This window comes from Anopheles stephensi, chromosome 3 (assembly GCF_013141755.1).
Source record: "Anopheles stephensi strain Indian chromosome 3, UCI_ANSTEP_V1.0, whole genome shotgun sequence".
Taxonomy (NCBI): domain Eukaryota; kingdom Metazoa; phylum Arthropoda; class Insecta; order Diptera; family Culicidae; genus Anopheles; species Anopheles stephensi.
Genome location: NC_050203.1, coordinates 19,299,475 through 19,439,686, shown reverse-complemented (window position 1 = coordinate 19,439,686; position 140,212 = coordinate 19,299,475). Strand labels below are relative to the sequence as shown.

At 45.6% G+C, this 140,212-nt stretch overlaps 13 protein-coding genes across 19 annotated transcripts; 6 read left to right on the top strand and 7 right to left on the bottom strand.

The window, feature by feature from the left end:
- Positions 1–35,370: 35,370 nt before the first annotated feature.
- On the bottom strand, positions 35,371–41,216 carry LOC118510552 (D-glucuronyl C5-epimerase B). Its single transcript, XM_036052526.1, has 4 exons — positions 40,335–41,216; positions 39,364–39,517; positions 37,877–39,301; positions 35,371–37,808 (listed from the first exon to the last, which is right to left on the bottom strand). The coding sequence occupies exons 1-4, from the start codon at positions 40,377–40,379 to the stop codon at positions 37,657–37,659; spliced, it is 1,776 nt and encodes a 591-aa protein (XP_035908419.1). The 5' UTR covers positions 40,380–41,216; the 3' UTR covers positions 35,371–37,656.
- Positions 41,217–41,575: 359 nt separating this feature from the next.
- Positions 41,576–47,554, top strand: LOC118510551 (mediator of RNA polymerase II transcription subunit 14). Of its 2 annotated transcripts, XM_036052525.1 has the most exons (7): positions 41,576–42,125; positions 42,203–43,637; positions 43,704–45,315; positions 45,616–45,855; positions 45,932–46,146; positions 46,213–46,944; positions 47,029–47,554. In XM_036052525.1, exons 1-7 carry the CDS (start codon positions 41,971–41,973, stop codon positions 47,290–47,292), a joined length of 4,653 nt encoding a protein of 1,550 aa, XP_035908418.1. In that variant the 5' UTR covers positions 41,576–41,970; the 3' UTR covers positions 47,293–47,554. The 2 variants fall into 2 exon arrangements, with proteins under 2 accessions (XP_035908418.1, XP_035908417.1); XM_036052524.1 differs by having other exon boundaries at positions 43,704–45,855.
- Positions 47,467–61,989, bottom strand: LOC118510553 (SEC14-like protein 2). Of its 3 annotated transcripts, none has more exons than XM_036052527.1 (6): positions 61,889–61,989; positions 60,667–60,821; positions 50,279–50,348; positions 48,824–49,628; positions 48,500–48,654; positions 47,467–48,417 (listed from the first exon to the last, which is right to left on the bottom strand). In XM_036052527.1, the coding sequence occupies exons 2-6, from the start codon at positions 60,721–60,723 to the stop codon at positions 48,242–48,244; spliced, it is 1,263 nt and encodes a 420-aa protein (XP_035908420.1). In that variant the 5' UTR covers positions 60,724–60,821; positions 61,889–61,989; the 3' UTR covers positions 47,467–48,241. The 3 variants fall into 3 exon arrangements, with proteins under 3 accessions (XP_035908420.1, XP_035908421.1, XP_035908422.1); XM_036052528.1 differs by having other exon boundaries at positions 61,893–61,967; XM_036052529.1 differs by having other exon boundaries at positions 61,943–61,967.
- A 1,896-nt stretch (positions 61,990–63,885) lies between these two features.
- Positions 63,886–73,116, bottom strand: LOC118508851 (cyclin-T). The gene is made up of 9 exons (XM_036048604.1): positions 71,506–73,116; positions 71,254–71,371; positions 70,972–71,182; positions 70,856–70,901; positions 70,697–70,787; positions 70,451–70,612; positions 70,230–70,383; positions 67,064–70,161; positions 63,886–66,995 (listed from the first exon to the last, which is right to left on the bottom strand). Exons 1-9 carry the CDS (start codon positions 71,688–71,690, stop codon positions 66,513–66,515), a joined length of 4,548 nt encoding a protein of 1,515 aa, XP_035904497.1. The 5' UTR covers positions 71,691–73,116; the 3' UTR covers positions 63,886–66,512.
- Positions 73,117–73,439: 323 nt separating this feature from the next.
- LOC118508852 lies at positions 73,440–77,407 on the top strand. The gene is made up of 3 exons (XM_036048605.1): positions 73,440–73,579; positions 73,643–74,191; positions 75,591–77,407. Exons 2-3 carry the CDS (start codon positions 73,645–73,647, stop codon positions 77,240–77,242), a joined length of 2,199 nt encoding a protein of 732 aa, XP_035904498.1. The 5' UTR covers positions 73,440–73,579; positions 73,643–73,644; the 3' UTR covers positions 77,243–77,407.
- Positions 77,408–78,530: 1,123 nt separating this feature from the next.
- LOC118508857 (DAZ-associated protein 2) lies at positions 78,531–81,784 on the bottom strand. Its single transcript, XM_036048610.1, has 4 exons — positions 81,389–81,784; positions 80,980–81,038; positions 80,584–80,895; positions 78,531–80,496 (listed from the first exon to the last, which is right to left on the bottom strand). The coding sequence occupies exons 1-4, from the start codon at positions 81,408–81,410 to the stop codon at positions 80,308–80,310; spliced, it is 582 nt and encodes a 193-aa protein (XP_035904503.1). The 5' UTR covers positions 81,411–81,784; the 3' UTR covers positions 78,531–80,307.
- Positions 81,785–82,465: 681 nt separating this feature from the next.
- On the bottom strand, positions 82,466–85,138 carry LOC118508853 (exocyst complex component 7). Its single transcript, XM_036048606.1, has 6 exons — positions 84,981–85,138; positions 84,750–84,915; positions 84,090–84,678; positions 83,250–84,016; positions 82,718–83,174; positions 82,466–82,647 (listed from the first exon to the last, which is right to left on the bottom strand). The coding sequence occupies exons 1-6, from the start codon at positions 85,026–85,028 to the stop codon at positions 82,545–82,547; spliced, it is 2,130 nt and encodes a 709-aa protein (XP_035904499.1). The 5' UTR covers positions 85,029–85,138; the 3' UTR covers positions 82,466–82,544.
- Position 85,139: 1 nt separating this feature from the next.
- On the top strand, positions 85,140–86,441 carry LOC118508858 (ragulator complex protein LAMTOR4 homolog). 4 transcript variants are annotated; one of them, XM_036048613.1, is made up of 4 exons: positions 85,166–85,279; positions 85,367–85,443; positions 85,537–86,128; positions 86,199–86,441. In XM_036048613.1, exons 3-4 carry the CDS (start codon positions 85,980–85,982, stop codon positions 86,374–86,376), a joined length of 327 nt encoding a protein of 108 aa, XP_035904506.1. In that variant the 5' UTR covers positions 85,166–85,279; positions 85,367–85,443; positions 85,537–85,979; the 3' UTR covers positions 86,377–86,441. The 4 variants fall into 4 exon arrangements, with proteins under 4 accessions (XP_035904505.1, XP_035904506.1, XP_035904507.1 ...); XM_036048614.1 differs by having other exon boundaries at positions 85,226–85,443; positions 85,537–85,662; positions 85,743–86,128; XM_036048615.1 differs by having other exon boundaries at positions 85,226–85,443; positions 85,506–85,662; positions 85,743–86,128.
- LOC118508856 (39S ribosomal protein L46, mitochondrial) lies at positions 86,418–87,463 on the bottom strand. Its single transcript, XM_036048609.1, has 2 exons — positions 87,183–87,463; positions 86,418–87,120 (listed from the first exon to the last, which is right to left on the bottom strand). The coding sequence occupies exons 1-2, from the start codon at positions 87,366–87,368 to the stop codon at positions 86,503–86,505; spliced, it is 804 nt and encodes a 267-aa protein (XP_035904502.1). The 5' UTR covers positions 87,369–87,463; the 3' UTR covers positions 86,418–86,502.
- Positions 87,464–87,737: 274 nt separating this feature from the next.
- Positions 87,738–106,379, top strand: LOC118508850 (spectrin alpha chain). The gene is given in 11 exon segments (XM_036048602.1): positions 87,738–87,868; positions 94,623–94,758; positions 94,833–98,747; positions 98,749–98,808; positions 98,810–98,905; positions 99,802–99,843; positions 101,194–103,117; positions 103,191–103,794; positions 104,102–104,131; positions 104,657–105,266; positions 105,346–106,379. Coding segments are annotated over 9 exon segments (7,326 nt in total). The 5' UTR covers positions 87,738–87,868; positions 94,623–94,758; positions 94,833–94,916; the 3' UTR covers positions 105,475–106,379.
- Positions 87,751–94,408, top strand: LOC118508855 (protein sarah). The gene is given in 3 exon segments (XM_036048608.1): positions 87,751–87,868; positions 90,707–91,363; positions 91,365–94,408. Coding segments are annotated over 2 exon segments (867 nt in total). The 5' UTR covers positions 87,751–87,868; positions 90,707–91,030; the 3' UTR covers positions 91,899–94,408.
- Positions 106,380–106,397: 18 nt separating the features above from the next.
- LOC118508854 (vacuolar fusion protein CCZ1 homolog) lies at positions 106,398–108,265 on the bottom strand. The gene is made up of 3 exons (XM_036048607.1): positions 108,019–108,265; positions 107,848–107,945; positions 106,398–107,769 (listed from the first exon to the last, which is right to left on the bottom strand). Exons 1-3 carry the CDS (start codon positions 108,100–108,102, stop codon positions 106,605–106,607), a joined length of 1,347 nt encoding a protein of 448 aa, XP_035904500.1. The 5' UTR covers positions 108,103–108,265; the 3' UTR covers positions 106,398–106,604.
- A 230-nt stretch (positions 108,266–108,495) lies between these two features.
- LOC118509204 (signal recognition particle receptor subunit beta) lies at positions 108,496–109,668 on the top strand. The gene is made up of 4 exons (XM_036049477.1): positions 108,496–108,698; positions 108,767–109,076; positions 109,145–109,270; positions 109,341–109,668. The coding sequence occupies exons 1-4, from the start codon at positions 108,593–108,595 to the stop codon at positions 109,531–109,533; spliced, it is 735 nt and encodes a 244-aa protein (XP_035905370.1). The 5' UTR covers positions 108,496–108,592; the 3' UTR covers positions 109,534–109,668.
- Positions 109,669–140,212: the final 30,544 nt, after the last annotated feature.

Genomic DNA, 140,212 nt, shown 5'->3' with positions numbered 1-140,212 from the left:
GGATCGTTTGGTGCACATTCCAGTGCAGGCCGGACCCCACACGGACACCGTTCGATTTAACAGTGGTCACGTTCTTTTGCCAGCAGCAGCCACTGAACGTTTCACCGCTGCTGATGAAACTCATTTTTCCCATGAATCTACTATTTCCTTTGATGCGTACCGCGATACACACCGCGCGTACCTTGGTGGCGAGTTTCATTCTTCTTCGGCGCATTCCTAATCCACGGACGGTGTGCGATAGGATAGGCTGTGGAAAATTTAAATCTATGCTGTATTGCTGGTTTCAGGTATGTCGAATGCGCTGTGACATATTTCACTGCACTTACGGATGCATTTGTTGTGGAATGGAAAACCCCTGATTACCGAACGAGGTTGAATTCATTAACGTATTTTTTATATATCAATTGTATGAATTTTTTTTATTACATTAGGCATAGTTTACTTAAGGATATTAAATTAATGTAATATAATATACATTATATAATAAGGGAGCGGTGGCCGAGGCAACCGCAGCGCCGATCTTCACACGGCAGGACCGTGGTTCAATTCCCATCCACACCGTTTCCCCATACGTAGGGCTGACTACCACACCTCCTCTGGGCCTACCACACCTCCTCTGTCCGTGTGGATGACCTAAATGGACTTTACGGGCTGGGTCGCCCGGTGTCATTCTCATGACGTGACCAGCCCACCAGGAACCTGGCGAGCCTAATGCGCTGCACGATGGTGAGATCATCGCAAAGCTCGTAGAGCTCGTCATTGTAGCGGCTCCTCCATTGTTCTTCCGCACATACGGGGCCAAAAGTCTTTCTAAGCAGCTTTCTCTCGATCGAACGTGGCTATAAGGGTTTCATCAGTTTTAAACAGAGTCCATGTCTCCTGACTGACTACTTTGCTATGGGTTAAAATCAAGTCACAGAAGCCAGAAATGGCAGGCCGTACCTCTCGAGGTTGTAAAACCAAGGAGAAATAAGAAGAAGAATATATTTAAAGTCTGTATAAATCTAAATTTATTAACAAGTACAAAAACTTGCTAAAAATTTTAAAAATTTAAAAATAAAATTTATGGAATAAATTAATGGAGTTTGAATTCCAAATTCCAAATTCTTGTATTCTTGAGCGACGACTTGGCCATATTGAAAGAATTTAAATAAATATTGAGTTTGCAAACACCATTTAGGTTAATATTTTTCTAATGTGGGTAGATCTCTCAAAAATGAAACCTCCCAATATTATTTCTTAGTTTTTTCAAGAACGACGTACTCCAACGAACCCAAGCGAACCTATAGCTCATTCCTCCAACTGTGGCTATGTATAGCGTACAATTGCCTTTGAACCTACGCACGAGCTTCCTAGACCCCTGCTTGCTAAAAAGGACCCGTGCCAAAACGCCCCGACTCACGACGTACATTTATTTTTATTTCTTCTGCCAATCGACCCTAGACGCGTTCCGGCAGCTGGCAGCCGGCGACCAAAAGTTATGGCTTCCGTTTACAATGGAGCCGTTCCCAATCTGTGCCCCACCGTCGGTCCCCCCTCCCTCTAAACGCATGACGAAACCCTCGGCGAACGCGCCTTTGGTCTGCCTACGTCCATTGCTGTTGGTGGGACACTCCAGGACCGGGGACCGCTAACTGCATCCAACGCGTGCACCCCATATTCGGCAGCGCAGCCGCAGAAAGCTATGACAAATGTAATTGTACAATAAATCCAAAACCCTTCGTGGCGCGGCCCCATGTGCACCGATATTGTACCGAACACCAAAAACGGGTGCCGCCGTGTCAAAAAGCCTGGCCCGTCGTAGAAAGAAACAGCATCGTATCTTGTCTACGCAAAACGTTTTAGATAGCCGCGGATGGTGCATCAATGGGATCGGCAATGGGGTAAAAAATGAGAAATGTTGCACCGATGCAATTGAGATCTGCACTTTCTTCCATCCCGGGCACCGAAAAAGGACAGTCAATTTTGCGATTTATTAGGAACGATTAAAGGCGAGATCGGTAGGTTTCCTTGTTTTCTCTGCCCGCCATCCACGGTTGCTGTTGGGCCGGGCGGCAACATAAATAAGTGACTTTACGAGGAAGACATTTATAGTAAAGCGTGATGTTTATGGTAAAAGGAATCGTAAAGTAGATCTCTAACGCGGCCTGTAGCGTGCGGAGTGGCTGCTCCGTGGACAGGACATAGGGAAGTCCATTGGTCAAACGGGTCAAATGAGGGTTGGTCAGAATTGCATGCTAGAGATTGTGGAGATGAAATATAGCTTGAATGGAAATAAATTGAATGACTTAACGTTAAAAGATCAAGAGTTTTGCAGGAGAGATACCCTTAAGCTCTTTTTTTACCTGAGCTTTCGCAATCTCATGGCAATATTGTCGGTGATTATATTTTTCCCTATAGATTACGAGGACTTGTACGCAGAAATATTCTACTATATTGTACTAATCTATGACCTTTACCAGTGTAAGGTTTTCCAAGCAGACATGTGTTATTCAAGTTTCCTTTTCTAAACGAAAGAAAGTTCAACTCTCACAACTAACAACTCCATATTAGTGGAGAGGGTATTAAAGCCAATCCACCTATAAGCCAAGAGGAATTCGTCCGAAAAATATAACTACTTGAGAGGATGTTCTCGCTGATAATGCCCCAAGAGCACCTAGTTTGTATTCAAACTCTCGCCAAGTATCCTTGAACACTTGGCGCATTCCAGCATTCCAGAAGACTGTTTGTTCTTTCAGTTATTTGCATTGGACGCTAATCATCAGCACATAGGAAAGGTATATTAAGATCATTTTCTATGATCTTTGGGACTTCGTTGCTGAACGTTGCTTGAAGCACGAGAAGTTTCTATGATATTCCGAAACTAATCAATGAAGGAGGTCCCCAACTCAAGCTCGTCTGAGAGTTCTGGTAGAGTCTGTGCGATTCGGATGAGCGCCTTCATTTGAATATACTTGTGTTGAAGTCATATGTGATGATCTTCGCTTGGATAGCACACTGTCTCTATAATCTAATAGAAAGAGGAAGTATCATTCCTTCAAGTAGAATGCAGGATTAATACCTGGAAACCTTTAACAGTATAATTTTTCTTTCTTTTAACAGTATTAACGTAGTACATCAAAAGGCTCCAATTTGCTGGAACGACACCCCTACGACAAACCATCATAAAATGGACGAATTTATTGCATCCCTACCGATCACGATTACAATGACAATCTCAACGACACTATCCTACTCCAACCTAACACCTGGCCTGGTCTGAAAGTCACCGTAGAACAAGGTCTCATGTTTTCCCTCTTATCGGACCCAATCGTTTGAACTCGCCTAGCTTCGCAGCATAAAAGAGATGCGAAATTCCATAAAATACAACCAACGCAAACGTACCACATAGCGACACAAAAGCAACACATTGTCCACATTGAGGTGTCTGGAATGTAGGGCTCCCTACGTATCACCACTACGCTGTACACACGAGTTTTCTACGGCAGCATAACAACGTCCACCTGGAGTGATAGGCTGGAAAAAAAACACGGGCCCCCTCCCCGTAGGCTAGCTTTTCTAACACACAGCCAGCGCGAAACAATATTTCGGCGAATAAATGGACCATTCGGTGCTAAACGTGCTAATAACTTATTCAGTCACCCTACAGCCGCTACGGGCTAGAATCAAACCGTCAAAATATTCCCCCGCTTATTCCAGCTCTAAGCTTTCATCAGCGTCCAGAGCCTTCGTTCCACAATTAGTCACCATTCAGCGCGGGACCCCTTAAAGCTTAACGCCGGTGGAAGCATAAAGCCGAAGACTTCGGGCCGGGCCAAAAAAAAAATTATGGACCGATTTTCACGCACCATGTCCGACGGAATGTTCTTGTATGTTTGGTTCATTTGAACCGGCTCGGTGGGTCAGCAATTTGGAGCCCGATTTATTGGCCGATTGTTCTACATTTTTGATTTCGTTAATTACAAACCCCACTGTTGCGGTGGTGGCAACGGTTACCCCTTGGCAAACCTATTGATTGAGGGCGCGCGGACACGTAAACGGTGCATAAACGGGTATGTCCGGCCGTACGCTACAATGTTGCGTTCGCTCGAAAGTCTCCGGCCAGTCTGAGGGTAGCGTTGGTAGCTACAAGTCAGCTCACCAGTCGTAACACATAAACCCTTCACCATTCAGTCACCTTTAACCGCTGGCCGCACGGTGCTCGACAAACCTAAAGCCGAAGCGGACCCCGAAAAGATAAACAGTAACGATTATGGCACGACAACTGATACGGGAGAGTGGAAAGCCCTTAGACAAGAGGGAAGACGCGAGGAACGAAAAGACGAATTTACGATTTCACCTGTGCCATAGATTCTGCGCCTCCATCACCACGTCCACCGCTGGGAAAGTCAACGAACCGACGAATTGCGTTCCTAACGCTCCAAACTCGATTGCTTCCTTCACCGGGTGAATCTCATAGCGAACAGCGAAACCTCACTGTGTGATGCGCGTGACGTGCTTGATTTAATGTTACGACCACCGTAAGAATATCTAGGCCCCAGAGTTCGGTGGGTCCCTCGAGGGGTCCCCAACCCCAGTTTCTAGCATATTCTAGCCAACAAATAATGTAAAGGTAAATTATTCGATCGTCAGCGCGCAGCCCGAGATAAAGAAGCAAATGGAGTTTCATCCCATTTTCTTAATTACTTTATTATAATTTTTTCGTGCGTGTGTGTGCGTGAATTATGGGTAAGGTACGGTCGTCTCCCCCGGTGCCACCGAAGCCATCGAAGAGGTGCGTTTGAAGGAGGCCCCTTTTCTTTAACGAGAAGGCTCTTCTACCTACCTACTAACTGTCAGATATGATGGGTTGTATGATCGCTTGTTTTCATACGATCGTTTGTCCGGAGCACATTTACCCAAGAGGAGTAAATGATGTTCTGGTGCGTTAGTTTACATAAAGTATGGTTAAAAATGATACATTTGAATGTGAAAAACAAGGTTTTAAGTCACCTTTTGGTCGATTATTGTACTCTGTTATTTGATTACCCATCTTCAAGAAATTATTATTTCAAATCTTAGGCATTTTAGGCAGGCGATAACGCCGTCGGTCTTCATACAGCAGGACCCGGGGTTCAAATCCCATCCGGACCATTTCCCCCGTAGTGAGGACTGACAAGCTAACTACGTGGTATCATTAAGTCTAGCAAGCCAGAAATGGCAGGTATAACCTAAGAGGTCGTCAGGCTAAAGAGAGAGAGAGAGAGAGAGAGAAGGAGGGATGTATTCGAACATGTGCATAAGACGTGTCAGATGATGCAAACGAGTTTGTTCAGGCTGACATCACTCTTTGACTCATAGAAATGGATATTTCAGTCGGTTTTTGCCAACTTTCGTGTCCTTGACGCACAGCTGTTCATCAGCCAAAATTATGGGATTGGTTTCTATCTACTCAGTGCGGCGCCATGTTCTCGGAGGCTCAAAGAGGATTGCTCCATGTTCCGATAAAACAAACTATATCTGTAGAGTCCTTGGCTACTTGCTGATCGTCAGCTATTGAAGGGAGCTTTAGACAAATGGAGTTAGGGTAAAAAAGTACCACGCTGTGGTGGAGATTTCCTGTTAGTCTCTTCAACTATGTTGATGATATCGATAGTCCACCTTTAAATTGGGCATCCTCAAAGAAAGTAAGGATAGGGCTTCGACTCCTATCTATGTGAGAATAAAATTCATTTAATCAGAATAATAAGGGTCGTCCATACACACAACGACCTGTAGTGTGTGAGATCGAACCCCAAGACGAGAAGCTATGCGATCTCATAATGACCAAGTTAATAACTCCATTTTAGGTCACTATTTAAGTCGATCCTTATTCTGAGGTACCAAAGATCTAGTATAGCCTCATTAATTTCCAGAATCTGCAACCAATAATGCTCAAGTACAGCCAGGATGTACACATAATGAAAACAGCGTTAATAGAATACATCTGTCTCGATTATACTAAACCTAATGCTCAATGACATTAATTCTTCCACGCGATAGCTCAGGCTTTAAATACCCTCAAATTAATCCAATAAAAATGAATAACAATCAGCATCGCTATCATCATCCTACCAAATTAACTCATCAGCAAGCAGAAGAATGAAATAAACAAAAAACCCCTTTAATACGCTTAAACAAACTACTCCAAGACAACAAGTTATAATCACACTCCGATTTGTTCGTACGACATCAATACGAGCCACACAAAAAAAAACTCCACACAAATCAATAAAAAAGGCACAAAAAGCGTCAAGTGAGTGATCGCTAGCAAGGGGGGTGATAGTTTTGTTTTTCTACTAAACGATCCTTCGCATCAACGATCCCCACGGAGGACTTGAAAGCTGCACACGAACTGGCTTCTCCGACTACCACAACATGCAATGGAGGGCAACATTGTCGCGCCCGGGATCGGCTGTCGCCAGTAGCACCATTAATCATAGCCCGATTATAATGCAGTCTCCTGCAAGTAAAAAAAACCGTTGACATTCAAAGCGTGGTTCAGTGAGTGGTGAGTGGCCGCCATTTCAACCCCTATCCAACCACGTTTAAGGTGTGCTCAAGGTGCGAAACGTACTGATAAGCGTACTGACGGGGGTTGAAGAAGACAAAAAGGACTTCTGAGCCCCGAACAAAACCAAACAGCGGGCATCAGCGTAAGACGGTTTAGACGGAAGACAAATTGCTCAGCGTGCAGCCGCGTGGAAGATGCGCATCGGTTAAACAAAGGTGCACCACCGTACACCGATTGACAATCGATTATTACTTCATTAAGCATACACCGTGCGAACCATGGGTGGGTTCGATTCTCCACGCCACGATGCACCGCCAGAATGCAGATGCAATTGCAATTGGGTTCACCTCTCTCTGTCTCTCTCGCTTATCCGTTCCGAGGTACGATTGTCGCATCACAAATTGCTCACACACGGTGCATCTAGCGCATCTAGCGAGCCCTTTTGAATGGTGGAAGGTGTGCCTCAAGGGGGTGTTTTTTTTTCCTTAGCCAACTGCAGCTGGTTGTAGTCCCCATCGTTCCATCACAATGATACTCGAGACATGCACAATGTCTCTGCAAACGTGCAGCGAAAACGTTGAGGAGATTGGAACAGAAATAGAAGTACAATTCTTATTTATGGCACGTAGATTAATCCTACCTTCGCGCGTCGTCATAGCCGACCAGTGACTATGGCCACGGTTAAAGGCTAGCCGAGCGATACCTGATTGAAATCCTACGGGTCTAGCAGAAGCGTGAGGTGCCCGGGAACCGGCCGAAGGAAATAAAAGAAAAGAAGCCAACAACAAACACCCGAACGGCTTAGAAATCAAATGCACACACACGCACACACGCTCGAATATTCAAACGGGCGCTGGCAGTAATTGACGTGGCCCCGTGTCCCATGCGTGACAGAGGAAGGAAACCGAGGAGGGCACGAAACGGTGAAACTGCATTCGCCCGTCCAAATGCATGTGCACTCCTTTCCCAGCTCCCAACAAGCTCCAACCCTGTGTTCCTACCCCGAAAGGAGAAAGGCGATTGTGGTGGGTCTAGGTTTGTGGCCGATACGAATTCGATTCCATTACGAATGAAATCGCCAAGACGGTTGGTTGCCCACGGGGCCCCGGGTTTTTTTTTTCTTCTTTTGGCTTTGAGACACTCACCGACACACGTGTCTCCGTACGCACCCGTACCGCCTCGAAGCAGCTGCCGGGAGTTTGCAAACACCACGCGAGATTGTCGACATTGTCATGACAGTGGCAAATTAATTTCCAATTCTACCGCTTCGACCGGGATCGGGTCGCGGGATTGTTTGTGGGCAACTGCTGCCCCGAGCGAAGCAGCACCCAAATCGTAGCCGTGCGGTCGGGTGCAGTGGTAAATTGAGTTAATTGTAGCTGCAACTCTTGGCTCGAAACTAGAATGTCGACGACTGGATGGTAAATGTTTATGGATTAGGAGGTTTCGAAGCGAAGTGAGCTTAGAAAGGTAGAACCTACATCTGGACACTGGATGTATGCGATGTGTCCGAATGCCGTTTCATATTGATTATGCTTATGAAATGATTTTATGATCGAAAGGGACGATAAGATACAAAGAAATCTTAATGTATACTGGCGGGCCGTACAATCTTGCGCATTTAATTTATTCCTGCATCATTTTTCATCATTTTTTTACCCGTCAGTTCTGACAGACTATGTATCCGATTAATAATTCCTAAGGTCTAATGTTTAACAGCTTACAATTTAATCTGAAAAGGAATTTACTTTTTAACATTACGGACAGTTAGCTATTCAGTTGAATTGAACAAGGAATTTAGCATTATAAATTAAAAATAGCAAGTTTCTCTATAGCTTTAGCATACATATGAAACTTCTTTTAGCACTAAGCCGTTGGTGTAAAGAACAGTCCAGCATATTTTTTATTCAGTAAGGACTGACAGCCCGAATCATTCGGCATAAATCATAATCAAAATAATTTTAAAATTTTCTGTTTGTCTTGTTCCATTTCTCAAAGTCTTTAAAATACTCTTATACTAGGAAAAAACGAAGCTATTTATTTATTGGCAAACAATTTACTGTTGATAAAGTAGTAAGGAAAACAATAATACGTTTTTTACACTGAAATGAAATCTATTTTAATATTATTTAGCTAAAAATCTCTATACACCTATGAAAATCACCAAAAAATAATTATAACAATAAATATTCCAGCGAGAACATTGCAAAACATGATTTAAAATTTAAAAAAAACTTCCTTGAAAAGTTTTCAGGAATAGTTGTAAGGGACTGATAAGCCGGTCTTCACACGGTAGGACCGGGGTTCAAATCCCATCCAGACCACCTCCCCGTACGCAGGGCTGACTACTTTGCTACGAGTAAAATTAAGTCACAGAAAGCCAGAAATGGCAGGCCGAGATCTCTCGAGGTTGTAGTGCCAAGGAAGAAGAATGATTCACTTTGACCCAAGTATGCAAACCAAGAAGACTGAGTTTTAAAATTGTTTACAAAATTTTTGATGTTTAATAAAAATGTAATCAAATTTTAGTCTTACTTTAAATGACATTTTTAACTGAGCCTGCATTTACAAAATGCAGTGAAGGAATAGTATGTACCATCATCGATACTAATAATACATCAACAACATTATTTTTAAGTCACTATTAAAATAAACTTGAAATAATAAGGAAATAGATGAAAAAGGCTAATTACCTTCTACAATTACTGTCTTCCAAATCAAATTGTCTACCAAATGCTAATCAAAGACTTCCTGCTTTCTAATAGTCGTCAATAATAGCGTAAATTACACAACGTTTGTCGGCGTGGAATGAATGATCATGTAACTTAAACTGACACAGTTTCGTCATTTAAAAATGCAGCAATGTTTGATCAAGGATTCATAAGAAATGAAATTCCCCAACCCTTCCTGCATTCATTAGACTTCAAGCTAAATTACCTAAGCTCCTATCCACTCGGTTCCTTTCTCTCATCATTAGTAAATTTAAGAACTTGCACTATTCGAAGTATTTCCAGCGCTATTAGGAGTTAGCTTTTTCTGCTATTTTCATACCTACCAACCACAACCATAGGTTCATAACAGCACCGCAGCTGTGATGCATCTCCGCGCACGTACCGTTCCGCCTGTCACGATGTGTCATTTTTTTGGGCTGAAAAAAGGCTCCCCAGAATCCAACCAACCTAACCGTAAGCCGTAAGTTGCACAACGTACGGCCACCAATAGACCACGGACCATCTCAAAACCGCACATGTGCACATTCCGGTGTTACGCTGTTACGCCAGCAACACGCGCTCGCGTCGAGTGCGCAAAAATGTGCACTTGCACGACGGTATGGTGTCTGCCTGCCAACCACCGGGCTTACCAAACGGCCATTCCTGATCAAAACCGGGGGTGCACTTGGTTGACGAATTATGTGAAAGTGCACCGAAACATTCGCAACGCATATCGCGGGGTTCGTGGAATTGTTTTGTGCTTTTTGTGCAATTTTTTTGCTGCTGCTGCTTCCTTCCTTTCGGTTTTTGTCTGGAAAAGGAATGTGGCCGTCGGTCGGGTGACCGCATGTGGAATAGAATGCCTAGATACGGTATGGTGGTGATCGGTAAATCCGTTACGGTAAGTTGATCGTCGCTATCGGCGACCGGGTTGCAGTGCAATGTTCATTCATACCGGGCATAGCGTACGATCGCGATCGCTTCCTTCACTTGCGATTGCAGCGAGTGCGTGTTTCGATTGCGCGTTTCGCAGTCACATCCACTTCACTTCGCAGTTGCCAACCGTGGTACGATCGGCAGATTTCACCGTATCCATATCCCCATGGGGCATGCAGTAGTGAATAGGCAAGTACAACCGTTTCATATGGATCGTGTGTATCAATGGCGAAAAAAAGTGGGGGCCCAACATCTTAAAAGAAACGTTAAAAAACTAGACTACTTTACGCCGTTCCACACCGGCACAGTTCGCATGCCTCTAATTCCCGAAGGGGGTTTTCGAACCGTGTGCCTGGAAAGGGGTCGGAAAACCTGCCATAACCGTCAACTGGTTTAACAATTCAAGAGCGAAAGCATGCTGCGATGTTAATGGCGGAAAGCGGTAAAAAAAACACAAAACTCGTCTGTACAATCTGTCAGAACATCCGATCAAACTATTGCATCAAGTGTCCTTTGCTAAAGCTAGAAGAAACCATCAAAGTAACCATAAAAACCAAATCAGCAAAAGCAGATTTGCCCCATGCCGAGCGGGTGAGAGAGAGAGAGAGAGGTTCCTCGCTTACGCCGTGATTGAAATCTCCATTCGCACCAAATCAATCAACCGTCGGCAGACGACGGCTCGGATGTTCCCCGTACAAATCGTTCCCGTGTACGCACGCACCCGAAAAAGCTTTTCTTCTTCCCTCTGTTTTCTTCTGCACCTTAATTTATTGCCTTTATATCTGCTTCTACGCTTCTTGTAGGGGTTTCTTCTCCAAAGTTCTATCTTCACCAGCTAAATGCTGGAAAACAGCAATGAGAAAAGCAAATCTGCACACCGGGTCGAATTTGAATGACTTCTAGCGACGATAAATCCTGTCTCTCTTTTCCTTTAACCGGTGTCGTCTGCTACGATCATCATTGATCGTGGCGACGCGCACGAGAACACTCATCACAGGACCTACTTGTCATTTATGACAGGTTCGTCCACTTTATCACTCACGGCTACGTCGCGATTGGCATCGATGCACCCGCTTACAGCAAATAGCCACTCGAACGCTTCGATCTGGTTGCAGCTTGACTTGTGTCACACAGAGATTAAACCACGATTTGCATTCGCGGAAACGATGGTAGCCAACCTAAAGTGACGGGCCGTTTCCGTTTCTGCGATAAAAAAAAACCCATTCTAAGCTGTCTCGAAGATGTGTGGCGCACGCGAAATCGTGTACCGGTTGCTCCTCGTTTGATCCTTCCGAGTTTTGTCTGCCCGTGTGTGTCCCTTTTCTTTTTTGTTGTTGTCTGATTTTTGTGAAGCATGCGCTCCCCGAGGGGCATGTCCTGCTGTTGTTCTTGTTGCGTTATTAACTGCTTCTAACGATTTTTCTGTCATTTCTACGGGGCTACCGGGCTGGTTTCCGTGTATCGTCACGATCCGTAAATATATCAAACTGTCAAAGCGAACCGAGTGAAGGGAAGCGCCAGACCGCCGAAAGGTACCGCCGTTTCGGAATGGGAATGGCAATTCGTCGGAATTGTTGTAGCTTTTCCGTTTTGTTTTTCCTCCTTTGCTGCCCCTTTTTTGTGCAGCACATCCGTTTGTCTGTTGCGTTCGTCCGGTTTTGGGGGGGAGTTGTCGGTCCAGTTCTGACAAGATTTAAAGAGAGGCACGAACGGCACGTTATTTGCAGACAATCAAATCGATAGGTTGGAAGCTTCTCATACGAGGGAGAAGGAATTACTCTAGCATGCAAAAACAAAACCTAAAAACAGCTCAAATAAACTTCAAATTAAAAACCATTCTGAAGATGGAGACACATTTCTCCTTCACTTTAACAGCAAATTCTTCGTACCCGAGCTCAATGTCTGGGCTCCTACCGTTTGTTTTTCCCCCTTGCCTTATTTCCGTTTTCCATGCGCACCAGTACATAGTTTGCATACTTTGCATAAATGAGTCCGAAGTCGGCATGCAAACAAGCCCGCCAGCCCAGCCACAAACCGCAGGTAACACCCGGCCCAATCCGGGTGGACCCTTGGGAAAGAAGAAACCCCCCATTGGTTGTCCCATTGGTTTGTGTACCGGGGCATGTAAACTGCCGTAAATGGAAGCCATTAGGTGATCGACGATTGGGTCCAATAGTCGGGCTGAAGTCGTTCACTCAACGATGTAGCCGAGCTGGAGAAGGATTGCTGCATGGCATGGGAAATAAATTTTTCACTTCCTTCGGCCATCGCGAAAAGGGTAAATCGATAGAGGGGTGTAGATGCCTGTGAGACAGTCGACTGTTAAGTTGGGGAGTGAAATGGTGATGAAACATCGGAACAGACATGCGCCAGTCCTATGTTTGCAAATGGTAACGAGGGGCTGCCAACTTATTCGTTTGTTGTTCTGTATTCATTTTTATGCCATTAGTAATTAAAATGCTTTGAGGGATAGCTATCCATATAATGGAGTTAATGGTTAAAACTGCATTGATATAACCCATTTTAAAATAAGTACACCTAAATTTGACTTATATACTCTTCTTGATATTGACCAAATATTAGACATGCTCGGGTAAGACTGTCAACAGTTGTAGCCGTCACTGAATCTTAATTATATTCTACTACGACCTGTCTGTCGAAGTGGATACCATAAAAGCCTGTATGAACTGGGTAGGTTATTATTATTCTATGGCAAACACTCAGATGCCTAGCGATTCTAAATCTAAGACCACTAATCTGATGATATGTTCCAGATACTCAAGAAACTCAAGAAGCGCACGGCTACTACCGGAGAGCTTCAAGGATCTTCAAGAAATCTTTACATCACAGGGCTGACTTTCCTTGACTGTTTATGTTCCATCAACTGAATAGTCAATGCTTCTTACTACCCTCCTCACAATTACGATTACAAATCTATAGCCTGCTTTAAAAAGAGTACATATCTCAAAGCGACCTCTTTGGTTCCGTTGACATATTGGTTGGAAGATCTCAACACGATCAATTGTTTGTACATCAAGAAAGAACTATCAAGCTTTTGCTCACGGAATAGTATTGCCTACTAGCAATCTATTTCCTCCAATTCCCAGGAGATTGAACGGCTTTTTGTCACAGGAAAGACGTTGCTCCACGTTTAGTCGCAGTTTGAATAAATAAAAAGATCACTTTCATCTCCGATTCGAGACCAATTCTGAAGCCAAACTCTTTTCCCGCTTCAACATCAAACGACCACACCACACGATCGAGCTGCACGCAATCAAATCATTGTAATAAAATGTAATGCTTCCCCGATCCGGCTGCACCTTATAATTTGTAACGTTATCAGTAAACGTGTCTCCAGCCCCTGGTCGGATTATTCTTCCTCTACCTCCAAAAGCTGGGCGACAAGATAAACATTTAGTCTTTTTTACAATCCCTCCCGGGCACGGAACGAGCTTGGTCTCGTCCTCACACAAAGTAAGTCCCGTTTCGTGACGAGATGCTCACCCCAGTGAAGGACGCTTCCGAAGGTGTCCTTGCATGCGTGCCTGGTAACTTGGTGGAGTGGAAGTTAATTTCTCTAATTATAATCATCTTACCGAACCTTGGGCTGTAGACAAGATTTTACAACTTACAGGCTCCATTCTCTTTCCGAATGTGGCTCGCGCTCCAAACATGAACCGATTAACGTCCATCTCTGGTATGTGTGTGTGCGCTTGTGATGAAGGATCGGTCGATGTAAATGGTGTACAAAAGGGCAACCAAGATGGGGGCTGCTACCCGTGGAACGCATCACCGACAGAATCACGCACTTCTGACATCAATCAAACAAAGACTCTCTGTCATGCCGTCGTTTTGTCCTTCTTTTTCAGAGTTTTCTTTCTTCCCTCCTTCTTCGTGCTCCTCCCAGCAAACCATGGGTGATCCTTCGTGTTAGTTTGCCCACGCTTTAAGCCCACCAAAGTCCGTCCCGATTTGCTCATTACGATTACTGGCGATTGCTTGCTGCAGCAGCCGCAACATTGTTGCACGAAATGAACGCAACACACGAAAAGGAAGCTTGCCTTGCGATGAGATTCCCTGCAAACCACCAGCTTAGCAAACTTTGCGGCCCACATCACCCGTACAGTAATTGCATGGTAATCAATCTTGATGCCGGTGTTGTTCGGACGCTCGTTCGGAAGCTACAGTGGTTGCCCTTTTTTTTTTCTTGGTGCAGTCGTATTTGCAAAAATCAAATCTAAATGCAACTACTTCTGAATCGCGTTGGCGCACGCGCTCCAAGTCCAAATAGAGACTAGAGTGCCGGTCGGATGCGACTGGCAACAAAGTTTGCTTATCGAAAAACTTTACGATCGCGTTCCATTAGGCTGCCCGGGCTGCCCGGGAGCAGTCCGGGTGGCTAATAAATGGCGAGGAGAAAAAGCCGTCAAAATGGTTAATTGAATACGTATCGGAGCTTTGAAAGCCAGCCTGGCCACTTGCCGAGATGCTGGTAACGATATCGTCCGTAACAGGTAACGTGACCAGGCACCTACCCGGCCGGGGTTGATGTTTGGAATAATCAAATTAAACCTGATACGGGTTTTCGGAGAGACGTGCTGGAGGTGGAGACGAACTCGAAGGGTAGCTGATGGAGGATTGACAGCTGCTAGAATAACGCCCGCCGGGATATCCCGATTGGGCACGAGTTGCAAGGTTGCTTGATGCACGCAACAGTCATGTAACGGGTCTCGATCTTCAAGGATTCTTGATCCTCCTTTATTTTATACGCTCAAAAAGTACTCAGCACTATTTTACAAGTACAATAAATTAGCCCTTATGGCCATATATTACAGATTAAGCATCGCTTTACGAATGTCGACCCGGACAAACATTCCAGCAAATCCCATCTCCCTGTGCCACGTGTTTGCCATTAACTTTTATGTGACTTCGATTTCGATCTCATTGCTCCAAAACACCCGAACCAACAAGCGACCTGTCTTTTGTGCCGTCATAAAACTCGGCAGGAGCAATCACCTTCCCGGATCGTTAATCGTCGCTAAAGAGGTTCATCATGCATTCTGCAAACCCCCAAAGATTTCACTTCCGGTCATCCTTCTCTTCCCGTTAATGAGTTCTGTCTCTCCTGTCTTGAAGAAACAAAAACAAAGCCCATTAAGGTGCCGTTTTTTGTTTGGGCGATCTTGCGATCGCTTATCCTTCAATCACACACCATTTGCACGAAGCTAGCTGAACCCGGTTTGCTTGACGTTACGTTGTTGTGTGGCTTTCCGAGATTGGTTGCCAAGATTTGTCCCTTCAAATAGTAAGTCCCATCAAAAATTGGCACACACACACACGCGAGGGTCGTAAATTATGCGCCCACAAGACCTCACACTGCAGCTAACAGTTTTATGGTGCTGAGCTTTTATCCTTCAAGACAGGTCATAAGTGCGGTACGAAATGCTGCAAAAAAACCCTTAAATCTTGTCCAAACGCAGCTTTTAAGTGCATGCATTCGTCATTAGTTTTATGGTGGTTTAATTTTCGGGCGTTATTTACGTTTTGTTTGTGGCGATGGCTATCGCAGTTGGTGGTACATTTCATGTTTTCGCTTTATTTCATTTAACGGCTTATCCTTAGTGTTGGGCAAAAAGTTTATGGTAAATGCTGACTGACTGACGGACTGATGATTTAAAGGAGATGCCATTTAGCAATGCAGTATGAGTGCGTCACCGTGGTGTGAGAACAGCATGTTTCAGCGGTCTGCAACGAGGTTTACGATCGCTTGCTTAATGGTTTGCAAACTTTGGCGCTTATCGGTGAATCTGTTGCCAAATAAAACACATCCGGTGATAATGGTAAACAGTAGAGTTGACCTTTAGCTGGGTAATTCGCAAGCTTGGTTCTGTAATTGGCAAATTATGTCTCGCCTGTAGTTTTAATATGTCAGATTTCAGGCAGAGTTCTGCTGTTTTCAAGATTTAATAGCTAGTTGCTTACTCTAGGACAGACTTTTTGGAAGGTTGCCCTTTACGACAGCAACACGCAAACCATGAAAACCAGACTGAAGCCGAAAAAACTCTGCCTTTATGTCTCAATTCTCTCTCATTTCTCTCTCATTTCTTTCTCATTTCTCTCTCATTTCTCTTTCGATTCTCTCACTTCTCTCTCGTTTCTCTCTCGTTTCTTTCTCATTTTTCTTTCACTTCTCTCTCATTTCTCTCTCAATTCTCTCATTTCTCTCATTCATTTCGCATTTCTCTCATCCATTTCTCATTTCTCTCTCATTTCTCTCCCCATTCTCTCTCACTTCTCTCTCATTTCTCTCTCATTTCTCTCTCATTTCTCTCTCATTTCTCTCTCGTTTCTCTCTCGTTTCTTACTCATTTCTCTCTCATTTCTCTCTCATTTCTCTCTCATTTCTCTCTCAATTCTCTCTCATTTCTCTCTCATTTCTCTCTCATTTCTCTCTCATTTCTCTCTCATTTCTCTCTCATTTCTCTCTCACTTCTCTCTCATTTCTCTCTTGATTCTCTCACATTTCTCTCTCATTTCTCTCTCATTTCTCTCTCATTTCTCTCTCATTTCTCTCACATTTCTCTCTCATTTCTCTCTCATTTCTCTCTCATTTCTCTCTCATTTCTCTCTCATTTCTCTCTCATTTCTCTCTCATTTCTCTCTCATTTCTCTCTCATTTCTCTCTCATTTCTCTCTCATTTCTCTCTCATTTCTCTCTCATTTCTCTCTCATTTCTCTCTCATTTCTCTCTCATTTCTCTCTCAGTTCTCTCTCATTTTTCTCTCACTACTCTCTCATTTCTCTCTCATTTCTCTCTCATTTCTCTTTTGATTCTCTCACTTCTCTCTCGTTTCTCTCTCGTTTCTTTCTCATTTTTCTTTCACTTCTCTCTCATTTCTCTCTCAATTCTCTCATTTCTCTCATTCATTTCACATTTCTCTCATCAATTTCTCATTTCTCTCTCATTTCTCTCTCACTTCTCTCTCACTTCTCTCTCATTTCTCTCTCATTTCTCTCTCATTTCTCAATCATTTCTCTCTCGTTTCTCTCTCGTTTCTTACTCATTTCTCTCTCATTTCTCTCTCATTTCTCTCACATTTCGGTTTCTCTCATCAATTTCTCATTTCTCTCTCATTTCTCTCTCACTTCTCTCTCACTTCTCTCTCATTTCTCTCTCATTTCTCTCTCATTTCTCTCTCATTTCTCTCTCATTTCTCTCTCATTTCTCTCTCATTTCTCTCTCATTTCTCTCTCATTTCTCTCACATTTCGGTCTCATTTCTCTCTCATTTCTCTCTCATTTCTCTCTCATTTCTCTCTCATTTCTCTCTCATTTCTCTCTCATTTCCCTCTCATTTCTCTCTCATTTCTCTCTCATTTCTCTCTCGTTTCTTACTCATTTCTCTCTCATTTCTCTCTCATTTCCCTCTCATTTCTCTCTCATTTCTCTCTCATTTCTCTCTCAATTTTCTCTCATTTCTCTCTCATTTCCCTCTCATTTCCCTCTCATTTCTCTCTCATTTCTCTCTCATTTCTCTCTTGATTTGCTCTGAATTTTCTCAAATTTCTCTCTCATTTCTCTCTCATTTCTCTCTCATTTCTCTCTCATTTCTCTCTCATTCCTCTCTCAATTCTCTCTCATTTCTCTCTCATTTCTCTCTCATTTCTCTCTCAATTCTCTCTCAATTCTCTCTCATTTCCCTCTCATTTCTCTCCCCATTCTCTCTCATTTCTCTATCAAATCTCTCTCAATTCTCTCTTATTTCTCTCTCATTTCTCTCTCATTTCTCTCTCGTTTCTCTCTCATTTCTCTCTCATTTCTCTCTCATTTCTCTCTCATTTCTCTCTCATTTCTCTCTCATTTCTCTCTCAATTCTCTCTCAAATCTCTCAATTATCTCTCGTTTCTTACTCATTTCTCTCTCATTTCTCTCTGATTTCTCTCTCATTTCTCTCTCATTTTTTTCTCAATTCTCTTTCAATTCTCTCTCATTTCTCTCTCGTTTCTCTCGCATTTCTCTCTCGTTTCTTACTCATTTCTCTCTCATTTCTCTCTCATTTCTCTCTCATTTCTCTCTCATTTCTCTCTCATTTCTCTCTCATTTCTCTCTCATTTCTCTCTCATTTCTCTCTCATTTCTCTCTCATTTTTCTCTCATTTCTCTCTCATTTCTCTCTCATTTCTCTCTCATTTCTCTCTCATTTCCCTCTCATTTCTATCCCCAGTCTCTCTCAAATCTCTCTCAAATCTCTCTCATTTCTCTTTCATTTCTCTTTCATTTCTCTCTCATTTCTCTCTCATTTCACTCTCATTTCTCTCTCATTTCTCTCGTGATTCTCTCTGAATTTTCTCTCATTTCTCTCTCATTTCTCTCTCGTTTCTCTCTCGTTTCTTACTCATTTCTCTCTCACTTCTCTCTCATTTCTCTTTCATTTCTCTCTCGTTTCTTTCTCATTATTCTTTCACTTCTCTCTCATTTCTCTCTCATTTCTCTCTCATTTCTCTCTCATTTCTCTCTCATTTCTCTCTCATTTCTCTCTCATTTCTCTCTCATTTCTCTCTTATTTCTCTCTTATTTCTCTCTCATTTCTCTCTCATTTCCCTCTCATTTCTCTCCCCATTCTCTCTCATTTCTTGCTCATTTCTCTCTTATTTCTCTCTCATTTCTCTATCATTTCTCTCTCATTTCTCTCTCATTTCTTCCTCAATTCTCTCTCATTTCTCTTTCATTTCTCTCTCATCTCTCTCATTTCTCTCTCATTTCTCTCTCATTTCTCTCTCATTTCTCTCTCAATTCTCTCTCATTTCTCTCACATTTCTCTCTCATTTCTCTATCATTTCTCTATCATTTCTTTCTCATTTATCACTCTCAAAATGAGAGAAAAATGAGAGACAAACGAGAGAGAAATGAGAGAGAAACGAGAGAGAATTGAGGGAGAAATGAGAGGGAAATGAGAGAGAAATGATAGGGTATTGAGAGAGAAACGAGAGAGAAATGAGAGAGAAATGAGAGAGAAATGAGAGAGAAATGAGAGAGAAATGAGAGAGAAATGAGAGAGAAATGAGAGAGAAATGAGAGAGAAATGAGAGAGAAATGAGAGAGAAATGAGAAAGAAATGAGAGCGAATGGGGAGAGAAATAAGAGAAATGAGAGAGAAATGAGTGATGAGAAACGAGAGAGAAATGAGAGAGAAATGAAAGAGAAATGAGAGAGAAATGAGAAAGAAATGAGAGCGAATTGGGAGAGAAACGAGAGAGAAATGAGAGAGAAATGAGTGAAAAATGAGAGAGAAATGAGAAATAAATGAGAGAAATGAGAGAGAAATGAGAGAGAAATGTGAGGAAATTGAGAGAGAATCAAGAGAGAAATGAGAGAGGAATGAGAGAGAATTGAGAGAGAATTGAGGCCAAAACAGAGATAAATGAGAGAGAATTGAGAGAAATTTGAGAGAGAATTGAGAAAGAATGGGGAGAGAAATGAGAGGGAACTGAGAGAGAAATGAGAGAGAAATGCAAGAGAAATGAGAGAGAAATGCGAAAGAAATGAGAGAGAATTGAGAGAGAAATGAGAGAGAAATGAGAGAGAAATGAGAGGGAAATGAGAGAGACATGAGATAGAAATGAGAGAGAAATGAGAGAGAAATGAGAAATAAATGAGAGAGAAATGAGAGAGAAATGAGAGAGAAATGAGAGAGAAATGAGAGAGAAATGAGAGAGAAATGAGAGAGAAATGAGAGAGAAATGAGAGAGAAATGAGAGAGAAATGCAAGAGAAATGAGAGAGAAATGCGAGAGAAATGAGAGATAATTGAGAGAGAAATGAGAGAGAATGGGGAGAGAATTGAGAGAGAAATGAGAGAGACATGAGATAGAAATGAGAGAGAAATGAGAGAGAAATGAGAAATAAATGAGAGAGAAATGAGAGAGAAATGAGAGAGAAATGAGAGAGAAATGAGAGAGAAATGAGAGAGACATGAGATAGAAATGAGAGAGAAATGAGAGAGAAATGAGAAATAAATGAGAGAGAAATGAGAAATAAATGAGAGAGAAATGAGAGAGAAATGAGAGAGAAATGAGAGAGAAATGACAGAAAAATGCGAGAGAAATGAGAGAAATGAGAGAGAAATGAGAGAGAAATGAGAGAGAAATGAGAGAGAAATGATAGAGAAATGAGAGAGAAATGAGAGAGAAATGAGAGAGAAACGAGAGAGAAATGAGAGAGAAATGAAAGAGAAATGAGAGAGAAATGAGAGCGAATGGGGAGAGAAATGAGAGCGAATGGGGAGAGAAATTAGAGAGAAATGAGAGAGAAATGAGTGAAAAATGAGAGAGAAATGAGAGAGAAATAAGAGAGAAATGAGAGAGAAATGTGAGAAAATTGAGAGAGAATCAAGAGAGAATTGAGAGAGAATTGAGGCCAAAACAGAGAAAAATGAGAGATAATTGAGAGAAATTTGAGAGAGAAATGAGAGAGAATGGGGAGAGAAATGAGAGGGAAATGAGAATTTAATGAGAGAAATGAGAGAGAAATGAGAGAGAAATGAGAGAGAAATGAGAGAGAAATGAGAGAGAAATGAGAGAGAAATGAGAGAGAAATGAGAGAGAAATGAGAGAGAAATGAGAGAAATGAGAGATCAATAAGAGAGAAATGAGAGAGAAATAAGAGATAAATGAGTAAGAAACGAGAGCGAAATGAGAGAGAAATGAAACAGAAATAATGGAGAAATGAGAGAGAAATGAGAGAGAAATGAGACAGAAATGAAAGAAAAATCAGAGAAGAATGAGAAAGAATTAAGAGAGAAATAAGATAGAAATGAGAGAGAAATGAGAGAGAATTGAGAGAGAAATGAGAGAGAAATGAGAGAGAATTGATAGAGAAATGAGAGAGAAATGAGAGAGAATCAAGAGAGAAATGAGAGCGAAACGAGAGAAAAATGCGAGAGAAATGAGAGAGAAATGAGAGAGAAATGAGAGAGAAAAGAGTAAGAAACGAGAGAGAAATGCGAGAGAAATGAGAGAGAAGTGAAAGAGAAATGAGAAAGAAATGAGAAAGAAATGAGAGAGAAATGAGAGAGAAATGAGAGAGAAATGAGTGAAAAATGAGAGCGAATCAAGAGAGAAATGAGAGAAAAATCAGAGAGAAATTAGAGAGAATTGAGAGAGAAATGAGAGAGAAATGAGAGAGAAATGAGAAAGAAATGAGAGAGAAATGAGAGAAATGAGAGAGAAATGAGAGAGAAATGAGAGAGAAATGAGAGAGAAATGAGAGAGAAATGAGAGAGAAATGAGAGAAAAATGAGAGAGAAACGAGAGAGAAATGAGAGAGAAATGAAAGAGAAATGAGAGAGAAATGAGAGCGAATGGGGAGAGAAATTAGAGAGAAATGAGAGAGAAATGAGTGAAAAATGAGAGAGAAATGAGAAATGAATGAGAGAAATGAGAGAGAAATGAGAGAGAAATGTGAGAAAATAAGAGAGAATTGAGGCCAAAACAGAGAGAAATGAGAGATAATTGAGAGAAATTTGAGAGAGAAATGAGAGAGAATGGGGAGAGAAATGAGAGGGAACTGAGAGAGAAATGAGAGAGAAATGAGAGAGAAATGAGAGAGAAATGAGAGAGAAATGAGAGAGAAATGAGAGAGAAATGAGAGAGAAATGAGAGAGAAATGAGAGAGAAATGAGAGAGAAATGAGAGAGAAATGAGAGAGAAATGAGAGAGAAATGAGAGAGAAATGAGAGAGAATTGATAGAGAAATGAGAGAGAAATGAGAGAGAAATGAGAGAGAAATGAGAGCGAAACGAGAGAAAAATGCGAGAGAAATGAGAGAGAAATGAGAGAGAAATGAGAGAGAAAAGAGTAAGAAACGAGAGAGAAATGCGAGAGAAATGAGAGAGAAATGAGAGAGAAATGAGAAAGAAATGAGAAAGAAATGAGAGAGAGATGAGAGAGAAATGAGAGAGAAATGAGTGAAAAATGAGAGCGAATCAAGAGAGAAATGAGAGAAAAATCAGAGAGAAATTAGAGAGAATTGAGAGAGAAATGAGAGAGAAATGAGAGAGAAATGAGAAAGAAATGAGGGTGAAATGAGAGAGAAATGAGAGAGAAATCAGAGAAAAATGAGAGCGAAATGAGAGCGAAATGAGAGAGAAATGAGAGAGAAATGAGAGAGAAATGAGAGAGAAATGAGAGAGAATTGGGAGAGGAATTAGAGAGAAATGAGAGAGAAATGAGAGAGAAATGAGAGAGAATGGGGAGAGAAATGAGAGGGAAATGAGAGATAAATGAGAGATAATTGAGAGAGAAATGAGAGAGAAATGAGAGAGAAATGAGTAAGAAACGAGAGAGAAATGCGAGAGAAATGAGAGAGAAATGAGAGAGAAATGAGAGAGAAATGAGAAAGAATTGAGAGAGGAATGAGAGAGAAATGAGAGAGAAATGAGAGAGAAATGAGAGAGAATTGAGAGAGAAATGAGAGAGAAATGAGAGAGAAATGAGAGAGAATTGAGAGAGAAATGAGAGAAAATGGGGAGAGAAATGAGAGGGAAATGAGAGAGAAATGAGATAGAAATGAGAGAGAAATGAGAGAGAAATGAGAAAGAAATGAGAGAGAAATGAGAGAGAAATGAGAGAGAAATGAGAGAGAAATGAGAGAGAAATGAGAGAGAAATGAGAGAGAAATGAGAGAGAAATGAGAGAGAAATAAGAGAGAAATGAGAGAGAAATGAGAGAAATTGGGGAGAGAAATGAGAGGGAAATGAGAGAGAAATGAGAGAGAAATGAGAGAGAAATGAGAAAGAAATGAGAGAGAAATGAGAGAGAAATGAGAGAGAATCAAAAGAGAAATGAGAGCTAATTGAGAGAGAAATGAGAGAGAAATGAGAGAGAAATGAGAGGGAAATGAGAATTTAATAAGAGAAATGAGAGAGAAATGAGAGAGAAATGAGAGAGAAATGAGAGAGAAATAAGAGAGAAATGAGAGAGAAATGAGAGAGAAATGAGAGAGAAATGAGAGAAATTGGGGAGAGAAATGAGAGGGAAATGAGAGAGAAATGAGAGAGAAGTGAGAGAGAAATGAGAAAGAAATGAGAGAGAAATGAGAGAGAAATGAGAGAGAATCAAAAGAGAAATGAGAGCTAATTGAGAGAGAAATGAGAGAGAAATGAGAGAGAAATGAGAGGGAAATGAGAATTTAATAAGAGAAATGAGAGAGAAATGAGAGAGAAATGAGAGAGAAATGAGAGAGAAATAAGAGAGAAATGAGAGAGAAATGAGAGAGAAATGAGAGAGAAATGAGAGAGAAATGAGAGAGAAATGAGAGAGAAATGAGAGAGAAATGAGAGAGAAATGAGAGAGAAATGAGAGAGAAATGAGAGAGAATGGGGAGAGAAATGAGAGGGAAATGAGAGAGAAATGAGAGATAATTGAGAGATAATTGAGAGAGAAATGAGAGAGAAATGAGAGAGAAACGAGAGAGAAATGAGAGAGAATTGGGAGAGGAATTAGAGAGAAATGAGAGAGAAATGAGAGAGAAATGAGAGAGAATTGGGAGAGAAATGAGAGGGAAATGAGAGAAAAATGAGAGATAATTGAGAGAGAAATGAGAGAGAAATGAGAGAGAAACGAGAGAGAAATGAGAGAGAAATGAGAGCGAAATGAGAGAGAAATGAGAGAGAAATGAGAGAGAAATGAAAGAGAAATGAGAGAGAAATGAGAGAGAAATGAGAGAGAATTGATAGAGAAATGAGAGAGAAATGAGAGAGAAATGAAAGAGAAATGAGAGAGAAATGAAAGGGAAATGAGAGAGAATGGGGAGAGAAATTAGAGAGAAATGAGAGAGAAATGAGAGGGAAATGAGAATTTAATGAGAGAAATGAGAGAGAAATGAGAGAGAAATGAGAGAGAAATGAGAGAGAATTGAGAGAGATTTGAGTGAGAAATGAGAGAGAATGGGGAGAGAAATGAGAGTGAAATGAGAGAGAAATGAGAGAGAAATGAGAGAGAATTGAGAGAGAAATGAGAGAGAGAAATGAGAGATAATTGAGAGATAATTGAGAGAGAAATGAGAGAGAAATGAGAGAGAAACGAGAGAGAAATGAGAGAGAATTGGGAGAGGAATTAGAGAGAAATGAGAGAGAAATGAGAGAGAAATGAGAGAGAATTGGGAGAGAAATGAGAGGGAAATGAGAGAAAAATGAGAGATAATTGAGAGAGAAATGAGAGAGAAATGAGAGAGAAACGAGAGAGAAATGAGAGAGAAATGAGAGCGAAATGAGAGAGAAATGAGAGAGAAATGAGAGAGAAATGAAAGAGAAATGAGAGAGAAATGAGAGAGAAATGAGAGATTTAATTGATAGAGAAATGAGAGAGAAATGAGAGAGAAATGAAAGAGAAATGAGAGAGAAATGAAAGGGAAATGAGAGAGAATGGGGAGAGAAATTAGAGAGAAATGAGAGAGAAATGAGAGGGAAATGAGAATTTAATGAGAGAAATGAGAGAGAAATGAGAGAGAAATGAGAGAGAAATGAGAGAGAATTGAGAGAGATTTGAGTGAGAAATGAGAGAGAATGGGGAGAGAAATGAGAGTGAAATGAGAGAGAAATGAGAGAGAAATGAGAGAGAATTGAGAGAGAAATGAGAGAGAAATGAGAGAGAAATGAGAGAGAAATGAGAAAGAAATGAGAGAGAAATGAGAGAGAAATGAGTGAGAATTGAGAGAGAATTGAGAGAGAAATGAGAGAGAATGTGAGAGAAATGAAGGAAGAAGAATAAATAATACCAAAAGATGCGGATCATTGCAAAGAGATCAAGCAAAAATAAGATAAATTGCCGTATAAAAATATTAAAAAGCAATTATTTGAGCGCATAATGCAAGAGCGAAACTTCGAAGATTCCCTGCAGAACTCAGCAAAACTCTGTAGACTATCCATGCTAAATGGGTTTAGTGTAAATCTTGTTTATGGCAAAACATTTGAAACATTCAAGAACCACTTAAACCCCAAGTAAAATTTACAAAACTCTTTTCTCCGATCTGATGATCGACGATCTAGACAACTTCCATCTAGATCATGCATTTGCAATCCCCGATAAAGACCCTCAACCGTCTGATTTGCTCCAGCTGATTCACCGTGAACCATTCCTACAGGAAGTGAGTCAATCTGTAACAAGTTATAAATTATCCACCCCCATGCAGACGTTTCCCCCCTTCCCTCAGTCCACCCGGGTCCCAAGCTGGAAGCTGCAATGCAATAATCGGTTGGCATCCCACCCACCCGATCGTCACCTTTGCTGCGCCATTCCCAGCTCGGCCGGCCGAACGTGACCGATGCGCGAATCCGGGAAGCTGGCTGTGATGTCAAGTTTCGCGCCATGGTACCGGCGACACTCGCACCATGATCCATCAAATCATGGTAAATGATTTTTTAATAAGAATGCAATAAATTACCGCCTCGCTGCCGGGTGCATCCACTCGACTCTCGGTCTCGATGGGTGCAGCTCGCACCGGTCCCGACTTTGGGTGCGAGATTTAATTTGATGGATATGAGCGCAAACCAAAATAATGAATAATAATGGCGCACGGCACAACATCCATAATCCCGCATCCGACGACCAACCCGATGATGATTTCAGCGATTTAAGGCTGATCGTCCCGTCGTTCCGGTGGAGCCATCCCGGTAATCGCGCATCTTCCCGGCACGCAGGCATGTAGGAAGCGGGCTCGATTATAAACCATTTTATTTTTGTGCGCTTAAACTGCGCACTGCTTTACAAATGGGGCTGACCGCGCGATGCTGATCACGCATTACATGGTTACGGTAGGGTATGAAAAATTACGCTGCAACATTGAATTGATTAACCCACGGTTTCGATTTGTATTAACGCACGACAAGGTACGGAGCTCGGTACATATGTTCCCAGTGACGGTGAGTTTAATCAAAAGTTGGTAAGGGCTTACACGAATAATAAGCTTTCGCGTAATCCATTCTTGTTTATCGATAGCGACAGGTTTGTTTGCTGCAAATGTGCCAAGCTTACTGTCGGGGGTTAAGGGGGTTTAAAATTGGTTTAAATAAATGATTCTCTTTACATGTCCTTGCCGCATGTTCACCGTAAATCCAGTTATAATGTAATGCGATAAACCACAAATTAATGCAACAAATACGTGAATTCATCCAATTGAAACGTTATTACTTAAAACCCTCCACCTTAAAAGCACTCCATCAACTATCAATCATTCGCCTGTTATAAACCGATTCTAATACACCGACATAATGTAATGTGCAACGGATTTTGAAATTCATCCACCAGAAAGACATCACCGCCGGCGTGATCCACCGTTGATGGCAAACCCATGACAACAGCGACCCGACGACTCGAAACCACCAGCGACGACGATCGATCAGCCGTCGATCGCTTATCAATAATTCATATTCAATAATTTACAGCCATTGACATCGGAATCGCTGATGAGTTTCTTCTACCTCCCTGGAGACGGGTCGAGAGAGTGCGCGCGAAACGTTTAGAAACCCCTCTTGCAGGAGTAGGAACCGGGCAAAGCTCATCACAATGGGAAGCGTGTTAAGGGATACCGTCATGTACATTACGACCGATACCACCCTACCCAATAAGCCATGCCAATGTAGCTTGCGTGAGGTGAAAGATGTTTTGTCGTTGAATAAAAGATCATAAAATCACCTAACCTATAGGCTGGGACCTACACCTAGCGACCAACCGACCATCAACCACCTGTCGCCAAATGGACGGTTCGTTTTTTTTGTTTGGTGGTTTTGTGTAGTTCTCCACATGTTTTCGACGCTGGTTTTGGTGACAGCAATCGGTATGGATTGTCGGCTGGTACCGCAAATTGGAATTTTATGATCCCCGGTATGGGATTTGTTCACCATAAAACATCGATGCTTAAACATTTCGAGACGATGATCGGTTGGGTATCGGTTTATAGAGAGAGGGTTTAGTATGATGAATATATCCATATACGTTAAGTGATAAATCATGTGATCGTTTTAAGCTGGGCAATGTGAGGTTGTCGGCTGTTTCTCAGTTATCAAACCTTTTAGTTGAATGTTCCTAAAAAGTTGTGCTGTGTTCTAGAGATGAGTATAGCTGGCAAAAAAATCGGAACTGGTTTTAAGTTTGAAAAGCTACATGAAAGTGAATCAATCGGAACCGTCGGAACGTTCGGAGGCGTCAGAACCGTTCAGAACCGTCGGGATCTTTCTGAATAGTCGGAATCGTCAGAAACCGTTAGAATCGTCCGGAACCGCTTGTAACCGTCCGGAAACGTCGGAGCCGTTCGGAACCGTCGGAATCGCTCGGAACCGTCGGAACCATTCGAAACTGTTGAAACCTTCCGGAACCGTTCGAAACCATCTTAATCTTCGAAGTCGTAAAGCTTGCTGACCTTTCAACACATTTTGGAAAATAATGTCTAATGAATATTGCTGGCGATGAGCTATCATTTGCGGGGAATTAAAATCGACATCCATTTGGATATTTAAGATGAAGAAGGAAGAAAGAAAACAACACTTTGCCAAACCTGCTCAATTAATCGTTTCCAATCAGTGTAAATTATAAGCGATAAATAAGCATCTTTCTCGCTTACGCCAGCAAAGAGGTTAAACAGACGATTGAGCGTGGATTGAGGCCACTAAACGGCTTTTCAACTAGCGTTTTAGTAATTTGTTTCAATTTTTAATAAAACCCCTATAAAGGATATATTCCTTTTACCGATCGCAACTATTCCTAAACAGCTTGGACTCCGGGGTAAAGTGAAGCGAGCGATAAGATAGCACAGATCGCTTCGTGTCTGATGGTTTAACGAGCCGATCGTACATTTACATGCATTTCCATGATGTAAGTTTTAAGCGTCCAGCTTCGTATGCAAAGCAGCCTGTCCGCCTAATCCACGAGCCCGTATCTGTGCACTAAATTTCCTTCCCACCAATCTAGGACAGCTTTCCGATAGGTCCCCCCCTGACATATCATCGCTCGCGCGTTTGTGCTTTCGAATCCCGCGATGCGAAAACCTGCCCGTTACCCATCAGACAGATTCTGTCCACCGAACGGTTGAGCTAATTGAGCTCCTTTTCTGGAGCAAAATCACCCCTTCCGATCGACTCAGCTCCCGTGTACAAGCACCACGTGCACTATGAATCACTGCACTAGCAGCAGCTCTGGAATGCATTGATCGATACGCGATATACGCGGGCAGTCGGAACTTTGGGAACCGCAGAAATGCAGAAATCGGCGGCCAGATCTAACCCGATCGCCTGCCCATCGCCCCCCCTCGTAAACCGATCGTACCAAACGACAAGACTTTCCAATCCGTTCGGTTGTATTGGGAAAATTTATGGTTTACCGATTTATAGATCTCATTCCGGAGCGCTCCCACGAGACCCCGTTCGCCTGTCAATTCTTGCGCTCCGGACGTAATGGCCGGTGTTCCATATGTGTTGTGCTTTTTTTTTTTGTTCTGTTTTAACCAGTCGTTTGCTGGGTTTGTTTCCCCCATTACACTATCGGAGTATCGGTTGGCCTTCAATCCTTTGGGAAACAGGGAGCAATAGGTTGCGGTTAGGTCTTGATTTCCAGTCCGATATCTAACATCGACTAGCTGTAAACAGAATTCGTTCCCAACAGTCGCTAGATGGAATCAATTTCGTTTCAACTCAAGCTGGAGTTTTTTTTGTGCATGTAATTATACTAAGCTGGTCAATAGCTACTTTACGGAAGAAAAATGCATTTAAGAGAAGGATTTTAATATAAATGAGTATGAGCTAACTTTTGTTAAATATTTGATTTCATCATCCTATCTGGGATTTACTTTTAAATCATAAGAAATAAATATTAATCGAACGAATATCAAATCTAACTTCTTTCTCTTCTGCTTTGGCACTACAACCTCGAAGCGTCTCGGCCCGCCGTTTCTGGTTTTGTGTGACAATCCTGCGTTAGTCTTGGATGGGATTTGAACCCCGGTCCCGGTCCGGATTGGATCGAATCCGACACCTAAAACATATGGTAATAAAAAACAATAAAGTGCCCAGTACAGTTATCACTCTCTCTACCTGGCCTAACGACCTCTTGAAGTCATGCCTGTCATTTCTCGCTTACTGCCCTCACTACGAGGGAACGGTCCAGATCGGATTTGAACCTTAGTTCTGTCCTGTGAAGAACTGCACCGTTGTCGTCTCTACCACCGTGTCACCGGGTACTGGTTATATTACACCGTCAAATTAATAAGGTTTTTTTTTATATCCCTTCATATATATAATAATTAGATTTTTCTACGAACTTAGGTCCTATTCTTCTTTAAAATTTAATTATGTTTTATGTAGGAATTGTTACTAAAAATGTCACAAAAAAACGTTCATACAGCTATTCCACACTCTGCAGAAGCCAAAGGTCCAGGAATGCCATTACCCTCTTGTGATTCCACACTCGTAATAACAATCACCTTTTGTCGTCATATAACGAACTGCCCATAAAATTATGAACATAAACATGCGTGCTTTAAATGCACTCGTGTTCACCGTTTCGGTCACCTTACATTATTTAAAATAAAGTGTCAAAATTAATTCGATTTCAACTCACAATAGCACATAAGAAAGCTACGAGCAAAATTTATACCACAAAAACCCATACCCGGACCGATCGCTGTAGTACCGGTGGCGCTGTCCAGTTCCAAGTCCGGTCACATTCTAAACGGCTTTTTTGTGCACTTCACCTGGCGTTCCCCCGCCAGAAAACCAAACGAGTCCCTTAATTAGGTGTGTATGTGTCCATAGGAATGTATGCAAAATAATAAACATCGCTACATAATGAGTATATTATTGCACATTTTATGGTGCTGCCTTCCAACGGTTCGCACCGCAAACGGGGAGCGCCATTTTTCAATCGGCCTCCGGAAAATTGGCCTCCCAGCGGGACACCACTCAGCTGCGAGGGTCTCCTAAAAGCGGCCGGTAACCAAGCTCGAGCGAAAACGAACACGATCCACTCAGCTCAACACCGGTACATCGGGTCCTATCGGGCCACAATCTACACTTGCGCACCTTGCACCTTGGTTGGTTCGGAGCTCGCTTCGATAATGTTGTATGATTTATGGGTACGTAAAATGTGGATTTTTCTATCCACACTTGGAGATGGTACGACAATTATCCATTCGCATCGGTTGGAAGCACTGCGAATGCAGGGCTCCTGGGGCGATCGCTACTGCAGGAAGACGCGCACGGATTGAATTACCGGGACGCCTGGCAGTGCTGCAATAAAATGCACCCGTCTCGAGTTGAACTCGCAAAGGCAAGCGGCACGCTGTTACACCTTAATTCTGTGTCTAATCGTACCGTTTTGTGAGGCGATCTTCGGTAGCGATCGCTAGGAGATACACACAAAATAAATACCCGAACCAGCTCGCGGTTGCTGGCGACTTGGAAACCGAAGCCGTTCATTACCTTACCGGTAGTAATCGGTATGGCGCGTGCTCTACCATCACGATCCTACGAACGATTAGCCGGAAGATCGACCGAAACGAATCCGAGCGACCGGCACAAACCCACTAGTTTACACACGGCAAAAAAAAGCTATTTCCACCTTCTGCCAATGATAAAACGGTAGCTAATTTATCGAGATTGATTTTACACGGTTCACGGATCGTATGCCCGTCATGGGGTTACGAATCTCCCCGTAGGAGAAAGATGTAGAGACGCGAAACGAAGCCCAACGGACCCCGGTTTCCTCTACAAGCGATTATTATGCTGTTCGCCACGATACACGCGGATTTGCTGCTGTAGGATATCGGGTTCGATCGGAACAGAAAGATTATTGTGATATTAGCTGGCATTAGTTCGCTCTCCCTCGCTCTCCCTGGAAGCTGCACTGTTTGCATAGAGCGTGCGTGAAGGAAATGATTACATTACAGCTGCAGGGCATCATCATAATAAACGCCACGCCAGGTAGGAGTTGCCAACGAACGCCACCCACTAGATCCACACACACACACACACAATCCGGAGCACGTTTTTGCCCTCCCGGAGCTGGCAGCAATTGGGCCAATTTTCAAGCTTAACGAACGATTAATTTAATTATGTTGTTTGGTGAATGGCGGCGGCGTGCAGGCGTGCAAAAAAACAAACCGAATCTCTCTCGGTGTCGAACAGTTTCGCATGCAATTATGTTTTATCAGTAATATTATTATTATTAAACATTTACCGCTTCGGCCGGTAGCAGGTATCGTGCAGTAACGGACGGATGGAGCGGATTTCTTATCCAGCCCACACCCACTCTGCCTGGCAGGTTGAAAGGTGTGTTGCTTTTGCAGGAAATTATTTAATTAGAGACTCTACGGCACATGTAGATACAGTGGGGAGCTAGCCTTCATTATACGAGTGAAAGATGGTGGCCATTCCATGCAGCTACTAACAAGAATCATTTAAAAATTTAATTAGAGCACAAGTCGTTTGTCTTAGCAGTGGTTTGCTTCCATCGTTTCCCAATAGATGTCTCTAGCGTTGATTATAAAAAGATTTTGGATATTGTTTCGTGTTCAAATAATTATTGCGGAGTTAAAAGGGTTTTGTAGAAAAACCTTCTATACATCCTTGCTTTAAGAGCACAACATTCAAGTAACAAGGAGCGAATGGTCTATGGTGGGACCAATTAGACGTTGTGTATTGTGAGCTGCTAATTTTCGCTCTCGCTCACTCTCTCTCTCTCTCTCTCTCTCTCTCTATCGCTTCTTGGCTTAACGACTTCTCAGGACATGCCTGCCACTGTTGACTTGCTAAACTTATTGATACCTTGTAATCTGTTAGTCAGTATTTACTACGGTCCGGGAGCGGTCCGGATGGGATTTGAATCCAAGTGCGCCATAGTAGCCTCTACCACTCTTTCAAAAACTCAGTCAATAGCACTAATAACTGAAGAGATTGAGCATAAAATTGAATAAAAATGGGTCTCAATGGTCCAGCATGATCAATCAAATACCTGGCACATAATTGGAGATCTTTGAAGTTCTTAAAAGTATTTAGTAAATTTGAGAGATAAAAAGGATTCATAATACTTAAAAAAGCATTGTTAAGCAATGAAAAGAAGCTAACCAAAAAAATCTTTCCCTTCTATTCAAACATCCAAAATATCTTATTTTTCTCTCTATTGCAAAACACGCTTCCTTATGCTTCCACACACACACGGTACACACACGATGTCAAATTGGCCAGCCCAACCAATCGAGCCGCAGTGATTGGGAATTTCGTAACACACGTGTTTGTGTGTGGAGCGTAGATTTGAAATTCAAAATTTGCTCCCACCTGATATAGCGACCTACGCAAACATTGACGACGGCGACGACGGCGACGACAACAACAGCATCTTGAGCAACTGATTGGTGACTTTGCTGGCAGCAAAGTCAAGTTAACTCGTTGGCACTCGTACATCCCACAGGCTACAAGTCATGCTCACGTTCCCTCAGCTCCCGCGACACTTTCACCCGAGCACGATGAGCCCTGCGGAGCTTTAACGTGTTTGTGCACCTACGGCAACAACCATTGAACCATCATCAATCGACAGTTGGCGTGCTTGAATGTGAAGAATAGTGTTTTAGATTTCCCTTTTACAGAGGATCCTCGTTACCTACCAGAAAAAGAGATATTGACAGGCTGATGGTTAGATGAGTTTGGGACAGTACCGTACCTTTGAAGGCTTCACCGAGGCATCAATTGCACATTGGGCCTTCAACCTTCGCACGTGCCTTCGATGCACACCCACCCAGCAACACCTTCGTAACGGAGCGAAAGGGTCTCCAAGGCATCATTAGTCCCGAACGATCGAGCCTACCTGCCGAACCTCGGCCAACGTTCGAGCTAGTGCGACAAGCTAATCAACAACTCCAGCGGCCTGATAGCCTGCCAATAGCCAATGTCAGGCCCCTCAAACACACACACACACCTCTAAGGGGGGAGAATGCAAATGTAAGAAGCCCACACTCTTCGCCACCGTACTAGCGTGATTCGCGTGAGCCGCCGTTGACTGCAAACGCGTAATCACCATTTCTATGCAAAACATGAGTGCAGTCGATTGCAGCAATCGTACCCACACACACACACAAACGGGCCGTTGGTCGATAATTTATTTCCCCACACTTGCCACTTGGGGGACCTGGCGGCACGGGTTTTTTTAATGCCACTATCTGCTGGCGCCACCGCTGTTGTGCCTGGTGTGCCTTTTCCCGCGAGAAAAGCGTCCAGATATTAGCCTGCCAGTTGAGAGTTGCAGAGAGAGAGAGAGAGAGAGCAGAAGAAACTACGGCAGATAAATGCAATGATTTAGCCAACGCTGTTTAAATCCGACCCGACCTACTCATCCTTACCTGTCAACACCAGCAACTCCACAGGTGTGATAATACCATACGATCATATCTGTATGCTACCCAGTCTGGTTTGGTTTGCACTCTGGTCCAAGCCCACGAATCTTCTGGCATAAAAATATTTTGAAGTCAATCGAAGGCAATTCACAACACACAGGGGAAATTACTATGGCGCGCGTCCTATTCGCGTCTTAAATCATCCCAAAGCCGCCCAGTCACTACTCAGCATAAAAGACGCATAAAAATTCAAATTCATCTGTAGTCCGTGAAACTGACGATCGTTCGTTCTGTGACACTGCCGCCGACCGGAGTACGATCAGGGTTTTGTGTGAGAGGCGAGTGCGTCAGTCTGGAGCAGTTGCGTAGCCGGGAAATTGTTGCATACGAGATGAAGATTTGCAGGGCACGGTTCCAGAGACTTCAAGCAGAAAAATGTTACTACAGGTAAAATATTTCTACTTCCAAACCATCAAATCATCTAGAAATCCTAAAAAATAAATTTAAAAAAGTCGTCCAAAAAATTAGTCTATTAATTGGAAATGGTCTTGAATGATCTCTTCTTCGAATGTCCGTAGTCAGCACAACGCACCACTGTTACAGTTTTTTTTTTCATTTATTATGTGTTTTGGTTTCCTTTTATTACGGATGCTGAGTGGCATCTGCTAGTCAGTGATTTTGCCGAGTGCAACATAACGTGAGGATCAATGTCAAAATGCTCGTGTACGTTTTGATGCTCTCCGATCGTACGTTATACTATATATGTATGTTGTGTATATATAGATGCATAACTGCAAAGATATATATTATACGCGTTACTGACTGTACGTTAAGTTGTGTACGTGGCTCTGCCCTGTGTCCCAACGCTATACGAACCATCGCGGACACATAACAGGCCAGCTATTAGGTTCACTGTTATTGCCGTCTATGATATGCTATTTTTTTATTGACATAAACTTCACCGCTTGGTTGGTTTGCTAAACAAGCACCATTTAGTCAAATGGAGTGGAGAGTGAAGTAAACAATTATTCTATTGGCAAGATTAACTGGGTAGCTTGTAGTGAATTGCAAACAAAACCAGATTCCATTTCAGTGTCTCACTGATTCGACAATAGGTATGGGATGTGGTTGCGCTGTTAAAGATTGCAAATAAAATATCTTCTCCCGATATGAAAGAATCCTACTTCAATTATTAAAATCCTTAATTATGATATCTGAAAAACTCAAGATTGCATCGCCAATACACAAGAGCCAATATATTACACTCTTTCTGCGCTATCCTGTAGGTTTGGTACTATTTTCAACGCTTTTGTTTCCCCCAATCTAATGGGGGTCTCTTCCTTTAAGGGACTTTTTTTTCTTTTAATTAGCTACAAATTTGTACAATGTTTTGTTTGTTTCACATATTGTTTCTGCTTCAGTTGCTTTTCAAGTTTAAACGTTCGACAGAGCGTCCGACGTGATGTGCTCGTGATTTATCCTGATCATGCGCGGCACCGTGGCCACGGTTGCTGATCGTGACAACTATGTGTAGTATAAAGTGTAACATTATTGAGTTCCGGGTTTTGGGTTTTCTTTCGGCTAACTAACTGTGGGGCACAGCCTTTACACTGGCTGGTGAAAGCTATCGCCACCCTAAGCAGATTTGCACGTGTGTGTGCGTGTGGTGTCGGAGCATTAAGGAGACTGTAAGAATCTACGAGGAGCGCAACAGTTGACTGGGAAAATTGGTCACTTTTCGTACTTTTGTAATCTAGGGACCGTAAAGAAATCCTGAACGTTGGATAAAGAAAAAAAACCCTCCGTGAAGTCTAATCGAATCCGGTTCAAAAACCCCAATATGTACTCGCACGTCCTTGTCTATCTTGTCGTTTCCTGCAAGCAGCTTCCCATCTATGCTTGTTATTGTCGAGAGTGTTTTTTGAATTCTTGCCACCCGGCCTTCCTGATCCATTATTACAAAAACGTTCCAAACAGCCAACGCGTCCAATCGGTCTCTCTACTCCAGGTTGTGGAGATATTATTGATTTACTAGCTTATCGACTACTTCCATTATTACAGCACGATGCGCCATGCAGGATTCCGAAGGGCTCAGAGTTTGTTTTTTTGCACACCACAATTTCCATACAGAGATATGATCACGATCTACGTGCCGATATTATACTAGCTATCTATGGTACACTAGATACTGTCTGCCGGTTTCGCAGTCAAACTGGAAGTTTTGTTTGTTTGTATTATAGCGGCGCATTACTAGGAATGGATCGTGTGTTGTCTTCATCTCCCCCTACCGTATCCTTTCGCTGCTAGTGCAGTTGAACTTAATGCACACCCCGTACTCGCATTTGGACGCAGTCTTATTGAAAAGGTTTCGATAAACGGTACAAAATAAGCCATTCGTAAGTAACACTGTTTGTAACAGGAATCTGAACCGCAACGCTAGCGAACCAAACGCCAGTAGGGTAGGGTTTACTAGTCTAGTCTTTTCTTGCCCTTATTTGTTAAGGGGATAAGGGAATCTCTACACGCTACAAATCGCTCTCACATTTGTTTTCAAATCATACACATACTCGAGCTATAATTCGATGATACTTGAGCCATCGTTACCTCCTCCACATTAAAGCATTAGTTTTTTAACAAATAAATAAACGTCTTAAAGCAACTAAACGTGTTTGAAGGTACAATTTTAAAGCAGATAGGGAAAAACTATACGCGCTACGCAAGGAGCTTTGCGGATAAACTCTAAACTCAACTCAAATCTAAACTATTAACATACAACTCGAACTTAAATTCTTCATTCATTCAGCTCAATTAGGCTCTCGTACAAAATCTGTGTGTGTTTTTTTGTGCATGGATTATACAAACTCTTCCTCTGGCACGTGGAAAGAACTACTTATTCAAATACTGTTTCCAGTGTAAGCTCTCTAAATATTGATTGGTATTTCTGTGACATAGTATATAGATACATATACTTGCTGCTGACTACCATATTGTTCTCTATAAATACTATAGACAGTAAATGCGTTTCATTGTGCACGCAGTGTCATGAAGTTTGTCTTGTCCAGAAAATCAGCCAGTCTACGCAGGACTTACACTATTTTTGTAATATTATTACAACCAAGCAGAAGTGTTTCATACTCTTTGCACGAAGCGCGGACTGTATTATTCTATTTTTAACTTAAAAATCCCTATCAAAGACGCAACGTCCCTGCAGTAGATCCGAAACGGGCAAGCAACAAAACAATGGCAAGGATTGTGTGTGTGAGTGTGTTTTTTTCGTTTACACAAATTGTCTCTTTCACAAATGATAGTTGTATTATCCTTACTCTACGATGATATTTTGGATTGAATTCCATTCATTTTACAACCTTCTTTACAGTTTAATTTTGCTTCCTCTCTCTCTCGCTCTCTCTCACCCGTTCCCTAATCCTACACATATCCCTGTAGGGGGTGTCTACTACTGATTACGCTTGACTACTCTGATTATTGTTGTATTGGTGAGCGCGTGAGCATATCTCTACAGATTGAGAGTGGTTCGATAGTACAAAAGGTCGTGAAAGCATCTAACAAATTTGTCGTGCAATGTACAAAACACGGATTCGCACCCGATTCCGTAACACGAGGATATGCGATCTCCTGCTGCGCTACGACAGACGCTACGCGTTCTAGCTGGGCGCTCTGGAAAAGGTCTCTACTCATATGTACAAAACGTTCGTTTACACGCTAAAGGTACCATTATCATATCACGAAAGCCTCGCTGCACGTTACCATCATCAAACGGTGGTGGCCCTATTCGGGAAGCGCTTGCTGCCTTATACGTTTGGCTTCACCAATTGCAGGTGAAGTGTGTGAACCCCTTGCTGATCGGTCCCTGTCCGGTTGTGTCTTTTACATTACGTTTCTCTGTACTCTGTGTGTGCTCGTTACAATGCACCGCTTGGCCAACCCTTCCCCTCCTTTCTTTTTGCTTTCCGGCGGCAAGCGCAACAGTTTAAGTAAGAGTAAAAGATGACGTGGAGATAATTTTCTTCTGGTGTGTGTGTGTAAGGCATTTAAAATGGAAGTGGAGAAGATTGCAGGTCTACAATGGTCGACCGTGTCGGTGCGGTCTAGTTGTGTGGTGCTCGTTTGCCTACCATGTAATTTTTCCATCGTTCCGCCGTTTGTGCGATGAGCGGGTCTGGATCGATCGTGGCCAACAGGAGCAGCTGATTGACGTGCGTTGCGTGGTAGTCCCAGCGCGCAAGATTCGGTGCAATTCCTTTCGTGTGGAAAATAAAACCATTAATGTAACATTTTAAATTCATACAGCAATCATTATGCTCTTACCGAGTGTAAAGTGGCGCAGATCGTAGCTCGTTCCCGAACCGGTGTCGTACAGCAGCAGCATCTTCTTCAGACTAGCCATTCCCTGTTCGAACAGAACCGCCGCCTCGTTCGATTGATTGGCCGGTGCGGTTGAGTTCAGATCGTACAGCCCGAGCAGCGAATAGATGAACCCGTTCAGCACAAACGAGTGTGGCGTCGTTGGATACTCTTCGTACCATGCGTACTTCCCAAGAAAGGTTGCCAGCACGCCCCCCTGATAGGACGGTATCCGGAACAGCTTCAGCCCGTCCAGTGCTGCCCTCAAGTATCGCTTATCGCCCTTCGAATGGTAGTACGCTCTGGCGAGCAGCGATATCGCGTGACCCTGCGCCATGGCCGAGTACCAACCGCGTGCCAGTTCGCCGAATCCCGAACCCAGCTTCCGTCGCACCGGTATCGGCCACCCGCCCGTACTCGGATCCTGATGCCTTATCAACCACTCGGCTGCATCATAAAAGTGACTTATATGTTCACTCGTCGAAAGCGTCAAATTATCGATACTCCCGTTCCCGAGCAGCGATATCTCGACCACCTTCAGCTCGGTCCGGCGCATCTTACGCCGCTTGTCTGTGCTCGCGTACTGTGGCAGTCCCTTCTGCAGATCGACGAACAGATCACGAGTCAAATGTTTCCACGCCCCGGTACTGTTCAGCCCGATACCGTAGTAAATGTTCTCATCCTGCACCCCGATCAACAGATCCGCCAGTATGTAGTAAACGTGATAAAGCTTCTGCGTTTCCCGGTTCTGCAGCGTCACGCAAATCGTTGAGTTTGGCTTCAGCAGCACATCGATACTGAGCACCAGGTCCAGCACGTGATCCATCGGCAGCACCACCGCCGTGTCGAATGACTTACCGGTCGAGAAGCTAAGCACCGCTCCACCAGCGACCGGTCGCATCCGATCGATCGTTCGATTCATTGAGCTACCTTTCGGCATGATCCACGTTGCCATCTCCCGTTCACCGTCCTCCACCGTCTTGCGGCGCGGTTCCGGTTCGGTTAGATTTTTACTGTAATGCGACAGGCCAAACTGTGCGATTTGGGTGGCGTAAAAGTAGCCCTGGCTTTCCCACTGTGTCGAAATCGGCACACCATCGATTGCGCTTATGCACTTGACGCGGTCGCGCATCTCTACGTTGTAGTTTTCGAAGTACATAAAAATACCGCGCGGATCGTACGCTCCCTTCGGGTAGTTTACCTTCCCGTAGCTGTGCGTCCAATCGAACCGCCGGCTACCGTCGACCACGTTTAGCGACCCGTACACATCGAAGTACTTCTGCAGGAAGGAAAACGGGAGGTACACCTCTTCGCCCTCCTTCCGGCAGCCGATCGCATACTCCTGGTTGATGATGCAGTCGATTTCCTCCGTCTGTTCGAATGAGTTGTCTGGTGAAAAGAAAATTTAATCTTTAATATAGGGATAAAATAGAAGCAAAAGTGCATCTTACCACCATCGCCATGATGCTGGGGCCACTTCGGCACAAGCCCATGCCCAACGCCACAGTTCGCCCAAAGTGCGAAAGTGATGAGTGCAACCATTAGGCAGAGGCTTATCAGCAAGAACTTTAAATTCAGCCGCATGATTACGAGGAAGAATCTTGCCTGGAAGCAGAACAAATCAAAAAAAGGGCTCAGGGAAAGTGAAACTACTGATAGCGATGATTTTGACGCTGTAATCATTCATCATTCTTTTCGGGTCTAGTTTTCTAAGTTAGAAAAAAAAAATATTCAGCCCAATCGCACGCATTAAAACGGCACGGGTCAAATTTGTCCCACAAACCCCTATCCTTCCTGGCGAAGATTGATTCGAAATCTATTCTAAGAAAGGTGAACGCAATGCGTCACAATCTCAGATTGGGTCTGTTTATCATATTTCTCACAATCTAAACCATCAATAACCGGACCGCCCTGCCGTTCGCTCCACGATTCCGCGTGCGATTTTCGCATGACACCGTCAATAATCATAAATCATAGACGACAAAACTGATCGATAACCGGCAGGTTTCTGGGGAGAGTGAAATTCCGTTCGACACACGGAACGAGAAAAAGGTTCGTCCTGCACGCGTTTCCATCGCACGCGTCTTCGAGGCGTTTTTTTTTTTTTTTTTTTTGGGGGGAGGCTAAACAAAATTCCAACGAATAAAGTAATGAGTCTTCGGTCTCGGGCGTGAAGCGTGAATTCCTTCCTTCACGGGGCCGGTTTCATTTTTCTGGGTTAATGAGATGATTTTCCGTCTCGTTTTCGTTGTTGTTGTGAGGTGCGAATACATAAAATCGTGCCTAGCGCTCCTGCACTTCCCCTTTCGTTTCATGCTAATAAAGCTAATAAATTATAAATTAATAACAAAAAAAGTCTCGCACCCTCACACACACACACACAACACACATGCCGTCATTTACTTCATCACCTGAACTTTACCTTTTGATCTGCGGATGCGCCAACACCGTTTTTTAACGCAGTCATCGATCTCGGATGGATGGTTCAGCTGGGGGTATGCTTCCGAATGCGTATGCGAAACGATTCCTCTATTCCTCAAGCGTGCCGAATGAAAACAAACCACGCTCCGGATATTCTCGGTGCTGATGTAAAACAGCGTATCTTCTGGCCCCGTTCTCTCGCGCCGCCCCACACTCAGCTGCTCATCGTGGGTGTGATTTTTCCGCTACGTGCCGTTTCACCGGGATGCACAGGCACGCTTCATCCATCACACACCCCGACACATTTGCTCGAGATGTTTTCCTTTTCAGCAACACTTTAACGAGCTCTGTTGTTTTTCTTCGTTCGTTCGCGTGGGTGGATGGTGCGGCCATATGATGCGGAATGTCGCAGCCAACATTCACGCAGGGATTTCACTTTGGCTCACCCCCAGTGCACGTCACACGACTCGATGGATTTGTGTGCATTCACAACACGGAGAGATTTTCCTTTCTACGAAATTGTAAACTTTTCAACCACAGCAAAATTTTAAAACACTTTCCCGGCCCTCCACTTAGCCACCGTCGCCACCAGGTGTCATGGTCGTTAGCAGGTGTGACCGCTTCCTACCAGGTAGCCTTTGCCTTCGTGATGGCGAGTTTCGGCTGCTGCTGCTGCTGCCTGCGGACCAACTCGAGCTTGGTGGTCCTTTTCCTGCTTTTACGCGTGACGTACGTGTGAACGGAGAGCTGCGTGTATGTGTGTTTGGTGTACGGTACGCAAAAATATACACGAAAAAGTCCTTCCGCCTGCGTCGTTTCGCGATTGCTTTCGGCGCTGGATGCGTGTCCGTGTGTGTATGTTTTTCTTTACCATTCTGACAGCTGCAAAATCAAAACAAACCGTACTGGCGTGTTTCACCGTCTGCCGTCCATTACTTTCGTACAGGGACGTGAAATACACGTGTTTCGTAGTGCGGCAAACGTAAACATTGGTCAAATGCATGAAAAAGCTACAAAAACTAGCTTTTTGAAAGTAAATTTTTATGTCATTGTCTTTGTGACGTTTTCTTTTCACTATCGTAAGTAATTTTAAGCAAAAACGTATTTTCCATACTCACACCGAAGCGTTTTGTGAACAAATTGCCCTGTTTTTCCTTGCAATGATCCGAAGCGTTTCAGCTGTCAGTTCGGGTTGTCAAAATGCTAACAAACGCTTCGATTCTCGGTGTGTGACCACCGCCTCCGAAGCTAAAAAAAGCCAACTCAAGAAAATATCAGCAGGAACGCGATTGTACGGCCAAAATTTTTGGAAAAATAGTGCTTTTCTCGTGTTTTCCTTTTCGGTTGTTGTTCGTATACACACTCTAGCACTATTGCCTGCGGTGTAATATGGAGAATATCATTTCCATCGAATAATAGTGGTGTTTGGGAAGAAAATCCCCTCCTGCTACGCTATGTGAAAGCGTGTGGAAGGAACTCGTTTGCTGTAGAGTGATTTTGCACGATTCATAGAAGAACCGGCCGTGCACAACATTCTAGCCATCGTGTAGATTGTTGCTATACAAGAGAGGAGTGCATTTTACGACGTACAGTCATTACATTTTACGACCGAACAGTCGTTAAAACAGCAGAGCACGATGGCACCACAACCACTGGAACAGGGAGGGGCGGTGACGAGCTTCATCCCGACAGGGCAGGAGATGGCTCAGCGGCAGAATCTGATCCCGTTAGGCCGCTTGATAGATTTCATCATCCAGCGAACGTACCATGAGCTGACGGTTCTTGCTGAATTGTAAGTTGCCTCTTCCGTCGATTTTTGCTGACCTTCAGCATTCCGATCCGCTTATTGTGCCTCTCCCCCATTTACAGGCTGCCCCGTAAAACCGATATGGACCGGAAGATTGAAATTTACAACTTTTCCGCCAGCACACGGCAACTATTCATCCGCCTGCTGGCTCTGGTCAAGTGGGCCAACTCAGCGTCCAAGGTGGACAAATCGGCCAAAATTATGGGCTTCCTGGATAAACAATCGATGCTGTTCATCGATACGGCCGATATGCTGTCGCGCGTGGCACGCGAAACGCTCGTCCATGCCAGGCTGCCCAATTTTCACATTCCCGCAGCGGTTGAAATCCTTACCACTGGCAGCTACTCCCGGCTACCATCCGTCATCCGCGATCGGATAGTACCGCCGGATCCGATAACACCGGCGGAAAAACGACAGACGCTGCAGCGCTTGAATCAGGTCATACAGCATCGCCTCGTGACGGGCAGTTTACTACCACAGTTGCGCAAATTCCGCATCGAAAATGGGCGCGTCACGTTCAAGGTGGACCACGAGTTTGAAGTGTCGTTGACGGTTATGGGTGATGCGCCGACCGTACCTTGGCGGCTGCTTGATATTGATTTCCTCGTGGAGGATAAAGAGACGGGCGACGGGAAGGCGCTCGTCCATCCGCTGCAGGTGAACTACATCCATCAGCTGATTCAGGGCCGCATTGTGGATTGTACCGATGCGTTGGCAGAAGTGTACACCTGTCTGCACTACTTCTGCCAATCGCTGCAGCTGGAAGTACTGTACACACAGACACTCCGTCTGATCCGCGATCGGCTGGATGATCACATTCATGTGGACGAGTATGTCGTCGGTTCGCGATTGACCGTTTCGTACTGGCGTGAGCTCACAAACAAGGATCCCAAATCAGAGCTAGGCTATCGGCTAACGATCCAAACCGACCCGAACGATGCGGCGAAACAGCTCGCTATCCTGCATGTTCCGTCAATCGGTAACAAGGAAGCAGACATTGCCGATCGTGCCGTCCGTTCGGACTTGCTGTCCATGGAACGGCTGCTCGTGCACACAGTGTACGTACGATCACTGGCACGGCTTAACGACGTTAAAACCGAACTGCAGCTTTTCCTCAAGGACGTGGAGTACCATATTCAAGGCACACCGGCCATGCTTACCGTGCCGGTGCTTAATCCTTGCCTGCGGGCAGAACACATCTACATTACGGTAGACACGCACACGGGAATGTTGCGGTGTCACGTGCCGAAACATCTCGATTGCCCCATTATGCCCGAAATGCAACATGCGCTCAACAACGATTGGTCCAAGCTGCAGCATCTCATCTCGGAACTGCGCTACTGGATCACACAACGGAGGTGTGAGAAAACGTTGCAACACTTGCCGGCAGCAACGCAGGATCGCTTGCCGTTAATCTACCCCCAAAACCATCCGATCGCACGAATGGGTCCGCATAAGGTGTTTATTCAGCTGTACCGGCATGCCAACGTTATATTGGTAAGTGTGCTTAGGAGTCTGGTAATGGTGACACTCTTCATAAACTATTTCCTTCTCCATTTCCAGATCGTTGAGCTGAAGGAAAAGAAATCATGCCCTAACGAAATGACCTACACCTTCTACCTGGTGCTGGTGAAACCCTCATCGGTTGAGGAGGGTCAGTCGCAGGATGCGGCTGCCGCAGCCGCCGGGCAAGCAAATCAAGCTGGAGGCAACGAAACGGCCACTGCTGCCATGCCCAAAATGTACCTTCGTGTGCTATCGATGATTGAGTTCGATACGTTCGTAGCCACGCACGGTCCCGGCACGTACATCGACGATCCAACCCCCACTAGCAGTGGCAGCACCAGTGTTAGCACTAAGCGAAAGCTCTCACCGCTGGAAAGTGCGATATCGAGCATGGGGCCACCGCTGAAGCAGCAGAAAACCATCTACCCGGCGTACTTCATCCCCGAACTGGCCCATGTCGTTGCGATGTGTGACGAGAAGCTACCGTTTGTTACGCTTGCGAAGGAATTCACCATGCGCAAGATTCCGCACGGTGGGCTGCAAGTGGAAGCGAATGCAACCTCACTGGTGCTGAAGCTTTTGACACTTCCACAACCAAAACCACCACAAGCGCCAACCACTGCTCAGCAGCAGCAACAGCAACAACAATCTGGTGCATCCGGGGCCGATGCTAAAGCGGCAGCTGCTGCTGCAGCATCTGCAAACGAACCGAAAACCGTACACGTGCCACCGATCGATAAGCAGGTGTGGAATGCACTGCTCAAACGGCTGCTTTCCGTCTCGGTACGGGCCCAGGTCAACAAGAGCAATCAAACCCGTCTGTGGACGATGGAACTCGTGTTTTACGGCTCCCCTTTACCCAGCCTGCACCACAAAGAGCAAGGCATGCGGCGGGCCGTTTATCTCCAGTACGAAATGCAACCGGTCGAATCGGTGTCCAAGGTGGTCGATCAGCTGCTGAGCGATTGGTCGAAGATCGTCTACCTGTACACGCTCGTGCACGAGTTCCGCGAGCAGTTTAACACCGAAAAGTACAACCTCCAGAGCATGGTGACGATTAAATCGTACAGCTACACCAATCTCCTGCTCGCGTACGGCCCCAACAAGGACGTGAGCGTGAACATCTGCTGGGACACGGAGGCGAAAGAGTTTCGGCTCGTGTTTACCGGTGGCAACAGCGCGATCAACGCACACTCGATGATGCGCGATCAGCTGCAGGCTCATCTGAACCATAACTACAGCCTGGCGCAGATCGTGCATATGCTGCACGAAACGTACCAACCGCTCAGCTCGATCGCCAAACTGCCGATCATACCGCATCTGGCCATTTTGCAGTCACCCAAGATACCGGTACTGTCCTTCTGCATCATCCCGCAGTCGCCGACGCTGCTGCGCATATCGTTCCAGGGCGTGTACTGTCTGGAGGTTCGCTTCCGTGGCGGTGGTCTGTGTACGATACGGGACGGCGCGTACAGTCGGTTCGATCGGAGCCACGTCGTGGAGGAGTTCACCCCAACGCAAGGATTGAAAGGCTTCCTCTCGAAGTACGTCGACGAGACGGCCGTTTTCCGGCGCCGCTCACAGTCGGAAGATGACAATCCACCGTCCCCGGTGACGCTGGAGGATCCGTCCGGCCATGGTGGAGGTGCGGGTGGTAGTTCCGGTGGAGGTAATAATGGTGGCGCTGGTGGTGGCGGTGGTACAGGGGGTGGTACAGGCACGTTCCTCAGCGGAGGAACCGGTATGAGAGGCCCGCAGAGTCCCCGCGACCCAGGTCTTCGGTTTGCGGCGCCTCTAACACCGCCCACCGGCTCGAACCCGCACACACCGGCCAGTCCCCATCCGATCGGTGGCGGTGGCGGTGGGGGCGGTGCTGGTGGCGCCGGTGGTGGGGGTACCGGTGGTGCGGGGGGTCAGGGTGGGCAGCAACAAGGTCATATGAATAATTTCAACATGACTTCACCGCCAGCGTCTCACATGCCGCATCCATCGCCGAGCGGAGGTCTCATGCCATCGTCCCCGCTGAACGCGCAGCCAAGCCCGATGGCGGCACACTCGCCCGGTCCCAGCAGTCTGCCGTACATGCAGAGCCACACGGAAGGCAGCCCATTCGCAGCCCTGTCGCCAGCCGCCTCGAACTGGCCCGGATCGCCCGGTATGCCGCGACCGTCGCCCCGTCCCGGTCAAAGTCCGGAACATAAAGTACAAAGTACGTATCGGTTGGGCACGGTTGGATTGTTCGTTGCTGTTATGGGTTGGTTTTTGTTTGTCCTGCTTTTTTTTAGCGTCCCACCATTACGCGTCCCGTGTGCTGCCAGCACGTTCCTGGGCTGGTGCGACACCAACCACACTAACTTACGAAGCGCTGGACACACTGTGCCGAGCAACGTCACATCCGCAAAAGGAGGTTCCTGGTCCGGAGTTGAGTCCGCTGGAGCGTTTCCTTGGTTCGGTGTTTATGCGCCGGCAGCTACAGCGCATCATTCATCAGGAGGAAAGCGTAAGTGAAGCTGGAATCGAAGCATGTGTTTTTTGCTAATTTTCCCCCCATCGTTCCCTCGCACAGCTGATGGCAATTACCTCGAACGAGCCGGGTGTGGTGGTCTTCAAAGCGGATTGCCTACAGTACCAAGTCTTCCTCAACCCGAACCACATGCAATCGCTCCACCTGAAGGTGGACCAGCTACCGATGGGCCCGATGATGGACGGCAAGCCCCCGTACCAGTGGGCCGCCCAAGATCTGCAAATCTTGGAACAGTTCTTCGATCAGCGCGTGGCAGCACCACCCTACCGGCCCGCCGTCATGACGAGCTTCACGCGCATGCTGAACCTACCTGCGAAGGTGCTGAAGGACTTCATCCAAATCATGCGGCTCGATCTGATGCCGGAGCTGGTGCAGGGCAACAAGTGGAACGTGCAGTTCGTACTGCGCGTACCACCGTCGGCCACCCCGATCGTGCCGGTCGGTACCACAACGATCCTGTCGCACCGGCAGAAGATTCTGTTCTTCATACAAATCACACGCGTCCCGTACATGCCCAACATGGAGTGGAAGGATGCGGTAACGATGCTTCTCCCGATGGTGTACGATATGAACATGAACCACACGACGCTGGCGGAAAGACGGGAACCGATGCCACCGCAGCTGAACAGTGCCGTCAGTGCACATTTGCGCCGTTTCTCCGAGTGCTCCGTGCTGCTGCCGGACGAGTGTTCCCTGTTTCCGGCCGTTCACGATTTGCTGCTGTCGCTAACGCTGCCCAACGAACCACCGGCACCGGGACAAATGCAGATGCAGGTAAGTGGTGGTTGCCGAGTGTTTGCTGGATAGCCCTTGATAGAATGACGTGATTATGTGATCGATTGTCCTTCCTGCCTGCAGATGGGTGGTGTAATGCAACCGGGCGGTGGACCAGGTGGTCCGGGAGGTCCCGGTGGACCGATGGGCGGGCAGATCGGTGGACCGTCGCCGCAAGTTGTACCGCAGGTGGGTTCTAGCCCAAGCCCAATGATGCATTCGCCGATGCAGCAGATGGGCGGTGGAGGAGTACAGCAACCGGGCGGATACGGAGGGATGGTAGGAGGTCCCGGCGGGGGTCCACAATCTGGCGGACCGGGTGGCGGTGGTCCCGGAGGACCAAACTAAACGGGAGCAGCATTCACAAAGTGCGCGTGTTGTGTGCGTGTGAGCAAATACGAATCAAATTGTAAACAAACACACTCTTATTTAAATACCGAAAACTTTAAAATATAACGAACATTTGCAGCCAACCAGACGGGGGTTGCTGAGTGGGTTGCGTGTAAATCAAATAGCATAAGATAGTGTTTCATGTAACCAATCCGTACGGTTTTTATTAAACATAAGTGTAGTTTATAACTTTACACAGCACAACACGTAATATGCCCGACACAGTTTTACGTCCTTTTTTACCACGAAGGTTACGCACGGTCCTTTGCCTATGGTTAGGACAGCTTCTCACTACAAAATCCACGATTTTCCCCCTTTACAACTAACCTATTACCCGCTGGTCCTGCTCACGCACACGACACTACTCTCCACGAGAGAATATCGCCCATTTTACCGACTTGTTGTCCCTTTGCGCCGTAGTGTTTAGTACCGGTATTAATATTTACAATGTCACCGATAAGGACGAAAGTCAACCGTGTAGGAATACGCAATTTTGCTTACTATCTAATCGTTTATCACCTGCAAATGAAAGAATTGGCCGCGTATCAGTGTTTTTTTTTTTGCCGCCCGTTTTCGGCATGACAAACTCATTCCTTTAACGGTGTGTCCATAATCGTTTGCGCGCTGATAAAGCCAAACAGAAGATAGAAGGCGTTAAACACGCGATAGCCATAAAGGTATGCGGTGTAACGCACGTGAAAAAGCTAAACTCGATCGCACGAAATGAATTTCAAGTCTTCGGAAAGGAATCTTTGGTTCGCAATAGCGCATGATGGGGTTCGTTTTTGTTTGCTAGATTTTGTTGTTGTTAATATCCTTTACGCCTGTCCCTGTAATACCTGCGTTATGTTTCCCCGGTACACATCGACCAACAACCAACCGTCCCCAGGGGGTAGCAGCTTGGTACCTAGAGTGCAGAATCTTGCGTCGAATCTTCGTTCTCCTCCTGCGGTGATGTTTCTTCCGTGATGGCAATCGGCGCCATCGTCTGTTCCACATCGCTGAGCGGTGCCGTCATCAGGACGGAGTAGCGAATCTTTTTCGTCTTGAAGTACGAGTACGAATTGTCAAACAGGACGTGATCTGAAAGTGGAAGGAAATGGGCATAAGATGATACTTTCGTTCGCCGCCTGCGTTGAATCGTAAATCACGCTGTGTAACGTACATGTACAACCCGGTTGGCAGGTGATAAAACCGGACTCGTCCACCTGATGGGAGGACACCCGCTTGAGCGGTACCTCAATAGCCGATTCTTCCGTCTTCTTGTTTACGCACTTGACGCCGAACTTGATGTCGTGATCGAACGTACGGAATTCCCATCTGGAAGCGGAGATGTGTTAATTGCCGCGATTAAACAACTCTCACAGCATGTGTGTCAGACAGCTAACAGACAAATGTTTGTGTCACAAAACTGTTGGGAGCGTTAGATTGAAACAATCAATATTGTTTCCATCAGCTGCTCCCATTCGGTGGACCACACCCTACTCACTTCAAGAAACAGCCAGCATCCTCACAATCGAACGTCAGCTTCAGCTTGCTACCCTTCCGGATCTCCGTCTCCGTAAAGCTTAGATTGTTGTTGAAGCTGTCCTCCTTCGAAGTGTACAGCTCCTTCGGCACCTTGCCGCCCCAGCAAATCTTTGTCTCACACTTCGGATTACCGTCCGGATCGGTTTGCGTACCGCCAAAGTATGCCGGGATTTGATCCGCATCGCACCGCTCCAGTATCGACGGCAACCACTTGCTCCGGTCCGGCTTGAAGATGCGAATCTTGTCGATCGTGTACTCGCCCAGGAACTTCTTCACCATGTTGTACGCGAACGCAAACACTTTCGGTGTGTTGATGATGTAGCAGCATTTCAGGATTTCCGGATAGTTCGCTTCGTACATCTTGATCAGCGAGATCACCACCTCGCTCGCCGGGCGCCAGATGTACTGCTTCAGGTTAAAGTTGTCCATATCGAACACCACCACAAACTGTCGGCTGCCGGGGTTGTTCGTCTTCTTGCTCTGCTCGTACGCTAGCTGCATGTAGCCTTCGAGGGACTGCATCGTCATGCGGATGATGTCGGCCCGGGACACACTGTGCAGCAGCCCCCAGATGTCGAACCCGGCAAACGGAATGATGATGATCGGGGATCCGTCCTTGTCGAACCCGGACACACCGTGGGGACTGTAGTCTTGCAGGATCTGGGGCGTCGGCCACTTGGCGATCTCATCTGTATTCCAGCGCTCACGGAACTTCATCGAGTCGCGCAGCATTTTCTCCGCTGCCTCAGGGTTCCAGTTGCGTGCTGGAGGTGGTGAACAGAGACAGAGGGACATATTAGAATTGGGCTCGTTAAGTTTCTACAAGAAATGTTTCAGCTGTTGATGTTGCAACTAAATCTACACGCAAAACAAACAAAAAAACCAACCCAATATCCGGTCTCTAATGACGCTTAATTTAGATCAGTGAAAAGAAACCCAACCACTAGCGAACTTTTCATTCTGGCCGCATTCCGTGGCCTTCCAAAAGGCGGCATCTAATATCAGCTTGCAAGACAATTTTCCTACGCAAAAAAAAGCCCACAGCGCCATGGTAGAAAATGGCGAGAAAAAAAAGAGAAGCCAATTATAGTTCTAAGGCCACTCGCACGCGCCGTTTCACTCCTTCCAGCCGACAATACAGCTTGACAGTAGTGGAACAATACTGCGGCATCCACCCTCACGGTGGCGTGGCGCCTGAATACTGCCGCTCGTGCCTGGGCCCACCGGTCCTCAACAGTCATTTCAAATATTTACTTCTTCACGCAAGCGACTAATTACTGCTACCAATCAACCGTAAAGCAACCCCGAACCGGTTAAGAGTTTGCGACCGAGTGCGAACTGTTGCCGGCACACCGAGAAGCACCGGATTTTGCCGGTAAAAAGCGCTGTGGACGGTGGTACCCTGTTCGCTTACCTCGCAGCCAGCGCAGCAGATAGTAATCATCGTGCTCCGGTTTCAGTACGTCAGCCACCTGCCGGCGAAACTGTAACGAGAAGAGAAGAGAACGCGTGAGTGCTCTGTGAGTTGGGCGATTCGTCGATCGAGCTGGATGATCGGTAATCACCGTACATGGATGCAGAATCAATCAACTTACACCATTAGTAACCGCTCTGAATCATAGGAAGAAAAAAACAGAAACAAATCTCGATAGGCCCAAAATAGGGCCAAACTGCATCAGGGTTGAGGACACACGCTACCTTTCACGTTTCACCCACATATCATGCCGGGGGTACAACCTTCAACTCACAATCATACCTTACCCATCGCTATTTAGTTCAATATCGTCAGAAAGATCACTAGGACGGGGAACTATTTGGACCTTGGTGACTTTTCGTGCGCTGGTTGGTGTGACCCTCGGTGGCGGTCATACACGTCAGTGACAGTGATCTTGTGCGTGTCTGTCTCATCTATTAAATCCAATCCTCCCCGCCGAAAGGTGGTTGACAATTAAAATTCGCCAACTGTCTCACAATGCGCCACAGGCTAGTGTGGATGTAATGAGACAGGCGCAAGCAATGTCCACTCACGCTGACCTCAACCATGGCCCCCTCCTGTACAGATGTCATATGATGACGCTTGAACTTAAGGTGGTGGGCATCTATCGTACAATCGTTAGTAGACGCCTCACGGTGTAATTAGCTTCTACCTCGATAGCCAACCTTTTCTCCACGATGTAAGGTTCTAAATCACGATGTAAGGCTAATGCATTTCGGCCCACTCGGACACACTGAAGGTGAGCTTTGAGTAATGGTTGGTAGCGTGATGGGAAGCGAAACAAAGCGTACGTACAATAGATTGATTGATAGGCCGAGCTGGGTGGGGTTGGATCAAGGTATGGATAATTGAAATGAAGCGGGCTTGCATGCTCGCACACTGCGGGATTCTACTATCGAGTTAATTCTATGCGCGAAAGGTATCGGTAGGATGCTACTATTTACATTCTTACTCTGTGATAAGCAAGACACTCGCGAAGTATTTGATTGATTAAAAGTACATTCAGCACTTAGCTTTTGAACCCTTTTGCTAGTAACCGCGCACCGGGACAAGGTGTGAAAAATTACATTTCCTTGCTAAACAAACATACTTCAAGTAGCGAACCGATTAATTGCCATCTTTTCCTATCATCCTTCGTCATACACGCTATGTAAGAGACTATATTTTAGCAATCATTACCTGGCCCACGGAACGTGTAAGACTGTTACAGCTAGTGAAACAACTTGCCAACCATTGGCACCTTACTATGAATTGTCAGTTTATGACTTTACTCGGGGGTTAACAAGCGTGCTGACCAGAGAGGGCCATCACAAACCAATCATCAACCCAGAATAACCTCCAACCAGAGGTCAAAAACATGACTTTTGCAATGACCTTTGCAGGCCTTTGCCGAGGAGCCTTTACAATTAGCACCGTAATTGATTTTGATTGAATGTTTGTAGCTACTCGGTTGTACAACTATTCTTTTTTTCTACCTTTGTTTTCCAATTTTATTGTTTTTTTTTTAGTATTTCGTTCTATAATGCTTGAATTAGCAGAACCAGAGAATACCTTAAAAAATTTGAATAAATTAGCCACTAGGGGCTTTGATTTGTTTGGGTGATTTTATTTTTAAATTAGATTTTTTAGAGGCTAGAAAACGAGTTTTGTTTTCTGCTTGACGTCTCATCTAACTCTTGTTGTTCTTACGATTGTAGAATTTCTGGAGCTTTGGGGGCTTTTCTGCTTCTTGTGTCTCATGTGGTTTCGCTTCTGCTTTTTTGGGTATTTCCAAGGTTGTGAAATCTAGATTTTGAATATTTATTCCATTTTTATTTGATTTTCTTGATTGGTTGTTAGGGGCGGTCCAGTCTTCATACTGGAGGTTCGAGGTGCAAATCCCATCCGGACCGTTCCTCCCTAGGGAGGACTGACTATCCAACTACGTGGTATCATTACAATCAAGAAAGCAAGAAATAGCAGGCATGGCCTAAGAGTTCGTTAGAAGAAGAACGAGAGAGAGAGAGATAGAGATTGCTGTTTTCTGATATTGACTTTGACTTTGATGTTGACATTTTGATAAATATATTCCAATTTATAATTGTTACACTTCAGAGCACCTTGAAATTAAAACCTCCCCTTTGCCTTGATTAGAGCTCATCACGTTAAGGTCAGCAGTTAACTTATGATCATTACCCGATTACGCAAATCCTACTCAACACCCAGTAATGGTGCCCAACCTAGTCGAACGGTCAACGAAAGCGTTTTGGACAAAAATTGATGATCCAACCTCGTCTCGCTCAAGGCAAAGGTCTAATACGCCTAGTACGGACAAAGGATGCACGATCGGTCATCAGCATGCCACGACCGCTCGAAGGAACTTCGGACTAACCGTGTGGCTTCAGTCCGGTCAGTGTCAACAGTGATGGTGCTACAGATTGAACCGGTCCGGCTCGGGCTGTATTGCTCCGGTGGCATTGGCCTACGCAAGAGTAAGCCTTTCGGGGAGGGTATTGGCGCCCGTGCCCGTCCATTACGGGGCGTCAAGTAACGCGAAAGAGCACGTGCGTTGCGTAATCACGCACCGAACTGGCTGCGCAAATGCATTGCGAGTGTTGGCCATCAAATATTTGTTTCACACGCATCTCGCGCACGATGAATCACTCGAACGCAAGAAGGAAAGGGAAAATACAATCGACGTCCAAAATTATGCTTCAATTTGGTTTCGAATGCCAGTTCTGTCGAGGTGAACTGCGTGCGTGGAAAGGAAATCAACCTTGGTGGACCTTGGAAGCGCCTTTGGTTGGGTTGAGTTAAATGAATGTCAATGAAGGGATTGCTCTTCAAGAACATCATCTAATGACGCTGATTCGCGTTTTAACCTTTTTTTTTGAGCTAAAAATATTAGATTTCAATTTGCTACGGGTTTTATGCCCCTTTTGCTTCAGCTTTTTTTTGTGCGCAATATTAGTAAACATTAGTTGCCATTTAATTCGGCATGTACGCCCTCAATGCACACCACTTTAGCAATTGCTCAACACTATTGAGCGCAAAAATTGCAAGCTCGCGCGTGCTTTTCCGTTGCACAAAAACAAAAAAAACAGCTGCACATCTTCTGACTCATCGTTTTTCTCGCCATTTTTCAACCACTTCTAATAGTGTTGCATGGTACGGGGTGGAGTGCAAATTACTCACCCCCAACGTGCGATCTTTCGCCCCTTGAATGCACATTTCGCACTTGGACGAGACTTTGGGGGGGGGACTACGAGCGTGAGGCATGATGGATGACCGACGTGGACGGTGGTTCGACGCAGTTTCTCCTACCAAACAGCAGATGAATGCAATTTCACACACAAAAAAAAGCTCATCGGCCTGATTTGAACGATTCGTCGAGCAAATTCAACGCAGGGCAACAAAACGCAGGAGGATTTTTCAATTTGCTAGCAGTTTTTCCAACAAAGCAGCGTACAAATCGTACCCCCGACTCTTAAATAACTCACAATCACCTTGCCGATCATCTTCTGTTCCTTTCGGAAGTCATCGGATGATTCGTTATAATCGCGGTGGGGTTTTGATTGAATGTTTCGCAAGTTGACGTCAAGCAAAGGGTCTTTCTTGGCAACAGTCACATCGATCTTAAGTGCACTATAATGCTTGCACACTGGTGCTGATGTTGCAAAGCGCCAAGATGCACCTGCAAACTCGGTGCCTTAAAGTGTGAAAAATCAATACTCTTTCGGCTTTAGTTTGCTTGAAGTCGAATTTGAATGCATAAGCTTTTATGTTGTACTTTTAAACGTTTTGAATGGCAAGAATAGATAAAGATCTTTTAATTTGATAAACATTTTTGAGTCTTATATATGTTTAAGCATTTTTTTAATTTCAAATGAGTTAATTTTATGGTTCCGAACATATTTAATATTTTAATATTTAATCATTCATTGTTCCATCTGATTTTTTAACCTTGTTCATCATTATTTATCATTTGAAGGGATTTCTATAGCATATGTATTTTTTCTTTATTTTATCTCCTCATTTTTTCCTTTTTTTTGTTATCTATACATTGCATGCTGATTATTTTGGTTACATTTATTTATGTTAATTTTATGTTTTTTTTATTAGTTTTATACATTTTTATCTGGTTTAACTGTTTGTCTATTAACTATTGTTATCTTAGCAATACGGCCAGGCCGTTCTTTATGAATAAAAAAAAAAAAAAACTATTTTTATCTTTTTGATTTAGAATTTACTCAATTTAGTTTTTAAATTCTATTTATCTTTTCATATGAGCTTGTTTGTATCTCTATTTTATACACTTATGCTCTTGTTTTTGATTAAATCCATCAATCATCATTTTTTAAATTAATTTACAGGGTTTAGGGAACATCCTTACAGCGCTCGAGAATATCAAAGGCTACTATGAGATGATATGGCTCATCTCACACAGGACATCACAATAAAAGGTATTTGATATCCCTGACATTTTAAGCCATTTCCATACTAACTAGCTTTGTTTGCCATTCCATCTAAGAAGACTGCCGCAAAAATGGATGCTATTGCCTTATCAACTGAACAACCCTGTATTAATCAGTAGTAGTCTTCATTATTTACATTTTATATCACACACACACATATCACATTTATTTCTTGTTGGGTTTTAACAACAGTTTTTAATAATAAATAAGGCCAAAAGCTTTTTTTTAATTTTTGTATTTTATGTTAATGTGTTTCTTAACTAATTTAATGGTTTTATCAATCAGCAATTTGATGAAAAGATTGAAAAGGTACTTTAATAAGAGATTTTTCATAATTTTACCTTTGCTTTAATTTTCAAATAATTTAATCAATACTTCTAACCAATTATTTGGCCATGAATGGTTTCCCTATTGCTAGCTGCAAAATTTCACGCAAATTTATTTCAATCACTCGCATCGCGCTATAAAAATGGTAATAAAATCATTCAACCATGGACAGAAATTTTAAACCATGGCAGACGGGTACCTATCAATGCTTTGCGCACTTTATTGGCACCCCCAATAAAGCACTAATAACGTTAGGTTTGCTATAAAACCCCCATCACCGTACATTAGGCTAACGATAATTTGAAACAGCTCTCCATTAGGCCAATGTACCGATGAATCGTTTGTACCTTAGGTAGTTGCCTCAGCGGGGATAGCAATGGACATGGAAAAAAATCAAATCTGCAAGCAAAATATTATACCCCGCGAAGCAAGCAGCTTTCGTGTTGCAGTGACAAATGATCACCTTTTCGCAGCGATAGCTTTGGTGGTATTGAAGTCTTTTTTCGCACCTTAAGATTGCACTACAATGATGCACAAACAAAAAACAATTGTGTATGCAGCACTCAAACACGCTCACGATGCAATCAGTTTAAACTGCACTCCGCCAGTCAGCATTGCCATCAATCATTCGAAGCCTGAGAGAAAGTGTTTTGTGTGATGGGAAATATTGAATAAACATCGCCATGTGCGCGCTTTATGTTTTTCTTCTGTTATGCATTGCATAATGTAAAAGCATCTGCAGAAAGCTGTAGAAAAAAAGACATCCATTTTTTTATTAAACGACATATCTTCGACAAGCTTATTATCCTGGCTTGCGACTTGGCTCTGGCTGATGTTAGCTGCTATGTGTATTCAAATTCAAAAACTGGAACTGGCCAACATTGACTCTTCGCCCTCTCGAAGGAACCTGTTTTTCGGGCGGCATTTAATCAACCGAAAACACACTCCGATCCACTAATTTCGCAATAGGTTCGCGACCGTGAACCAAACTCCAAGCGGTATTTGGTGGTGTTCCACCAGCTAAATGTGTATTAGGCGCCAGTTTATGCAGCCATGCTAAGCCCTGCAGTTGCACTGCTGCAACCCCTGAAGATAGTTCCCATCATTGCAACGGCCACATCCGGAGGGAATCGAACTGGCGGGTGGGTAGTAGCAGGGAAGCGGAAAACTGCATCGAAGGTGAGCAACTTTTTCTAAGTGCTCGCAGCAGCAGCAGCAGCAGCAGCACCATGGGCCTCATTTTCCTTCCCGCACCAGAGAAGCCGTTAGTGATCGCGCAACAGCATCCCCCCAACATGCCGTAAGCCCGTGCACCGTGACCGATTATTGACTGGCATAGCATAACACCTGGCTGCCATAAGGCGCCTCTTGGTTGGTGTGTGTGTGTGCGAGTGTCAGCCAAAGGGTCGATATGGTGAAAAAGTCAATCGTGCTTTACATATACCATCCCGGTTCGTTGTTTAGAAATTGTGGCTTGCATGGTGAGGAAGTTGAGGTTTGAAAATGAAAGTATATGGTGGCTTAAAGTGACCAAAATACTGTCGCATTTGACGCTTTTTTTTTTAAATTAAACCATAAGCCATACTTTGACCCACAATCTTCCACGGTAGACAGCAGACAATCCCGGCAATGTTGCCCCGAAGGCCTTGGCGCACCGGCCGAGTGGGTTCAACATTCCCATTAGCCGTTTGCATCGAATCTCCAAAAGCCACAATCTCTCCTTCCACATTTGTATTTGCATGTAGCTGCACCAAGTGGTCGTTCTTCCAAGGCCGGGTCGGGGTTCGCGAATAGGATCGCTCTCTGTCTAACCACACGCGCCACCGGTTACTAGTTAGTCGCGGATCGATCGTTTGAGCTTGCGTCTGGGCAATGCTGAGTTTCCCAAGCGACCCACCGACGATAAAGAGCGAGGCTAGGGCATTCACCGACACCTTTTGGTTCCGATTCGGTTGACCAGCTGGTACCGGTACTGGGTCATAAGATTGTAAGTGCATGATGATAATTACAGCCTGTTGATGATCTTTTTTTGTGCAGGCAGGGATCCGTTGCCGGTAGAAGGGTTATGGACACACGATCTTTTGGATCTTAATTGTTCCGCTACAGAATGGGGGTAAAAAGCGGTTATAAAATTAGGAGGAAACTTTGCTGAAATATACGCTCTGTGCAGGTCAGAAGCGGTTGAAGTCTTTTGTGCTTTTCTCAGCGACGAACCCTGCCGATTATCGGTAAAAAGTGAAAGCAATTGTACGATAGTTTTAAGATGGTTGAGAAATATTCCTTCAGGTATTTTTCTGTCCATTTGTAAGCTTATTTTTATAAAATTCTCATTGAACGCAACGTCAATTTGGTAAGCGGAATAAAATTACCAGAGTGAATATTTACCTCAAGTCTTACCGATCTTCACACAGATTTAAATAAAAATCCAAATCAATCATCAATATTTACTTAAAGCAATCGATAATCGTTAAAAGCGATTACTAATGTTGGAAGAATTTAGATAAATATTTTATGATAAGTTTTATTATTTTAAACAAATCAAGCTTCTTATTAAATATTTGTCAAGAGTTTCACAACTTATCATTATCAACAACATTTACTGTTCATATTTTAAAACAATAAAGAAAGAGTCTTTCCTTCCAATTATAGTAAATTTTTCTAGAATTGAACCCCCTATCACCAACACTGTTTGTGGTTTAGCATTTAACCCAAAATTAAGCCATAATTACACTGATGATCCACTTCCTGAATCAATACCTCTTACAACGCCACCCATCACCCACCTTCAGCGGTGGATTAATTAAACATTTAATGTCATAATAATTGCCAGTTTTATCCGACTAGCTTGCAATTTCAACGTTCATCGACGGAGAAACGGCACCACTTCTAGAACCGGCTGGACCGGGCGAGGGAAGCATCCGCTAATCTATAGTCTACCGATGACGTATAAACGAACAGATAGTCCCCCACCACCAGCATCGTGCTTCTAGCCGCCTTTTAATAATACTTCCCTCAATTGTCGTCATCGCGCTTATTTACACGCAGCCAAGCTTCCTTTCCCTTGCTCGATACAGTTCTGTCACGAACTGTTTTAATACATTCGCTGCTCAATTCAAAACAATGATTGTAAGTTCTGAAGCTTATCAAAATGATGGACCGTAACGATGCTTTGATCGTTGAAGGTTGTATCGCTGTGAGAATGTACAGCGGCAAATTACACCGAGAACTGTTTTCTCATCAAAAACAATTGGGTAGATTGCGCCGATGTGATTTTGTGTCCAGGGGTTCGTCGCTTGCCTACAGTAAGACGAAAGACTTCAACGGCAGTAGGAACTAGAATTACTTTCAATTTTACACTTGGTGATTTTTATACAACACAACACTTAATTTAAACCCATAAAATCGCTACCATTCTAATGGTGAACACAAATACTACATATGTTTCCTGTAGCGAGTGTGATCAGCGAAACCGATCTCTATCGCTCCACGTCTTCAAGGTTACGGAAACGAGCTTCAGAGCCAGTCCAAACCAAATGGACCGTACCGGCCAGACAGAAACCGTGCCAAAATATGAAACGAAAGAGCAATAAAGCGATGGCTGAAACGCACAAAAACAACCATATCCGAAAAGGTTAGTTCCTCGAAGGCACTAACTAAGCCACACACAAACCACGGTTCTCTGCCGCTGCACTTCCTCGTGTATGGTGCGTCGTAGTCAGGTGTTTTCGCCCGGCATATGAAGGTTTCGTTTCGAAGGCTTTAAGCAAGGCATGATTTTCGTAAAAACGCTTGCCATCCATCCATCCTTGACTTACCAAAAAGCACCAAACCAAAAACAACATTGGACGCCATTCGCCAAGGCAGATGTGACGGATGTGACCATCAAACAATCATAACAATAACTGCCTGACAAGAACACGATGGCCAGTCCAGTCGAAAAATGTAGCACACAGGAGAAGCTGGTGGTGGTAGAACATGAGGGCAACCTTGCAGGAACAAGGAAGGAAGGTGAGAACTTCCAATGTTCAATCGACCGAAGATGATTAATTACTGCTGTGCTGCTTGGTGGAACGCTTTGCAAAACGGTGCGAAACGGTTATAGAATATAGATTAGTTGGTATGATCCTCCTAGCAAGAAGTCTGATGTACTATTTCTGTAGCAAAGATTGTATTATCTTTACTGCTCGGTGAGCTTTAGCTGATCGCGGTAAACCTTAGCTGTAGTAAAAGAGCTGCATTTGAAGAATTGTGTCATAAAGTCTATCGATAAGAGAAATTTGAAAGTCAGCCTGATAACGCAAGAATGCACCGTGTCATTATATGACTAATTTTGTTATGATCAAATTTAAAAAAATGTTTTTAGTAAAGTTTCGTCTTTTGAAAATTCCTAATCACACACGCATCTCAAAATAAGCAATCTAACTCTTACAATCGCTATCCACAAAAGCTAGTCCTCGCAGGAAATTTTCTCATACAATCCAGTAATTGTACACCTGCACACGATTACGCACTGCCCATCACCGGTTCCCATGACAACCTACCAATCAGTACAGACCGAATCAAGGGTTGTTGTTTTCTTTCCCTCAATCGGCCAAATCATTCCACCGAATCTCTCTCGCTCATGATCGACAGATAAATTGTCAACCTCATCGTGCCTCATTGTCCCATCGATGGGGTTGGAGCACTATCGATGGAACTACCCTTTCTGGGGGGGGGGAAAAATTCCCTCCCGGATACCCCGGAATCGACGTTCGTGTGCTCGTATCATATGGGCGCTATTAATTTTACACGCTTCAGGGCAACATTTGGCTTAAAACAGTGGTGTAGGTTTTGAGGTGTCTAGATATGGCCGTGCAGCACGAAACAAACAGGGGAAGGTGAAAAGGGAAGGGGCGGCGAGGGACCTAGGGAGGACCTGGTGATGTCGTACTGTACCGGAAAACAGATTTTTAATTGTACGACATGATCGCGCACATACGCGTCCCCCCCCCCCCTCGATCGCCACCACCCGAATGTTCCCGCGTAACCGGAACAGTTGGGCACTCCTGTGCGAGTTTGGGGGGGTGGGGGGGTGTACGAATATTAACGCAACGTTGCATGAAATTGCACCGAAAAAAACCCTTGGGTGCGCCCCCCCACTCCCTCACTCCCCTTGTGATAAGCACTCCTCGAACGGCGAACTTTCTAACTCCTTCTCTACGCATACCATCGAAAACGATTGATCGAATCGAAAGGGAAGCACGAAAACGAAAAAAAAAAACACACACATAAATTCCTTATCTAAACCACTAATAGCGACCAAAACCCACCCAAAACAACAATTGGATTGGGACAAAGCGTTGTGCGCAAATGCTGGGGAGGGGAAGATTGGCAAAGAGAACAACGGGGGTCGGCCGATAAAATTCAAACCAAAAAAAATGGGGAAAAAACAAAAATCAAATCTTATCTTATCACAGCACAGAGAGAGGTTCGATAGAGGTTCCACCTTTTCACATAAACACGCCCCGCTCCCCCTGGATTACCTACCTTCATCAGCGCAAATCGCTGGTCATCCTCGAGGGAGGGCATTTTCATCGTCGACATGATGCGTTCGACAGCAGCAGCAACAGCAGCAGCAGCACCAAGGAAAACCTGATTCAAAAATGCACACTATTGATCTCTTCTGCAACTGTTTTGCACTGCTGTTTTGGAATGAAGAAGGAACTTGGTTTTTAAAAAATAGCCCACACACACACACACGCGAACACTCTTCTATGCAATCGCGAGTAGCGCGCGAGATAAACGCATCGATCAAACGAATCGATCATTCACCTGACGCGCGGCGTTACGGTTCAGATTACAGCTTTAACAGCCGCGTCTTATCGATTGTCACTGGGGCAGGAGACGGTCCCGATGACGGTTCATGTTTTGGAGTACGTACAGATAAGCAAGAAATCTCCCCCAGATTGATTGGTGGGAACATAGAGGGTGCGTGATCGACAGTTGTTTTATTTGTTCAATTTATTGTTGGATTATATTGTGCAATTCTTGTGTTTAAACTTTTATGAAGCAATAGCTTAACTTTCTTTAAGTCACTTTCAAATTTCTTTTCACTTTTTCACCTCTTAAGCACATATTTTTCTTGGCCAGCAATGATTAGCATAAATCAAACCCATATTTCATTTACACCCTACGAGTAATCCAGTAACGGTGAGTGCACTTTCCACACACACACGCCACAGTTCCAAACTCCGTGTATAAATTTCACTTAAAATTCCTTATGGATTCCCGGCTGCATCGTCATGCAAAGCAAACACGCACTTAATGTATGCAACGTTAAAAAAGCACTACCAGACGCGATCGAACGGCAACAGAAACAAACAAACGGACGAACGTGGCCAAAAAGGGAACAACGGAAGCTACCAGCGCTACGGGCAACACACCACACAAAACTCTGTATGAATAAACTAGAGCACCCTACGATACGGTGAGCCGAACGAATGCCGGGCACGATTCACCACGCTTCACAAAACCTTTTCCACACGGTGGTTCCAGTGGTACCGGCGCTAGCAGGGCTGGGAAAATGTGCACAAAAATATACTTTTTTCTCCCCTCCCCCTGCAAGTGCATTAAATCGTGAGCCACACTTTCCGTACACAAAACACACCCAAACAGTCGAATTGGTAGTGGACAGCAAATAGTGATTCACACGTACGATCGATCGACCAATTCACTAGAGGCGAAATGAAATGTTTGCCCAAACACTAACTTGCCAACAACACGATCGGTAAACTCGGCACCGCGTCACAGCGAACTTTCTTACGTTTGATGCCCCCGGTGGTTCGTTCGAGAATGTGACCGGGGATTGAGCGTTACGATGCGGTGGGCCTTCCCTGTTGATGTAGCGCCAGTGTGAAAACCCCTGCAAATGTCTAAGGTACAGTGGGGCGAGATTACATCGCTAGCATTGGTTTAGTGAATCTGTTAAAGAACTGTTGAAGGTAGTGATGTTAAGCTTAGTTTTATACATATTTTTTTGTTTTAATTATAAATAAAATGAATAAAAAAATTTAAAAAAGGCTCTGGATCGGAACATAGCATCAAAATTCCGAAGCGTGAGATTTGATGCATTTTAAATAAAATAATATGTAGCAGTTGGTAACATTTTAAGTATTCACCAATCAACTACTTTTTTAGTAGATCGTTGCGCAAACAAAGCTCATGCATGTTTAAAATTAGACACTTTGAATGTGGATTCCTTCGGTTCGGGTCCAGTCAATAAGCATTAGATTTTAATACATTTGACACATTTCTGTACAGTGTTCTACTATGCATCTCCAATATACAGACCAATATACGCTCTTTGCTGAATTGTGATGGAAAATAAAAGAAATTTGCTATTTTTATAGCAGAAATAAAACTCCTTGAAGACATTGCAAAAGTGGCCTTTTTCTAATTTTTTTTCACTTTACCCAGTTACCCAGTTTCGGGAACCAGTTTTTGGTTGTTTTTATAGTGAGGGTGTAACGATACGTTCATATGCAGTTTTCGATAATTAAATAAAAATAAACGAATTAAATAAGAAGAAAGTGTACAATGGACTTGAAGCCAATGAAATAAAAAGTCCTTTAAGTTACTAGTGTACTATTTTATACGACGGATTGTACATCAATTTCTTTGTTTAGGATGTGTTAGCTGGAACAAAATGAGGCCTTTTTATTTTTCAATTTTCCATTAGTTTTTATTTAAATTTTACTTTTGTGATATTTGTAAGCTTTTTTCTTACCTTTTCTAAAAATTAGATTAGTCAATTTTAAAAACCAGAGGAATGGTTTCCCAACTATCCCGTATTAAATCATCATTCCTTCACACACCCATTCATTTCTCACACAGTGATTGCTTGGATGCTGAACACATCTTGCATGCAAATCGCACCCGTAACGCATCGGGTAACGCGTTCCCAACATAACACAGATAACGTTTTGCGGCCACGGCGCAGAATTAGAAAATGAAACGAAAAAGAAACAATATATAGGTAGTAAACTACAGTTCCTTAATTTATTTATTTAAATTAACCAAAAAATAGGGATTGGGAAAACGCAAACACCGTTCGATAATTTGTTACTTAAAAAACGAACTAAAACCACTAACTCATGCTTAAAGCTACGAAATAAGCTTAATGAATAATATACACCTTTAAGTTCACCTTTCGTTCGATTTTAGCTTTTCTTTGCTGATTTTTTATTTTCACCTTTTTTAGTTCAAATCACGCCTGCCCCACGATTAGGCTGTGCTCGCTTCCGTTCTTCTCTTTGTTTAGTTGCGCTTGCGTTAAATAGTTTGTTAGTAGTTATATCCGGTTTTGTTGCTTATCCCATCAGAACGAACTATTGGTTTGCAAATGCATTCCTTCGCCTCTTTTTTCCCAACATTGCTCAGCACTCGTCTGGCTCTGTTAGTGCGATACTGGATGAAGGATAAATTCTCCTAATTTATCTTTAGTGTTACCAGAAACAACATACCATTTCAATTTGTCCCTTCCAATAACAACACAAAATGTGACGGAAGTAATGAATCCGGAATTGGGACTTCACCATTACCACGTGGGGGGGTTTGGTTTAAAGTCAATTCAGGACTCGAAGGACTTTGGACAAATTAGACGAGACCGTTCAAAGCTGTGGGGTCTACGCTTTTCTTTACCGAAAGTACGTTTTTTTGTTGTTGCTATTTTTACCAATTTATCGCTTGTGTATGTTTCATTTATTTTTTGTTAACAAATTGTTTTATATATTTCTTTGCATATTACCTTTCTTGTTTCCGTCACGACTTCTCTCTTTTGTTTTCGTTTTTTTGTTTGTTACAATTTAAACTCATTCTCATTCTCACTCTCAATGGACTAACTATCGCACACACGCACCCCCTGTTGCGAATTACACCTCCTCCTTACACTTCCCCTCTTCTCTTCCCTCGTCATCTACTAAAGTTTCCAGCTAATTATCAGACTTATCAGTTCGAGTGTTTTGTTGTGGTGTGTTGTGTGTATAGGTGTTCCGTGTTTTTTGTATTTCTCTGTGTGTTGGTAGTTAGCATAAATGGTATCCTTCCTGCTTTTGTATATATATGTTGTATCCTGTTGCTTCTTACGCTTCCGTTTCCACCCTTTCAATTATAGCAATGTTGTGTACGTGTGTTTGTTTGTATGCGTTTTTGCAATTTTCTCTAGTCAATATGTAGTAGCTTCAATAGTATTTACTTAGCTTGCTTTGAACGCAGCTTTGTTTCTATACCGTACTAAGTGCGTTTGTTTTTTGTTGACAAATTATGACTCGTTGGATACGTGTGTGTGTGTGTAAGTGTGTGTGTGTGTTTACTCAACTTCACCCGCCAAACACTTCACATCATTTAGGATTATTTCTATTGCTTTGCCTCCAGTCGGTAGCCTCGAAAGGGCTGTTACGTTTGTTTTGTAAGCATTCATGTAAATCGCTTCGCCGGCCGCTGTCTCCTCCACGTGATATTATTGGTAATGCGAGTAGATTGTACTTGGGTATTATTAGCCTGTATAGAGCGTAATGGTTCTGAACGAGAAGGTTAAGCATCCAAGAGGTTAATAATAAATGGTGTGTGTGTGTGTGTGTGTAATATGCACAAATTTCATCGTTTCGCTCAATCTCATTTTTTTTTTTTTATTAACCATCGACATTGTCTGCGGCCATGCATGCACAGCTGGATACGGATAGCAGCAAACATGAGCACTAGCAGCTCACCAACATTCATTTCAACACTTTCCCTACCTTGCGCATCATCATTGATATAATTGGTTGTCTCACTTTTCACCCCCCCCCATTTTATCAATTTTTGTATAACTTTTGAATAACTTTCGCCATGTGGGAACGGTTCCACGGTCTTCACTATAATAGGATTAAATTTTGGGTGTTTTTTTTGTGATTTTTTTTTGCCTTGAGTTTTACACAGTTTTTAAACTTTTTTTTTTGTTTCGTTTTGCTTTGTTTTTGAATTGATAATACCATTAACCCTTCGCACTTGCTACTTCTTCCACGAGTCTAACTCGTGACCGAACATTTTGAAGCCCAACCCGAACGGTGGCGGTTTACTGCTTTGCTTCGTCTTAGTAATTGTAAATCTTCCTGCCATTTTAGAACTGCCACACACACACAACCATGCAGTCAGTGTTTCAATAGTACGTTCAAATTTATGTTGTTCTCTTTTGTTTGTTTGTTTTTTACGGTTGAATGTTGAATTGTAGAAAAGTGCATATTTTTCGCCTTTCGCCAGAAGAAGAAGAAGCACAAAGAGTTAATGCAATCATTTAACAAGTAGAGAAGAAAAATTAAACGAAAATCCCCGAAATTACACTTCTAAGAAGCTTACCGAATGTGATTTAAAACACACCTCGTCGTTGTGACAATGATCATAAGAGATTTTGTTTTTTGTTGTTGTTTTTTTTTACAATTTGTTATTTTGTTTTTTACTAAATTAAATTAAATCGTCACATACGCTTCCACCGACGGCCGACATCAGTCTAACCACGTTCATCTAATAAACCTAAGGAGCAAATCAATTTCCTTTGCTTATGCAAGGTCCGGGTAAGGACAGGACTGGCTAACAACTTCCAACACGAGGGGCGTGGGGTTGGGGGGTGGCTCCAACACAACAGTTCACGATATCCTATCGAATACAGCGATAGCCATTCAAAATACACTATTACGGGCTAGAGTTTTTAGCTTAACTGTCAGCACAAAGTACGACTTTTGGTACACGTCTTAATCTCGCGGGTGCCGGGGGATAAAAACATTTTCCTTGCTCCCTCCTGTGCTTGAACGCCTCTTCTAATAGCATTTGCATGTATGCGCAAATAACATTAACTGATAGTTAAAAATATGTAAGAAAAATTAATTGAATAGCTGCAGCTGCTAATAACGACACTTGGTAAACATTTAACAGCACGTTTGTTTTTTCTTGTTTTGTTTTGTTATTGTTCTTCTACATCATGTCGAGATAGCGGCATTCGCTTAATGAATATTCATTATCAAATAAAGCTAAAAAAAAATAGGCATCTGTAATAGGGCAGAGGTTCGCACCTTCTGTACGCACTGTGTATAACACATGATGCGTCGCCTAGCTTAACAATATGTTGAAAGCAATCGAAATCGATTCAAAGTATGTACATAGGAAGTAAAGCAAAAAGCTCCCCCGCAAAGCTGGACCAAAAAACGTGCGCAACGAAAAGGTAAAAATCCAAAATAAGCATCCCGAACCGCTTCCATTAGAAGCGAGTGCATCGACGCGAGGCGGACAATCGACACACACGCAAGGACGCAATAATATGGTTCGACACGCACGCAGTTACTTAAAGTGACGTGAAAGGAGTCTTATTTTTTACCAGCACCCTGGTTGGTGGTCGTACCCGTGCCGGAACCACCGCCGTAATAGTACGGTGGCAGCGAGGACGGTTGTTGCATGCCCGCCGACGTCGCGCCCGGCTGTCCAGTAAGCTTACCCATCATCCCTGATCCAACGCCAGACCCGGATGCGTTCAGCAGCATCGAGCTGGCACCGGAGCCGGCCATTGGTTGCTGAAACTGTTGCTGCTGCTGCTGCTGCTGCCCGAACTGTCCATATTGGGAATAGAACTGTTGCTGCTGCTGCTGCTGCTGCTGGAGAGCGGCTACCGATTGTTGTTGCTGCTGCTGTAGGTAGTCAAACCCGGCCTGATGGTGGTAACCGTGCATGCCTGGCACCATTCCGGCCGCGGCCATAGGGGCGCTACCAGCCGTCATGGATTGATTTGCATTGTATATACCGTATTGCTGTTGGGCCTGTTGCTGTTGCTGCTGCGGTAAAGTGGAAAGATTCTGGAAAGTAAAAGGGGGAGACATTAAGCTTTTGGCCATACGGAAAACAGATAATCGATTACGCTTACCTTGCTAGATGATTTGCTACTACTGTTTCCGGGAGCCACCGATCCGCCACCGTTCTGACGATTTCCGTGCTCCGAGGATGAGCTAGATGATTTCGATTTGCTCTTCTCACGATCCTTATCACGATCCTTGTCCTTTTTTTTAGTGCTACTACTATTACTACCACCGATGGCATTGGTAATGTCACCCATGCCAATACCAGCTGCTGCTCCTAGTCCGGCACCAACTCCAGCAGGACCACCCGTGGCAGTAAGATGCTGCTGCTGCTGCTGCTGCTGCTGCTGCTGCTGGCCAATTGGATCGCTCGTAGCGCTAATATTGTAGTGTTCTATTTTATCCTTGGAAATTTTCAACTTCAAGGACGCCGATCCACTACCAACACCGGTGGAACCGTGTGACGTACCGCCATGCCCAGCAGCTGACGATGATGCACCCGCCGCTGGGCCACCGGGCAGCGACGACGAACCGGACAACCTATCCTTGGGAATTTTTATCTTCAGCCCATCGTTCGCCGAGCTGCCGGAGCTGCCCGCACCCGATCCATCCACCACCGGCGGAATGATCGCACGGTTAAGTTTAATCTTTATCGGACCGGGAGGTGGTTGTGGATCTTGGCCCGAGTGTGACCCACCGTGCGCATGACCAGCACCACCCACATCCGAACCGATGCTTCCGCCGCCCGCATGGTGTTCACCTTTCTCTCGATGTTCCCGATCCCGGTGCTTGTCTTTGTCTTTTTTGTGCTTTTTCTTTTCCTCCCGATCGCGATCCTTCGTTTTGTCCTTTTCCTTGTGCTTGTGCTTCTCCTTTTTCTTTTTCTTCTCCGACTTTGACCTATGCCCACCGGCACCCTGGTCCGTGTCGGGATCGGAAGCGGTCGAGGCGGTTGTGGTTGTGGCCGGCAGGGACGGTTGAGCTGAGGGATCGATCACCGCAGCAGCAGCAGCAGTCGTTGCAGCACTGGGCTGTTGTTGCTGGATGCTCGCTTGAGACGTCGCAACATTAGCGAGAGTATCACTCGGGAGGGTCGCAGCATTTGTCGTTGCCCACGGATAGGAAGGTGGAACTGAGGAATCACTCGCAGCCGGCAACTGTTGCTGCCCACCCGTGGACGACGGTGGCAGTCCGTGTAAGCTATCCATCGCCGTAATGGACGTTTTCGTGTCGATCGCCCCGACAGTCGTCGGATAGATGGGTGGCTTTGAATCCACCGCATCAGAGCGTGCCGAGGCGGCCGCAGATTCGTTCCCACCCGATCCAGCACCACCGTAAAGGGGGCCAAACTTTGGCGTCTCGTTGAACAGACTTTCCTTCAGCAAGCTACTCACCAGCGCCGCGTTCGTCTCGATACCGTTGATGGTGTTGCTAAAAATGCCACCACTTTTCGCCAGCGTGGACGGCTTCGAATCGCTCAGCAGCGGTTGCGAAAGCAGCGAGCCGGGATCGTTAAAGTTAAACAGCGACGAGGAATCGTCCATTTTGTCGAACGTGCTGGCCAGATCGAAGGAAGAGTTGAACAGCTGGTCCGAGGGTGAACCGGCCGACAGAAACGATGAGCTGGAGGATTGTTCCGTGCGGCGCATTTTCTGCTCTCGGAAATCGGTCCCGTCGTCCTGTCGAATCTGTTCGTTGCTCGGGTGCGGTCTTTTCGCTTGCGAAGACATACCGCTGTTGCTGCTGCTGCTGCTGCCGCTTCCACTGGAATGAGTATTGGCTGCCATCGAGCCGGGCGCACCGTTACCGGCGAGATTTCCTAGCGCTGAACCATCGCTGCCAGCTAGCGCAGTTGGAGGTAGAACCGTGCCGTCCAATGATCGTTTTAAATTGTGGCTAGTGTGACTATTGCTACCGTTATTGCTACCAGTGTTGCTACTAATGTTATTGCTTCCACCGACCATCGGAAGCGCGCCAGAGGAACTCGATGCCATTAGCGATTTTTTATCGTGCGCCATCAACGGATGCTTGCCGGGGATGGGCGCCTGCTGCCCGGCAGAGCTATCCAAACGCCGCTCCTTCTTTTGCGCGTCCGAGCGCGACGATCCCATCGCTGAACCGTGGTGCTGCTGTTGCTGCTGCTGCTGCTGCTGCTGCTGTTGTAGCTGTTGTTTCTTGCTGCTAGGACTTCCTTTCGGGGGTTTCAGCAGCCGATCGGATGATGGTGCTGCGCCCGGCACATTACCGTAGTGCGCACCGCTTCCCGATCGCGATTTGCTCGACGGCAGCGAGTTCGGCTGCAACGATTCGTTCTGCGAATCCTTCCAATCGGGGCTGAAGATTGACGACGGTTTGCTCTGCTTCGGAGGCGTACACATCTGCATCGGGTCCGTTAGACGGCCGATTGAATCGTCGAGCAATCGGAAGGAAGATGGCTCCGTTTTTGGCTGATTGCTGCTACTATTGCTACTCGACGACGATTGCTGTTCCGCAAGGGGAAGATTCGATGCACGGCCACTGATCGATTGGTTGTAGCTTGGCGGATGGGAAAAGAGAGACGAAGGTGGTTGCTGCTGGGGCGGTTGCTGTTGCTGATGCTTTGCATTGTAATTGGGAGCAGCGGCGGAACCGGACGACGAGGAAGGTGCCTTTGGCGGAAGCTTCTGTCCACTACTGCTGCTGCTGCTGCTGTGCCGATCCGCCTTCATCTGATTGTAACCGGAATGCATGGACGATGAAGAGCCGGAGGACGAGGTGCCACCAACGGCACCGGTTGGCGCACCGCCACCACCGCTTGCCTGCATCATACCAGCAACGGAGGACGGTTGTTGGCGGGATTTGCTCGATCCATCGTGGCCCTGCTGATAGCCTGCTGCTGAGCTCGACGACGATCGTTGCGACGACACCGTACCACCGGAAGGATTGATCGGCATGCTGCCACGGTGCGATGACGGTACGCCCTTACTGTTATTGCTACTATTGCTCCCGCTTCCATAATGCTGGGGCGGTGGTTGCTGTTGTTGTGGCTGCTGTCCCGCCAAGCTACCGGAGGATGCGCCGCTGGCAGGTGGTCGCTCGGAACGCGAACGCGAACCCGACGACGATGAGGAAGGAATCTTTTGATGGCTCCCGGAAGACGACATTCCGTGCGGTTTCATCATATCGGCTTAAATAAGGAGAAAAGAGGTAAGTAATCCGTATGATGGGGGAGATTGCATTTAAGCGCACACTTACAGCTGGAACCCTGCTTAGCACGATGATGACTAGAGGCGGACGATGTGGCGGAACTACCTTCATCCAGACCGCGCGGTACCGACGATGAGGAAGGTGCAGCCATGAGGCTACTGCTGCTACTACTGCTACCACCCGTTCTTCGTCCAGATTCCTCCTAAGGATAGGGGACAAGCTATAGTGGAAGAGCTTCGCTTCGCTTTTGCCACCAGCAGACAACTTACCGCTCCCGAGTCTCCCCGTATCGATTTCATTTTGCTTTTTAACCGTGTCGGACAACGATCGAAAATGTGCAGAAACTCGTCCGTCAGCTGCTTCAACAGGTCGAGCGTTACCGTCTTGTCCACATAGTGAAACCAGTGCCGGCCCTCGTTCGACTGCGGAATCTATTTTGTGTGTGCGAAAGGGGGTAATTTGAAGATCAGTGTAAGCTTGAACTAGACCTACAGAACGGACGAAACATTACGCACCTCCCATCGGGACCATTTGCAGGCGAGATGGATGCAAAAGCAGGCCACGACCGTCGGTTTGTACTGCAGGCACATGGTTGTAAGGTGCAAACTAAAACAAGCGAACACAGTAGCGTTAGGTTGAGCACTATTCCAGCAGTCAGAAAGCTAGACACATACCTATTGGATGCCATGAAGTAGGATGTCTGTGCCAAATCTTTGGAAGCTGTACAACGAAAATGAAAGTTCAGTTAGAAGAGGTGGAAAGGTACAGCGCGATTCCTAGCTATCGTTACCTTTCACCAGGTGGCAGGTTTTCACCACGTGCGTATGGGGATGATCGATGGCCACATCAAACCCGAGCGTTTGTAGCAGCACGTTCTCGTTGAACACCAGATCCTGCGCCTGCTCGGCATAGTTTTCGCGCATCGGATCCGGAGCGTCCATCCCGAGACAGATGTGTACCACCTTGATGATGTGCTCCAGTTTGCGTGGTTGTTCTTCGACCTGCGGGAGGATTAAATCATTCCGCACTCTTTTAATCGCAATCCAGTAGAATGATGGGTCCGTGATCTTACTTTTGCAGCTAGGAATAGTGCGGCAGCAGCTATGCTGTTGCGATGAAATTGTGTGAACGAGTGAAATGCATAAAACCGATGCATGTACACGATGGCTGTGTTGATGCATAGTTGAGATCTGCGGAATATAGAAAAGCACCGTGGTTACCAATGGTTCTTGCTCCGACGTTTCTCTGACAACCATTTCGTACGCTATTAAGTAGCCATTGGGAGGAAGCTAGTTCAATAGAAGAGCGTTGAAGAAATGCTTACACTTGCAACCGCTGACCCATATCCTGTATCAGGTTGGCAGCACGCTGTCTGTACATAAGCTCTTGGTCCGCGTCCATGCCACATTTCCGGCTCGGCGAGCTCGCCAGCTGCTCGGCCGTAAAGTACCATTTCGAGTCATCGTTCTTGCTCGTCGTTCCGCTCGTTCCGCTACCACCAGAAGCCATCGATGGTTGTCCCGGCGGGTTGGTGGTTTCGAGCTGATCGGACAGTGTGCGAGTTCGACTTGATATCTTGATACCACGCCGCGTACTGGAACGTCACCGCGAGTGTGTGTCCTCGAGCTCGGTGTGACACGTGTCTTACGTTCTGCTGCGTGTTCGGATACTGTCCAAGGCTTTTCGCATCCCGGACCCTTGCTAGGTTGATTGTACCCACCCAGTGTGCAAAGCGCGCGGTGTTCTCTTCCGGTTATTTCGTCAACCGACGGCACGGCACAATGGTGCTGAGATTGTTGTTTATAATTCTGAGTTTATCCATCAGCAGTGAGTTTGTGACGTTTAGAAATAAACATAGAAGCCGCCGACTAGTATCACCACCGCAACCGACCTTTCTTGTTTCACTCGTTTCACCAGATGATGCGTTGCGAACAAGCCGTTCGACACTGTGTGCGTGTTGGTTCGTAGTACTCACGCACACACACACACACACTCGCCCAGCGTACACAACACACACGCGCGCGCTCGCACCAACCCCTTGCTTACACCCGTGTTTATCGACCGTACTCACACCACATCGGACGTGTTACCGTTAAACACACGCTCGCCGTCTTCACGCACACACGCGCACGTACATGCCTTCTCAACAAGGGAAAATATGGCGATCAATCGTTGGCAGTGTGATTTTTGTTTTGCAACGTCACAGCTAACTTTTGCATGCTCTGTTCCCTGCGTGGCTCTGCTCGGCTTAGTGGGCGGAAAGGAATGCTCCGCCAAACGGTCCGTACAGTGGACATTCAGCTATTCCTGCCATCGGGCAAACAGACTGCCACCGTCGCCACTACCACCAGCGCCACTGCACACGCGGTCAATTCCTGCAAACCCGCGAAAAGCGCTCAAGCAGTACATTTAGTTTGTATGGGTTAGGACAATTATTTCATCATTTCATTGCAGACTCTGTCGTCACACGAATTCCCCAAGACGCCATTCGACCGCAAAGCAGGAAACTACGAAGCGCGTGAAAGGGGGGAAAACGGTACTGGCGGGACGGAGCGAGAGAGTGAGGGCCTTCTTACGTCGTGTCGTGCCGTTTTTTCTTGTCTTTATGTTCGGGGTGACTCGCTCTCCCTCTCGGCCTGGCTTTGGCTTCTGCTTTGGGCCCGGTTGTGAAAATCGTGTCGTGCACGAGCTGGGCCGCCGTTGCTTCGCTGATTAACTATCCGAAACGGTGGCTAGCACGTTCAGGAAGGCAAGGCAACCGAATCCAGCTGCTGGTATGTGAGTTAGATGGTATTATTTTGGTGTAGAAAAATGCACTCCACAAATATGTTTTTCACTCCGTAATGGCCGACCTCACAACCAAGGTCAGTATAGCCTGCGGGCTGCATCATGTGGTGCGGTTTGACAGTTCGGAGCGGGAAGCAAAGGTAAATAAAGAATGAAAGTTGCGAGCAAACTTTGCGTTTAATTTTGTAATCCGGGAAGTGTTTCATTATTCGATGAAGAAACGAATGGATTAATTAAATAGTCAATTTTCATAATTTACGAGCCATCAAATGTGGTGAAGAAGTTGCGAAAGAAAATAGTTGTTCCAATATGCTCATGACCACTATTTACAACTGTTAAAAAAGTTAAAAAAAATACAGCAACACGCAATATTTCGCCAAATATTGTTCAAAACAGTCTAAATAAATAACTTCTTGCTGAAATTAGTCCTGCAAACAAATGTTAAAATGGCGTCCTGTCCCCATCATGAACCAGCCTGGTATTTTCCACAGTTGTGAGAAATGTCATCTTTTTCGCAGCAGAGCGTCACTTTCGGCCGTATTGCGTGTTTTCCAATCTGCGTGCAGGAAAAAGATTGTTGTAAAAGTATTTTCCAGGCGGTTTGATCGAAGGTAAACGATTGCAAACTTGCTCTTATCGAGCGTCTTTTAACAGACCACTGATTTTCCTTCCAGCAATGGGGCCAACGCATCAGCAGGCGGGGCGTGCCGCTAGCCGCAGCGGACCAAGCTGTAGCTCCAGCCAAGGGCTCGATCAGGCACAGGCACTTCGCACCCAAATACAGCTAGAAATCGAGCAGAAAGCTAAAGTGTGTGCAAACACGCAGTACGAATGTACGCTACCGCGGGTTGACTCGTACGTGTACTGCTTCCGGCACATCCTGCAGGATCCGAACGCTCCGTACAAGCAGTGTGAATACGAGTTCCCGAACGGACGCCGCTGCCTGGAACCGTCCCCGAAGTATGACGTGAAGAAAGACTACGGTTCCAACTATTGCTTCGAGCACAGCCGACAGACACAGCTCAAGAAGACCAAATCCACCATCGGAAAGCTGGTGCCCGTGGAGACAACGGAAACATTACTGCACGGTTTGGCACACCATGTGAAGGTGGACAAAGCCAAGCAGCATTACATGGGCAGCAGCACCCCGCTCAAGATAACCGTACACGAAGATGACGATGACACGGACGTGGACGTCGTAACACCATCGGTGGATCCTTTCGGTAAGACTTGCTTGCTTTACTTTGCAGACAATGCTCCATGTATTTTAGATTTTGATTATGCGTCACACCAACGGGGAAGTGTTACCGTGCGTAAGCTTGTTAACCAAACACCGGTCGCTGGTAGGGGCTTTGAACGCCAAATCCGGCGCCCGCATTCAGGGAAGCAGAGCCACCGATGCGCGGTACCCCACCGAGAATAGAGCCCACGGCACTGCCCAAACCGGCTGCAGCATTTCCAATTAGGCTGCCAGCCGACTGAGCCATATAACCGCCAGCGGTACCACCGTTGTAGATCGTACGTCCTTCGAAGTTGGTCTTGGCCGACAGAACGTTACCGACCGTATTGATACCGGCGCTAAGCCCACGGCCTACCAGATTGATTGCTCCAGGGATGATTCCGCCCGTGGCAATGGGTGCACGTGTGGCGAGGTTGCCACCGGTTCCGATACTGCCCGTACCGATGGCCGGTCGTACTCCTCCAAACAGTCCCCCTCCGAGGCGGAATCCACCGATGCCAATGCCTGCTCCGATACCAAATCCTAAACCAGTCCTATAGCCACCTCCGCGCCCGCACGTACCAGTCACCGGTGCGGCCGTAGTCGTCGTCGTCGTCGTCGGTGCAGCAGTGGTTGAGACCGTGGTAGCAGCTGTGGTGGCAGTAGCGGCTGTAGTAGCTACCGTTGTGGCGGCCGTAGTCGCTACAGTTGTGGCAGCGGTAGCCGTCGCAGTTGCAGTAGTGGCAGGTGCCGCGGTAGTCGTCGTAGAGGCGTTAGCAATGATCGTGTTGATAAGGGCAGTCAGCTCCGTCAGCAGGTTCGGATTGTCGGCCGATACGGTGACGCTCTGCGAACCGTCCGATGTGGCGAGTGTGATGGTACCGTCGGCATTTCCCGTTATCACGACGTTGACGTTCTGTCCTTCGGCCAGTAGGGCCGTGCCTGCGACTAGCAGCGTTAGTAGTACAAGTCCTTTCATTTTCTTGCTGTGTTCTCCGAATGTGCCGGAAGTTGCCGGTCGCTTTTTATACTGCTTGCAAGGGACGGAATTGGGCGTGTGTTGCTCGAGAAGCTGTGCAACCGTTTGTATTTACGTGGAGTAAATACGGGCGTCCACGAGGCTGTACGTATGCATCGCATTAAATGTTCACGAGTCGAGTTCCGGGATGAATGTAGTCCCATTTTTAGCTACTTAGGCTCTATCAATCGTCTGCTCTATTCGTAACGGTCACAGTCTCTGCACTGTTTCGAACAATGTTTTGTACAATGATCCGATTGTTTGCTGTGTCTGGACGAAAGAAGTTTGCTCTACATGAAACAGAGACGTCAACGAAACTTTGTGCTATGCCTACTACGATGCTAGTAATGCTAATCGGAATTGTTTCCTTTGTTTTTTCTTCCAGTCGATGTCGATGTTACTGCGATTAACGATACCGGTCGCATCGTGCTGGATTATGCTTCCGATTCGAGCGACGACGATGAAGGCCTTCTCCATCCAACGTATGGTTCGTCCTGGAAGGCTCACGAGATGGACAATTCCGACAACGAGAGCGTCGATTCGCAGGGTGATGATCCACTAAAGCACGCCGGAATTTACACCGCCGAAGAGGTGATACGCATGACCAAGGAGAAACTGCACCGCCTGCAGACGCTGTACATCGAACAGGTTCACCGTCTGCAGCACGTGTTGCGCGAGCGGCGTCGCAACTATCTCAAAGATCAACGTGCCGAGCGTGACGTTCACTGTAGCATCTACGACCAGGTCAAGCAAACACCCCGCGAACGGTTGCTGTACGAGAAGCTGAAGGGATTGAATCGCTACCACCGCAAGCACGGTGTGGAGGCGATACTTCAGCGTAAATATTTGGAAAAGCGCGCCAAAGCAACGGAGGGCCTTCAGCAGAAACCTCCATCCCTGCCAAAGTGTTCGTACACGGAGGGTGGTGTGAAGTGTGGCGAGCGTACGCTACCGTGCTGCAAGCACTGCCGCAAACACATCCTGGAGGACAAGAAGCAGGTGCTGTTCCGGGCGTGTGGTATCGAGAAGAGTGGTGTCGTTTGCCAGGAACCGTTAGCGGGACTGTTCGAGAACGTGACCTGCCCGCTGCACATGGAGCTACCGGCACAGCGTTCCTTTAACAAGCGCAAGTACGAGTCCGAATCGGAGGGAGAGTGTGAATCCAGTGCGATGGAAGTTTCCAGTACGGTAGTGGTGGGTGGTGAAAGAGCTTCCACGAGCACTGCCGATGCGCCAGAGGACAAGAAAGCGGTAACTTTGCACGCCAACGCTTCCAGTTCCGAGCCGGACACAAAGACACCAGTTAAGAGCGAAAACAGGCGGAAAATGATCAAAACCGAATCGGCAACGCCGGCAGCGCGGGTCCGCAATACACGCTCTTCCCGTGCAGCGATGGCTAAGCAGGAAGACCAGCAAACGGTGAGCAAGACGGGCGAGCAGGAACTGAAGCAGGAACAAAACGCGTCACAGCTAGAACCTTCCGTCACGGTCATAGAACACGTCACCGCCTCACCCACGTTCACCGCGACCCAGCTGAACGATCCTGGCTTTGATTTGGAAGACAATGTCCTACCGGTTAGTGTTATCATTAAGAATAAGCCTGCTGAAGCGGCAACTTCAGAGGAACCGGCTCAACCCGACGTTAACGAGAAGGAGGATGATTTGGTGAAGGAGTTAGAGAAGCGGGTTGATAAAGAACCGGACGATGGGGTCGTGCTTCCGGCTGATGAGTTCGCTAAAGAGGACAGTAAGAAGGAGGAGACGCAAATCGATGGGGAAAAGGAGGAGGAGGAGGGGGAAGCAGCCAAGATTACCACAAGCGAACAAGCGCACCAAAGTGAGTCCGGTGACACGGTGAATCAGGAAGTGGTTGTAGAAACGGCTACATCTACCACCACGTCTGATGAGACTTCCGAGCCTGCTGAGTCACAGCAGGAGCAGGCCGGCGATCAGGGCGAGCCAACAAAGACATCGAAAGGCACACCGACAACGAGACAAAGGAAGGCGAAGGACGCAGCGGACAAGAAAGAAGCGTAGACCAAAAGCGGTGGTTGGTGAGATGCATTTTTGACCATAATCTCACAGTAACAACATAATTTACATGTTTATTTGTTAACGGAGAGCGGTTCGAAGATTAGTTTGTTTCATTACTGATGAATAAATACCAGTATAGTCTGTAAGGCCAATGGTATTAATGACTAATTCGCAGCACAATATTGAGATGTGTGTACAGCTTCAGAGCTGAGGGACAATGTTAGCTCTGGCCGTAAAAACTCTCGAGCGGGAAGGATTCTTTATTTCCTTGCCTTTTCCTTCATTTCCGTGCGTTTTAGGAGCTTTTCAAGCCGTCGGGCCCCAGATGACTAAAGAACTGTGACTGGAAGTCGCCATCAATGAGCGACTAAGGACAAGAACTATCAATGGACGGGGTGTGTAAGCCTAACGATGGCAATAGCTGGATTTGAGGCACCAGGCCACCTCATTGGCTTGATCCTGTGAACGACTAGACCAGGGGGAATGAATGTTCTAGTACTTCTTTAGGCCATCGAAGAGTACTCTCTTAGAAGAGATAAGTAACCAACAATCAACCCTTTATAATGGCTGCTTTAAGCTGACAAACACTCCACCAAAGCGTTGCAGCTCACAAATGCACCTTCTTTCACCGTAACCGCATAATAATGTTTCGGAAAAGGGGAGGGGTGGCCGGGTTGTGTTTTTCATTCGCTTTTCTTTATTCATTATCATTTTTGTTTGAAATACTTTCTGTTTGGTTGGTCGTGGCGTGCGGTAGCGAACTCAACGGAATCCATCCAACCCGCACACACGTACGCACGCAACCGTTGCGCTTCGTTCGATTGCGCTAAAAGGAACCAAAAGTGTGATTACAAAACTTACGCACATCATAAACTAAACAAAATGTAAATTATACATAAAAACACATGTCGGAAAAAAACCTTTCTGTCTCCTCCTTTTTAGGGCGCTTCGCTCGCTGGGTTCGACCTGCCATTTCTCTCCACTTCAATTGCCTAATACTCGTTCGCTTCGCTTTTGGCTAATTATTAAAGCATTCCTTTCCCCCCCGAGTTTCTCTTTCACGCCAAAACTTCCCGGATTCATTGCAATAAGCAATAGGGTCCGTCCGTCCTCCCGTCACTTGTTGCCGCCTTAACCTCTCTCTCTCTCTCTCTCTCCCACTGAATATGGATTCAACGTATATATTTATATAAGTATATATATATATATATATTGTTTTTTTTTTAATAAAGTTTTCTCAGCCAAACTAGATCACTTTTGAATTGTAATTTTCTAGAACCATTCCGTTTGCTTTTTTTTTTTGGTTTTCCATTCCTTTCCGCTTTAGTTGTCGGTTTGGTTTCCTACTCGTAACCTGTCGCTCGCTCTACTACAAATTGAATTGATATTTAATTGTGTTTTTGCTTTGCTTTGTATTGCTGCCTCACTACTTACTGCCAATAAGTTTGGTGGAGCCCGCCTATGTATATATGTGTGTGTGTGTGTTTTGCGTGTCCGTTTTCATGCTGGAAGAAGGAGGAGGAGCAGCAAAGTCTTTGTGTTTTAAATTTCACCCCGTTTTGCTTAGGACTTTCAAGGCGCGCTACAGTCAATGTATTGTACTACAACATGCTCCTTTAGCCGATAATTTAGAGCTGTTGCTTGTGTGTTGGAAGTCTTCTAATTTTGGTCGTTTCGCGTTCTCTCGCCCAACAGGGAACAAGTGTTAATGGGTTAAGTGAGATGGTGGGGTCAACCGGGTACAAATGGCTCCCGAAGCTCCCCCTCTCACACACACACCCCCCGTGCGGGCGGGCGGGGGCTCTTTTTTCCTTTATCACAAAGAAGTAAAGTTTTGTTTTCCACCCCCGGGTGGCTGCTGTGACCTGATTGCAGTAGTGGGGATACCCCCTTACAGCAATTGCAGGCAATTAACCCGCTCAAAATGGAGGCGTTATTGTTGTTGCTTTGTATGTATATTGTTTAATACCCTCCTTTGCTTTTGCTTTTCAACATTGCTTTTATTGTGGAACTTTGAGAGGAATTTGGTAAGGAAGTGTTCTCTCTCTCTCTCTCTCTCTCTCTTACAGTGTTATTATTGCTGCGCTAAGTAAACGGAGGGGGGGTTTTGTGTTTTTCTTTAGGGCACTAGAGAACCACTGCATTTACTTTTTGTATCTGCCCGCGTTTAATTGATGTTCGTATATAGTTTAGAACGTACCTGCGCGATTGTATCCTTGCGTAACTACTAGTTTGCGCGTTTGAACAAGGGTCATTTGATCACTCTAATTGTTATATGCCTGTAACTGCATTACTATTGCTCTACCTGCCCGAATAAAGTCTAGCACCCGCTTCTCGGTCTCGGTCACCACTGCTGCTTCTTCGCCTGGCAGCTGTGTAATTACTAGTCACATCCTTACTAATGTTGAGCAGTCTGGGTGTAAGGTGTGTCCTTCAGACGTTCAGTGTATAAGGGTGTTTAATGTTGTTTGCATTAAGTTTGAACACACAAGTTTTATTTTTGTCAATTTTAAGTTCTCCTGGATGAAGAATTGATTTTTTTATCTCCTCTAACAACTTTCTTCATAACTCCAACGAAACTGGGAGCTTTTCTCTATAGAGATGAGGTTGAGGATGTTTTAACCTTAAAACAGTATAAGTACTGTTCCGTTGTAAAAAAATGAAAGAAAAAATGTATTTTAATTCGGTAACCTGAATGTAACTTGAACCAAAAAAAAAATAGATTGAGGAATTCCATACGAAAAACAAACCTGCTCTAAATGTAGGAGTTTCAAGTTTCAGTTTTCTAGTCTTTTTTTATGTACGCCCTTTAACAAACGTACTTTTATGCGTTGTTTCACGATACGCTAAACCTTCCCTCCGCCACGTGCTGGTAACACAATCTTCCTATTGCTCTCTGTTCCATACTCACACAGACAATCGCACGATCCGATTGTTTGTCCCCATTTGTACCCCGCGTAATTCAATGTCCTTACCCACATGGCACCACCACCAAACACTGCCCCATCGCCGCGTCCTTCCTGTTATGGGCGCAGCAAACATAAAGAAGGCCGCCACTATCCCACACTTCACCAGAACGTGTATCCGCCACCGTTGCCACCGTGCAGAAAGTTGTTCTTCTTCTTGGCCACCACAACCTGCTGGCCCTGCATGGAGGCGAGCTGGGCCGCATTAGGAACGATGCCCGGTGGTGGCGGTGGAATCGTCGGCTGCCCACCGGTTTTGCCGAACCGTGCACCGGCATCGAACATGGCACCCTGTGGGAGGGTTTTGTGTTAAAAATAGTAAGAGGGAATTGTTTCGTGGAATGACGCAAGCAGCACCTAAAGGTAGTGCCATCTTACCTGTACTGGATAGATGGGGGTTTGGTAGACCTGGGGCGGTTGGCCCGTTTGGGGTGGCGGACCGGCCGCGATCTGGTACTGGTACATCTGCGGATGCATCGGCTGTGCCGGGATGGCCGCAACGGCGGCCGGTGTGGCCGCGTACGGTGGCGGTGGTGCCGGTGCGAACTGGGCCTGCGGGGACGGATTCACGCTCCAGCTATTACCGTAGAACGGCTGTGGCACGATTCCGGGAGGATATGGCGGATAGGTCGGCGTCATACTGGTGACCACCGAGTTGTACGAAGGCGGCAGTTGGGCATGTGCAGGAAGCTAAAATTGTGGATGAACAGCACCCATCGGTCGTTGATAAATGCTTGCTGGCTCAAGTGTTTGCGCGTGTTGTGCGTGACTCACCTGACTGTTCATGTATTGCTGATATGCGGCCTGCTGTGCAGCATCATACGTTGGATATCCTGCCGCGGAAGGAGAGAGCGAGATGGCTGGATCAAAACCTTGTTCTTGCTTACAATGCGCTGCTCCCGTGCAAAACCTCACCCACACAAACACAGATAAAAGAAACAACGGCCGCGGTGAATCATGCACGGAAAGGAAGCTGATTCGCAATAGTAAGCGAAAACGGAATCGCACGATACTTTATCGAAAAGATGTATCACTTCAATTCCGCGGACGGTGAAACTGCGAACTACAATTTCACCATCCGTGGTGCCCTCCCCAGCAAGCTACTTAGATCGATCCGCGAAGAATTATGCGCAAAACTTGGTCCACCCTCCCTACAGACGGATGTTGCTCCGGAAACACTTACCATTGGTTCCTTTGTTGTTCATGCTTGCAAATTGGGGCTTTTTGAAAGCTTGTTGTTTTGGTTGTACCGAGAGTTTTCTCAGGCGTTGTTTCGCTCGTTTTTTTTCTGTTTGCTTCCTTCCTTCTTTGCCACACCACGTTCGCTTTGCTTTGGATCGCTTCGAATCGAATTTCACTAGTACAGCTATGTATGTTAACTTGTAAATTTATAACTATAAATACGCGTGTAAAGTGTATCTATGTATGTTAAAAATAAATACAAAGTTTGGTTTCGTCGCGTACTGCTTCAAGTAATATGCCACAATATCGATCTAGTGTTTGTGTAAAACCTTGCAGTGACGGTAGATGTGCAGGCGCTCAGGTCCGTACATGCGAGTCTGGCCCGTAAAAGGCCTTTAGAAAAGGACAGCACACGTTGACATAAGCCTTTGCACGGTTGGTGTTTTGCTGCTCAGCACGAATTGGTGGTTATCGTTTTAGAAACTCCTTGTTGTCTGAAGGAAGTGAAATTTATTGGTGATTAAACGTGAAAGGATCACTTCATCTCCTCTAAAACATCAGCCGAATTGGCTTCAATGGGCCTTTTATACACATAGAAAGTAAAAGCACCGACGCAGAAAACATGCAGTGATGCATATTGGACTTTTTATCAGCAGCAGAAAGTAAAATAATTTTTTATGATAACATTTAAAACAATGTGCAATACGGTCGGATCTTCCTTAATGCATAATGGTTAAAAAAACATTCAAAGTGATGATTCTAGGATAAATTATAATCAAAACATCATTAGAATCCATGTCCATGCAATTCACTCTAGCGATAACAGCGCCCCATGCGGTCGGATATGCAAGCTTTTTAAGATACTCGAGCAAACAGTTTGATCGATTCAAAATGATCCTGATTATGGGAGCGCGAAGCACGTTGAAAGGAAGATAATTATGCACTTCTTCTACACCAAAGGAAATATTCCTGAATTTGTGTACGAGATTTAATAAACAAGTTGTATAATATATGATGGCCAACCGAATCGTTAGATCGAGCGACATTGCCTTCAGGAACACACAAGAAACACAAATCCTTTTTAAAGGTGGTTAAACAAGCTGGCTTTCGTTTTTCTATTCACTAGCTTACGTTTGGAATACATTGCAATTAATAACTTAAACCGTATCATCGAAGAAGCTATTCAGCATGGTCGCCACATCCGATGGACGATACTTAACGTACTTGTCGATGTTCTTGCTAAACTGCACATCAGAGTACCTGAAAATTGGCACACGCAAAGATAACCTTTACATCCGAATCATTCCCGATTAACAGTTATTATACTTACACCTCAAAGAACGTATTATACTTCGGAACGATGTGTTCGCTATTGTCCCGCTTGATTCCCTCTCGCAGCAGCACATCCGGCACCGAGATGGCACGCTGCGTTTTTACCGCATCATCCAGCTCCTTGTTGAAGTTCGAAAACCGGTCCTTAATGGTGGCCCGTTCCTTATCCTTCACTTTCCCATTGATCGGGCGTGGCATATCGTCCAGCGGGTGTATAAAGGACAGCAGCTTTGACCACGAACCGAGGTACGCTTTCTTAAGATCCTGGATCATTTTCTGATAGCGACGCTCGCAGTCGTGCTCGGTCAGGGCGACGATTTCCATCAGGCTGGATCGTTGCAGTGATTTTAAGATGTAGTGCGTGTTATTTAACTTGAACAGTTGCTTCGTTGCCGTATCGCTGTACTGTTCCGATTTGGTTGCGATGGTGTAGTTCAGTTCTGCCAATACTTTCCCTGTGCACGTGCAAGAAACGATTGGGGAAGTCAGAATTGGATCCGCGATTAAGGCAAGGGTCGGGCATTACTTACGGACATAAATTCCCAACAGAGCCTTGTTTTTCTGTTCAATTGAGAGTGCCTTCTGTGAAGAAATACGATCGAGATCGTTTGTATAGATTGCCTCCGTTTGCAGCAGCCCTCCGATGGTGTCACAATGCTCCTGCAGCTGCTCCAAGAACCAGATCGTGTTCGAGGTCAGCTCGTACACCGTGGCGTCGCGTGGAACGTTCGAACCACCACCGTAGCTTATCGTGCTGGACGTCATGCTCACCATACCGCCACCACCGGAATCATTTCGTACGGATTCGATAAACTGTTCCAATCCCTTCGAAGCCGTTTGCTGTAGACGGTTCAACACACCCGACAGCTGCTGCTTCTGCGTAGCGTCGCAGATACGGTCGATGTCCGGTTGCAAAATTTGGACATGCTTAAGGGCGGAAAATATTCCAAGTGCGGCGGACCATTCCTTGCGTCCGATACTACGCATCACTTTGGACGTTATTTGTTCCGCATCTTTCACCACCATCTCGATCGATGGTTGGGAAAGCCGGGAGAAGACCTCATTGTGCCGGGAAGGTGGCACAATATCGTTCAAAAGCTGTCGTTCCCATACGAGCAGCTTCTGCAGGCCCAACAGCAGCACTAGGTACTTCTCCAGCTCCTGATCGTTATCGTTGCCGTACTCTTCCGCAGCCAGGATGTCCCCGAAAGAGGAATTCTTTCGCATCGCCAAGCCGGCCGACTGGCCGAGCGTTTGGGAAGCTTTCATGAACATTTTGTTGGCTTTCCGTTCGAAACTGAAAAAAACCCATTGAAAAGTATTTTATAAATGCAATAAACCCTCATTTCTCTCTCTCTCTCCCTGCTTACATTTGCTGCAAACGGGCAGACGTTGTTTTCTTCGCGCCAGTTTCCGCGCGGCCATAGCCATGCCTCGTGCGCAGCGGCTCATTGCCCCAGCTACCACTTTTTTGATGGTCTTTTAAGTTTTGCAACGATCTCATGATCACTTCCGATCGCTCATCGCCAAATATTTGCACATACTCGCGTCGCAAATTATTGTCCAACCATTGGGCAATCACGTTCAGCTCTTCCCGTGCACTCGGTGGCAACTGTTTGATCGAAGGGCAGTCTTCGTTCGACGAATCTTCCTCGATGTAGATCATATCCAACAGGTCAACAGGTTTGAGTGGAGAGTTGTGCTTTTTAAGCAACGATTTGAAATGGTTGTTGAGCGTTTCGCACCCATTGTTGAACAGGCTTGTAACGTTCTCCAGCTCGACGCTTTGCGGATTGTTGTTGAGGAAGTAATCCTTTGCCTTTTTCAGCTTGTTCAATCCATCCAGGAACGACCCGATGTTACCCTCGGACGGTCCTTGGTGGATTAGGTTGCACACGTCCTGCGAAGCGTCGTAGTGGGATAGCACTTGTTCCATGTACTGCAGCGTACTATCAAGATCTAAAATTTCGGATCAATGGTGCTTGAGTGAGGCCAGCCATTATCAAGCTTTAGCGTGTGGGATTACTTACTCTGTTGCTGCTTTTGTAGGTTCTTGGTAATGTTGTACACGGGCAGTATAGTGTGCTCCAGCTTCCCTAACCGTTGCTCGAACGAGTTCAGAATCTTGGACATGGACTGGGTAAGCTCGGAATACTTCTCGACATGGTCCTTCAGCAGTGCTTGATTTGTTTTCTCCTGCAACAGCACAGTGTGCCATCAATCTGGTGGATGTTTTATGTTCCGCCGGTTCGGGACCTTACCTTTTCCAGCTTTATCTCAATCTGGAGCGTATTTTCGAGGGCACTCATGGTGAATCAATACTTTATTATGGTCTATTGAATGAAAAATATACTCCCACCAGCAAGTGATGACGAAAACAAACCCAAACTCGTCGATGAAGCTCGATGATTGACAACGAAATGACGGCGAGACTATAAACAATCGACGAAACACAGCCTTCATTTCGTCGATTTTGCTCCTGCAGTGATTGTTTTATTGTGTGGATTGAAAATGAGGTGAAAATAGGGTTTTATCAGCTCGTTCGTGACCCAAAGGAACTGTGTGAGATAGTTCTACAAAGTGTTAAGCAATAAAAAAACATTAGATTAGTGTTTTTCTTGATACTATTGTCTGATTTCCCATGCAGTTCCGTTTGTTTACCTATTTGTCGTCACAATAGTAGATGATTGTCTCGAAGAAGACTGCAACGCAGCAAAACAGAAGGTCAGTAAGAAGACATTAGACGAAATCGATAATGATCAGACGACATAGTTTGGTTGAAAAAGTTGTACCGATTCCCTTTCCATCCTTCCTCAGTACGTAAACGTGAAGCTACTAGTCTCAGATTTGCGGCATTACCACTTCCAGCACGGTACTCGCTCCGCAGACAGGAACAAAACAAAACGGCCCACAATTCGCTGGGTGCTGCGGCGTAGTTGATGAGTACTATCAAATACTGGCTTCTGGTAGCGTTCCGGCTGTTTACGCATTTTTTCATTTGACAATTTAACCGCATCGGGCAGCTAACGTTAGCTAGTGCTTCGGCCGCAACCAGCGGCACTGCTAGTAGCTTCTCGCGGTCAGCATCGCCCATCGGCCACTATTCTCCTGCTTCGAATCTCACCGAGGTGGTTGTATGCGAGTCGCATCACCAACCATCACAGCAGGCGCATCATCATCATCAACACCAAAGTAACACCAGCAAGCATAACTGCAGTGTCGTTGTGTGCGATAGAAGCAGCATCTTGAACGGTACCACGATGTTGGATCTTGATCGTAATCCACTACCGGACCAGCTTGGCTATCTGGTGCTGTCCGAGGACGGATCGGTTCATGCTTCCGGAGGCGAGCTTGAAAACGATGAGCGAAGTGCAAACATAATCAGCAATCTGCTTACGCTTACAGAAAGGTAGGCACCGTACTTAAGCGTTATTGTGTTAAGAGTTTGAAATAAAATAAGCTTGCTTTATCTTCCTCAGCATCGATCCAGCCATATTCACTGCACGCTCCTGCAGGAAAGTGTCTATCGTTTTCGCGGACCATAGTTACACCATATGCCTTTCGAACAAACGCATTTACGTGGTGAAGAAACGGAATCGGCCCGAAACATCCGCCAACAGCGGCATCGAATCGGATAATCATTCAATACTAGCATGATTTTACGCGCGTCTTTCGGAGTAAAATAAATATTCGATCGCTTTTGAGGAAGGCTTTACTTTCTATCCACTCGGGTTGCCGTTTAATATTGCGCTAGAGTCAAAAAGGGTTCGTTGGATCGATGCCTTACAGCAGAAATTGGGAAACGCTTTGGTAGTACGATTGCTGCAATTGCTTTTTCAACTCCTCCTGGCTGAGCCATTGATATTTCACCTTACTACTGCCAATGTTTGCACTAGAGTCCTTCAGAACACTGCGGAAGAAAAATACTTTCGCACCAGTCGCTTCGCTGCGCGCATTGGCAGGGTATTTGTACTTGTAAAACCCGACCGGTGCATTCCCGTAGAAGGTGACTTGCAAACTATCACCGCAATACTCCTTCAGCGTGCGTTCGGCCGTTTGCCGCATAGACTCTCCCTTCTTGTGAAGACCTTGAGGCAATAGGTAATGGCTTTTCGAGCCCAGCTTTTGTTCAACTAAAAGAACAAGCGTTTCCTCTAGCTTGCGGTCCAACGATCGAATGTCGTTCTTTTCATCAGCCTCCGTCACACGTGGAGCCGGTTTGAACCGGGCAAACTCTTCGTTGTACGCGTCCTCCAGATCCTGAGCCGTTTGTTTCAGTGCTTCTGAATCCAAATCGATCTTGCCGGCCTTCAGAAGCTCGAGCTGTTGCTTTTCGGTTTCCTTCCGAAGTTCGTGATTGGACTTTAGGCTCTTTTCCAGCTCGATTTGATCCAACATTTGCTGCAAAAAAGAAGGATCGTTATCAATTTATTGTAAATTTATTGTCACTATAAATAGTTTACCTTAAATTTTGCCTCGATGGGTTCGAGTGTTTTCGTAACGATGGGTAATCGCTCGACCAGCACACCGGCGTACAGGTCCCATTTTTGTTCGGATTGTGTGGCAGCCGGAGAGGCTTGTGTTGTTGCGGTCCTGGCGGATAGCAGCCGAGTCACGTTCAGGAGAGAACGAGTCGCGAGAAGACGCATTTTTGTAGCTTAAATTAAATTTTACCGGGTTGCAGAGGAGCGAGTCGCGAGTTTACGCAAAGCAATGTTGTTGTTATCAAACTTGACAGCAGGTTAATGACAGCTTGTTGGAGGAATACAGTAGAAGCTGCCGCTTGCAAACATTTACGATGTCGGAAAATGAGTTCGCTAGGAAAATATACTGCTTTACCTGTCTTAAATAAGTATTTTCAGTCTTTATACTGTTCTCCACACGGTATAAGTTAAGGTGTGTTAGAAGAGATAATTTAAATTATTCAACGATTCCGAACGAAATATTTCGTCCTACCCTAATCTATCTACCTTGACTGTGGCAATGCGACAGCTCGACTGTAGCAATCTTTGGGCAGCAGAAAACTCATCGCCGCCATTACGGTACAACGAGTCGCTCGCAAAGGTTGGGATTGCGTGAAAAGTGAAACAAACTAAAGTAAAACGGCATTAAAATCGGATAAAACGCACGGCAAAAGCTTGCCAACGCTGTAAGTAGTGCAATGGGCGGTGATTTATGCTAGCATATCGTTTTCTTTTCACCGAAAAAGCCATCCTAAAGTCCGTCCGTCCGCAAATCGATCCGTACGCCATGTAGTGTTGTGCACGCGTGTGTGTTTCGCTAAGCAAATGGGGCCACGGGAACGGGAAAAGCGCGAGAAGAGCGAAGAAAAAGAAAAGCTTACGTTCGCAAGCTAAGCTGATGGACTGACACCACACCCAGTCGAAAAATGTATTCGGTGCTGGACCTGTGATATCGGTTGCATCGGAAGCAGTTAATTGGAATGTTAAACGAATGGAGTAGATAGTGGCAGCCTGTGCCTCCAGGGTCTGTGCGTATGCTCCTCGACTGTCGTGTGTCTCCCTGCACCCCGCCCTGGTGGTGGTGCTGGTGTGAAAAATCGATATTTTCATCGACCTATGGAACAAGGGGGTACACATTCCGTACACACTGCGGCATTTTGATTGCGTATCGAGTAGAAAAAAGGTCCTATGGGGTAAAGTCCACTTAATTGTCAATCATTGTCAATTAAAAGACATCTATTTTTTGGAATATTTTGTTTAAAACATCATTGCATGTTGAAGGCTTCCCTGTCGGCGTAGCGTAAACAGTCTTTTCACGCATTCCAATCGCAGCTACCAAGTTGCTAGCTCAAGCTTTTGATTGGGGTTGCTACCATAAAAAAACATTCATATTTGCAGAAGAAAATTTGGACAAGCGAATGTCAATTGAATGAATGGACCAGGACTGGGCCACCACCCCATCGAGTGTCAGCCCCATTTGCCTCCCCTTTACCCGGTACGCTGATTGGATGATTCTGTATACGATGCGGCAGTATACAGTAAACCAAACACAGCTTCATGCGCCAGATTACGTCATCGCCTTTCGGTTGGGTTATTTTTAAATATTACCAGCTCCGGCGGCTGCAGCACTACTGATCGTCGTGATTCGGGATAGTGATGCGCGCGATCCAAGTGTGCATGTGTGTGGAATTCATTTCCGTTAATCATGAAACGATGCTGTTTCTGTTGTTGGTGCTGGAGATGTTCCAGAAATGATTTCATGTTGCGCTGGGAGCTACTTGAATGTTTATTGAACGGGAAAAACAAAAAAAAATTACCAATTACCAGAATTACAAGCGATTCTATTCTTTGTATGATGTTTTTCCACATCACTCGCGGATTGGGTGTGGAATTCGATGGCGTCATGCATCTGTGGTGTTTAGTTTGTTGTAGCAGCAGGGTATATCTTCCACCGCTGCTAGTGTGCGATAAGATAAGAAGCATGCATGTCTTCACGTAGCCTTCGAGCTTTCAGGTGTGTAGTCAATCAGCTATGACAAATCACCATCGTAGTGTTAAAAAAAAAAATGCCGTTTTAGTGAAATCAACGTTCAAGTGTTAAAACATAAAATTATGATGAAGAAACCTCATCTATGCTACGCGTATGCTGCTGCTGAACCACTTGGGCCACAATCTAGCAGCCAAGAAAAAGGAAAACAATGCTGGAAAGAGAAAAACATTGAGAGAACAATAATAGAGAGAACGGGACAGAGAAAGAGAGAAAACAAAAAACAGAAAAGAGAAAGAGTGAAGAGAGGGTATGTAAATCGAGAGAAACGATTGCCAACATGCCCCAAAAGAAAACAAAAACCGCACGATACGTTCGTGCGTGCGTGCCTGCCTGCCGGGTGTTTGATGTGTATGTACAGATGTTGTTGGTTGAGTGGAAAGGAAGCCACTCACAACAAGGAAGCTATGTACCATGCCATGGAAAGGGCGGTAACACACAGTTACCGAAACCAAAATCTACGGATGATTAGATTACGCTTGCTGAGTCAATGACGTACATAATATGAAGTGTTTCTGTCGCATTAGTTTTCACAGCATCGGAACATTATGTTGTTGTTTTGGCCCTGCAATAGTTGCTCACCTCTTAGTTTTTCTATTATGTTTAGCGTCACATTTCTTTTCGATTTTCGATAGAAAGAGAATTCATTTGGTCACAAAATATTGCTCAACCGCTAGACGTATTTTTTTGCGGTACGATGAATCGGCAAAGATCACTTTGTTGTCTTTAGTTCATGCCACCAACTGTTTTTTTTTAGATCACCTTGCGTTGTTTGCTCATGTACTGTTCACATTGTAGTATTATGGCAATTGGAGAACAAATGGTAGTCACCAAGCTAATTGTTTTTTTGCAGCCAAACTAAGCACGATTTACGGTTGTTGCCGATGGTTTTTTGCATAACTCTCTCTATGTACTCACATGTACACCTACCATATTCATCTGTGTGTAGCTTGTAAGGACGATGAGTTGTAATTGATTGCCAAGATTGAAAGAGTTAACGAAATTTTCCCGTACAAGAAGAAGAAATATGGAGAAAACGGCCTTCGATCGATCAATCGATTTTTCCCTTTTTTGTGTTAACTATATATAATGAAAAAACGACGAAATTTAGCTTATGTTGTGTTGATCTTTAAAATCTGACGTTGCTCCTTTCTCTCTTTCTCTTTCTCTATGTTTCTCTCTATTTTCTCTCTCTCTATTTCTCTCTTCTCTTTCTCTACCGCTGTCGCTCCCTCTGTCACTCTTTCTCTCTCTCTCTCTCTCTCTGTCTGCCACTTCCTGGTTGGTAAAAATTGTACAAAAATGGGACCAACTTTTATGTTCTTCTTTCGTACGCGTACACGCGATCCCGACGGATCGTCGTAACGGTAACATCAACCACCGCTAAATGTGTGTCAAATCGAAAAAATATCATTCGAATTGTTACTTCCTTTCATGACTGGTGCAAATGAATTGCCATGCGAATGCTACTGCACAGACAATAGTGCTGTCGATTTTGCTTGGAACCGGTGACACGAAAGAAGAACAGAAGTGAAGCGGGGCGAGCGGGGGGCGAAGAGTGAACGACACGTTCCAAATTCTCCGCACACAATCTCACACACACACACATACACCTCCTGGCTATCTAAGTACACACCCAACCCAGACCGGGGGAAGTGTACGCTCATTAGGTAGGTTTGACAACCCGGCCCTTTGACATCGGCAGCCAGGCCCGGCCAGGAAACTAGCTGCTGCTGCGACACCGAAGAAAGCACTAGTCGACAGGGCCGTGCAGGCAGCAGGAAAGGTGCGACTGGAAGAGATGGCACAGGCAACGGCCACAACTACCGGCTCCCGGCAGCAGTCGGATGGGACGGGTGACGAGCTGGTGCCAACAACGCCCACCGACGATGAGAATCTATTCATCAACCCGTCCGATGGTCTGCCGAACGAGCATCCGGCCCTACCGAGCGCGTACGATTCCGACAGTGAATCGAACCCAGTGGCAGACGACGATCTGCTGGACGATCTGCCAACGTCGATCATCGTCACCAACATCCACTCGGAGGTGTTTGCGGACGAAGCGTTGAAGGCCAGCCTGGAGGATCTGTTTCGCACGTTTTCCGAAAACACTACCTTCCAGTGGTTGAAAAGTTTTCCGCCGGTTGCGCGTCAACTACGACAGTGCGCTGGCGGCGGCAAATGCACGCATCCGATTGCACCAGTATCCCTTCGGCAAGTCGATCATAAACTGCTACCTGGCCCAGCCGGTAACGCCGGTTTCCAACACGAACCTGAAGCCCCCGGCACCGGTGAAGCAGTTTCTCATATCGCCACCTGCCTCACCACCGGCCGGCTGGGAACCGGCCGAGGAGGGCGAACCGCTCGTTAATCACGATCTGCTGGCAGCGTTGGCTAGCCTAACGCCGGGCGAAAGTCACGAAATACACGCCCAATCTGAGCACCATCCGGGAATCATCTTGCACACGGCTGCGGAACAGCTGGAAGCGGCGGCAGCGGCTGCAGCAGCGGGCGCGGATGAGGATGAAACGGGCGCCAAATCGTCGAGCATGGGCAGCAGTTTCGAGGACGACGATCCGGACAAGGAGAATTCGCCCGTTGGTGGGTCGAACGTGCGCAAACCACGCATCATGCAAACGCGCTGTCCAGAACGCAAAAGTTCCACCTAGATTGGTTGTTGATTGGCAGGGAAACAAGAGCGGAATTGGGCGGTCATATGTAAAAAAAGGAATATCCCACACAGTTCGAGTAGTTGTTCATTCGGGAGCGCTAGTGTTCCCTGTTTTAAAGCATACTCGCATACGTGCGTCTGATTTGGTCGCGAGTTAGGAGCACTATCGAGTGTACGGGCAAGCAAGCCAGCCAGCGAGCAACGTAAAAGCAACAGGCAAGATAAATTTAACTATTTTGTAATTATACTCAACACTGCTGTTGTGGCTGGCATCGTACGGTACGGCGGCAGCACCTTTCCGTTGTCTAATTATCGACGATAGGTTATCGGTTTCGTTTATCGTTTATGTTGATAAGGTTGCGTGTTAGATATACACCAGTCGGGAGTAGGGCGTAAAGAAAAAGGTAAATTGTTGTAGGTGACAGCGTCCGTACCAATCAGAATTTAGTTCCCTTAATGATAAATTTTCCTTTACCATTTCCGGGGAAAACCGACAACGTTACAGTACGATACTCAAAACACTAGCTAAATCTCAAATTGTGTATGATTTTTTCTACTCTATTGCTCTCCATTGTCGAGATTGGTTGTCTTGCAAATAAATCTTTTTTTTTTTCTAATGTTTGTAAATTTTGAATAACTTCTCCATTTTAAGCTTAAGCTTATGTTTTATTACCCAAAAACTATGTTGTCAATCGCTTTCACCATGTTCACCTAAGGCGCACTTTATTTTTTCGATCGACCATAGGCGCATAACTCTTTGTAAAATTATTTAGGAGCATGAACTTTCTCGTTCAGACCACAAAATCAAAACTATGAAGCATATCGGAGAAGCGTTTTTTTGGGGCGTAGCACACGGCGCAAAAATTGGTGGAAAGGTTGGAACTCTGCTGCGTGCAATGACCAAAATCTCACACCGTTTCATTTGCATGTGAAAAGGACAGAACAATGCTAATTGAGCGCGAGAACCATGTTTCCATGCACCATTGATGTTACACAACAAGTCCATAAGCTCGTTCCATTAATATCTCAACCCCCAGGAATCAATTCCCAATTCCGAGAAGCGCAAGATAGCATAAACCTTACGTCGTTCCTTGCGCCGAAAACACGTCACTCACCAAACTCGGTCCATCTACTAACGCACGCTAAATCGACTAACTGTTGACGAGAAGGTCAACATATATCGTACGCGACACAGGTCGGTTGGGTATATGTGTGCTTACGTGTAAAATGTAACGACATGTTGCTATCGTGGATGTGATTCCCTACTGCTCGTTTCCTATCAGTGTAGAAAAGAAGACAAAACAACCAAACAAAGCGTTACATGCATATTTATGCGCTCTCGCGCCTCGACATCATTCAGTGTTTGTTGTGTCGTTTGCCGGAACGTTTTATAACTGTTGTATCTCATCTTTACTCGATGATGGCCGAACCGGCCATTCGTTGATTGTTGTGTGCTGCTCATATCTGTATAATGTATCCGCCCCAATGTGTAATGGTGGTCGTTCGGTTTTGGAGCATTTTTCTATCTATTTTTCTATGCTATTAGTACTTACACGACGACCGTATGATGTCGCCGCCGATGTTCACGTAGCACACACGCTCTCACAAATCGTTTTACCGATCCCTACAGTGTGTGCGCATATATGTTTCTGTGTGTGTATGAGTGTACGCAATAGAACAATACCAATCGGATCCCATGCGGTAGCGACAGGGGGCACCACCTATATATTGTCACAGTACTTCCAATAGAACGTTTATTGTAATGAGATTAAGGGTTGAACTGACCAGCAGACGGATAATACTGGTAAATGGCGGACGAACCAAACGATGCAAAAAAGCAAACAACAATTTTAGTTAGTGCTACTTACAAAGCGTGTGGAATGCCGAATAATGGACAAAATGGACACAGGATATCTGATTCAAAATTTCATTTTATCAAACAAACAACAAAATTACTATTAAAATGCATTCAAAAAGAAGCTTGGAATTGATTGAAAATGGCGTCAATATCGCCCCGAACATTGTATCCCCCAAGAATTGATGAAACATTAGTGGCATTATTTGTTGATTAGCAAACAAAAAAAAAAACTCCTGTTGTTAATCATAATAATGCGTGTGTGTGTGATGGATTACTGGAGCAAAATTTGCTGCCGCTTGCAGTGGGCAGGATCTCGTTAATTTTATCGTCAAGGTAAACACCGGTAGCATTAAACATAGTATAAATGTAGCCGAGTGGACCGAAAGGAGTGAGAGACCGTGAAAACGTGTGTTGTTTGCAGATACTGACTAGTAGTGTAGAGGAAAAGATTTAGCAAAAGAAACCAAAACAAACAGAGAGAGAGAGAGAGAGAGAGAGAGAGAGAGAGAGAGAGAGAGAGAGAGAAATAAAAAAGCTATCAAATGAGTTGGTAAGTGATGGATCAATTATTATTATTGACGAAGATTGCAGGTAGTTTGAGGAAGATATTATATACATAACTGTCAAATAAAGTTTGATATAGATTTAAAGGTGTTTGAACGGTTGTTTTTCATCTCGGTTCTCGGTATTGTTGTACATCTGGAAATGTAATTGGGGATATCGGGGTTTTTTTGGGTACTGCACGACACTACATGGTGGATGGCGATTAAAGGGATGGACATTGCTTATTGTCGTTATGTTGATTGTTCGATTGTTCTAAGTTATTTTATGTTTTTTTATCCCCTGGTGCATACATGCATTTAGGTATATTTACAGATTTATATAAAAAGAAAAGCATCCAACCGAAATAAATACAAAAAACAAATTACCGTAGCGAGCCTGAAAAAAATCTACAGCCAACTCGACTGTCTTCATCTATCAACAACTAACTGAGAAAGAGGTACGTTGAAATAAATGAAAAGTTGCGCACGATCGCGTGGAAAAAATCTTAATTTTCTTTTTTTCTTTTTCAAGGTTTTTGAAGACGAAACTATATAACACCATAAGAAGGATTAGCCAGTACACATAAGGAAACGTAAAGAAGGGAAAAAAGTGACTATGGAGCAATTTACCCCGAAGGAAGTGCGCATTCTGGAGAGCGCCGAAGATATCCAGGAGCGGCGCGATCAGGTGCTGAACCGTTACAGCGAGTTCAAGCTCGAGACACGCCAGAAGCGCGAAAAGCTGGAAGACTCGCGCCGCTTCCAGTACTTTAAGCGCGACTCGGACGAGCTGGAAAGCTGGATCAACGAGAAGCTGCAGGCGGCTAGCGAGGAAAGCTACCGCGATCCGACCAACCTGCAGGCGAAAATCCAAAAGCATCAAGCGTTCGAAGCCGAAGTGTCAGCGCACAGCAATGCGATCGTGGTGCTGGACAACACGGGCCAGGAAATGATCAACCAGGGCCATTTCGCGTCCGAAACCATCCAGCGCCGGCTGGAGGAGTTGCAACGGTTGTGGGAGCTGCTGCTGTCCCGGTTGGCCGAAAAGGGCATGAAGCTGCAGCAGGCGCTGGTGTTGGTACAGTTCCTGCGCCACTGCGAGGAAGTAATGTTCTGGATCAAGGACAAGGAAGCGTTCGTAACGGCGGACGAGTTCGGGCACGATCTGGAGCATGTCGAGGTGTTGCAGCGGAAGTTCGACGAGTTCCAGAAGGATATGGCGTCGCAGGAGTATCGCGTGACGGAGGTGAACGAGCTGGCGGACAAGCTGCTGTTCGGTGGCCATCCGGAGCGGGAAACGATAACGCGCAAGAAGGAGGAGCTGAACGAGGCGTGGCAGCGCTTGAAGCAGCTGGCCATATTGCGCCAGGAGAAGCTGTTCGGGGCGCACGAAATCCAGCGTTTCAACCGCGATGCGGATGAGACGGTTGCGTGGATCGCTGAGAAGGATGTCGTGCTGTCGTCCGACGATTACGGGCGCGATCTGGCCAGCGTGCAAGCGCTGCAGCGCAAGCACGAAGGTGTGGAGCGTGATCTGGCGGCGCTCGAGGACAAGGTGGCCGCACTCGGTACCGAGGCCGGGCGCCTGTGCAGCATACACGCCGATCACAGCGAACAGATTCGTGACAAGCAGGCAGAGATTGCTGCGTACTGGCAGTCGCTAACGGCGAAGGCTAAGGAGCGCAAGCAGAAGCTCGACGAGTCCTACTTCTTGCACCGTTTCCTGGCCGACTTCCGCGATCTGGTATCGTGGATCAATGGCATGAAGGCGATCATATCCGCGGACGAGCTGGCGAAGGATGTGGCCGGTGCGGAGGCGCTGCTTGAACGCCACCAGGAGCACAAGGGTGAGATTGATGCGCGTGTGGACAGCTTCAAGCTCACCACGGAGGCTGGCCAGCAGCTGCTGGACCGCGAGCATTACGCTGCAGCGGAGGTGCAGGAGAAGCTGGCCGCGCTGGACAACGACAAGGGCTCGCTGCTGGTGTTGTGGGAGGACCGCCGCATCCTGTATGAGCAGTGCATGGATCTGCAGCTGTTCTACCGCGATACCGAGCAGGCTGACACGTGGATGGCCAAGCAGGAAGCGTTCCTGGCGAACGAGGATCTGGGCGATACGCTTGATTCCGTGGAGGCGCTCATCAAGAAGCATGAGGATTTCGAGAAGAGTTTGGCAGCGCAGGAGGAAAAGATCAAGGCGCTGGACGTGTTTGCGACGAAGCTGATCGATGGTCAGCACTATGCGGCGGATGATGTCGCGCAGCGTCGTGCAATGCTGTTGGCGCGCCGGTCCGCACTGCAGGAGAAATCCTCCGTGCGACAGCACCTGCTGGAGGACTCGAACGCTTTGCAGCAGTTTGAGCGCGACTGTGACGAAACGAAGGGCTGGATTAGTGAGAAGCTAAAGTTCGCCACGGACGATAGCTATCTGGATCCGACCAATCTGAACGGTAAGGTGCAGAAGCACACGAACTTCGAGCATGAGCTGACGGTGAACAAGAGCCGCATCGAGGATATCACGGCAACGGGCCAGAAGCTGTCCGAGAGCGAGCACTACGCGGCCGACAAGGTGAACGCTCGCATGCAGGAAATCGTAACGCTGTGGGAATCGCTCGTACGCGCTTCGGACAAGAAGGGTTGCAAGCTGCAGGAAGCTTCGCAGCAGCAGCAGTTTAACCGCACGGTTGAGGACATAGAGCTGTGGCTGAGCGAGGTCGAGGGTCAGCTGCTGTCGGAGGACTACGGCAAGGATCTGACCAGTGTGCAAAACTTGCAGAAGAAGCAAGCGCTGCTGGAAGCGGACGTTATGGCGCACCAGGATCGTATCGAGGGTATCAAGGTGGCTGCGAACAAGTTCGTCGAGAGCGGCCACTTCGATGCGGATAACATTCGCGCCAAGGAAGCGGCCCTGTCGAAGCGTTACGCTGCGCTTGCTGAACCGATGGCGATTCGTAAGCAGCGTCTGCTGGATTCCCTGCAGGTGCAGCAACTGTTCCGCGATTTGGAAGACGAGGCGGCGTGGATCCGTGAGAAGGAACCGGTAGCTGCATCGACCAATCGTGGCCGCGACTTGATCGGTGTGCAGAACCTGATCAAGAAGCATCAGGCCGTGCTGGCGGAAATCAACAACCACGAGAGCCGCTGCGCCGGAGTCATTTCCAACGGTGAGCAGATGCTGACCGAGCAGCCGACGGCGAGCGAAGAAATCAAGCTGCGGCTGGACGCGCTGAAGGACCAGTGGAACTCGCTGAAGGAGAAATCGAACCAGCGCAAGCAGGATCTGGAAGATTCACTGCAGGCGCACCAGTACTTTGCCGATGCGAACGAAGCCGAATCGTGGATGCGCGAGAAGGAGCCGATCGTTTCGAACCAGGACTATGGTAAGGATGAGGACTCCTCGGAGGCGTTGCTGAAGAAGCACGAAGCGCTGGTGTCGGATCTGGAAGCGTTCGGCAACACGATCCAGGCGCTGCAGGAGCAGGCGAAGAACTGCCGCCAGCAGGAAACGCCGGTCGTCGATATTACGGGCAAGGAGTGCGTGATGGCGCTGTACGACTACACGGAAAAGTCGCCGCGCGAGGTGTCGATGAAGAAGAACGACGTGCTCACGCTGCTGAACTCCAACAACAAGGACTGGTGGAAGGTCGAGGTGAACGATCGGCAGGGTTTCGTGCCGGCCGCCTACATCAAGAAGATTGATCCCGGCCTAAGCGCTAGCCAGCAGAACCTGATCGATGGGCACTCGATCGCGAAGCGTCAGATGCAGATCAACAGCCAGTACGACAATCTGCTTGCGTTGGCGCGCGAGCGTCAAAACAAGCTGAACGAAACCGTGAAGGCGTACGTGCTGGTGCGTGAGGCGGCCGATCTGGCCGCGTGGATCAAGGACAAGGAGAGCCACGCGCAGATCAAGGACGTGGGTGAGGATCTGGAGGAGGTCGAGGTGCTGCAGAAGAAGTTCGACGACTTCAACGACGACCTGAAGGCGAACGAGGTACGGTTGGCGAAGTTGAACGAAATCGCCATCCAGCTGACCTCGCTGGGACAGACGGAGGCCGCCCTCAAGATCAAGACCCAGATCCAAACGCTGAACGAAGAGTGGGCGACGCTGCAGACGATCACGCAGGAACGCGCCAGCCAGCTTGGGTCGGCGCACGAGGTGCAGCGCTTCCATCGTGACGTGGACGAAACCAAGGACTGGATCGCGGAGAAGGAGAATGCGCTGAACAACGATGAGCTGGGCAAGGATCTGCGCGGTGTGCAGACGTTGCAGCGCAAGCACGAAGGTTTGGAGCGCGATCTGGCCGCACTGCAGGACAAGATCCGCCAGCTAGACGAGACGGCGAACCGTTTGATGCAGTCGCATCCGGACACGGCCGAGCAGACGTACGCCAAGCAGAAGGAGATCAACGAAGAATGGCAGCAGGTGGTGAACGAAGGCACAGCAGCGCAAGGAGAAGCTGCTCGATTCGTACGATCTGCAGCGTTTCTTGAGCGACTACCGTGATCCTGTCCGCGTGGATCAGCTCGATGATGGGGCTGGTGACGTCGGAGGAGCTGGCCAACGATGTAACCGGTGCGGAAGCGTTGATTGAACGTCATCAGGTGAGTGAAAAGGGGGCGTTGGGATCCGTCTGTTTCCGTGTAGATATTCTCTTTGCAGCGTAATTGTTCCCCGAGGCGGTAGTAGCGATATCGATGTTGTTGTTTTAGACGAGTTTTCTTTCCTCAGCCCCAAGTTTTGTTGTTCGTTCATCACTTTGTGTAAGCGTGATTTTATATCCATTTGTCCTATGTCCTAGTGAATGTTTCCGCTCTTTATCGTCAACGTGTTTTCATAGTGTTTCTGTACTGTCTGTTTTACTGCCAAGAATGGAATGATTACGTGTTGTTCCCCGTAATGCATCACTTTTTTGATCTCGCAAGTGATATGAAAACGGAGCGACAAGTTTTATTCTACACGCTAAGCATTCATTTTGCACGATTCTTTTGCTGTGTCGTTACAATTGTTTATCACCATCGAAAAATGGGTAAATACTGTGAGAAAACAGAAGAGACATTTATTTTGCACATCCTCATGAGTTCAGACAAGGACATGACTTTGCAACTTGCACCGTTGGGGAAGAAGAAATCCTTCGAAAATGTTACGGCAAATATTCTGGAGGACAACTTTCGTCTAATTAAGTAATGGATTTCTTTTCCCTCAACCTAATGTGATACGATAGGGCGTTAAGATTTAATTTAGTATAATTTTTGAGCGATAACATTGGAACGATATTGGAATTACATTGGAAATCAGAAGGCGATTAATTTCAATAGTTTTTTTTTATTATTCATAAGGAACGGACTGGCCGTATTGCTACATTTCAATTGTTATTGCACATCAAAAAATTAACCAACACAAATCATGCGGCCGCATCCAAAATTTGAACGAATTCAAATCAAAACCCATACTAAAATGTGATTCTTTTCCAAATCTGCCATTTTTTTATTTTTCATAGAACCATCGTGCCGAAATTGATTTTCGTTGCGGTATCCCGCAGGTACAGCCGACAAAACTTTGCCACAACAAACTCAAAACCATACGCCACGCATATTTTGTGTGTTTGTTTTTTTTAAATATATCTGTTTAATTTTTGTGTTTTTTTCTCTAAGCCTTGTCTAATTAGTGCTTTCCACACATCATGCATCTAATTTTTGTTCCTCACCGCAATACGATTAATATACCGCAATACGTTAGAAAAGGGATGCTTGTAACAATATGTGCGGCAACACATTTTTAATGGCAATAACAAACATACGTCTCTTTTGAGTTATACGAGCTGTGGTGTCGATTACTGTAGAGATTTCATCGGTTGTGAAGAGGAGGAAACGAATAGGGGGGAATAGGTGTGAATCGTTTGGACGTTGCTTTTGTAATGTTTATTCAACCGTCAATTTACAAGTTCAAAATACCACAGTTCAAATTTTTTTGCACAGGCGTCTGGTTTATACTATCTATTCCTAGTGTGTTGCCTTGCCAGGTGTTCGTTTTGTTTCATGCAATTCAAATTGGAATTCATATAATTTCATGTAACGTGTAACTGATAACTTCTATTTACGATAATCAAATCCAACTATTACCGTTTAAGATGCTGCAAAATACTTTTAGCACCCTTCTTTGAGTGTTGTTCCGTGTGTGAGTGTTGTTTGATTAACGGAGAAAGTTGAAGAGCTGTTTTTAACCTTGTTTTGTAATCGTTTCGTTGCTAAAACGAATATCTGGCTTTTAATATAATTGTTGTCCATAGTTTTTTTGTACCTTTTTCTTCCTAACATTCGCTCCATGCTGTTGCTGAATTATTGTTTCTCATAAATCTTTTTCTAGCTACAATAAAACAAAAAAAAAAATCATACATATTCATGCTGGAGTGAGTTAATAAAATGATCCACATTACACGTCACGTAACCTCATAATGTTAATAACTTTTACTATAAAATTCGGATTGATATTTCTTGTTCACAGTAAATATAGGAAACGCTCTCGCCATCCGTTAGTTTCCTCTAACACATTTAGTGGCTATCAACTCATCAATAATAGACCTTCTCACAAGAACACACCACTCACTTCGTTATTAATATATTGTTCGCTCACGCTTTTCGTTTCATGGTGGGTCAATCGGGAACGGAACAAGTGTTTAATTATCGACTTTACTTTATTACGCTCACGGTGCTCCTAATTTTTGCTGTCATTTTTGGCTCACATTTTTGGCGGGGTGGAAGCTCACTTAACCCGCGCGCGCGTTGATCCTTCATTAGGAAAAAATACTAAAAGCCATTTCTCACCGTTTTTTTCTTCTTCGCACGATCGCGTCTTCGAACGCCCATTCGAACGATTCGTTTACCATCTGCAGGAACATCGTACGGAGGTGGATGCACGCGCCGGTACGTTCTCCGCGTTCGAGCAGTTCGGCAACGAGCTGCTGCAAGCGAACCATTATGCGGCGCCTGAAATTCAGGAAAAGATCGAAAATCTTGCCAAGGCCCGGGAAGAGCTGGAGCGTGCCTGGACCGCACGTCGCCTGCAGCTCGACCAGAACCTGGATCTGCAGCTGTATCTGCGTGACTGTGAGCAGGCCGAAAACTGGATGAGCGCACGTGAGGCCTTCCTGAACGCGGAAGAGGTCGACTCGAAGGGAGACAACGTGGAGGCACTGATCAAGAAGCACGAGGACTTCGATAAGGCGATCAATGGGCATGAGGAGAAGATCGGTGCGCTGCAGGTGCTGGCCGATCAGCTGATTGCCCAGGAGCACTATGCCGGTAGGCTGATCGATGCCAAGCGGCAGGAGGTGCTGGACCGCTGGCGTCACCTGAAGGAGGATCTGATCGAGAAGCGATCGCGGCTGGGCGATGAGCAGACGCTGCAGCAGTTCTCGCGTGATGCGGACGAGATCGAGAACTGGATCGCCGAGAAGCTTCAGCTGGCGACGGAGGAAAGCTACAAGGATCCGGCCAACATTCAGTCGAAGCACCAGAAGCATCAGGCGTTCGAGGCGGAACTGGCCGCTAACGCTGACCGTATCTCGAGTGTGCTGGCGATGGGCAGCAACTTGATCGATCGTAACCAGTGCAGCGGTTCGGAGGAAGCGGTGCAGAAGCGTCTGACGCAGATCGCTGACCAGTGGGAGTATCTGACACAGAAGACGACGGAAAAATCGCTGAAGCTGAAGGAAGCAAACAAGCAGCGCACCTACATTGCCGCGGTGAAGGATTTGGACTTCTGGTTGGGTGAGGTCGAGAGCCTGTTGACGTCCGAGGACGCGGGCAAGGATTTGGCCTCGGTGCAGAACCTGATGAAGAAGCATCAGCTGGTCGAGGCGGACATTCACGCGCACGAGGATCGCATTAAGGACATGAACGGTCAGGCCGATTCGTTGGTGGAGAGCGGTCAGTTCGATAGTGCCGGCATTCAGGAGAAGCGTCAGTCGATCAATGAACGGTACGAACGGATCCGCAATCTTGCTGCCCATCGTCAGGCTCGGTTGAACGAGGCGAACACGCTGCACCAATTCTTCCGCGACATTGCGGATGAGGAGAGTTGGATTAAGGAGAAGAAGCTGTTGGTCGGATCGGATGACTATGGGCGTGATTTGACCGGCGTGCAGAATCTGAAGAAGAAGCACAAGCGTCTGGAAGCGGAACTTGCCTCGCACGAGCCTGCGATACAGGCGGTACAGGAAGCGGGCGAGAAGCTGATGGACGTTTCCAACCTGGGCGTGCCGGAGATTGAACAGCGCCTGAAGGCGCTAAACCAGGCGTGGACTGAGCTGAAGGGATTGGCGGCTACCCGGGGCCAGAAGCTGGACGAGTCGCTCATCTACCAGCAGTTCCTGGCGAAGGTGGAGGAAGAGGAGGCCTGGATTACGGAAAAGCAGCAGCTGCTGTCGGTCGAGGATTACGGCGACTCGATGGCGGCCGTGCAGGGTCTGATGAAGAAGCACGACGCGTTCGAGACGGACTTTGCCGCACACCGTGACCGTTGCTCGGATATCCGTGACCACGGTCAGACGTTGGTGACGAATAACAACCATCATGGTGACAGTATCTCGCAACGGTGCGTGCAGCTGGACAAGAAGCTGGAGAACCTGCAGGCTTTGGCGACACGCCGCAAGACGGCACTGATGGACAACTTCGCGTATCTGCAGTTCATGTGGAAGGCGGACGTGGTGGAGAGCTGGATCGCCGACAAGGAGAATCACGTCAAGTCGGAAGAATTTGGACGCGACCTGTCGACCGTTCAAACGTTGCTCACCAAGCAGGAGACATTCGATGCGGGTATGTCGTCCATACGGTTTAGGCTATATGTACTCTCTATTCGCGTAATTTTAATACATGTATCCTGTTGCAGGTCTCTCGGCGTTTGAACAGGAGGGCATCCATAACATCACGGCGCTCAAGGATCAGCTGATCAACGCGAACCATGCCCAGTCCGCTGCAATTCTCAAACGCCACGAGGACGTGCTGACACGCTGGCAGAAGCTGCGCGGTGGTTCGGAGGACCGCAAGAGCCGTCTGCTCGACATGCAGGATCAGTTCCGCCAGATCGAGGATCTGTACCTGACGTTCGCCAAGAAGGCGTCGGCATTCAATTCGTGGTTCGAGAACGCCGAGGAGGATCTGACCGACCCGGTGCGCTGTAACTCGATCGAGGAGATCAAGGCGTTGCGTGAGGCTCACGCCGCGTTCCAAGCGTCGCTATCGTCTGCGCAGGTCGACTTCCAGGCACTGGCAGCGCTGGACCAAAAGATCAAGAACTTCAACGTCGGACCGAACCCGTACACCTGGTTCACGATGGAAGCGCTCGAGGACACGTGGCGTAATCTGCAAAAGATTATCGAGGAGCGTGACGCCGAGCTGGCGAAGGAAGTGCATCGCCAGGAAGAGAACGACAAGCTGCGCAAGGAGTTTGCCAAGCATGCGAATCTCTTCCACCAGTGGCTGACGGAGACAAGGTAGGAGCGGGGGGGGGGGGCGTTCATTGATTTCCCTGGTCAAACTTTAGTCATTTTCCAAAGCACTGTTGTAATCTCCCCGCGATGCCGGAGACGGGAAGGAACAGTTTTATGATTTCTTGTTTTCTGATCTTTTCACCGTTCACATCACAACACACTCTTCCTTATTCACATCGATCTCTTCGTTGCGATGGTGCGACTGGGTGATTCAATTTGCTACCGAACCACCACCATCACTACCTACCTACCTACCTTCACCACCGCTACCTCAACACACCTTGGCTTTCTAATGCCGTGACAATCAAAGATACAACATTCTTGGTTGGGATAAAAATGGGTAATGAACGAGTGTCGAGAGTGCGCCCACTGACTGACTGCTCAGCTTTGCGCTCAGCGACGCATTCTAACGACGAAGCACAGGAAGCTGAAGCTGTTTCCTTCTCACATTACTAACTACAGCGATATGTGCTAATTGCGCTGCATTGGCTGCCTGTAAAGATGAATCCAGTAAATCCGTTTCGGTTCTGATCAGCTTCTGTACGGGGTAAAGCCGATAGTGAGGGCAACTATTCCAAGGACTTTTTTGATTATAGCTGCTTCAAATCAACAAACCACAGCAAGAACACACATAATATTCGTTTTTTAAAACAATTTTGCAATGTTATTCGGTTAAAAGGCGCTAGCCGTTTTCTGCTTTTAATACTTGAAGGCATGATACTGCTTCGTAATCCTTCGCCAACCCTTCGGCAATGTGCAAACTCATAGCTGCAAGAGTGAAATAATTGATTTAACACTCCCCCCCTCAAGCACAGAATCCGCTGGAACGGTTATTAATGTTAATTGTGCTTCCTTTACAACACAGAACGTCGCTCATGGATGGATCGGGCTCGCTGGAAGAACAATTCGAAGCGCTCTGCCACAAGGCCAACGAAATCCGTGCACGGCGCGGCGATCTGAAGAAGATCGAGGAGCTGGGTGCCACGCTGGAGGAGCATTTGATTCTGGACAATCGCTACACGGAACATTCGACGGTCGGGCTGGCACAGCAGTGGGATCAGCTCGACCAGCTCGCCATGCGTATGCAGCACAACCTGAAGCAACAGATCCAGGCCCGCAACCAGTCCGGCGTGTCGGAGGACTCGCTGAAGGAATTCTCGATGATGTTCAAGCACTTCGACAAGGACAAGAGTGGCAAGCTGAACCACCAGGAGTTCAAGTCCTGCCTGCGCGCCCTCGGTTACGATCTGCCAATGGTGGAGGAGGGTCAACCCGACCCGGAGTTCGAGGAAATCCTGAACGTGGTGGACCCGAACCGGGACGGTCAGGTATCGCTGCAGGAGTACATCGCCTTCATGATCTCGAAGGAAACGGAGAACGTGCAAAGCTTCGAAGAGATCGAGAATGCGTTCCGCGCGATCACGGCCTCCGATCCCCGCCCCCGCCCATACGTCACCAAGGAGGAACTGTATTCCGTAAGTAAACTTGCATCCGTAGGTTGTTTCATGAGCGTGGAAATTATATGGCCTTTCTGTTTTTGACTTTGTTCCGCAGAACCTCACCAAAGACATGGCGGACTATTGCGTGCAGCGCATGAAACCGTACAACGACCCGAAAACCGGTCACCCCATTACGGGTGCCTTGGATTACGTGGAGTTCACCAGAACATTGTTCCAGAACTAAGGCACCCAACGTCAACGGCATCGGAGCATCAGCATCGGGAGTACCAGTACCGCCCCGATGCGGAACGCAATGTCGCATTTGAATTGTTTGCTACTAAAATATTTTTTAATGCATTTTGACGATAAACGAGAGAGCGTCTTCGCCTGTCGGGAGAATATACTATATATTTACTTTGATTCGATATATTTATCTAAATTTGCCAGCTTGTGCGATTATAGAGCGATTAGGTGTAGCGTTAGGGCAGGACCGAAACAACTTTCCGCCATTTTTGTTTTCTATTTTCTACCACAGGCTTCAGTGGCTTAGATAAGCGCAGGTGTCTTACAAAATTACGATCGAACAAACCTTAAACGAATGGAACAACTACTACTATTTCGCTTGATATAAATCAAACTCAACGATGGCACATCGTTCTGGCCGGTTTCAACATTGAAACAGGCTTTGAACCATGTGCTGACGGTCAACAACCTTAACGTTCAACTCTTAAAAAAATAGTATGTCTCTAACTAAATATCCTTGCACCTTATGCTCTTGTTGGTTAACGTTGGTTGTAGCGAGAGAGTAATGAAAGAAGTATTTATTTACACCACACAGTTTCGGGATCCGAGAATGAGCGGAAGGTATCGTTGTTGTGTTAGAGAAAACTGCCAGAAAACTGCGCAAATTCAAATGTTCAGCTTGAAACGATGCAACAATACGCATGGGGGTGCGCTCTCCTTTCAAGTGGAGGAGACGTACACTACTGCACACACTCACACACGCAAACGCAGCTAATATATCGATACATACATATATGTATTTCTATTTATCACCTGGCATCCACGCTATATATTCGACGGACAGAAAAAAAATCCGATCGCAAACGTATTGCTATATCTTCTTCAAATAAATGATTGCATAAATTATGTCCATTTTTCGGTAGGTTTTGCTGTTCGAATATATCACCGGGGTAAATTATGCCCGATGTTTAATAATTGTTATTTATTTCTTTGTTCTTACACATACGTTGCATGCAATGAAAGGGGGAAATTCAACAGCAGCACGTCTTGCATTTGATGCAGTAAAAAAAAAGGTGTACTAATTGGAAAGACTGAAGTTAGCTTTAGAAGAGTTCCGGCTCCGACCCAGCTCTAGAAAAAGATCCCCTTCACGTGCTGGTCCAATATTTTCTTCGTCTCCTCGGTCACGTCGATCAGGGTGGAGCTTTTGTTGAGGATGATAAACACGTGCCGCGAGTTGCAGCTTCGCTTCACAATCCAATAGTCGTCGTGCGTCTTCACGATCGTCTCGTCCATCACGCTCGACCGGTTGCTGCGCACATCGTCCAGCAGGTCAACGATCAGGTTCATCACATCGTTCGGCAGCCCACTGCCGGTGACCGATTGGTACTGCATCTGGCCCAACCGCACCGTACCGCGATGCTGCAGGTTAAGCTCGTTGAAGAAGATAAACTTTGGCGCCGTGGCGGTATCATCCTTGCTGCCCGAGCATCCGAAACTGTAGCTCGACTCACCGCCACTCTGCAGATGCTGGCTAATGTCGGACGAAATGCTCGTTAGCTGCGGGTTTACCACCGCGTTCAGCTCCATGTAGAGCGACTGTTCGTTCTCTACCGCGCTATCGTCGAGCAGCAGGCACAGGGAAATGTTCTGCACCTTGCGGCACACCATCAACGTGTAGCGTTTAATCTTTCCCTTCTCGGTCACGTAAGCCGGACGCGTTTGCTTCGATTGAGCGAGATGATCGTACATGGGGCTGTGAAAGTACTCGTACAGCGTGTACAGATCGGTGGGACTTATACCGCTCCACACGACCTGATCGCTGTACAGGAAAATGCAATGCTTGATCGGTGCGAATGTGGCCTCGATCATGTTTATGAAGTTCTGCACCCGCAGGAAGAGCAGCTGGTTTAGGGGAAGGTACTGTACGCTACCGAACGCATCCACCACATCGCACTTCTTCATCTGCAGATGGAGAATGTAGCTCTGGTAGAAGGCCTCCAGTTTGCCGATAAGGTTGGCCTGCGCATCCAGCTCTTCGTTCGGTTGCAGATTGTCTAGGAACGTGCCGTGAAACATGCGAAACATTCGGTACGATTGACGCAGGACTGACTGAAAGATTGTGTCGTGTATCGTGTCCCCGTGGTACTCGTTGTAGTCGCCCGAGTCGCGCGTTTTCCGATCGAACGGCACGTTCAGCGTCATGATCATCCAGTAGCCGGATTCGGGCTGGTAGTAGAACTGGCATGTCTTCTGCGTGTGCATCGTCTGCACGCTGTCATCTTTGGTGAATGTGCTGGAGTGAGCGTGGGGGGAAAAGGAGTCATTCAGTGGTGTAACTTCATCCTCAAAAAGAATGGTTGCTTCTACTCACTTGCTAAACTTGATGATAGCCTCACTCAGACCAACGTCTTTTATTTTGGTATCGATGTCGGTATCGTGTGGATGATAAAACAGCACCTTCTTCTCTTCCTACAAACATATAAAAGGGATTTCATAAATGGAAACGAATTTTATCGTCCGAATTGTTTTATCAACAACTTACTTCGCCCTCTTTTGGTCCGAACGCTGAGTTGAAAATGTAAAAGCTCCGGAGAGACAGTTCTGCCGTTAGAACGGGATTAGTCATCTTGGTCACACAATCGGGGGCTTATAATTAGAGGGGAAGAACTACACTTTCATTAACTTTTGCGTTTGTTTTCTGCACTTTACATCCACAAATTGCGACGATTATTTATTGTTTTCAGTGGCCTACGAAAACACCCACCGGTGACAGTTTGCTTGTTTACATCGTGCTGATAACAGGCTCAGTTATGATTGGTTCGTAAAATAAGTACCAAATTTATTTATTTTTTTCTTTAGCTTGAATGTTGTGAAAGAACATTTAAAAAACAAAACAAAAAAATTGTGCAATTTTTAGCAATTTTTCATGAAAATAATATTGTTTGCTCTTGTTTTACTGAACCATTTACAGTTTATCCGTTTGCTTATTTGACAGTGTCAAATTTTATTTCCACGAATAGATGACGTTAGCGTAAACTGTCATCGTCCCAACAAATTGTGGCTCTCTGTTTCTGTTTTTAGCGGAAGCTCGGCAGGAAAACACGTATCGGGAAAACATGGAAAAAGTTAACAGAAAGTCATCGGCTCGAGCTTCGATTAAGCTGGGAGAGCTAGACTACACGCCGGTACTGATTGCGCTAGCTGTTGTCCTGCTCACATTGGGTAAGAACCGTGCACTTCCAACGCGCCCTGCACGCCAGACTAACATGCCATTGCTACAATCGTTTCAGTGGTTCTGTTCCTATGGAAACGCAAGAAGACGGTGCGATCTGCCGTCCTGTTTACGGGGTTGTGCGATTCTGGCAAAACGTTCCTCTTTACACACCTGTGTCTTGGCGGAGGTCGCGAAACGTTCACGTCGATTAAGGAGAATGTCGGAAGCTTCAAGACGGAAAAGGGCCGTGAGCTGAAGATGGTCGATGTGCCCGGCCACGAACGGTTGCGGGGCAAGTTCTTCGATGAGTATAAAAACATTGCCAAAGCTATCGTGTACATGATCGATAGCGTAACGGTGCAGAAAGATATCCGGGATGTAGCGGAGTGAGTGAGGCGACTGCGAAAGCGATCAAGATTCGTGCAATAACGAGAGTTATGCTTTCCTTTTACAGCTTTCTGTACACTATTTTGGCGGATAAGGCCACCACAAAGATTCCCGTCATCGTGCTGTGCAACAAGCAGGACGAAACGTTAGCCAAAACCGAAACTGCCATCAAGAGCATGCTGGAAAAGGAAATGTATGCAAAGAGGCTCCTTTATACAGCTGCTCACTGTTTAATTTTACATACTTTATTTGAATGTTTTTAGCAACATCGTTCGCCAGACCCGACGGAGTAAACTGCAATCGGTCGACAACAGTACATCGTCGGAGTCATTTTTGGGAAAATCGGCCGGTGTAGATTTCGAGTTTGAGCAGCTCGGCCAAAGGATACGCTTTGTGCCGTGCTCGACCAAGGAGGAAAAATACGAAGGACTGACATCATTCCTAGAATCGCTGTGAGCGTACTTATTTACTTGTGCACATAACAGTGCTGCCCATTGAGTCCCGCTTTCTCATCATTTAGTTTTACATCTGTGTTTCGTACTGTACGTAATAAAACTGTTTCAATAACAACACCGGTATTAACAAATCGTATGCTGCGCGTTAGGCTTCATGCCGATGTATAATTTATGGCTCATTCAGATGTGTATAATTTAACATACATATGTGGTACATACGTATCGAATCGAATTGATAAAACGGTCGCACACAGCTACACTAGGATGGACTGAAAATGGGACAAATGAGTGAAATTGTTGCCCATGATTGTTACTTCAATTTCTTCTAGAAATGTTACGTATATTGGGTTTATGTATATTTCATGTATTTTGACTTGGGGCTACGTTTTTTTTTTCAATTTTTTAGTCATTCCAGCATTCCCAGCCTCAGTTTACACATGACGCAACCAAAATTTGGCTGCGTACGTTCTGTTGCAATCGCCCGAAAGTATGCAATACGCTGTACACGTTGTAAATAATCGATGAAACCATTCAGTTCAAATAATTATTTGATCCTTTTTGAAGGCTGATGGCATCTTTTAAATGAATAACTAACAATATAAGACTAAAACAACATGTTTTATTAAATATAAATAACAGTCTTAGAATGGGAAACTTAAATAACAGTCACAGATTGTTTTAAATAACTAGGAGACCCCGTGGAGCACGTGTTATCGCTAGCCCTGAAACGGTTCCGTAAATTATTTGATCCCGTGTGAATTAAACTGCTCTATATTTGGTGTGATCAAGCGACTCATGCGTACTACGAATGCTGGCCGCAAGGGTTGAACCACCTTAATGTTGCCCTCATAAATATCCTCAACCAGGGCCATCCATCGTTGTAATATGAGTAGATTAACCTACCAGCCCCATAAGGTAGCCCAATCGAGCGAACAGGAAGGCATAGCATACCCGGTTTAAAGAAGCGAAAGTTACCGTCCACGGCACACGATCCGTTCGTATCGTACAAAAATCACTCAGTAAGGGACGATTCAAAGGTACGATTAAAATTCTTGTCTTGATCGTCCCGATCATTTCACGTACGTCGAGGGAAAGGATGCTGAGCGCGACAGCACGGGTAGGAACACAAGGCAGGAGGATGCTAAAAAAAAACGGGATCGAAGGAAGGCGCCTGGTCTAAAATTGGGCGCGATTCTTTTAATATGTTTGATTTGAATTTCAATAAGCTACCCCAAAAACCACAGCCACATTTTCCTGGAAGGTTTTGGGTGTTTTGGTTTTTTGCTGATGCGATCCTCTGTAGCGTGTGTTTGGGAATCGGTTACTTTCGCTTTTTCGCGGTAGTCTTTGCGGATGAGAAGCGTGCTTTTGCGTGCCGTTCGTATCCATATCGTTCGGGGTGCTTACGATCCCGTTAGGATAATGAGCGGGATTGGATCAACAGCAGTTTTGTAGCGTAATTATGAGTTTTGTGAGCCTTTTTAGCATTTTAAATTCATACTTTTTTGTTGGTCAAATGGTTGAGTTCAAAGAAAACGAAATTATAAAACTGTGGTTTTTGTTTGCGTTAGCATCCTTCTTGGTTTAGGTTTTACGCCCAAGGATGGAAGCATCGCTCCTCAACAAAGGGATAAATTAAAAATGGTTATTTATTAGATATTTTTCAAAACTAATATTGGCAGGACAATTTAGGGACCGTGAAATTGTAAGTAAAAACATACCCTCAGAAAAGCCTGATCTTGGAGGCCGATCACGTCAGTAGAATGACACCGAGCAACCAACTGCGCTATAATGAATATACCTTCCCGGGTGATGATGCATTGCCCCAGTCAATCTAATTCCATTTTCCCTGGATGCTAACCACACCCCATGAAGTGCACCATCGTACCATTAGCTTCCTGCATCCTAACTGGCATCATAATTTAATCAAACCAATGCATCATCTTGCCCAGCGGCGATTCGGTAGAACCGGGCTCTCCGTTTGTTATTAATTGGCCACAACTAAGCGCGTCCGATTGTTTAGCGTTCGGCTGTACGGGAGTGGTTTTTGGGGGGGTAATAATTTCAGTATCACGAATCTTGTGGCTTTGAATTCTCTCCGATGGAGCACGGCATATCCTTCAGCTCTGTTTAGTTGTTGCATCGCCCCGAGGATATGGTTCGCCGTTGCCTCGCTCTCGCCCGGGCCTCTTTGTTTGGTAAGCAGATTAGCGTCCGCGAGGAGGAAAAGGGAGGAAAAGAGGGCCACTCCACCACAAAGCCAACGGGGAAGTTAAAAATGCACCTCCTGCAGCAAGTGTGCGATCGTCTGCCTGCAAGCGATCGTCCGGCAGTCGTTTAGCAGCCGCCGTTCTTACGCGCGAAGTTGCAAGTGTTTCGCCCCCCCGGTTCTTTGGGTGTTTGGGGGATCCCGGCGAGGGTGCATGCGGATTGGAGGTGGAGGGTGATTCTTAAGCTTAAGCTTAATGTTCGGCAGCTTCTTCATTACCCCGTGGTTCGGCCCGACGGGCATGTGCCCATTTAATTTGATTGTTTGCTGCGGTTCGAGCGGACGCCTGTCAACAGCTGCAGCAGCGGGTCCTTCCTTTTGGCCCCCTGTATGACGAATCTTTGCCAGGACGGCGAGCTGTTTTTGCCCTTTTTTCCCCGGTTTAGTTTTATGTGCGTGTACGCGAAAAAAAGCTTCAAGTGAACGTTCGGACCCGTGCAGCATCCCGGGCGAAAATTATTGAATAATTCTAGTTATTTCGCATTTCGACTGCGTAATGATAATTGCTGTCAATGGTGTCGTTTCCACAGACCTGCAGGATGTGGGCTTGCGTTAGACGCCTTCGAGCCTGTCCGTAAGGAGTCGGGGGCTTGTCACCTTTCCGACTGGTCGACCCAACGGGCCTGCGTACCTCAAGCTGTTGGTTTTTGCAATTGGACGTACTGAAAAGCACTGAGGATGCGCTAAGGGTTTGACCCCTTGCTGACCGTTTCCTGGTAGGTAGCCTAATTAGTTGTGATTTGTTTCGCAAGCATTCACTGATGATACTGTTTCGATGGCTTCGGGCCAGGAGTTCCCAAAACTGGAAAGAGCCAAATGGTTTTTTGTTGTGTTTTTGTTCGTGCCAAACTGCGTGCGGCACAAGCCCTTCGCGCCCTCAGTCAGGGCAGGAGTTTGAAGTTGGAGCATCCCCTCCGGCAAATGGCGGTAACCTTCACTTTTGGGAAGCCATTAAAGCGATGAACCGAAATGAGTGTCAAACCAAGCGCCACCACTGCGTTCTAATTAGTAGAGCAGGTTAAGCTGCAAGGCTAATGGGCATCCTGATTATGGGGAGTATTCTCCAGACGGGTTCAGTTAAAGCGTAGAATTGCTTAATTCTTAACCAGAAATTAGAACGAACCGTCGTGTCGTTAACACCTGCGAACGCCTGTCTTCTCGGTTAAGTCTGGTAGGCGGCAATGAGTTCTAGTGTGGCTTGCACGTAAAAGCCGTGGGTCGCTGATTACAAGAGTAAACATCTGTCTTCATAAAAATGGAAGCGTATAATTAGTGGAGGGCTTGGTTGGAAGGATTTTTGAGTCCTAAAAGAGAAATTCTGAAAGGTACACTAATTTCGGTTGATTATTTGTGTAATTTATTGGTTAACAATATACATCCAAATAAGCTTAATCGTGCAATTTGTTTTACATTTAAACACAGTACATAAGCATCAAAGCTCTTGGGATTGTTAATCAGCCCTTAGCCAGCTTCAATCATAGCGTTGCACACTTTCGATTGATTGAACTTTGAGAAAACGTTTTTGTTATGATACAAGGGCTCTAATTTGGCTTTTATGACTCATTTATGTATGATAAATGGCTAAAATGGCTTAAGGAAAGCCTTTCTCATGAGTTTTCCTTAAGCAGCTCTTAAACAGCAACGAAGATCGTTTTTTATCTGTTCCAGCTACCTAATGTATTTGGGATGGATTAAAGTGAATCAATTACCAGAAAAATCAAACAGAAAAAGGACGGCAAGGCCCCTTGCAACGTTTTCCGCGATCAAGCGATCCTCTTCCACGAACGCTTTCCGTCCGAACGGAAGAGATTCCAACGATTTATAATCCCGCCACCGTTTATGATGGATTTTCCCACGGCTTTAGGCCGCTGTACCGTGCCTGCCTTGGTGACACCGACGACACCGTACGCACACGCTTTTGGAGAGCATAAATTGTTAGCTTTATGGAGCTTGCCACCGAAAAAAAATCAACCCGGAAGCTTGTCAACGCTGGGTAAGGTTTAGCGTTCGGTTGCCATCAAAAGGCAACCCAGTTTTCCCCTTTGAAAGGGAGACTATCGTCCGGGCGGAGTTCATCTTTTCATCTCCAAATGCGCATCCGTTGGCCGTGGTAGCTAGTGGACAAAAAGTGTCATAAATAAATCGATCCAATTCCGACGGCAAAAACGGAATCGGATCCACCGTTTACCGTGCCGGTGCGCATCATTAGTTAAGCGTCAGTTTTCAGGGGCTTGGACTGATTAAGAAATATATCATATTTGGGTTATGTATCTGTGATCGTGGATGAGGAACCGACCGATTCCTTTGCCGGTTGAAGTTTGATTGAATTGCTAAGTAGGGCTCGGGTTAAAATGTAAACCTTTCGGCAGTTGTGAGAGCATAGAGGAAAGGGGAACTTGGGTTCATTATTATTCTTGAAGTAACTTAAGAAAACAGAAACGTATATTTATCATTTGAGAAACTTTGAGAAAAAAATCACACCAATACTGGTTCTAAGAATGATAAAAAAAAGATCGAGTTCGGAAGCGCTCCCGTTCGGCATTTTCGAGTAATTGATTTTCATGCAACACACCGAGCAGCCCTTGTGTAATAAAATCTACCGCAGGTGCCATTAAAAAACTGCCATGAAATCATTCCAACGTTCCCACCCACCGATCGGTCGTGCGAGGTACGTGTGACTTCGAGATGTGCGTAGCTTGCGTTGGACAAACCGTGGAACAATTTTGTTTAAGGAGAAAAGCGATAAAACCCTCGCTTGCCGGGAAGTTTGGCAGGTTCAACAGCAACGGTGCGTGTTTGTTACGATTTTCGGCAGTGCGGTGGTAAAGCCTGCTGCCTTTACGATCATCCGGTTTGTAGCGCCGGACGCACTTCCAGCCGGACGGCTTTTTGGTGGTGGGCTTCGAATTTCCGTTTCCGAGAATATCATCACCAGACAAGGGCTGTACAACCGAACAGTGCCCAAAACCACACAAAACACCTTCCACAAACAACATGAAGCTGAATGAAACCGAATATGTAAAGAGCTTTAATTGAATTCTGTACTAAAGAACACACATTAACTGATGGGTGAGCAAAGGAACGGCTCATTAAAATGGTGTTAGGAATTCATTAATGAAGTGCGCCATGTTTTACGGCTTCCAGGCGCCATTGTGGCCGTGTTTGGGGAGCTAAACCGACGTTGATTGATTTCGGACTTCAGTGGCCAAGTGGTGGGCCACTAGTGTCTAACTATCTAAAATATTTACAAAAAATAGATTTGTGGACAATTTGTCAGAACTCCATTAAAAAAGGTTGGTATTTTAAAGTCATACGTGTTTCAATAGTACTCCAACATCGGATGAATGGCATTCTTTTACGCTTTTATGCATTCCAGAGAAACGCTCTGGATGATTTGCTTGATCCAGAGCGTTTCTCTGGTGATAGCCCTCACATAATATTACTATTTTTGCGACCTGGACATGGTAAGGAATGCATTAAAATTATACAAGCTTTTAAGCGGGTTTCCAATGGTTTTCAAAAAATGCACCTGAAGGTATGCAATCACATTATTTCGAACAATTTATCGTCGGACTCCACCAACTAGTTTCTAAAATTTTTTAATGATGAATGATAAATGATAATTGGTAAGGGAAATTTATCCAAGTAAAGGTAACAATTTGAGGGATTATTTACATAACAATGCCATAAAAAACTCAAATACTTAATCAGAGAGAAGCTCAAGAAGAAATTGACTACTCTCGTTTTTGTTGCCGTTCTTATTAGCGTTATCGAGTACTTGTATTTTAAATAACCAAAGTGTACACACAAACGGACATAGTTGTTGTGCCGTACTCCACAAGTTGTCTGTTAATAGCTTAAAAGAACAAATTTTATATTGTTGATTTATTTTTATTGATTCTTGAGTATTGCTGCTCTGTTTCATATGTTAAACACATATTTCAAAAACAAAATACCCAAGGCATTTCCTTCTTGTTTTTTTCCCTTATCCCGAGAATGATCGGTTAACAAATATAATCATAGCCCATAAAATCAAAGCTTGGTACACAACAGATATTTTATGTTGCGCGGATAGCATAACTGCAGGCGCTGTATATATACTTTTTGAATTTTCTTGATGGTCTCAGTTGATAAGGTTCCAATGAAGTTCTTATTTTATATTCTTTTTATTTCTTTTTTAACAACAAAAATATCTTGTTTCCCCCAGATGAATCAGATCAGACGTTATGAGACGGTTCATCATATCTTTTTGTGTTCGACAGAAGGATCTATAAAGATTATTCGACACTTCGCATATGATGTACAGCGATTGGCAGCTCATCGCGGATGACGCACTTTCCGTAATCGGAACGAAATGCAGTTGTCGGATGTTAACTCCTCTGCAGCAAAACTAAAAACCTCCAACGAAAAGCAAGTGAACCTGATCGTACGCCCGACAGAGCTGCCCTTTTTCGGAGCCAGACGCCATCGCGTTGGATGGGTTAAAATAAAATAAATCGAACGAATAAATAAGCCGTACTGGCACTGCTGCAAACCAGCGTAAGATGCGTGATCCCGACTATATACGGCATCTATGGATCAGTCCGGATCGACCGATCGGAAAACTTGGCGCTTGGAATATTGGTTGATGCTCGAAATCTACCGGGCAGATAGCTTGTCGTCCTCGTGATCGACGTCGCGGTGTTCGGGATCGTTGATGGTTGGGTTGTTATTTAAATTATGACACCCTACCTCGTTCTTCTTCGTTCAAAGCGTCCGGTAAGGCGTGTGCACACGCTTCACTCCTCGAGCTCGAGTGAGCGCAATTGAACGCGTGCTGCCCGGGAGAAGAGAACCCAAGGCGGACGCAGACGTTTCCAACGGCGGCGAGGGCATCCACGCGGGTTGCACGCGAAGATGGCCATGATTCGAAGGGCATGTTTCGTTCCCACGCCACGCGACACATGAATTTGTTTTCCGTGCCGTGTGCCTCCCTCCCAGACGGGGAGGCCGCTTGTTTTTTGTAGCTCTCCTACCGGAGGCTGCAGCCGACTCGGCAGGGGTCCCTCCCGGAGGTTACGATCGTGATCGGTGTATTGCCTGTGCTTCTCCGCTGCTTTTGAAGTGGGTAACCCGTCTGGCTGGGTTTGGAGAGGATTGTACGCGGGATTCTTCTTTGCTTGCAATGCTTGTGCCCTCGTCTTCAGCCTTGCTCGCCCGTCGCGTCCCTAAAGCGAGAACTTGTCGTTCTAGCGTTCGTTCGTTCCGTTTACCCACGGCAGCTCTGACCCGTAGATCGCTCACACTGATTTCGGTCGATCTTCTTCCAATTCCCATCCCATCAGCCGGGTACGCAGCACTGTCTGTCTAGTAGCGTGGCGTTAATTTTGTTCCTCGTACCCTCGGTTGTGCGCTGTACGGCACAAAAGCGGGCGTCCGTTTAAACACGATCCGTTTTTTTTGTTGGTCTCTCTGATCTCCGTTCTGTTGTTTGGCCAAAGACGTCTTTCACCTCGCACACGCACACGTGATGTGTGATTATATTTCCACATGCACGAGGAGACCATTTATTTGATTTGGATGGCGTTGCAACTAGACGAACGAGCGATGCTACCAGCACCAGCACATTGTTTGCACTGGGAAGGTGTCTATTGGGCACGCCTGAAGAAATGTGCAGACAAAGAACCGAGGTGATGGAAGGAACAGAGGAAAAAAATGGAACCCTTTTTTGGTTCTTGTGTTACGTCGAGCTGGGATACGAATTGGACAGATTTTAGATTTAAATGGGAAAAGGGCAGCGCAAGATAAACATCGCGCCACTCGAAACGGTGCGGTTTGATGAGGTTAATCGTTTTACTGGAAGGATCCTAGGGGGATCCTTTGTTTATGGCTTCTATTTTAACTGTTTAGCAGCAGGGAAGAGGTCTAATTTGAGCGTGGTTTTGCAGCTGAATATTGGTTAGGTGTGTATGAATGCCGAGAGATGTTTTATCAGCGGTGTTATCGAGGCATGTGATATTAGGTACAGTAGAGCCTTACAGTGAGAGAGATAATTATAAGTGCAAGATGTTTTTAATTTTACAGCTTACCAATCGAATGTTTAAACGGGCTTCTAATAAATAAAGTTAGAACAGCTGAGTTTATCTTAAAGTTTAGTAGTTTGTTTAGGCTAAATTGGTCCCAAATGCTTTTAATTAAGTTAAATTCCATTCCCAAATAGTTTCTACACCATAGCAAAAATTCATAAAAAAAAGATTAGGCCTCAGAAAGAACACCAGGGAAGTTGACCATGGTTCTTACTGAGGATCGGACCATTAGCCTGTAAATTGACACTGACCGTCTATAGAGAGCTTCTCTTCATCAACTTCTCTGAAAGCCAAGTGGACATCCAAGTTTTAATCAATCGGTACGCAGCTGATCAGTGCTAATAAGCCATTAAATCACAATTCACATTATTAAGAGTTTTCTGTTTTTTGTACTTTTTTGAAGAATTTTAGGCCGCAACAAATAATTCTATGTGTTTCTATATAAAACTTTCATTATCTTCGGTTTTTGTTTATGGTGATAGCCCCAGGCGGGCTGGATGTGATTTGAACCCTGGTCTTGCCGTGTAAAGATCAGCGCCTTTATGGATAAATAAAATATTAAATTATTATGATTTGATTTATTCTATTCTATTTTAAATCAAATGAAGCAGGATAATAACTTTGGATTAACAGGAACATTTATTGAAATTAATTTATAATAATTTTACTTCAGCAAATCCAGCTCGAGTTTAAACTCAAGACAACCCATAAACAGTTGGTAAACGACCCCACTAAAATGGTTGTCACATGTGACACTTGAAGCCAGCTTCCAAACGAACCACACCACGAACAGCCCGCAACCGCTTTACGATACGGAAGCCAGCAATGAATTGTGTGCAAAACATTTTAAGTGCCAATCCCCATGGGTGTATGCCTGCAGCTCTTGAGCGCGAATGCCAGCGAAGGTGCAACGGAGCCTGGAAGACGATTATCGACCGGCATTACATTGTCCTGTCCGGATCGTCGTCGCTGCACACGAATGGTCATTTTTAGTGTTGTCTCCCCCTCCCTATCCTTATTCTCCCACTCTTCTTTAAAAAGATCGTTGTTCACAGTTCATAGACGACGGCGCATTACCGCGACGTGGTGGCGGAATGCGATAAACAATAAACTGTGCAACTACGCCGGCCCACGTCCCAACGGAGATCGGGTCTCCGTACGTTATTGATCCGTATTAAATTTTTACTGGCATGCAAATCAATTTCATCACACTTTCATGCTGATCTCCGATACGCTTGCTTTGGTCCCGAGCTGGCAATCTTAAGCGATCCAGGGCGAGCGAACGAGCGAACGAGCTCGTTTGAATCATTGTTCCGGGGCATCGATTGCGTTATTGCGCTTTTGTGTAAGTGTGGCGATAAACGAGCGGCTTGAGGTGCTCAGCCAGCGAACGAACGGCTGCAACGTAAGGCTGGGGGGGAAGTATCCTTGCTCATCGATGTCAATTGGTTTTTGCCATGTAAGGTGGTTCGAAATATGCGAAAAGAAAAGACACGACGAGCAATCGTTTTGCTTGCAACAGTGTATGGTTCAAGTGCTTTGTAAAGCTGAGAATGGGATTTTTGACTGGTCTTTTAGTATTTTAAATTCTTTTTTTGCGTGGATGTTTAAGAGTTCATTTAAACAAAAAAAGCCGAATGATTTAAGCGCTGTATAGACGAACAGCGGAATTGAAATGATAAGTCTGTGTTAATAAAAAATCAAATGAAATACTTGTAGCATCAAATGGCGTACCTTAACCGTGTGACTCACTCCAGAGCAATACTGTTCGATCGGTACGACCAGTAAAACACACGATCCCATCCAGATCATCCATCCCTCGTCAATGCATCGTGACAAACGACAAACGCGCGATTGCCGGCTTACCGTCGACGGCGCCATTCTGAGTCACCGAATCACCTAAAGATAAACCCGACCGACCGACCGAACGTGCGTGGTGCGTGCACTTGCAACAGGCCGAAGAAGAATTCGGCAGCGAAAAGACCGCCCCGTAACGCAGGACGCAACAAACAATACAAAGCACAAGGAGCACAATAAAACCGGGAATGTGCAGCTGCACTCTGGCCGACCGGTTTTTTTTGTTTGTTTGTCTCGGTTCGGTTCTCTAACGTGGGGTGTTTGACGTGAGTTTGGGCTTTAATCGGCTCCCGGCGAAACCAAAACACCACTTCGGTCGGTTTTATTTGCTGTCCGCTCGTTCGACCCGTGTGGCGTATCTTTGCGCGACCGGTCGTAAAGCAAACACAAAGCGGCTGGGTAGTCCCGGCAAGTAGCAGCACGAAAGAATGTTCTTCGGTGGTGATTGTTATCGGGAAGAAAAGCTAAGGTCGTAGATGTTGTGTGAAAAATGGAAAATAAAGAGTTAAGAAATAATTAAAATTATCTTCTTATCCACTCGGTCTGGAAGATCGGACTGATGCGTAATATTTTAAATTTAATATGTATTTTCTTTTAATTAACACTTCCATTATAAATATGGATAAATGTGGATAGAGAAAAAATATTTTCATCACCCCGTGATGGATTAGCCCCCGATGATGGGCGATGGCTTAATTTTGATCGTTCTATCCGTCAGATCAGTCAGACTTATAAGATAGTGTTGAGATGGGGTTGGAATTAAATTTTTAAAACTACAGAGCTGATGCAGCACAGTGAAGCATTTTATCAATAATGAACCCCATTCGATTGCGATTCTGGTCGGGCGTTTGCTTCTGGCGGTTTGAGTTATGGTCGAGCATTCATTATGCGATTGGCAGACGCTTACGAATTTATAGAATTAAAATAATTTCAGCCTTTTAGCCGATGGTATATTTATAGCTTCACAGTTTCGAACGTCACGTCTCCCTTATTACGATGACTGCTGACGAGCGGTTCTCAAGGTTGCAGGCCAAGACAAATTTATTTCGCGGTAGCAGATAACATTAACTACATTTGCCAAATTAACAAACGGACTTGGTTAATTTCTTTATCAAAAGAAAAATCAGCACAGGAAGTCCATTTTTTATCGTAAAGTCGCCATCTTATGTCCGCCATTACGGTTAGCTGGCTTATTGAGCATTTATTTCCATATCAACCTTCCTTTTTTTTGGTGACTCGCGCTTTAGCTCCTAGATCCCAAAAAACTCATCCCTCTCATGAAGAATCCCTAACGTTCCCCTAAAGTGGCATATAATTACAACCCGCTGGCGATAGAAAATAGATTTCCCCTGTATGGCGCACTCCTAGAGAGGACGGTGTCTAGAGATCTTCTCATCTCCACCGGCTTTCGATCGTGGAGAAAAGTGGGCGCTTCTGAGCCTCCACCCGGCCACCATCACCAATCATCAATCTTCGGTACATCGGTGGCAATCCGACGCCTATAAATCATTTGTTGATAACCATCAACTATTATTATTATGTTTTACCTCGCTTCGCGGTATGATGTCGTGGATGTCGTGGCTCGTGGCCTTCACGTAATCGGCGTTCGAGCCGTTCGACATTCCGCCGGATGGATAGAAGAGCTGCGGATATTGGGCTTGAGAGTTTTACAGAGAGTTATACACAAAATTAATTTAAAAAATATTATTTAAAATAATAAATCCTTGCAGAATGAAAAGAATTTAGTAGAATTAAAGATTGATAAAAAATACCCGAGAGTTATTATACCCCCCCCTTTATAATGATCACTTTCTCCCACTGTGCGACACCCGCCGGATAGCTTTACGGTTGCCCCAAAGCATAGATAAGTCCACCGGCTCTCGTCTATCGCGTACCGGTGTGATCCTTATTCAATAAAAGCGCACCCGGGGCCGCATCACTGCCGCCGGTTCGGTTGTACCGATTAGAGGCCCTGATTGAATTTATCAGTCACGATTTTCGAGTACCGCCCCGGCGCACGATCGGCGCAAGCAAGCAGCGAGCGCACGCGTGTGTCTAATAAACCAGTCCATCGGCACCAGTCGGTGGCGGCAGCTAGGCCAACAGGGGGACGGATGAAAAGGCCGAACCGACCGAATGCCGCGTCGGCCGAGGCGCCGCGAAATCTGTGAAAGCGCGGAATCCTCTCTCGTGGGAGTGACGCATTCAGTCTGTGAAAGCACGCACTATTTGGTGGCTGCTGATTATAGATGTGCTGCTAACCTGTGCCCCAGCGGTAGGGATCGCGTATTCTAGGATGATGATCCATCACGATCGCAAACGGCGGGGAAAATATTGTTTCTTCTGATCGACTGGATTCGTAGGTATGGGTTGAGTGTTCTTGTGCGTTTCGACAGGGGGAGAAAAAAGGGAACCGTTTGACGCAAGCCGTCGGTTATGCGCTGGTGATCTGTAATTAAATCGATGGTTGGCATGCTTTTGGAGCGTCCGCAGTTGAAAGCACTATCGTTGCCGTGGGGAGAAGCATCTAATTGAGTTGATCAAGAAGGTTCTCTCGCTGGAAGGTGTGTAAATATGTTTTAATTGAGGGCAAAAAAAGAAGGTTTGCCGCTTGCCCGGGCGTTTAGGTCTTTCGTTGCTGTTGATGACTTATAAACGGCGTTTGATTTGATTTAATCATTGGTTTCTTTGTGCTTTTGCAGACTTTATTTAATGAAGCTAAAAGGTATATAAATATTATTCATTATGTCACAAGGTTGCTTATACTGTAGGTTAATGTAATTGCTATTAATTAAATAGGTTTTATTTATAAATTTTCAGATGAGTATGGGACTTACATTTATATAAATAAAATAAGCATTTATTTTGATCTTCCAGGGATTTTTGAATAGTAAAAATATTTAATTAAACATACTGATCATAAGCTAAACTTATTTTAACGTCAGTTTTCTGTAATCAGCAGCGCATTAATTTAAGTTAAATATTCGTAAAATTTCTAAAATATTGTACAATCGCTTTTCAACACGTTTTTTTGCAGAAATTTGAGACCAAGAACTGAACTTCTTCCCATCGTTTCTTCTTGCGATCGTACGATTCCCCGGTTTAAACACGCAAAAACTAATTTGTCGTTTTTGTTCGTCTGCATTAGTTGCTGTCTTTTTGGGCAATTCTCTCTCTCGCGCTATGCTCTGCCCATCGTTCGTCTAAGCATCATTGCTTGCGATGCACGTTCAAATCGTTTCGTACGGAGTTAGAAGCCACTTAGAAGCAAGCAAACATCGTGTGAATCGTTTAGCATCGCTTTCCGCGACATGCACCGTGTCCGTTGTCGTGGATGCAATGCAGCAGCTGCAGCAGCTTGGTTGATTTTGAACTGGTTTCGCAACGCGAAGAGACTTTTTTCATATTTACCCTTGTCTACTCGCTATGCTACACTTTAGGAACGTTTTCGGGATGATTGATTTTAATTTTTTCGTTGTTGCATCTTGCTTGCTCTGCTCGTTGAAAGTTGTTCCTCCCGGGTTGGAGCCTATTAACCAGGGCTAAAATCATAACCGCGCGATCGCACCACGATTTATGACCCTATCAATGGATAATGATGACACAAATTATGAAACTGTATAATTCGTATGAAAAAGTGTTTGCCTATAAAATCAAGCATAACTTCATGCGGCTATGCGCTTTGAGTCGCGACCGTTTTGGGTGTTTTTTTGTGAGCTAGCTCCGCTGTTGGCGCACAAGGATGTGCGAAATGGTAGCACAACGGTCTCGGGAAACGAATCTAAAGATGGAGGGCAGATTGATTTAAACGAGTCACCGGAACAGTGGGTATCGTTTAACTTAATGGAAGATGAGAAGGTTGTCGCCGATGTTCATCGTTTGTGAGCGCATTTTAATGTGTGCCCAATTGATTAATATCATGTGGATTTTTTTTAAAGGTTATTCCGAACGGAGACTGCAGCATTAGAGGAAACATAAAGGAAGTATGTGATGAATTCATTAGAGAAAAATGCACAATTTGTTCGGTATTTTAGAGGGCAGAGTCCTTGATGATGCGTTTGGAAGCGTCTTGGAAGGATATTATTGAGATAAAACTAGAATTTAATATAATTTAGTAAGACTATTAATGATCACGAATAACAATAAATTAATAATTAATATTTCTTGTAAGAAAATGCTCCTGAGAGCAATTAAAACAGAAATCTGTATGCCTGACGGCGAGGATTAATTAAACAGAGAACCACACCGCGCCGGCATCAATCAGCATGACATCACCCGGACAACACTGCACAGTGCCACCATGGTTTTAATTTTTATTGCACCGTTGACATTACAATTAACAAATACGGTTCGATGCAAGCCGACCGGTTCGAATCCGCGCTTTTGTGCTTGTGCATACAAGATTGCACCTTCGTTGCTGGCACGAACGCAGATCACCAGCCTTTGCCACCCCAAAGCCAATCCCAAGGTGCAAGCGCCGTACAAGCGCCAACGCAACTGCAACGCCAATAAAACTTTCACTTCAACTAATTCATTAATTAACCGACAGCTTTCGTTCCCACCGACGGTCGGGTGTCTCGCCGAAAAAGGATCACACGGGATCGGGTTGGATTTTGTGTGGGTGACACGGTCTTCGTCCGGCAGCTACACAAGCTGCAGTGAAGACAACCTTCAATCATTAGCCTGCGTTCTGGTTCGGCACGTTACCAAACTGAGTCTGTCTGGGTGGCGGTTCGGTTGGCAGCTTAATAAAGTATCGCTGTCTGGGGCTGGCTGGTTAATTGAAAATTTATTCACTGATGCGTACGTTGATCGTGGACCGCACTTCACGGTCATGTCGGAAGTGATTCGGGTCAAACACTGTCTGGTTGGTTTGCAGAAAATGGAAGATAGATGGAGGTAGTTCAACAGCTAGAATAATTAGTTGGAGGATCTGTACTCAATAGTTTTACTTGTTTTTATAATTATTTTATTCAATTTTTCAATAGTTCTACAAGTAAATTCTCTGGCATGACAACGTGAGACGATCTGGAAGGGATTCGATCTCCGGTCTTGCCATGTAGAGACCTCTAACTTGATGCATCCACAATCGCTCAGACACTTACGCAGAGTCCAGTTCCTACCTAGAAATTATCTACTTCAAATTGAACAGAGTCAAGAAATGACAGAGATATAACTAGTTTTACTCGGAAAATAAAATTTAAAATCAGTATGACGTAGAGGGCTAGTTGGGCATTCTAGATGCATTATGATAAGACTCTGAATACCCATAAATCTGAATCAATTTAATCGGGTCTAAATACTGCCGAAGCGAACCAAATCTCATCAAGAAGGTTCCAGCATTTCAATTGTAAAACGAGGTCCACTGTTAGATAAATTTTGAATAACTGAGATAATCTGCTGGTCATGTTGAATTGAATTCAATTGAAAGCTAGGATATTATTAAGTGCTATCCATCTTCACAAAGTAGATTCAATTGAGAGTTTGAAACATTCTTAAGTAACATTATAAAAAGGGGTGGTTGGGAAGATAAATAGAAGAAGATTTTACTGGCAATTTTCTTGGAAGGTACCTTCTTCTTCTTGTAACAACCTCCTCAGGTCATGCCTGCCATTCCCGGCTTAGTAGACTTATTAGTACCGCACAGTTGGATAGTTTTTCCTCACTATAGTCAGCCCTCAGGAGGTATATGAGCCTTTAGTAATAAAAAAAATCATAAAAAAATAAAAAAAAATCAGAGTGCAATCAAAAATTAAGATGCGGTTTTAGGAAGTGATCGTTGGGTAGATACTCCACGATCAAACTCCACAGGTGTCTCTGTCTGGCTACGGATAAATCAATTACTCAAGACCAATTCCACTAGTCAAGGCATCGATTCATCGATCGGTAAACATGAAAAAAAGTCCCTTTCATTCCCTTAAGTCCTCAGCATCCTTCACAGGCGATTATCCTCCAATGATTACCACCAAACAATCACAGTGAAAAGACAATAACCACAAACAGTTGTACGGTGCCGCTTCCACAAAAGGGTCCTGTGCCTGAACCCACCGTTTGCAGCATAAACCATGAAACTTCCCAAAGCCCAAAAACCTCTTTATTAAGTATGATTAATCGACTGCAATTATGCAAATGACTTCACTCCTCGTTGGTTGCACAAATTAAGCGTACGAGCCATCCGAGCCAGTGTGGCGGTAGGGCGCACGCCAAGCGTGCCCACTTTGCATGTACAAACCGCCTGGGCCCGGGGGAGGTTAAATCAACAGTATAAAGTACCTCCAAAGTGTGTGTGTGTGCCCCTTGACTCGGATCAACTTCCTTTCAAGCTCGGTCTAGGTGTTGCATGCGCTGCTGCTGTCAAGGGAGCAAGTGACTTCGAGATGCCACAAACCGGTTGCCCTTTGGTGGCCGATAATCGTCCGTCCGGCCGGGTGGTAGGTACGACACCGAATTATTTTTTTTTTCGCAAGCTGGCAAGCAAACAAACAAAGTGTGTAAACATGGCCAAAGCGGGCGTTTGCCCGTTTATAAAGTGTAATTTATGCAAAGCGGCTTCGCGGCTCATCAATTTCGGGCGACGACAAACCAGGCTGCTGCTGCTGCGGTGCAACGGCCAGCTGCATTTGCATGCCTTGCGCCACTGGGAGGTAAGCCGGAAATGGCGTGTGCATAATATGACTTCCATTAATCACACAACCGGGCCGCCCCAGGCGTTGGTACGTTGGTAAGTTCTAGCTAGACGAGGTTTCCCTGCGCACGGCTTAAACACGGGAATCGTGTGACGTTAATGATGCCGATCCATTCTTGATTGAGATTCCGGGGTCTCTTTCTTTAGCCGGAGGGACACATTTTTGCATCTATGCAAAAAAAAAAGAACCCAGTGTTTTCCCATGCTCGTGTGATGGTACGGAAGGTGCGTGTTCATTCCGGAGGTTCGTTGAAAGATCGATGCCGGGACGGGTTTCGCCACTATCGAGGATTGTGTCAACTCATCCACTTGTCATTTGTCACACTTCTTGCCCTGTGGCAACCGGAAGGGACCTTCGGGAAATTGACAATTGAATCTGCTTACCCCGTTCAGGCTTCACCCGACCGTTAGAGTTGGTGATTGAAAAAAAAGGGCGCCCCGTTTAACCCGTTCTCAGGTACCGGTACCGGATTGCGGTAGGATGCACTCAGAGTTAGGCTGGCTTGGCTAGGGATTAGCATTATTATTGGTTGCGAAATCAATTTACCCTTGATTACCGCAGGCGAGGTGATTTTGCATAAACACGGGCATGATTTTGCATTCGCTTGGAAGCTTGCACAGCCGGAAAGCTGGATGAATTAATGATTATCGTAATGAAAATCGTTTTAATTCACATGCGTGAGAACAGTTCCATTTTTTTGGTGAAAGATTTTTCAACGCTTTACAATTGTGATAGGGTTACACTCTCGATGGCAGATGTTGTAACGATCAATTGATTTCTTTTGGGGAAAAATCAATATCACGATGCTAATGAAGGGTTTTCGATACCAGAAGACTCTTTTATGAGCGTTTATTGTTTGGGTATGGATTGCAGTTTTGATGATGGAAGGACCCTACAATTTGGTTGAAAAAATGCAGATTTCACTTAATAGTTTTTCGTTCAATTTCCTCGTGATATAAGACTATCTGAGCTTAAACAAGTGATAGCAATACTGAGCTAGTAATATCTAGAACACAAGCACTCTTGGTAAGCGGCAGACTATATCTCAAAATCCAAATAGTGGAACAGATTGCTGGGACATTATGATGAACGATCAGTGAGATCACAGGAGGATCTTCCAATTTATCTTACACATCCCACAATTTTGAATGACATTGGCTATGACTAAGAAGACAGATTTGCTACCCTCAGATTTTCGACTATTTGTAACAAATTTTTTAATCTCAAGGTAGACATATCGAGCTATATAAAATCTCCCAATTTCATTTCACCTTGTTATATTCGCTAAACAACTAGAGAGCCTCATAAGTTTTACCCTTCATCAATATCATCATCATTAAGTTTTCGGCAAAAACAATAAACTGAACTACATTCTCTTTCGATCGTTACACACGGCGGAGCGGCCGAAGCAAACCAGCGTGTGACAACGGCCCATATTTCATAAACCACGGCTAATATGTTGAAGATGTTACGATGCAACACTGCCGCTCAATTCCCATTTCCCATACCAACCAACCGAGAGGTGAAACGGTGCACCATGGCCATTTGCAGCCGATTGAGCCCACACCTAATAAAGCACGTCGCCTACGTGCTCGTTTCGCCGGCGCACAACATGATGCCCTCGGCCGAGCCAAAGAATAACCGTAAAACACCGCTGAAAGCACAAAACCACAGCCGCAGGAACCGATTACTGGTTCGGCCGCCCAGCGGGAGCTTAATTAACGTGCAGGATCCACCACGCACCAGGATCCCATTGCCATTGCCAGGCAGCAGCTGTGGCACATGGCTCCCGGTGTGGTACAAGCACCGGATGACAATGTCCACACGCGCGTCATACGGGGAAATACGAAACCGTTTCTCGAGCGCTTCGAACGGGGAGTCCTTGTGGGATGGGAATGGACACGAGTACGAAGAAAACGCCCTCTCTAACCGCACGCTTAAAAAGGATATGTGGGTAGTGAGGCAGAAAAAACGGGCCACATTCCTTGGAAGGGATTTGCGGGATGGTCGTCATTAGAACACGAACCACACGAACCGACAGATAGGGATGGCGGGTGCAGGATTGAGTTACACGGTACACCCGAAGGTGCATTCCATCATCGTGGCAGGCTCGTGGCTCTAGCTAAGGGGAAGGATTCAATCTTGCGTTGGATTGGGGAACGAACAACGAAAAACACCGTTAAAAGGTAGACTGAAAAAAACAAAGAAGAAAAAAAAAATCCGCAAAGGGATACAAGTCCGGGTGGGTGGCTCGACCCGGTGCAGCAAGCATCCGAAAAAGCGAGAACAAAAAACTAACATGCGCACCAAGCGACGAACCCTTGCACGACCACGTTCTGCTCTGTCCTTGTGAGCAGTATGAGGTCTTTTTGTCAGTGTAGTTTTTTTTTTAAACTGTTTTAATAAGTTTCCATCAAAGTTTGTGGTGGTGCTTGCTTTCGTTTTTATTTCACTGGCCGTCCGTCCGAGCGAACCGGGTCTGTAATTAATACTTTTTTATGCTGCCCTTACCAAGCTTGACCGCTTGAACCACAGAATGCCATAAACCTTTTTTTGTGATAATCCCTACACTAGTCCGAGCTCCGGTGGAACTTAGAATCCAAGGGATTCGGGTGTTTGGTCAAATTATGAGTCATCGGGGGTATCGGAGCAAAAGGTGACGGGTCCGCTTCAAACTTCTGCCAATTCCATCTCGTCGTGCGCCGTTCGGAAGCCTTCGATCCGTCCGTTCTCGTTCCTTTCGGGGACAGGATTGCACTGCATGCCGCAAACAGAAGGGATCGTCTTTCGCGTGCCTTCAGGACTTCAGGTTCCCTTGATAATGATTTTTTGTTCATTCGTTGCTTGTGCCTCCTTTGGTTCCCATGCTGGTTCGGTGTCTTAACCTTCGGCGCCCGCTCGTGTGCACAAGCATGGGACAGGAAATGGTTAGAAATTTTGTTTGTTCGTCCTCGCCGGGGTCTCCTACCAACTTATCGTTGCCGTATCTTGCCTTCACTGAGTTTTTCGTTTACTACAGCTCGCCGTTTTTTGGGTGGTTATTTTGCTACGGTTGGAATTCTTTCTTTGCTTCCTTCTGTTGTGTTTTTCCTCCCAGTTCTTATCCCGTCGGTTTATGTTAGACGTTAGAACGGTTGTGCTGTTTTGAAAACATGCAATGACATAGGGAACGCTGGCGTGCAGGATCATTTTTCATTCATGCTTTGACGGTTACCGGGATAGAATATTGTGTGCTTCGTGCTGGATACTGTTTGCTGTTAGAATTTTAAAGTGAAATCGAATAACAAATTTGTTAAAATTTAGCAAAATAGAATTGTAAAAGTTGTAAAACAATTAAATAAAACGATAAGAAATTTAAAAATATTTTCATAATGAGCAATTTAACAATAAAATATGACTTAGAATAGTAAAATAAAAATCTGTTTGTGTAAAATTAGAGTGCAAAATACAATAAACAGTCAAAAATAAATAGAAAGGGACAAGAACTATTTAATTGTTGTTTGGACTGCTTCATATCTTCCAACTCTGTTTCTTTCTACAGTTGAAGAACGAAGTTAATGATAAAAGCTGTTGAAAGTTTTATTTTTTGTTTCCTTCTTTTCACTGTCTTTTTGTGTTCCTCCGACATCCCAAAACTCTTTCGGGCATTTATTTGATTTGTTAACAAAAAAATGTTTCAGTCGCCAGATCCGACCAACGGACCAGACGAAGGATTGCATCGATTAGTTTCCTAATCTTTGTACCGGGCTCTTGTCGGGGTTTGGGTTTTGCTTTCGGTCTCATGGTAGCTGGAAGCCACGTGCACGCACGAAGCGTAGCTTCCATTCAACTCCACGCACATGCAGCTAGACGCACAGCTAGAAGAGCCACGAAAACACGCAGGAAACTGGAACCGCAGGGAGCGTAATTAGTCAATGAACAAACAGGGTTGTGTGTTTAGCTTGTGGCCTAAGCCGTAGAAGCCGGAGGCTGATCGAGGACTGATAAGTCGATCCGGCGCACTTGACTCAGCAGGAAGGACCGACGGCTAGACACGTACCACGGCGCACGCACCGGGCCGAGATAATTGGTTGCTTCTGAGAGCAGACACCGGCCCAGGTAATGCGGCAGGCCCTCGGTATGTGCGCCGGTATGCTTCCGGTCCTGCGAAGGTCCATCAGACAATCTTCTGGACGATGTTTCAATTTGTTGTTCTCCGGTGCACCGTCGCCTCCACTTGGATTTTGCGTCTGGTGCCGTATCCTTCCCGAGGGATGCTGCCCGGGATGCTTATCGCGCTGGCGACTCGCTAAACCCGGCCAAAGCTCTTTAAAGACGTCGCCCGGCTAAGATAAGTGCTAAGGTTGTTACAGGCGACGGGACACAAGTAAAGAATGAAATTACAACAAAAAAAAAGCACATGCATCATCCCAATGCTCTCGAGGTCGGTTTTTGCATCGACGCCAGCAAACGGTGTGCGTGTGTGTGTGCAAGAAGAGTTCAGGGCTGCTACCGCTAATGATCGTCCGCCGGGGCCGTGTTCTTCTGCCCGTCAGCATTCGTATCGCATCGAACGTTTGCCAACGCGTCGGGACTTTCGGCGGAAATCTTTCGGCGTCGGCCACAAAATTGGCAGGTGTGCGCACCTTCTGACAAATATGTGACGAACACGGAATGTGGAGCATTTAATTGAATTAAGCATAATTAAAAACGACTCGAGCGAACGGATGGATGGGAAGGTTTTGGTGTCTGGTGGAATTTCGCTACCGGGTACGAGGTACGAATAAAAACGGGCCCTTATACTGCAGAACATACGTGCATCACATCTCCGGTGTTCTGTGCCTTCTTTCCTGGTGGCAATTTTGGCGAAACGTTGACAAATGGGTCTACCACAGTCGCGCGAGACGGGATCGGCTACTGGAGGCTGGTGTTTTAGTTATACTTTTTGTGTTAAATTTCGATTTCGATGCGGTCATTCTTCCAAGAAATTGTTGGATGCATCGTGTGCAGTCGACCGGGGAGCCTCAGACTTCAGAAGGGTTTGAAATAGCTTGTTGCAAGGTGTTTCAGGGTATGGAATGGTGGATCGTGATAGGTTTCGCTTCTGCGTGGTTTTAACAAAATTAAGCACAAAAATGTTTATCCGCATTGCGATTAACGCTTAAGCTGGATTAAGGTGCCTGAGGGGAAAAACCTGGGATCTCTTTAATTGCAAATAATTTAAGCTGAAGGATTTCGAGTGGTACGCGGTGGATAATTGAGCACAAATTGATGTGTTGTGAAGAATTTACTGCTGGGGAATTATATTTCATCTCCAATTGGATGCTTGCAAAACGGTTTCCTTTAATCTACAACGATTATAAAGAAATAGGAAGTAAACCATACAAGAGAGGATCGCCTCATAGTTTGCAAACCCTAATTAACCTTACAGCCATCGCGATTATGACGAGGATCTACATTGAAAAGGGTGTAGGTCGCTAATTTATTTTATTTTGCCTTCAGCTTAATGTAAATAGAACCAACAATAAGGCTTCAGATTGAGACACCTTAAAAGCAAATATCTCTTCTCTTCAGGAGCTCCTTAGAATCGACTGCACTGCATCCTAAGCTTATCTAACCCAGACAGAATAAAAATAGATCATTCATTAAGCGATCACCTTTCCCAAACAAAACTATTCAACCGATCATAAGCTTGTTAGAATAGTTTGCTTATGTTAGGGAAGATTTATTCCCACACAAATAAAAGCACGCTTCGAACGATCAATCCTTCCCGGAGGATCACCCTCGGTCACAACATTAGTGGTAGGTCAATAATATCTAGAACATATTTATGACACGACACGCTTAGCATTCTTCCGTCCAGTGTTCCCAGGGTTCAGCACACCGGTATGTTGGACATCGACCCATTGTGCGATGAATATTCATACGCAGGCCGGCGAACGAATGCTCCAGGGTGACTTCAGCGATCCCAGGGTGTTTGGGGGATCGCGGCCACATGCACAGCATGTTTCGCTTCTCGCGTGCAGCAAGGGACTCGTTTCGTTTCGTTCGCAAACACAAAAGGCCAGACCCCACCCCCGTTACTCCGAAACGTCCGGAATCGAACGGAATTGATCTGTGACAATATTCTGACATCTTTACGACTGTCGAGCGTGACGGGTTGCGGGTGTTATTTTGCGGCCATTTAAGTATGCTAGAGGCCATGCGTGTGTGTGGAGCCAGCAGTCAACATGATGGTGTCTTCTCAACCTTACCGGTAAAGCGACGAGGTTCACGTCATGCCGTGCAGCCCATTTTATGGCATGACGCCCAGTCTATGGTAAATCCGGGCATTCGGTGATGGGGGCCCGTACACACATCGACAGCACCCTGCTGCGCCGGGCGTGGACGTGCGGAATCATGCCGAGATTAAATCATTATCCATCGCTGGGGATACGTGCTCCGGTGTTGTCGGGGCCGGGCGAGCGTCCGAGATGCAGATGTACCAAACATTCCGAGCGTATAGCGAAGCTTCGAGGTTCCGCGTATCGATCACGATCGATGAGGGAAAAACGGGGGGGTTTGCAGCTGGAAGTGAGTGGTGTATGTGCGCGACATAAAAAGGGGATCACGCGGAACGGCTGAATTGTAAATTACGTTTTATGCGCGACCTAATGGCCGCTGAAATATGATCGTAAAACATGTCACGAGTGCTGCGCGTTTTACGAGTGTTTTGATATTTTTTTGTTGGTCCCCCTTAAGACGAAAACGCGCGGGTGCCTCGCGGTGGGCAGAAGCCGGCGGAACTGAACAGAATGTGATCTACTACTGCCCGAAGCGTACCATCGCCATCTGGCCAACATCACCACCTAGACTGGGGTTTCCGTGGGGTGGTTAAAGAAGGCCCATCTCGGTTCCCTGAAGGCGTCCCTGAAGATATAGGCAACGGTTCGGTAGATAATGCTAATGAGGTGTCTGTTTGGCTCGCGCGACATTTTATGTGGCCCCAAAGGGGGGGAGTTGGTGGGTTTTGTTTTGGTGTGTTGAAGCTTCCTTATCGACCGGAGCATCCCTCCGGGGCTGGAGTTAATTTGACAGGTTCGCAGTTGGATTTGTCGCTTGCCAATCACAGGCCGCGGCCCTGCGGGTGGCAATGGTGACAGCGGATTATAGCGGTGTGCGATGATTTAGGAGTCCTTGAACGTGATCTAATGAGAACTGGTGCTTAGGCTTAGGCTTCAAAAAGTGTCTCAACAAAAAGAGAACCTACACAACATTTTAGCTTATAAGTGAAGAATTCACATTGGCGCGTGTTATGATACGAGATTAGCATTCTGAGAAGATTTCCACAGGTTAATACCAAAACAGGGCCGGTAAAGAACGCATGAAACATTATCTCTTCCTAGCAGTGACGTGTGAAACACCCCCATGGTTTTTTTTTTGGAGGTTCCATCCACGAGCCCCGAAATTGTATGATCTCGTCACGGGTTTTAATGGACCGCGTCAAACGTAAAGGTGTTCGGTGCGGCGTTGAGGCGTAGTTTCTGTCGGCACGGCACAAACCTTTCCGACTGGACACACCGTACCGCGCGACGCTAGCCAGTTGATTGTAAATTGTCACATTAGCTACGCCGCACCCGGGATGACGACGATCGGGTGAACAATACTCCTGCCAAGATGAACCCCCGTCCATCAGGTCGTCAGGTGGCACATTCCGGAGCGAACCTGTGTGCCGCCGTACCGGCACAGATTAAATCAGTGATGCCGTTAATAATATTATGATAATGTAAATGTATACCATTTCCATTTTACGACTGGCGCATTATTATCGGATGCACATTATCATTCAAATTGTTTACGCGCTAAGCGACGCGCGAAGGTTTGCAGGCCAGGTACCTGGAGGTGGTTTTTTAAGAATTTGGGGATTTTTTTCACACTCTCTCACTCTCTCGGAAGGTTGATGCTAGGCGCTCGGTAGAGCTTAGCCGAGGGACTATCGAAATGATAAGCTTCAGTTCGTTAGACTATTAATAAAATAAACGAGTAGCAATATAAACAAACAATAGAGATCGGTGGCTTTGCACTTGGAAAGCAGGTGTCAAAGGCGGTTTCTTGGAAAAATATGCTTTGAGGTATTTTCGTCTCCGTTTTTGGTTCAAATATAACACCTTTCTTTGACTAGTGCAGATTTGGTCTTCAGTTCAGTTCCCGATAATATTGGAATTCCCTATACGGTTGGACTAGGTCTTGAGACTGGCTACGAAATATGAGAATAAATTAGGATTTATAATCAGTCTCTGACTACAAGTTAAATCAGAACATAATAAAATAATATTATATATCTTGGCAAAGAAGAAAATTCTTGCTCATCATTTTCTATCTGAATATTTTCGGCTAAGAGGATTCGTTCTGACTATACTCGAGTTACTGGAGATCATCATGATACAAAGATTCAAATTAATTTAGAATTGAAACTGCTCTTTATCATGGCTTCATCAACAGTCGAAATCAGTTCATGAACATTATTTTTTGAATAATATATATTTATGATTCTTTTACTTGATATAGGAGTTGTGAACAATTTTTGGTTGTTCTCCAAAGTACAAGGTTCTTGAGGGTTATCTGTGAAATTATTTTATCAGATGAAAGCTGAAATTGATTAAACAATTGCTTCAAATTAATTGCCAATTTCGCTTACTGTCCTTTAAAAAACGGCCAATTGTACCAAGCAATTATGTATGCGGCAAATTGAGGTATTTACTGGATTTTTTTTGTTGTTCAGGGTGTCCTATTGCCACAGCACGCACTGTGGCTTTGTATTTGTTTTAATCGCTATCTGAAGAATGTATGTATCCCTCCAAGGAAACCATTTTATTCCTTGCTGGCGTGTGAAATTCCATTCCGCACCATTCCTTTGAGCTTTAACCATTGTTACTGTGCAAAGGGCGAGGAATCGAACACCGATTGTATCGGGACTGCAGCGGGTTCCGCTAGCGTTTGAAGCGAAGCGAATACATTTTTACGACTGTCATATATTTCGACCCAGGATAAATATCTTCTGCTCAGTTACTGCTCAAACGAAGACACACACGCCACCAGCCAATGGTGTCGTTGCACCCATCGTTGCAACGAGGGTTTGCAATTGCAGCGGATTGCTTCGAAGTGGTTCGTACCTCTGTAGCATGGCTTAGGGGAGTACGTTCGGCAGTTAAAGAAAGACATGGCGGCCCAGGAGTTTGCAAACAAAAAAAGGAGAAACACCAACCCCGAGGAAGGTGCAGCCCGTGGTGAGACTTTGGCCGAAAATCGTCAAAAGCCAATCGACACGTTTGCATTCCCGCTGCGTGCTGCACGGCTCGGTTGACCGCACGGTTCGGTATTTACGATGGTGCCTTAGAACCATTTCGCCCGGCGCATGCGGCATGCGGACAGTGCTTTACAGCGATTTAAATTGCGTGCCTCCGCGTGTGGAGCTCACCGTGTTGCACTTTGTGCCCGGTGGTTTTATGCGGAACAATTCGGTGGTTTTATGCGGCAATAAAATATTGCGCCCAGCTGCAAATACCTGACCGCGGGACATTTTGACTGACAGCGACCATCCCGGTCACAGGCGTTTGCTTTGGGACGGAAAACGGTTTACAAAAGCAACAGAAAGGATGTGAAGGAAATAATCTAATTTGAAAAGAATGTCCATGGCACTGGGCTGAATTGCAATCTGCAAACTGTCGAACTGACTTCAACTTTGAGGCAGTGAAAATACACTTTTTTCTCATCGAATTTTACTGATTTGTATCATCCAATCAAGTTAAAAGAACACCCTTTCTGCGACGTTCGGTTTTACGAGTCTGCGCTGTATCTCCGGCAGCCGTTAAACCGATGTTCCCGCCGGTGGAAGAGATCCGGCCAGCCAGAACTTTTGCTGGCGTCCGATCACTTTGATTAATTGTCTCCCCCAACGCCTAACAAGCTTCTTTCACACCACGTTTATTCAATTAGACATTATAGAGTCTATTTCCTGTCACACGGTCATCATCGCGTCTCCGGGAAGCGAGGAATGGGAGACCCGTTGGTGACAGAGAAAAAACGCACAATGTAGAGCCTCAGCAAAGGCGAAGGCGAAGAAAACGTTAGAAAACTTAAGCGAACGACCAGCCATTCCATCTACCACCGCCAGAAAGGCATGCAGCAGCGTGCGCCCCGGGCTCGTGGATGGGACACTTATCCATCAACTTCAACAGCGCGCGCAGACAGATCCGGCTTGCCGGCCGCTTGGCCGATTGTCAACCGTCAACCGGCCCTTTCGGTTTGTCGTGATGGAATGGATTTTTTGCTCCTCTCCTCCGTTTTCCGCTAGCGCTATTTGCGGAAATGGTGGTAAAAGGGCGACGAAAACCTTCGCTGACCCTGACGCTGCCTGCTGTTCGGTTCGGTTCGGTGGTGATCTTTTGGAGGATTCAGTTAGGGGAGAGCAAAGTATTCTAGTTGGGTTGGTAGGTGGAGTTGCGACACGCTGGCCGGCCAGCGGATGACTGTCGCCGTCGAGTCGAAGCAATTTATCCATTATTCAATTTTCGGTTAATCCCGGTGGCGTCCATCACTGCCCTCGTGTGCTGTGCCGTTTGGTTTGCGGGTGTTGTAATTTGATTAATGCCATTTGATTGGGCAGGCGTGCCAGGATAGGGGCTGTTGTTTTTATCTCGCTGACAGCGTTGTACCAGCGATAGGATGCTTTTAAATGGATAGTTAAGAGAAGGTTAGAAAGTTTTTCTATGTTTAAAAGAATTAGTAGAAAATAGAAGAATAAATTTCAATCTGTATATTTCAGAAGGTTTGATGAATCTTATATTTAAAGGAATGTCTAATACACCGAAGGAAACTTTCATAAAGTTCATCAAGAAAAGGCTTCTTCTAGACTGTAAACAAGTCCAGGTCCAACACTTTCTAAGTATCTAACTGCCAAGACTCTTGCAAGAAAGAGGAGGTCTAATTTCGGCTTCTAATATTTATTCCTAATTCGCAACCACTGCAATAATATTTGATAAAATATTAGTTTCGATTGTACGGTTTGCAAAACCATTCATTACCTAACTGCATATCTGTACATTCGAATACACACTTGCACTCTACACTTGCATCGCTTTGGATATCAGAAAACAGAAAAAAACCTAAACCGTATCGAACCGAACGCAGAAATTATCCCACATTAAAGCGTTGTGTTTATCACGCGGGCCCCTTAGCACGATTAAACCTTGCACGATCACAGGTGTATCCAGAAGGTGCCAACAGCAAGGATATATAGATCAGTACACCGCCGTAATACACTGTAACAGTGTTGGCACAGCACCGGGGAGAACGATTATGCTAACAGGCGCGTTTTGCCGCGGTCTCGTTGTGTGTTTTACGCGCTAAAGCTATAATGAGAGCCCATCAAGGTGTGGTATAATAACTGATTATTAGTGCCAGACAGACACCGGTGGTGGTACACTTATCGGCAGTTCCGTGGCTGGTGTGCACCGGGATGTGTGATTTGTAGTGATCGTGCGCGAGGGTTAAGATCGTTTTACTTATTTGTACAAGTGCTGCAAGTCGAAATGGTTGTGCGTGCGAAACAAATGGATTAGAACGAGCGTGCGATGTTTAACTGCCCGGCATGGTAGATGGTTGATGGCATCAAATCAAATGTTGCGTTCAATTGCTGTTTCGTGTCGTTGGTGAATTTGTATCAAGCGGTCTAATAAGAAGGGAAGAGGGGAAATTATGAAGGTAAGACGGATAAAGTGTTTCAATTAGTTTCAATTAGTTTTGCACGATGTTGTACCGCGGTTTTTGGAGTTAAAGGATACGCGCTCGCGAGGCGTTGGATATCTGATAATCCATTTTTAAAGCCTCAAAACTAAAGGAAATGTTTGCCTCGTTTCCTTTTCATTCAAAAACTCTGTAGAGAGACATCTGTTGGTTTCTTAACAGGATTTATCATCATTCGGATCATTTGATCCTTTGATCCTTGAAGTAATGGGCAAGCTCAAGGACCACACGTTTCATAGTAAAATGCTTAATGACTGTGGCGACAACTTCATACACACACTTCGTCCTTTATCGGAAGAGCAGAAGGACTCTGTTCAAGACCCTGATATCAGCATCAGATTTAACGACTTCAAATATCTCACACTCTCCCTCACAGTAATTTACACTGCCTCAAGGTGAATCCGTCCTCAAGACGAAATAGATCCTCAGGATGTAACTCTGTAGAAGACTAAATTCCACAAAATACCTGAGAGATCCTGGATTGGCTTATAGATGCTCCAAATCGACACATTACGTAGTGGAATTTTGTCTGTAAAAAAGGCTTGAAACAAAGTTATGACGGCTGGACTATTAAGGGGCACAGATTCTACCCAATTCCCAACATTCACCCTTGTTCTTGCTCTGCCCTCTAATATCGGAATGCTTTCACAAGCCACATTCCAACCTGAGGTGCCTCCCGGCTACATGACTCACAATGTTTGAAGAGCTACTCCAAGGTGCGTGCTACTGACCGTACTTAAAGCATTACTTTCTATCTGCTAGCTGATTGCTAGCACACGATTAAACCCATTTGCAAATCCCCTATCGACCACCTGGTGCCAGGGCATGGTGGTAGCTGGAATGTATTGCGTGGCCACTATTGCACGCGCGAAAAACCAAACGACGCAGCCGGGACTCGTGGCTCGTGTAGGAAAAGAATTTCAAATATGTATCCTCTGCCAATCGGTGCGTCAAGTGATGGTCGGCCATTGGTGAGTGCTGGCACCTGGACGGATTTTTGCGCCAGCGCATAATTGCGAACGCGCTCGTGCGCTGAATGACCATGATTGGAGCACGATTGGCGTCGAGGAGCTCAGCTTGCTTAGCGGAGGCAACAAGTAGAAGCGATAGAATAAAAAAAAACATGGAAACTGTTTGTTGCTATTGTACGATTAAAGTGGCTCTCCGCGTGAAGAGTTGCTCGTCCGGAAAGAAATGTCTTAAAAAGGGTGAGTGAGGAGAAAAAGGAAGAAGCTTCTTTGTGGAGTTGAAGATTGGTTCTACAGGTGAATCACACACGGGCAGTCGCATTACCGCTGTAACGAGCCAGTCAGTCCAACAGGAGAAGTCTCGACTCCCATTCCCACAGTTGACCGGCTGGAATCTTAGTTGGGGCGTTGAAAGCGTCGTCAAGTGTTTACAGTGCAAGTTGTTCAAGCGAAACGACCATTAAATGACAATGGACTTCGGTCTGCCCGAAGCAGAGTTGTAAAAAAACGCAACCGCAACGCCATCGACAGTTGTCAAGTGACACGGTGACTCGGACCGCTGGAGCCTCGTTTGGGGACCCGGTTTGCAGCACCATCCAGCACCAATTAACCTTTCGTTCGAAGAAAATTGAACACGGCTCAAGCCGTGCTTTAAGCCTCCGGGGTAAAGAGAGCGAGCGAGAAAGTGAGGTTCGGTAATTACAGCAGAGCGGTTAAAATCCGTTCATATTAAGTAAATCTTGTTCCTTTCTTAGATAAAAAGTTAAGATGACGTGAGGTAGAATGGTTCGACAGGGAAACGGGAGTTATATGAAGAGATTACTCCTGTACTCATATTACCAAAGTTTGCAGAAACAAAGCGAGTTGAGGTCACATAAAACACAATACTTTACCATCGTGGCACATTCCTCGATCGCATCCAGGTAGATCACGAAACGAATGTTCCGAGGATGTTCCAAGTGGCAGCTGCAGCCATCGTGACCTGTGCTCACGCACCAGGCGTGTCGAGTCAACAGCATTCCTGCGAGTAGCGTGCGATCGAACGTGCCCAGTACCCGGCGTCCTCTTCATT

Bases quoted from the DNA above. Each gene is read 5' to 3' on its own strand.
- LOC118510552 (XM_036052526.1), bottom strand. From the start codon at position 40,379: ATGACTGCGTTAAAAAACGGTGTTGGCGCATCCGCAGATCAAAAG. The intron at 39,302-39,363 runs GTAAGATGCACT...TCTTTTCACCAG, and splicing joins CCAGCATCATGGCGATGGTG to ACAACTCATTCGAACAGACG. The intron at 37,809-37,876 runs GTAAGAGCATAA...TCCACACGAAAG, and splicing joins TCTGCGCCACTTTACACTCG to GAATTGCACCGAATCTTGCG.
- LOC118510551 (XM_036052524.1), top strand. From the start codon at position 41,971: ATGGCACCACAACCACTGGAACAGGGAGGGGCGGTGACGAGCTTCATC. The intron at 45,856-45,931 runs GTACGTATCGGT...GCTTTTTTTTAG, and splicing joins TCCGGAACATAAAGTACAAA to CGTCCCACCATTACGCGTCC. The intron at 46,147-46,212 runs GTAAGTGAAGCT...TCCCTCGCACAG, and splicing joins TCATTCATCAGGAGGAAAGC to CTGATGGCAATTACCTCGAA.
- LOC118510553 (XM_036052527.1), bottom strand. From the start codon at position 60,723: ATGTCGACGATGAAAATGCCCTCCCTCGAGGATGACCAGCGATTTGCG. The intron at 48,655-48,823 runs GTGAGTAGGGTG...CTCCGCTTCCAG, and splicing joins GATGCTGGCTGTTTCTTGAA to ATGGGAATTCCGTACGTTCG. The intron at 48,418-48,499 runs GTACGTTACACA...TTCCACTTTCAG, and splicing joins CTGCCAACCGGGTTGTACAT to ATCACGTCCTGTTTGACAAT.
- LOC118508851 (XM_036048604.1), bottom strand. From the start codon at position 71,690: ATGGCTTCTGGTGGTAGCGGAACGAGCGGAACGACGAGCAAGAACGAT. The intron at 70,613-70,696 runs GTGCGTAATGTT...CACACAAAATAG, and splicing joins GCAAATGGTCCCGATGGGAG to ATTCCGCAGTCGAACGAGGG. The intron at 70,162-70,229 runs GTAAGTGTGCGC...TCCTTATTTAAG, and splicing joins TGCTAAGCAGGGTTCCAGCT to CCGATATGATGAAACCGCAC.
- LOC118508852 (XM_036048605.1), top strand. From the start codon at position 73,645: ATGGGGCCAACGCATCAGCAGGCGGGGCGTGCCGCTAGCCGCAGCGGA. The intron at 74,192-75,590 runs GTAAGACTTGCT...TTTTTCTTCCAG, and splicing joins ACCATCGGTGGATCCTTTCG to TCGATGTCGATGTTACTGCG.
- LOC118508857 (XM_036048610.1), bottom strand. From the start codon at position 81,410: ATGAACAACAAAGGAACCAATG. The intron at 81,039-81,388 runs GTAAGTGTTTCC...CTTCCGCGGCAG, and splicing joins GAACAACAAAGGAACCAATG to GATATCCAACGTATGATGCT. The intron at 80,497-80,583 runs GTAAGATGGCAC...ACCCTCCCACAG, and splicing joins CCCCCATCTATCCAGTACAG to GGTGCCATGTTCGATGCCGG.
- LOC118508853 (XM_036048606.1), bottom strand. From the start codon at position 85,028: ATGAGTGCCCTCGAAAATACGCTCCAGATTGAGATAAAGCTGGAAAAG. The intron at 84,916-84,980 runs GTAAGGTCCCGA...GTGCTGTTGCAG, and splicing joins TTGAGATAAAGCTGGAAAAG to GAGAAAACAAATCAAGCACT. The intron at 82,648-82,717 runs GTAAGTATAATA...GCCAATTTTCAG, and splicing joins TATAATACGTTCTTTGAGGT to GTACTCTGATGTGCAGTTTA.
- LOC118508858 (XM_036048612.1), top strand. From the start codon at position 85,980: ATGTTGGATCTTGATCGTAATCCACTACCGGACCAGCTTGGCTATCTG. The intron at 86,129-86,198 runs GTAGGCACCGTA...TATCTTCCTCAG, and splicing joins CTGCTTACGCTTACAGAAAG to CATCGATCCAGCCATATTCA.
- LOC118508856 (XM_036048609.1), bottom strand. From the start codon at position 87,368: ATGCGTCTTCTCGCGACTCGTTCTCTCCTGAACGTGACTCGGCTGCTA. The intron at 87,121-87,182 runs GTAAACTATTTA...TCTTTTTTGCAG, and splicing joins CCATCGAGGCAAAATTTAAG to CAAATGTTGGATCAAATCGA.
- LOC118508854 (XM_036048607.1), bottom strand. From the start codon at position 108,102: ATGACTAATCCCGTTCTAACGGCAGAACTGTCTCTCCGGAGCTTTTAC. The intron at 107,946-108,018 runs GTAAGTTGTTGA...ATATGTTTGTAG, and splicing joins TCGGACCAAAAGAGGGCGAA to GAAGAGAAGAAGGTGCTGTT. The intron at 107,770-107,847 runs GTGAGTAGAAGC...CGCTCACTCCAG, and splicing joins GCTATCATCAAGTTTAGCAA to CACATTCACCAAAGATGACA.
- LOC118509204 (XM_036049477.1), top strand. From the start codon at position 108,593: ATGGAAAAAGTTAACAGAAAGTCATCGGCTCGAGCTTCGATTAAGCTG. The intron at 108,699-108,766 runs GTAAGAACCGTG...CAATCGTTTCAG, and splicing joins TGTTGTCCTGCTCACATTGG to TGGTTCTGTTCCTATGGAAA. The intron at 109,271-109,340 runs GTATGCAAAGAG...GAATGTTTTTAG, and splicing joins AGCATGCTGGAAAAGGAAAT to CAACATCGTTCGCCAGACCC.